This window comes from Diabrotica virgifera, chromosome 6 (genome assembly GCF_917563875.1).
Source record: "Diabrotica virgifera virgifera chromosome 6, PGI_DIABVI_V3a".
Taxonomy (NCBI): Eukaryota; Metazoa; Arthropoda; class Insecta; order Coleoptera; family Chrysomelidae; genus Diabrotica; species Diabrotica virgifera.
The window spans coordinates 15,335,362-15,479,540 of NC_065448.1; the positions used below are offsets into that span (position 1 = coordinate 15,335,362).

The 144,179-nt window shown below is 32.6% G+C and overlaps 4 protein-coding genes across 5 annotated transcripts in view; 2 read left to right on the forward strand and 2 right to left on the reverse strand.

Annotated features, from left to right (window-relative positions):
* Nucleotides 1–11,452, reverse strand: part of LOC114325380 (reticulophagy regulator 3) — a 37,945-nt gene extending 26,493 nt beyond the window's left edge. The window contains exon 1 of the mRNA XM_028273441.2: nucleotides 11,177–11,452. Coding sequence (XP_028129242.1) covers nucleotides 11,177–11,361 — 185 coding nt within the window. The 5' untranslated portion in view covers nucleotides 11,362–11,452. The remainder of the gene's footprint in view (nucleotides 1–11,176) is intronic.
* A 9,098-nt stretch (nucleotides 11,453–20,550) lies between these two features.
* Nucleotides 20,551–27,899, forward strand: LOC114325379 (tRNA methyltransferase 10 homolog A). Its single transcript, XM_028273439.2, has 3 exons — nucleotides 20,551–21,332; nucleotides 23,924–24,029; nucleotides 27,494–27,899. The coding sequence occupies exons 1-3, from the start codon at nucleotides 20,673–20,675 to the stop codon at nucleotides 27,778–27,780; spliced, it is 1,053 nt and encodes a 350-aa protein (XP_028129240.1). The 5' UTR covers nucleotides 20,551–20,672; the 3' UTR covers nucleotides 27,781–27,899.
* Nucleotides 27,900–31,956: 4,057 nt separating this feature from the next.
* On the reverse strand, nucleotides 31,957–66,617 carry LOC114325377 (uncharacterized). The gene is made up of 5 exons (XM_028273437.2): nucleotides 66,109–66,617; nucleotides 54,459–54,705; nucleotides 48,032–48,251; nucleotides 39,199–39,392; nucleotides 31,957–32,251 (listed from the first exon to the last, which is right to left on the reverse strand). The coding sequence occupies exons 1-5, from the start codon at nucleotides 66,387–66,389 to the stop codon at nucleotides 32,093–32,095; spliced, it is 1,101 nt and encodes a 366-aa protein (XP_028129238.1). The 5' UTR covers nucleotides 66,390–66,617; the 3' UTR covers nucleotides 31,957–32,092.
* Nucleotides 66,618–68,103: 1,486 nt separating this feature from the next.
* Nucleotides 68,104–108,044, forward strand: LOC114325378 (peroxisomal membrane protein PMP34). Of its 2 annotated transcripts, XM_028273438.2 has the most exons (7): nucleotides 68,104–68,262; nucleotides 68,319–68,520; nucleotides 75,946–76,006; nucleotides 78,430–78,499; nucleotides 82,577–82,725; nucleotides 103,963–104,217; nucleotides 107,671–108,044. In XM_028273438.2, the coding sequence occupies exons 2-7, from the start codon at nucleotides 68,452–68,454 to the stop codon at nucleotides 107,940–107,942; spliced, it is 876 nt and encodes a 291-aa protein (XP_028129239.1). In that variant the 5' UTR covers nucleotides 68,104–68,262; nucleotides 68,319–68,451; the 3' UTR covers nucleotides 107,943–108,044. The 2 variants fall into 2 exon arrangements, with proteins under 2 accessions (XP_028129239.1, XP_050509480.1); XM_050653523.1 differs by having other exon boundaries at nucleotides 68,138–68,520.
* The last annotated feature ends 36,135 nt before the right edge of the window (nucleotides 108,045–144,179 follow it).

Here is a 144,179-nt window from a genome sequence, read left to right on the forward strand (position 1 = left end):
TAACATGAAACTTAAGCCACAGACAGACAAATTCAACTCAATAAATACGCTAGTTAGAAAAATTAAGGGAACTTAATGCATATAAGTTATTATTTATGTAAAAATCTAAGAGGAAAATAAAATTCCTGTAGCTGGCTGTAGGTATACCATAAATTACAAAAATACGAGATCCTTTGTAAAAGCTATATTTAAAATTCCCTAAATAAGGCTTACATTAAATCACAGAACGTTTTCGGATTAAAAAATCCATCATCAGTGTTACTAAAACCGAAAAAATAGCATGCCTGAGCCACCAAAATATTTTGGGTAAAAACCCTTTAAATGTTGAAAAATGTTGTAAAATACTACATATTTTTAATAATACTTAATGATGTTGCAAATATTCCTGGATATTACACATGATAACACAGGATTCTCCCACGTGGTTGGAACTTAACCCTTAACTTGGCGCGCCTATAACCGCTGTAAGAAAAATGTTTTTGCATACTGAATGTCATTTGTAGAGGGCTCCATTATCAGAGTCAATTACATTTTTTTTTCTATTTTAAATTTTTTGACATTTTATTGACATTGTATCCCATAAGATACACTGCTAGGCGTACCGTACATTACAATGTACCTCGCAAGACACATTGCCAGGAACACTATGAAACCAGTACTGATGCCCAACAGATACATTGCCAGGTTATTAAAAAAATACCTCCGTATCTAGAAAGATACATTGCGAAGATGTATATTTGTAGTTTGGACCAATATAATAAATAATATTGGGTTATTGAATTAAAACAAAATTATCAAAATTCCACAAAATATAATGAAAACAATAAACAAATCTACAATAAATTGTTTCGCTAAAAGTCTTTAGAATTTTCAAGACTTTCAGCGAAACATTTGTAGATTTGTTTAATGTTGTCATTTTATTTTGTGGAATTTTGTGTTACTTCAATTATGAATAGATGGCTTTTTGTGTAGGGGTTTCAACCATACACATAGTATTTGAATCAATTAATATATTAATCATATACATTTATAAATTATAAATAAACTACAATGATGATCAAACAATTATTTTTAAAGCTTAAATTCAAAACTTCAAATAAAACTTGGAACACTCAAAAAATAAAAGTAAAAAGTAATTATAAGTACATAGTTAAACAATTACAAAATTTAGTTATTATGAAAATCCTAAAAACATAATAATAATCTCGTCCAACATAAAACATAATCTCGCCCTACATTTTGTACAACTCATTGCTGTTTGTCCTTTGCAACAGTTACGGGATCATCCTTTGGTTGTTAAAGTTGGAAAGTGTCCGAAAAGATCTTTTCTGACATCTTCCCCAGGTATATTCTGGATGTGACTACGAATCTTGTTTTTCGGTGTCATCGATAATGCCTCCAGATGGATGACGTCACTAGTATTATGCCAAAAAATCGTAATTTAAAAATAAAAATCGATCTGTTTCAGGAATTTCTAATAATATTGTTTATTTAGCTAATAATGAATTTGTGCGTTACTTTATAGACGCACTGTATATACCCAATATATAAAAAATAGAATTCAATACATAATATGAAAACATACTGTATTCAAAAAATATTGACGGGACATCCTAATAATATACCAAATGTTTTTATCACTTTTCTGTTAATCCTCTAATGGGCAAAGTAGCTAATAAGAAACAGTTAGTATTTGTCCGTATACCGGGTACTGTATCCAAAAAGATACTCATTCAATTTTCATCAGTACCTGCCAATGTATATTCAAGGATACTATCTAAATTGCCGCTAACCTGGCAATGTATTTTCAGAGATACTACTTTTCAAACTGATCCTATCTGTGTGTTTATAAACAAATCCTGAATATTATTTTATACGATGGTTTGTTGCAGGCCTAATTATCTAGAATTATAGTTTACCAATTCATATAATAGTTCAAAACATTTAAAAAATGAATTTACTTTCCGAATGACACAAAGTAACACCTTCTTTGAAAGCCATTTTGAGCACGCTTACATAAAACGGTCTCTCATTGGTGGAAATCTCTGTCTATGACATTCAAATTAATTTATTGGTTAGGCGAATGCTTTATGGAGAGGGTACGTTTAAAATCTCGCGGCAACTTTACGTATATATAGAGAAATTCATTTGAATAAATAACGTATCCTGGAGTACACACCGCCAAGTTAAGGGTTAAGGAGTTAAATGGCCAAGTTGGCCATTAATCTCCAATATGTGAGGTTTCAATCCTACCAATCAATTATATTCACATTCACGAAGCTTCCGACATTATAACCCATATTACAAAAACAGGAAAATGAACAACTTAAAAAGTACAAGCATCAGAAGAAAATAAATGCAACAAATAAACCGAATTCCTATCATAATTCAATAAAATTGTGTTTTGACTAGGAAAGTTTTGGGGTAATTCTGATTTCTTCCGTTAGATATGTATTTTGAGCTGCTGAATTTTTCGTGACGGGACATTGAAAAATGGAGAAAAAAGCGTAAAATTTCTGCTTTTTCTCGATTTTTTTGCTTAAATCTCGAAAACTATTAACTTTCAGTAAATGGTCTGTTAACAGAAATTAAAGTACCTACTTAAAATTATCTACAAATATCACTATGTATTTACTTTTTTTTTCAGACGAACCGTTTGGTCTAAAATGCAACTTGAAAATTGCCCATTTTTAACGGTCTCGGCAAAACCCACTTTTTACATTCCAAAACTTTATTTTTATTAAAATGCTGTCATTTAATAAATTTCTCCTACTTTTCTGCACAAATAATAAATGTTAGTTCATTTGGTATGCCCTCATCCTAAGAGGCCGGGAATGTCTCTGCTTTTCCCTTAGGAGCTACTGCATGTTTTGGTGCAATACAAGAAATGCCACCTATGACGTGAAAAGTGTGGTATCCGTCGATTGTATGTACCGGGTGTCCCAATAAGAATGGCTCTCGGCCATATCTCAGGAACCGTTTATAGTAGAGCTTTGAAATAAAAAATTTTATAACAAAAGTTGCCTCAGGAAAAGCCTGGAAATTATTTTCATAATTGTGGGTCCACCGCTAGAGGGCGTAATTGAATATCAAAAATAAAAAAATCTAAATTTTACAAAATTTTCCTAATGAAGGGACACTGGAAATCCGATTATTGTATTCTTCATCAAATTCTGCGCATATTTGATTTAACAAGTTTAACTCTACCTTTGCAAATAAGAGGTGGGGGTGAGTGGGAACCTTGTTATGAAAAAATGGCTGTATGTCCGGTTCTGCTAAATCAAATTTTGAAAACTGGGTCTTGTTGAAGACAGATCTTTTTCTTCAATGTAAGCGTGATCATTTTGAACCATCCTAATAAGTAATAAGCCAGCTGGGAGGCGGTATTTAATTTTTTTCAGAAATCTAGTTTTCTTTGGAAAATATTAAATACAAGTATGCATTTTTAATCATACTTTATAAAATTAGATTAAATTAGCAATAGAATAGCGAAAACCGCATGTCGATATCTTTTTTTCTATCTCAAGATATCTCGAGAAACGTGTAAATTTTATACATAACTGTTACTATCACCGGTAAACCAAGTTAATGAAAAGTAGTGTGCTGTGGAAAAAAACAAAATAACATTTTCCAGATGTCAACGTATAAAAATATAATTAATTAAAACAACAATATAAAGAGAAACAATACTATTAAAATTACATATAACACAGAACAAAAAGAACTACTTAGTGACGACCTAAATATTCAAATTGTTGCCCATCATACACTACTCTAGAATACATTATCCAGAGAATACTAAACGCCATTCAAAGCATATCGAGAGCAGAAATTGAGGCTGCTGTTCAATATACTCTTGAAAGAGTAAATGTTTGCAACGAAAATGATGGGCAAAAATTTGGACGTTTATGTCATCACTAAATAGTTGTTTTTATTTCTTTGTAATAGGGCTTTTCAACGCTTCTCATTTGTTTCGAGCCTCTGTCATATGCCGTATAATCCGTGTATAATATTAATATACGAGATATGAACGAGGCTCGAAACAAATGAGAAGCGTTGAAAATACCTAATATACGTTGACAACTGGAAAATGTTTCTTTGTTGTTTCCATAGCAGACTACTTTTAATGAATTTCGTTTACCGGTGACAGTAACAGTTATGTTTTTAAATTTACACGTTTTGTAAGATATCTCGAGATAGAAAAAAGGTATTAACATGCGGTTTTCGCTATTCTGTTGCTAATTTTGTCTAATTTTGTAATATGGTATTAAAAATGCATGTTTGTATTTAATATTTTCCAAGGAACACTAGATTTCTGAAAAAAATTAAATAACGCCTTCTAGCTGGCATATTACTCAGTAAGTTGGTTCGAAATCATAACTTTTACATTGACGAAAAAGATCTGTCTTCAACAAGACCAAGTTTGCAAAATTTGATTAAGCAGAACCGGACTCACAGCCAGTTTTTCATAACAAGGTTCCCACTCACCCCCACCTCTTATTTCCAAAGGTAGACCTAAACTTGTCAAATCAAATATGCGTAGAATTTTATGAAGAATACGACGATCGGATTTCCAGTGCCCCTTCATTAGGAAAATTTTGTAAAATTTAGATTTTTTAATTTTTGATATTCAATTACGCCCTCTAGCGGTGGTCCCACAATTATGAAAATAATTTCTAGGCTTTTCCTGAGGCAACTTTTGTTATAAAATTTTTTATTTCAAAGCTCTACTATAAACGGTTCCTGAGATATGGCCGAGAGCCATTCTTATTGGGACGCCCGGTACATTAAAATCAGCGTTATTGTATGCCTGCTGTGTAAAGCACGGCAGGTCAATTTTCTGCGGATCGCCTGCGAATGCTGACACTTCCAGGCAAACAGCTTTTGTATAGGATGAACAAAACCTCAAAGAAACTACATCAACCTATTTTCTTGAGCCGTAAACCGCATATTCGGATTCAGCAGCCCAAAATACATATTTATATAATGACAGAAATCAGAACTACCCCAAAACTTTCCTACTAGGGAGCTCGTAGAGTACAAATTGACTGAATTATCAATAGCTCAATCATTAGGAGTGGCTGATGCTGATGCTGTAGAGAGAATAGAAACACTGAAGTGAAACTGGATAGGTCACAGATAACAGATGGACAAAGTGGATACCGGAATGGAGACCAAGAGATAATGCCTACTAAGGCAGAGGTCGTCCACCAACAAGTTGGACTAACAATCTAAAACAATGCCATGGGAATAGGATGCAAGGGGCACAAGATCAAAGCACTGACTGTGATAAAGAGAACAGTGCAAAAGATCCGTGTAGCTCAAAGAGTGATGGAGCATGTTATGTTGGGAGTTTCACTGCAAGACAAGATCCCAAGCCATCTGCTACGATGAAAATCAGTAGTGGCTGATGCTGTAGAGATAATAGCAACACTGAAGTGAAACTGGGCAGGTCACAGCCCAAATAACAGATAACACATGGACAAAGCACAGTTCGTCCACACACTGACACGTTGGACTGACGACGATCTAAAACATTGCCATAAGAATTGGATGCAAGAGGCATAAGATCAAAACAGATGGAAATTATGAGGGAGATCCATATCCGGCGGTGGACTAGTGGACAAGCGAAAATTGAATGATGAATCCACAGTTGGACATTTTTCAATGAAGAGGAGTATGATTTTAAACTTTAAAAAAAAATTAGAATAACAAAACATTCAAGAACATAAACAATGTCTGGTGTATAGTTGTTGCAGTATAAGTTTGTAAACAAATATTTAAAAAATGTTAAATGCACCATTTCAGACACAATATTGATGAAAAGTATGTATAATTTATTTTCTATGAATATTATTCAGCTCGTGTTCCAAAAACACTCCAATTATAAACAATTATATTTTTAGTTTTATGAATGTTGTTGACTGTGAGGATTCTAATGCTATTTGTGTCAAAAAATGTTGATGACTTGCAATATAGAATGAAGAATAAAATAAAAATCTTAATGAGACGCAATAACATCAATTTCGTAAATGAAAAGAATTGCCAAATATTGTTCTGCAATAATTGTTATTATTTTGCAATAAATTTGTTAAAAAGTAAAACAGATTAACTGGTTGATTGCCGACTACTCCGATTGGAGTGTGCTGGACTCCTTTGATGATGCCGGCTACTCCTATCAGAGTATAGATCACATAATCGAAGTAAGGCTCACGGAGTAGCCGGCATTACTGAAGGAGGCCGTTTTGTCCATCGGCAATCAACCTGTTAAGAAATGATTTGAGATTTCATGGGATAAAAATATGTATAGGCCATGATGAGCCAAAAATACACAAGATTTCGTAGTACTACTATGAATTAACATTTGTTACGTACTTACCGAAATAAATAATTAAAAACAACAAAAATTACCAAACTATAGAGAGTATCTTCATTTTAATGAATTTCACAATGGATTTTAACTTTTCAAAGCCCAAATATGAAAGCAAATCCAAACGAGATCGGAATGGAACTGATGCAGTGAACAACAAACAGGCAACAATAATGAGTGAAATGATAGCTAGTGATATTCAGGGGTTAAGAGGAGGTGTGTGCTGATAGCAGTATTAAAGAATCTTACAAGTTCCATGTTAGACTCCCCAGACGGTATTGAGCAATTATTTGTCAAAATAGGAACAGGTTTGGACACGACCATAATTGCTGCTGTCTATATTCCACCACGTTCTCCATTAAACAAGTACCAGAACTTCATTACCACAGTAGATTGTATTATGGAAAATCATGAAGAATCTGTATGGCTTTGTGGTGATTTTAATATGCCATATTGCACTTGGTCAACCGAAGATTTCTGTTCAGTACCGGTGGTGGAGGTTGGTGAACGGAATCATACAAGTGATATGGTCATCCTAATAGCAGACTCTTGTGCATTTCACAACTTATATCAGGTGAATGAAGTCCCCAACAACACTGATAGAATCCTGGATCTGATACTATCCACTAATGAAAATACTTCTGTTACACTGAGTGACGACCCATTGGTACCAGCTGATAGATATCATCCTCCATTGAATATTCAGATTAAGACTCACAATACGAATCACACAAATGAAAGCAGTCCTCAGAATGATATATTTTATTATGATTTTAAATCAGCTGATTTAACTCTCTTAAACGACTGTTTAAGTCAAATTAATTGGGATGAATTATTATTCAATCACACAGTCAATAATATGGTAAACATTTTTTATGATATTCTGAACTTTTTTGTTCAAGCTGTAATTCCTCAAAAAAAAAGTATCTAAGTAAAAGAAAATTTCCATTATGGTTTACCCCAGAGTTGAAGCAGCTGACAATCCAGAAAAACAGGCTCACAAAAGATTTAAAAATTCAGGGTTAAGAGGTGATTATGTTGATTATAGCATACTTCGAGCTGAGTGTAAAAACTTATCTCAATTGAGCTACCTACAGTTCGTTGAAAAATCTGAATTTTCTTTAACAGATCAAAGAAATATAAAACAGTTCTGGAACTTTGTTAAGAGCAAGCGAAGTGGAAATGAATTACCTTTGTTGTTCTTTAATGATAAAGACTGTCAGTTAGGACCTGATCTGCCTGATCTTTTTGCAGAATATGTTCATTCAGTTTACACTGATAAAAATATCAATCCGCAAAGTAAACCCTCATTTAATCATATTTGTATCTCCAATTATAATATTCCTATATCAACCATTTGAGGAGATGGCTAATATTGACATAACGAACGGACCAGGTCCAGATGGCATCCCTCCTTCAGTTCTGAAATCTTGTAGTTTTGTTCTTTCATGTCCACTTTATGTGATATTCAATAAATCTCTTGCTTCAGGTATCTTTCCAGATTTCTGGAAAGCGAGTTATCTTACGCCTATCTATAAGTCTGGTAACAGAGCTAATATATCCAACTATAGACCAGTATGCAGTCTTAATTCCATTCCAAAATTATTTGAGAAAATAGTAGCGGCTTATTTAAGATCAAAATTCAGTTTGACAGTAATAGAAGAGCACTTTGGGTTTCTTAGCAAAAAATCTGCAGAATTAAATTTAATTACTTTTGCTAACTATCTGTTGGACGTCTTGGATGGGGGCGGGGAGGTTAATGCGATCTACACAGGCTTTTCCAAGGCATTCGACAGGGTAAATCACAAAATTTTGCTCAACAAACTAGAAACTGCTGGTATTCAAGGAACATTATTGGAATGGCTAGCCAGTTATCTAACTGAAAGATGTCAAACTGTAAAGGTAAATAATTACATGTCTAAAAATATTCCCAACCTCTCTGGAGTACCGCAAGGGTCCCACCTGGGACCCTTATTATTTGTATTATTTGTCAATGATATTTCGGACTCTTTTAGATTTGCTGAATTCTTGTGTTTTGCAGATGACCTGAAATGCTACCTTAAAATTTTCTCCCCAGAGGACTGTCTTAAGCTTCTATCAGATCTGGCCAGACTTGATGAGTGGTGTGAGATCAACGCCATAGATCTAAACATCACTAAGTGCTACTCCATAACTTTTACTAAAAAACTTAATAAAATCAATTTTGAATACAGTATTAAAGGGACACCATTGTCCCAAGTCTCATCTATTAGGGACCTTGGAGTCACAATGGACTCCACACACTCTTTTGTCAATCACATTGACATCAGTTTCTTAGTTCAAGAGCACTTAGGATGCTTGGATTCATTAAGTGAAGAACACATGACTTTAGGAGTATTAATGCTATTAGATTGCTGTACTGTAGTCGTGTCATGCCTTTGTTGGAATATTGTTCTTCAGTTTGGAGCCCCCATTATACTTCACACATTCACAGAATTGAGTAGGTGCAGAGAAAGTTCCTTAGGTACCTAGCATATAAATCCAATATACCTCGTGTAAATGAGTTTTCATATGATTTTGCATTATTACAAGATATATTTTCTCTGCCTACTTTGAAAGTGAGGAGGGGTCAGGCAGATCTCAAAATATTTTTTAAACTCATTAATAGCATGATCGACTGTCCTTCACTAATTTCCACAATGTTGTTAGCAGTTCCAATTAGAAACACCAGATCAGTTAATGTATTTCATCAGCCATTTAGGAGAACCAATGTTGGCCTTAATTCTTATATACCTAGAGTGTCACGAATGGCTAACTGTTATGCTGATACTTTAACCCGCCAGTGGTCGCTATATGAGATTTTCTCTCACGGCTTCAGAAAATTGCGCCACAACTTTTTTTCTGGGAAATTATATGCGCTGTAGTTCCTTCTAGTTTCCTAACTATCCTCCCTCGACAATCTAATAGACTCGTCCGCTCAGATAGTGACTCAGTTTACTTAGTATCACCATATTGTTGAGTCAGTGCGCTTCATGTGAGAGATTCTCTCATCAAGCAACCACCGGCGTCACCAACTGTGTAAAAATTAATTTTATTTTTGCCCTTAAAACCTAAAATAATATACTTTTATGATGTAATAAAAGGCGTCGTGAATGTGGTCGATGATATGAAAATCCTATATTCGGTTTCAAGGGTTAGTTGTAGATTTTCACTTACCATATTATATTTTTCAATGTTAAATATTGCCGGCATCAATAGTCACATTTTATATAAAGATAATAACAATAAAACAGAAAAACGTCGTGTCTTTTTAAAGCAAAGGGCTTTATCGTTGATGAAAGCTCATTTTTTTGTAAAATTTTGTAAAGAAAGGCGAAAGTTGGATATGTGAGAGAAAATCTCATGCACGACCACTCGCGTAACAACCTATCTAGCGACCAATCCCGGGTTAATGAAAGCTTTAGTAAATTTTTGAGCCTGTTAAAGCAAATTGTGATATAAATTGTTCAATGTGAAGGTGTAGCAAGATATTGTAATAACGTATAACTGATGATTTTGTACCTGTCAGTTTCATATTTATATCAATGTTGTATTGTTTTATTATTTTAACTTTATTTTTCTAAGCACATTTTAGACTGTATTTAGACTGTTTTTATGTTAAGATTTTATTACTTGACTAATTCTATTGAGGTTTTTAAACTGTAAATTGTATTAAAAGTGGGCAAGGCCCGTTAATAAATAAATAGCATCCAACATACTAATAGGTCTTAAAAGAAAAATCTATCAGTTTGTATTATCAGTGTTGACTTACAGAGCGGAAATGTTGACTGTGCCAAGGAGAAGAGTGTGACAAAAGATCCATGTGACTCAAAGTGTGATGGAGCATTGGTCGTTTCACTGCTAGACAAGATCCCAACCACCAGCTACGAAGAAGATCAGGAGTGGCTGATGCTGTGTAGAGAGAATAGAAGAATAAAAGAGAGTATAGAAGAATAGAGAATTCCACTGAAGTGGAACTGGCAACTCAAGTAACTCAAATGATAGATAATAGATGGACAACCAGATACTCGAATGATGATCCAGAGATGATGCCTACTGAAGCAGAGGTCCACTAACACATTGAACTGACAATCTAAAACGTTGTCATAGGAATTTGATGCAAGAGGAACAAGATTGAAACAGATGGAAATTATGAGGGAGATCTATATCCAGCAATGAACAAGCGAAAATTGAATGATCTATGCACAGTAGGACATTTTTCAATGAAGAGTTGCATGATTTTACTCATTAAAAAAATTTAGTATAACAAAATATTCAAAACAATGTCTGGTGTAAAAATACTTTATAGTATTTAAATAATTACTTACCATAAAATTATAATATGTTGTCCCTTTTCAGACAATTGTAATGAAAAATATAATTTATTTTCTATGAATATTATTCAGCTCGTGTTTCAAAAACATTCCAATTATAAACAATTATATTTTTAGTTTTATGAATGTTGAAATGCTGTTGACTGTGAGGATTCTGCTATTTGTGGTGTCAAAAAATGTTGATGACTTGCAATATAGAGTGAAGAATAAAATAAAAAAACCGTGATGAGACGCAATTACTTTCATTTTCATAAATAAAAAGAATTGCCAAATATTGTTCAACAAGAATTGTTATAATTTGCAATTAATTTGTTACCTAAATAAGTAAAAGAGATTAAGAAATGATTTGAGATTTCATGCGATAAAAATATTTATAGGCCATGATGAGCCAAAAATATACAAGATTCCGTAGTTCTATTAGATTCAATTAACATTTCTTGAAGTATGTACTCACCAAAATAAATAATTAAAAACAACGAAAACTACCAAACTGTAGCGAGTATCTTCCCAGCTAAGAACTTCGTAGATCTTCTCAAAATACTGTCCATACTTTCCGACTTTTTGTTCTTTGTTGGTTTCTATTCTCTTACTAAAGTAAGGGATTACAACGTCAGAAAACTTTTGTCTCAGAAAATTCATTGTTATTTTTGTAAATAAATAGTCGCAATTTCGGACCCGTGATTCACATTGGCATTGTCACAGAACACTAACCTCCTGGTGGATTGTCCCTGAAATTGAAATCGTAGTTTGTATTTGCACAGGTTTGTTAGAGCTGGGAATAGCTACGAACTGTAGTCACTGTTACTTTTTCGGTAACAGTGATGACAGGAATATGTGTGAGTATTTTAGTTTTTAATTATTGAAATTATGAGTTACCTTAGATATGTCTCTTTGGTTAATGATGATGAATATTTATAGCCATATTCTTCTTCTTCATGTGCCGTGCTCGATTATCGAGAGGTGGCTATCAATTTGGCTATAGTAATTTTGTTGACGGCAGCTCGGAAAAGGGATGCATAGGATCTGTTAAACCATTCTCTCAGGTTTCTAAGCCATGGCGTTCTTCTTCGACCTGGCCCTCTTCTTCCGTCTACCTTGCCTTGTTTTATTAAATGGCGTAGGTATATTATATCTCTCTTGGTGTCTCATAACATGGCCAAAATATTCCAGTTTGCGATTTTTGACTGTTCTGACGACTTCCGTAACCTTTCCCATCCGATGCAAAACAACTCCATTACTCTAAGGGCCGGTTGTTCGAACGCTAATCAACAATGATCACCATCAAATATTCAATTACTGTAACAACTGTCAATATCAACTTTGGTTGGGTTGCTGAAAACACAATTGATTATAATTATGAGATTAGTTAATAAATTAAAATAACAATTATTAACATAATTGATTAATTAATTTCATAATTGTAATCAATCATTATGTTTTCAGCAACCCAACCAAAGTTGACATTGACAGTTGTGACAGTAATTAAATATTTGATAGTGATCATTGTTGATTAGCGTTCGAACAACCGGCCCTAAGGGCCGGTTGTTCGAACGCTAATCAAAAATAATCATTATCAAATATTTAATTACTGTCACCAACTGTCAATGTCAACTTTGTTTCGGTTGCTGAAAACATAATTATGGATTACAATTATGAAATTAGTTAATCAATTATGTTAATAATTGTTATGTTAATTGATTAACTGATCTCATAACTATAATCAATTATGTTTTCAGCAACCCAATCAAAGTTGATATTGACAGTTGGTGACAGTAATTAAATATTTGATAGCGATCATTGTTGATTAGCGTTCGAACAACCGGCCCTAACTCTATTCACCCAACTTATTTGTAGGATTCTCCGATACACCCATATTTCAAAGGCTTCCAGTTTCTTGAGAAGTTTATCTGTTAAAGTCCAACCTTCGACACCATACAAAAGAGTAGAGAATACATAACATCTGACTGATCCAATTTTCAGACTGAAAGTAATGTTGCTTCGACATACTTAACAGTTTCTTCATCTTAAAGAATGCAGCTTTATAGTTGATTATTATCAATCATGTAGATTTACAGAAACGTTCCTAATTGATGTTTACAAAAATTGAAAGTACAGTAATCATACTTGGTATGGAAAATAATTTAACGTTTGTACGTCAATATTGAGCTGATTGCCTTCATTGAATAAATAGCAGGAACTATGTACAAAAATAGTACATAAAACGTCTTATTTTTAAACGCAATCCATATAAAATACATTTTAATAAATAAATACAGAGATTTGACCTCCAAAAATCATACCAACAAGCTGAATTTTGTTGAGAATTAATGTCAATTTTGGGACTACAAAAAGATGCAAAAAAGTTTGCTTGGGCTCTAAGCCTTTCCCTTAATGATAAATGGAAAACATCGTAAATCAAATATATACATTAACAGCACTACAGGCCTTAGAGGCCCTTGGCTTCGATAGTCTTGACTAATTTCTTCCACTTTTTGCGGTCCTGTACTTGTCCCCTCCAGTCTCTTGTACCCATTTCTTCTAGGTCAATCCGGACGGCATCAAACCACTTCCTTCGTGGTCTCCCTCTTTTTTTCTTCCCGTATTCTTCTGGTGATAAAACTCTTAGGACATTTCTTTCTTGTGGCATTCGTAAAACATGACCTAACCATCTAACTCTCTGTGCCTTGATTTTCTTAGTTATTTTAGGTTTCTTATACATCTCTATTAGCTCCTGGTTTGTTCTTCTGCGCCATTCGCCTCCTTTATATATTTATATATTTATATATTTGTAACTGTTACTCCAAGGTACTCAAATTCAGTTACCTTCTCAAATTTATAATCTTTGTCATTTGCCCTTAGAGTAATCCACTTATTTTCTTCAGCATTTTCTTCTCTCATTTCCATATACATACTTGGTTTTTCCTTGGTTTACAGTCAGGCCATATTTTTTTGCTTATTCTTCAAATTGCTTGAACATTTTTCGAAGTTCTACTCTTGAACGTGTCAGAAATACCAGGTCATCTGCAAAACCTACACACTGTTGTCTTCTGTTAATAATCGTGCCGCTTGTCTGGATATTGGCTCCTCTAATTATCTTTTCTAGTACTAGATTGAATAAGTCTGTTGACAGGAGGGGATCCCCTTGTTTTAATCCTCTGTTGACGTTAAACTGATTTGAAAAACTGCCTTCTATCATGACTTTATTGACTGTGTTGGTTAACGTCATTTTAACTAATCGTATCAGTTTCTCTGATATTCCTAGTGCTCTCATTACTTCGTATAGCCTGTTTAAAATCGATAAAGAGCATATGCAAGCCTAGATTTTATTCATAACTATCGTTTTGTAATAATTTTAACAAAAAAATTTGATCTGTTGTTCCTCTTCCCTGTCTGAAACCAGCCTGGTATTTTCCTATTATCTCTGATTCATAAGTTTTAATCTAGTTCTTATAATTTTAGCTCATACCATATACACCACTTCTAACAGTGCGATTCCTCTGTAATTTTCACATATGGTCTTATCACCTTTCTTGTGAATTGGGAAGATGAGTGCTGTGTTCCATTGCTCCGGCATTTTTTCGTTATAAGTCGAGATATTTTTTGCTGCAGTATATTTCCTCCTACCTTTAATATCTCTGCTGGCACTCCGCTTTCTCCGGCACTTTTATTATTTTTTAGGTCTTTTATTACTGTTATTATCTCCATTTCTGTCGGTGATTATGTTTGTTGTGGTTCCGCTTCTTGTATTTGTTGTTGTTGGATTTCTTGCCCTCGCTGTTGCATGTCTGTTTCTGTTTGGTCTTTATCGTTTAATAATTCTCCGAAGTATTCTGCCCATCTATTCAATTTTTCTGTCTTTGTCTCCCAGAAACATACCATCTTTATTTCTGCAAAACATTGTGCATTTATTTCGAGTCCCTCTTGTTTTTTTTACTCCTTGATAAAAATTTTTAACTTCTTTTTGAACACAGTTTTCTTCTATTATTTCTAGTTGCTTCTCCAGTGACTTTCTCTTCTTTTGCCTGCATAATCTTTTAGGTTCTCTTCTTTTGTCTTTATAATACTCTTTGCTTTTTTCTGTGTTGTTTCTAATATTTTCCATTTTTGCGTTGTTTCTCTGCTCTAGAATTTTTTTGCAGTCCCCATCAAACCATTATTCTCTCTCTTTTTTTCTGCTTTCCCAATGCTAAGGTCTGCCGCTTTTATCACAGCTGCTTGTATTAGTTCCCATTCCTCTTCTATGTTCCACGTCGTGATTCTTTCCAATCTCTTGTTTATCTCTTTCACTGTTCTTTTTGCTACCTCTTTATCTTGGATCCGCTCTAATTGGTATTTTTTCCGTTGTGTTCCTTTTCTTGGTAGTTTGGGAATTTCTTGCTTAAGTTTGACTATTGTCAATATATGATCACTGTCCGCGTCTGCTCCTCTGTAGCTTCTACAATCAGTAACAGATCTGTTGTGTTTTCAAATACAAATACGTAAATCAAATACAAATGATTATTTATGGAAGCTTCGTTGAAGCATTACCCGTGGCGTGAGGTCATTTATAATGTGAAACTTTAAATTCAGTGTTTTTTTTATACAAATTTCCAATGCCTCATTTTTGTTGCCAAAATTCAAAATCGAAATTTCATGTTAGGTATATGTTTTGAAGTTTAGGCTCTAGCAATGGAAATTCGGCTGGTCAATTGAAGTAATAGATTTTATTGATCTCATCAGAATAAAAAAAATGGCAAAAATCGCGCAACGTTTATTTATTGGACACGACATCAAAATTTCTAGAGACAATCAGACCCAAGAGATAGAAGGATTGGTCTAGGCTGGGCAGCATATGGCAGATTGAAAGACATATTCAGCAGTGAAATTCCTTTAAGCCTTAAAAGGAAAGTATAAAATCAATGTGTTCTTCCAGTACGGAGCTGAAACACTAACATTAACCAAAGCAAGGGTGTCAAAACTTAGAATAGCTCAGTGGAAGATGGAAAGATCTATACTAGGAATCAGATTTGCAGATCGAGTGAGAAATTTAGAAATAAGGCAATAAAGGACGGGTGTGCAAGATACCATAGAAATAATTACCAGAATAAAATGGAGTTTCGCCTGCCATATAGCGAGACTGCAGGATGACAGGTGGACAAAAAGACTTAGAATGGAGACCTCGCATGGACAAGAGAAACAGAGGCAGACCACCAACACGCTGGACAGACGACATAAATAGAATATGTGGTAGATGGATGCAATTAGCACAAGATTTAACTTCCTGGAGACGTGCTGATGAGGAGGCTTATATCCTGCAGTGGACAGGAAGAAGAAGCTGAATAATGATAATTATTTATTTAACAGCTTTATTTCCAAAATTAAATTCCGACAGAGGGCGCTCAAAATTTCAAAGACGGACGATAACTCGAGGAAAACAATTCATTTTGTCATTTGATCTCACAGTTCTTAAACGTTAAGTTAAAATCATTTACACGAGTGTTTCGCCAAAGTAACCACTAAGTTTTGCCACTAAGACATATTTTATAGGTTAAAGACGACTCAAAATTATGTTTCATCTGTATGCATTCATTAAAATTTGATGCTAACTACTGATTTGTTTTTACCTTTTTTCATAAAAAATCTGGTCCCCCGAAAATCACACAGTGTTTTAAAAATTATTAATCTATCTTAAAATTTCTAATTTTGTTTTTAATTTAGTTAATAGGTACACTACAATTTATTTTACACTAATAATATAGCCCAATAAATGACCGTTTTGGAGTGTAATTTTCAGGGGCAACTCCGAATTGCATGAAAATTTGGATTTAGGTTCTACTTACTCCCCACTTCAAAGTTGAATTTGTGCCGTTGGTTGCTATTAATTGGGGGGTGACATTTACCCCTTCTCGGGGTGTGAAAATCGCATGTTTAAAATAAGGCCGGAAATTGATAAATTGACTTATTTTAAGCAGCTTTTGTTCTATGAAGTTTTTTACGTAAGTCAATACTTTTCGAGTTATTCGCGATTTAAAATGTTGATTTTTTGACAAAAAAAACTACGTTTTCAGACCGTTTCTCCCAAATAACTCAAAAAGTAAATATTTTATCGAAAAAAATATTTTTAGCTAAAGTGTAGCCTATAAAAAAACGAAAAAATGGTGTACCAGTAAAGTCTACAAATTGAGTAGAACCAAAAGTTGTAGCTCATGAAAAATACGTTCTTATTCGTCTAATTTCAAATCGAATAATTCAACGCGAAATCACCGAAGAAAGAAGCATTTTTCGAGAAAACCTTATTAACATTTTTAAAGTATCGAAAAAAGCTTATTATTTGTTTTTTACAAAAGGTTACAGCATCAAAAATAAACAAGTTACACTGAAAAAAAAAGTTGGCCCCTTTTTTGGTAAAAAAAATCGTGAAAACCTTGCTCTGTTTAACACCCTAAATTAAATTAATCGTTTGGCTTTACCATATATTTTAACTGTATGTGTATTGTTTATATGACCTGTAAGTTTGATTGGTTTGAAGTGCTTATTTTTGAAAACATTTGGTTTTATAGTAAAAAAAATTTTCAAAATTTTTTGAAAAATTTCATTTTTTCAAAATAACTTAAAAAGTATTATTGATAAGAAAAATCTTAAAGAGTAAAAAAATGTAGGTTTTGCTATTATAAATATGCTAGTTTCATTTTGTTTCTCCGTAAGACAAAAATTGGTTAATATATGGCTGTTCAAAATTTGCATACACTCGTGATTAGTGACCCATTCAAGCTTTCTCAATTATAACCCTTTCAAAAATAAACACTTTAAACCGGTGAGACTGACAGATCGTATAAAAAATAGATAGGTAAGAACCAAGGTCCCTATACCATAGGTTGTATGGTAACTTTGACATTGACAAATGAAATATTGTCATCGTGACGTCACCCAGACGATCAATTTTACGAATTGTTTGTAAACATAATAGGATACGTGGTTTGGAGGCTATATTTTGTTATTAAATATCGTTAGTGTTTAAATTTGTGTTTATATCTTGCGATATAATGTATCTATAGATATCATTAAGTGTTTTTAGTATAATAACTTAAACCCAAAACTCTTTTACAAGAAGTGTTATATACGTTGACGCCTAGCCCTATTTCTTTCGCATTTTCTTTAAGCTCCACATACAGTTCTGTAATATCTCTTGTGGTTCTTCACATCAAGTTTACATCATTTGTGTACGTTACAATCTGCTTAGACTTATTGAACAATATATCATAATCATATATCTAATTAAGTCTATAGATAATAGATCTATTATATGTACCTAATTGTTTCATAAAAAATTATAACTAATATTGTAGCCATCTGAAGATCGTTTGAATAAACAATTATAAAGTAAATGAATATATAAAATGGGGAAAATTCCCTTTATTGCACTGAAATTGTATTTTTTATAATTTTCTGTTAATGTAAAACTTCACAGGTACCTATTGAATGGAATCATAATGTTTTAATAGTTTTAGATATAATCCAGTACCTAACGTAATCAGATGCTCTTATGTTAAACTTAAGGGAAAAACTACTAATTTTGATAGGTACATAAATCTTTAGTTGAATCTCTTTTTCACCATGGTTTACATGTTAGAAGGAATTTATAATAATGTACTACATGCACTATCCCCAATTCAAAATGATTATATACCTACTCAAAATCATTTAAAAAAGTAAATTGTATTCAATCCATTATTAATATACCTAGGATATTTGAATGATTTAGTCCCATATATAAACACAAGAAAGAATCTACTTCTGCTTTAATTAAGTAGTACTGCTATTCTACTGCATATATTTAATTGCAATTATATTCTATGATTTTTGTAGCTCTACAGGTATCTACCACATTTTTTAAAGAATATATTAAATAAATAGTCATTAAAAATCCAAACGTATTTTTTTTAAATATACATATATATTTTCAATCATTAAAAATATTCCTACTTTCCGAGTTCATTTCAATGAGTGAAGTGAATGAATTTGAATGCAGCATTCTGGGTGACGTCACTCCCGCCATTAGATTCTCGACGCTGATTGGTGGAAAGTTACCATGCAACCTGTCTATTTATGAACCTTGGGTAAGAACATTGTTTGTAAATCGGTAGCGATTAATTTTATTCGGGGAGCTAAACACGGCGAGATTTTCATGACTTTTTCCAAAAAAAAAGAGGGCCAACTTTATTTTGAGCGTAACTCGCTTATTTTTAATGCTAAAACTTTTGTTAACAATTAAAACAAAGCTTTTTATAAACACTTTAAAAAAGTTTAAATGGGGTTTTCCCGAAAAGTGCTTAATTTTTCGGTGATTTCACCTTGAAATATTCGATTTGGAATTAGAGGCATAAGAACGTATTTTTCATGAGACAACTTTGTTTTTATTTGATTGATAGACTTGACTGATACACCATTTTTTTGGGTTTTTATTAGCTACACTTTTGCTAAGGATGTTTTTTTCTATAAAATATTTACTTTTTGAGTTATTTGCGAAAAACCGTCTGAAAACGTAGTTTTTTTGTCGAAAAATCAACATTTTCAATGGCAAATAACTGGAAAAGTATTGACTTACGTAAAAAACTCTATAGAACAAAAGTTGCTTAAAATCAGTCAATTTATCTATTTCCTGTCTTATCTTGAACGTATGTTTTTTCACCCTCGAGAAGGTGTGACTGTCACCCCCAAGTAAAAGCAACCAACGGCACAATTTCAACTTTGAAGTGGAGGGTAAGTAGAACCTAAATCCAAATTTTCATGCAATTCGGAGTTGCCCCTGAAAATTACACAATATCGCCGAATTTCCCGTTCATTTACTGGGCTAATAAGAATTTTTAATTAAATAAAAACTGCAAACTAAGTAGGTGAATTTATTTTATAAAAATTGTGTTTTGGAAATTATATGAGGTGGTCGGAATATTTTGTATAACAATGTACATTCTATGTACAGATTATAAAGGTACTGCATTTTATTTATTTATTTAATTTTTCAGTCGCTTAAACATTAAAAAAATACTACGTTTAATACAAACGTTAAATTAACAAAATGTGTGATTTGGCATTAGTTAGTTTAAGTCATTACCTAGAGTATAATATAGGAATGGATACTGAGGACCACTGCAATAGTTTTTTCAAGTCGAATTCATTGTTAATTACAACATAAACTTACCGCAAATATGTACACAAATTAATGACAAAGTCAATGTTTTCCTCGAGTTGATGCTTTTCAAATTTGCCACCAGGCGTCACCCACTTTGCGGTTCCTCGCCAATATACACCTACTTCATTTGCGGCAAAATACAAAAATTGCATACGAAAACAACTGCACTCTTCACCTTTAAAAACGCATTTAAATTTTTATTATTAGTACGATCTAATTATTAACAGATATCGAATTTTTACTGTGAATTTAATACAATATTTATTTAAAAAATTAATTTCGCGTGCGTAAGGACATTCAAAATCGCCGGTCACTTCAAGCGTTGTTTCTCGGAGAACTGCTACTTCTACGCAAAAAGTGCTAATAAACCCACCATACCACCTACGAGCAGTGTTAAGAGGAAAGCCCGGGGATACGCTTGGCAAACTTCTTTGCATCTTGTTGGTGTCCAAAAATTAACATTTTTAGCAAAATTCAACTTGTTCGTATGCTTTTAGAGGTTCAATGGCATTTTAGTCTTTGACGATTAGAGTAATAGGCGGAATCAATGGAAAATATGCTGCCTAGATTTCCATTCTTAATTTTTGTATAGCCCATCTCTAACTGTGAATGTCACGAAAGACGATTTCAGAAACCACGTGTAAAAATGTCATTGCAAATACTTGTCATTCTTGACACTATAACCTATAACTTTTTGGCCTTTTTATGTACAAGTTGCAATAAAAATATCGAAAACCAAGGCTTTTACTGTTTATAGATATTATTTATTATCAATTAAACCATGAAGGTTGAAAAAGAAAAGCAAGTTACAGAAACCGAAACATCAGTTGCAGAATCTACTGTAAATAGTTCCCAAAATGAAGATCCCCATACTGAGACAAGTGTTGAATACTTCAATGGGGTTGAAATTTCCAAACTCAGTAAAAAGCAAAAGAAAAAGTATCTTAGGTCGGTTAATTGGAATAAAGTGAAAAAAGAAAAGCGTAAGAAAGAAAGATTAAAAACTAAAGAGAAAAAAATATATGCCAAGCTTCATGGCATTGATTTGGGCCCCAGTAGGAAAGAACTAAAAAGGGTTAAAATGGCGAACAGTCCTTGCAAGATAAGTGTTTGTATAGATTTAAGTTTCGATGACCTGATGATAGATAAAGATATGGCTAAAACTATTAAGCAAGTGTTGAGAATCTACACATTGAATCGAAGAGCTAAAGCTCCGATGCAGCTTCACTTAAGTAGTTTTAATGGTAGAAGTGAGAAGGAGTTTTCTAGGCACCATGGACATGAACATTGGGATATAAACTTTCATGTTGATGAATATATAAATATTTTTCCCAAGGAAAAACTAGTTTATTTGAGTAGCGAAAGCGATAATAATATTATGGAATTAGAGCAGGATAAAGTTTATATTATAGGTGGTTTAGTTGATCATAATGCACATAAGGTACTTAAATATGTCATTTCTTTTCTCTTTCTATACTTTATTTCACGTTAAAAACGGAAATTCTGGCTTATGCAGATCAGTGTTGCCAAAACTTTCAGGTATAGGTTGCTACTAGACTATCGATATACGATTCATTCTAACCTGATGGTGTGGCATTGGTGTGCTTCTATCGTCTATATGAAATATGTAGCCCTATCTATGCAACGTTCCATTCTTAATGTGAAACACTCTATATTATATACAGGTGTTTGGTAATGAATGGGCCATAACTTAACTTTAGATTCCTGTGGTTAAAATAGGTCGATTTAAGCTAACTTATTGTCTGGTTACAGATAAATGAGTAATTTAAAGAGATAGACGAATTGGTGTAGTACCACTTTAAATACACCAATTGGTCTATCTTTAAATTTATCATTTATCTGTAACCGGCTAATACAGATAAATGAAAAATTTAAAGAGATAGACCAATTGGTGTATTTAAAGTGGTAATAGACCAATTATTGGTCTATCTCTTTAAATTTCTCATTTATCTATAACCGGGCTATACCTTAGTACAAAAGTTGATATACTACATTCGCTCTCGCGAGATTTTTTTTGACACTGACGTTAGTAATTTCTTTTTTGAAAAATTCAGTTGTCAGAAGTGACTGGAAATTACTACAAAACCAACGCACCTGCTCATATCCAATATTATTAATAGTAAACAGACATAAAAATAACATAAACCTTACACCAATCAATATTTATTTATTTAAACCATTATAATGTATTGATAGCAAATGAGAAAATTATTTATTGTACAAAATAAAAATATTTTGTAGAAATAAACTTCACAAAATTTTATGAGATTAGTAGACACTCCCACTATTTCTAATAATTCTTCTTTTTTTAATGAAAGATTAAGTTGATTTGAGTTGATTTTAGCAGTTAATAGTGTGAGGTAGGAATTTTTGTGTTGTACGTTTCCTATTCCGAATGTCTCAAAAAAAATCTCGCGAGAGCGAATGTAGTATAATAACCGAAATACAGGGTGTCAAAGTTAAACTTTTATTTTATTTATTCTTGAATATTTCCTGACAGGCATGGGATAATAACACGAAATTTGGTAAGAAGGGTTGTTTAGGACGAGAAATCTAAATTGGCTACAAAAAATTATGTATTGCTTATAGGGCGCCAGATATGCATTTCATCGCTCATTAACCCTCCGTTACTCGCATACAGTGTATGGGACCGGGCCTCTAAATAACTGCCTGTAACTCTGATTGTAGTGCATATTTTCAATTGCTGCTGCATATACCTCTTCAGTCATCAGTCAACTGTGTGTGAAGTCCAAGTGCAGTGTAAAAAAGAGTATTGTACTTTTATTATTAGGCAAGACCTATTAATTAGTCAGGTAATTAAAAGTAGTAAGTTTTAATTAGTCAGGTAATTTAAGGTATTTTTCTTATTTTAATGTTTATATATTTGTTTATTTATATTTAGATATGGATTACGAGAAGGAGAAGCAAAGATTATTAAATTTGAGGAAGTATCGACTGACGAGGAAACGTATGAAGATGATGATTAACAAAATTACTTTTTGTTAAAGTAATATAATGTTGACACAAACGCATATTTACACAATTATATGATCATATATTCATTAACATTAAATAATATAATTGTACACAATTTTCCAAAAAAAATTTTTTTCAAATATTGCTGACCCATATTTTTGGACCCGGTCTTCTGCACCATGCGCGAGTATTCGATCACAAAAAGTTGGCGCGAGTAACGGAAGGTTAAATAGGTTCAATTTTTTTTATTACCCACTCTGCATAATTTTTTAATCAAAACTTTTATTCTCTTAATATTTTTACTTAAAAAAGGTATACTACATTTATCTCGCTAAACTCAACCGTTTTTGAGATAAACGCATTTTAAATCTGTTAGGCAACATAATTTTTTGCATATTATCATTGTAGTTACACCCAAAAAATAACTTAATAACCATAAAAATTTACAAAAATGTATCGCAAATTTCTTCAAATGGAATTTGCGATGTAATGACATAAATATGAGAGCTGGCACAATTAGTATGGTTTCAAGCTTATTTTTCGGGTCTACTACAATGATATGCACAAAAATATGTTGTATCGCAGATTTAAAATGCCTTTATCTCGAAAACAGTTGAGTTTAGCGAGATGAATGTAGTATACCTTTTTTAAGTAAAAATATTATGAGAATAAAAATTTTGATTCAAAAAGTATGTAGAGTGGGGGATAAAAAAAATTGAATGTATTAAATGAGCACTGAAAGACGTATGTCTCTGGGTAGTACATCATTTTTGGTGGCGAATTTAGATTTCTCATCCCAAAAAACCCCGCTTACCAAATTTTGTGGTGTTATCCCATGCCTGTCAGGAAATATTCAAGAATAAATAAAATAAAAGTTTAACTTTGACACCCTGTATTTCGGTTATTATCAACTTTTGTACTAAGGTAAGTTAGCTTAAATCAACCTATTTTAACCTCATGAATCTAAGCTATGGCCCATTCTTTACCAAACACCCTGTATAACAAACCTGTATTGTCTAAATTCTATTCTTTTAGGGCATATGCTACAATAAGGCTGTTGAACAAGGTATAGCGCATGGAAAGTTGCCAATTGAGGAATATTTTTGGATGAAACAAAGAAAAGTTTTAACCATAAATCATGGTAAGCAGGTTATTTAGCATGTTCGCTACCAAGCAACTCGTATTTGAGCCACATCGATTTTTCACATAGACTAGTGTCTCACCTGTGAGCCAGCGATTGCACTGCGTGTAATGGTAATTTAAATAGCTATGGTCTATGAGGACGAAACTTAAATACCCTTGGTAGCGAACAAGTTAAGATTATATCTCAAGAATGTAAAATAGATATGTAACACAGTGTAGAACTTTATTAATATCTAAAAAAAATATGCAAATAAATTTTTACCATACTTACATAATTCTTCCTTTCTATTCTATTCCTCTTGTACCTGACCATATACTTTTCTCAGTATCTTTCTTTTGAATGTCTTGAGTTCGTCTTATTTTGTCATTACCCAGGTCTCACAACTATAGGTTACTACTGGTCTAATTAATGTTCTGTAACATTTTGGTTCTTTTGTCTAATAATTTTGATATAATCAATTTTTTATTAGCATAGTATGTTCAATGGTATAGTTGTCTCTTACGATATTATGTCTTATGTCCATTGTCAGGTGTTCTTTGGACCATCATGTACAGTAGAGCGTCGATAATCCGAACGATCGCTAATCCGATCGCAAAAAAAATTATAAAATTATAAAATATGATCACGGACCGAATTTTTTATTTAATATGGCAATATGGGCAAAATATGACTGCAGATTTTTGTTTTGTTAATGCAGAAATACATACAATTATTTATTATGCAGGTGTTTTATTCCTTGTAACTAAAACGTATGTACGTATATGTACTATGTTTATGAGCTTTGTATGTATTTTGAACATATTTTCGATAATATAGCCTTTTTCAATAATGACCACCTAATTGCTGAATCACAACATGGGTATCTCAAGGGAAGGTCTGTTGAAACAGCTACATACGAATTCGTGGATAAGATTTTGAATGGATGGGAGAACGGGGAGATTTCCTTGGGAATTTTCCTGGACTTATCAAAAGCGTTTGACAGCATAGATCATCATATTTTGATCGACAAACTAGAAAGATATGGAATTCGTGGCCCCGCTCAGGACTGGATAAGAGATTACCTCACCGACAGACGACAAAAAGTTATTATAACTCGAGAAGGACAACAGTTTTCTTCAGAAGAAGGGAATTTACAACTTGGTATTGCTCAGGGCAGTGTCATGGGACCACTTCTTTTTGCTTTCTACATTAACAATCTTGGTAGCGAAATACTGAGCAGTGAGTCTCACCTTGTAAATTTTGCAGATGATGCAAACTTATTAACATTAGCATCAACGTTTGAGGATCTTCTGAGTATTTCTTCAGATCACTTAAAAACAGCTCAGAATTGGTTCTTAAAAAATAAATTGGTTTTAAATACCGAGAAGACTAACAGTGTTTGTTTTCACACAAAGCAAAATAATGAGATAATTCCAGAGGGGATTGAGTTGGATGATCAAACTGTTGTATTATCAACAAATACAAAATTCTTGGGTATTTACATAGATCAACATCTGAATTGGTCAGAGCATCTGTGTGTTGTTCGCAAAAGAATCAACACGGCATGTTATTCATTACGAGTAATGTCTAAGTATTTGAATTTACAACACCTTAAGACAGTTTATTTTGCAAACATCTACTCAGTGCTCAGATATGGTATTATTTTCTGGGGCGGAGGAACTGATGTTGATAGAGTATTCATTGCTCAGAAGAGAGCAATAAGAACAATGCTAAGATAAAAGCTCGAAAGAGCTGTAGGGGAAAATTTAAGGAGTTAGGATTATTAACGGTGGCAGGGCTTTATATATATATATATATATATATATATATATATATATGTTTACTGTTCCTGTTCAAGAATAGGGATAGGTTTACACATTCTGAGCCAAAACACAACATACCCACTAGGTATGTAGGGCTCAATTTTCCTATACATAGGTTAGTCGCAACAGAGAGAGGACCTACATATTCGTGTATAAAAATTTTTAACAAATTACCTGTTAGAATTAAATTGCAACAGAATTTTAATATATTTAGAACTGAAATAAAAAGCATTTTATTGGATTTAGAACCATATTCTGTGTATGAGTTTTTAAATCACACATTTTAACTTTTAAATCATAGTAGTTGTAATTGTAATTTTGTATGTATATTAGACACTTATTATTCAATTGTGACAATTTGCTATAAGTGTGTTGTTTACAATTTTTTTAATAAAAGATATTTTGAATTTGAATAATCCGAACAATTTGATAATCCGAACTACCCCTGTACCAATTAGTTCGGATTATCGACGCTCTACTGTACTTGGTTTTTGTTTCACTTATTTTAAGCCCTTTTTTTCATGCTTCAGGATCAATTTGCTTGAATGCTTCCATTAATTATTGTTGCTTGCTTCTACTAATTAGCTACATCGGTTTTTCTGATTACTGCCTTAAGAACTAGGTTGAATTATCTTGCTCTCACATTGATGTCAAATAGGGGAGTCAGTTCTCCATATAAGCTAACCATGACTTTTAAACCCTGCAATGTCATTTTTATGAGGCTGATATATTTGTTAAGTATACCCAGATTATGAATGTCTTTCAGCATTTTGTTTCTTTTCACATTGTCCAAAGCTTGCTTAAAGTCTATATACATATTATTATACAGTTCAATGTTGTATTCATAAGCTTTTTCTTCTACTGGTTCTATTTGGTCTGAATCCATTTTGATAATCACCAATTATATTATAGGAGTATTCTAACAATCTATTGGAGATAATACCAGAAAGGTTTTTGTATACTACATTTAGCAATGTAATTGGCTTATAATTCTGGCATTCCCTCTTATCTCCGTTCTTATATATTGACTGTATAAGGTCAACTTCTTAGTCCTCCAGCTCTTGTCTTCTTTTGTTCATTTTGATTGTCTGCATTTAGGATTTCTTCAAAGTATTCTTTTCTTTATCCTTATCATTTTTTGCTTCTCTGGTAGTACTTCTCTGTCCTTGTCTTTGCATATAGTAACTTATAGTCCGTCCGCTATAACTTTTCCCATGCGGTACGATTCATTTTCAATCAAATTAAGTCAAAACAGAAAGCGAAACGTACGCCAATGTGTGTAGTATATAGTATACAGTATACAAAATGTATATACACATCGACCTTCGTTTCAATTTATGTTTTGACTTAATTTGATTGAAAATGAATCGTACCGCATGCTAAAAGTTATAGCGGACGGACTATACATAAGGAACTTACGAAAGAAATTTTTGGGAGACCATATCTTTAGTCTACATTGTGTTTCTTTACATAAAACTTGTTGAATTTTTGTTAATTTAACAAAATAAACAGTTCGCATTGTTTTCAGGGTAATTTTTTTCGGGTTAAAAGTAAGGGGTATCGGATGGTTAGAAAATTAGCACTCTCAATTAACATTCTTAAATTACCCCAACCCCAACCCATAAATTGAAGATTAATGATACAATCTTTTTGTTTCAGTTTTTGAAATTCTTTTATATGTAAGTGAAGGTAATAGTTTCAAAGAAGCATTTGAAAAAATACTACCTAAGAGAATTGACAAGATAGCAACTGATAATTCTAGTGTCGACAATGATAATTCAGCTTTAGCATCAAATGAAACATCAATAGACAACGAAGATATAATACAAGATAATGATAATTCAGCTTTACCATCAAATGAAACATCAATAAACAACGAACATACAATGGAAGATAATGATAATGCAGGAGGTGAAGTTTCCGATGCAAAAGAGATGACTGTTTAATACTTAATACAAAAGAAGAAACTAGAAAATGTTGAAACTGAACAACTTTTCACATTGTGATATATTGATTTTGAAATGTTGTTTATTATTTATAAATATATTTTTATTTTATGAAAGCATTCAATGTTTTATTTCATTTATTTTTTATTGTGGTAATATAAACAATACTGAATACTGTAGATTGGGGATAATTGTACTCTATTTTGGACCTGTTACACATTCAACTCTCACTCACTTATCATAGTTTTTCAGCTATGAAAACTTTCTGAGACTTGGTCTGTCATCTATTTAGTCTTTTTATCAATAATTTCGATCTTTTGGGGAGCAGTGTGGTAAGAAATGGGGACTTATGGCTTGGTGTTATTCATTCCTTCAAAACATATACGAAAGGCCATTCATTGACAAACATTTAAAGTGAGCTCTTAAATTAGCAAACTTTGTATTGGGACCGTGCAAGTTCGACAAAGCGACCTCTATTTCTACGCTCTGTACTTTTATTCGCACTTTTAATTATATTGGCCAACAGGCCCGCTCCGTCCATAAGGGCGAAGGGGGGCGGAGCCCACCGGCGCCGTATTCAAAAGGCGCCAGTAGGAGCCGAAAAAAATTTTTTACAATACCGAAATTACCAGAAATGTTAGTAATATTTTATTATCTTGTAAAATTTAAAACTTACCAATCGTCGGTAGGTATAAAAATGGCAGTAAGTATTACTCTGATCCCATAGTTGTACGAACCCTTATTTCTCTTATTAAACTGAACCATTTGTTCTCTGATGGTATAATCGTTGTTTTTTGTAAATATTTATAGTATTCATAATAATTTACCGGTAGGTATATTACTTTCCTAAACACAGAACAAATAGTTTGTAGGTATTCGCTCCGTGCATGACTGACGCAACACCTAGCTTCACCAGGACCTCGATTTTTGACCCTTCGCTTCGTTATCGATCATTCGCTATCTGTACACTAAACAGATACGAAGCGCATACGTTCGATAACGAAGCGAAGGGTCAAAAATCGAGGTCCTGACCTTTTTAGATCTCACAAATTGACGTTAAGCATATGATAAATAGATAACATCTATTTATCATTTTTTATAAAATTTGTTATACCAACAATACCAATGACATTACAAAGATAGCTCCAATAATGTCATTTTCGCCACTACTCACGCTGACATCGTTTCTAGGTACCCCCACCATGGTCACGCACGGAGCGAATACCGAATACCGATTCTAGTCCATTCACTCACAATAAAATATTGCAAAACTTCCGAATTTTAAAGAACCGCTTGGCTTGACATGAAGTTTGGCATACACATTGCCAACCTGCCAAATAAAAAAGTGATATTGTGCTGATATGTGCTTTTGCCCTAGGGGTGAGTTTCACCCCTTCTCGGGTGTGAAAAAGTATACGTTTAAAACAAGTCCGGAAATTAATAAACTGACAAATTCTAAGCAACTTTTGTTGTATAGAGTTTTTTCACTTCAAGTCAATACCTACTTTTCGAGTTATTTGCGAGTGCATATGTTCATTTTTCAACAAACAAAAACACGTTTAGAAACCCACGAAAAACACTTTTCGGGAAAAACTCATCATAACTTGTTTATTTTTGTTTTTTAAAAAAGTTTCTACCATTAAAAGTAAGCAAGTTACACTCAAAATAAAGTTGGTTCCTTTTTTTGGTAAAATAATCGTGAAAATGACCCCCTAATTAGCATCCTAAATGAGATTAACCGTTACCGCTTCACAAGTTACTTTACTTATGTATCTATTATCTGTAAGTTTCTTCCGTTCAAAGTGCTTATTTTTGAAAGGGCTGTAGTTGAAACGGCTTGAACGAGTCCCTAATCACGAGAGTATGCAAATTTTGAACAGCCATATATCTTATAGTCCAATCTGTCCAATCAACATTTTCTCGTGGAATTTTGAGAATCAAGGTCGATTTCAGGGTAGGGTAGATTTTAACCTTTGTCAAAATCTACCCTACGCCGAAGCGAGCTTTTGCCCTGGGGGTGAAAACAACCCCGTCTAGGGGATGAAAATATTTTTAATCAAAATAACTATGGAAGTCGATATATTGACCAATTCTGAGTAAATTTTATTCTATAAATTTTTTTTTGGAAAGTTGATACTTTGAAAGTTATTAGAACCGAATTATGAGAACCTTCAATCTCAAATAACTCGAATGTGGTGAAATTTTTTTGGGAAAACAAGAGACATCTTTTACAGGTCATTAAAAAAATATAAGTTATGCATGAAAAACGGTCAACGTGAGTTTTTTCAATGAAAAATGCATAGTTTCAATCGCTAATAACTTGGAAAATATCAACTTTGCAAAAATTATTTATAGAACAAAATTTACTCAGAATTGGTCAATCTAACGACTTCCATAGTTATTTTAATTGAACAATTTTCATTCCCTAGATGGGGTTGTTTTCACCCTAGGGCAAAAGCTCGGTTCGGCATAGGGTGGATTTTGAAGAAGAGGATCAACCGAGCTTAAATCCAAATTTTCATTAAAATCGGTGTTGATTCTCAAAATTCCACGGTTTTACATTTTTTTACCGCTTTTTGCCAATTCTTGTCTTACAGAAAAACAAAAAATCCAAAATATTCAGAAAAGCAAAACGTACATTTTTTTACTCTGAGATTTTTGGTATCACTAATAATTTTTGTAGTAATTTTAAATGTAATTTTTTCGAAATAAAAAAAAAATACTTTAAAACCAATTAAAAAAAAAGCACTTTGAACCGATAAAACTTAGTTGTAATGAGTTTACCCCGAAAAGTGCTTCATTTTTTGTTTATTTCTCGTTGAAATAGGTATTTGATTTGGAATTTGACGAATAAGAACCTAGTTTTCATTAGCTACAATTCTGCTTCATCTGGGTCTACTGAATTCATGCATACACCATTTTTTTTTCACTTTTTTGTAAGCTATATTTTTGCTAAGAATGTTTTTTCGATAAAATACTTTTTGAGTTATTTGCGAAAAACGTTTTTTTTTTGTTGAAAAATGAACATATTCACTCGCGAATAATCGAAAAGTATTTACTTAGTGAACAGCTTTATAGAAAAAAAGTGGCTTAGAATTAGTCAGTTTATCCATTTCCGTACTTATTTTAAAGGTATAATTTTTCAACCCCCGAGAAGGAGTAAAACTCACCCTCAGAGCAAAAGCACAATATCACTTTTTTTCTTTGACATGTTAGCTACGCTGATGCCAAATTTCATTTCGATCCAAGCGGTGCTTTAAAATCCGGAGCAAAAACCGTGAGTAAATGGACTTATTCACTAAATTGCAAAAAACTACTTACAAGGGGACGGAATGGGACGTTTCATCGCCGCCGTTTCGATGCCGCCGGTTCATCGCCAGTCCATTTCATCGCCGTCATATCTCGCATTTCCTAAAATTCCTAATTAATACTAAAAATAAATAATAATTGTAACTGTCGAAAATTCGGAAATATATCAGATAGCGATTAATTGACTGGCGATGAATCGGCCGGCATCGGCATCGAACTGGCGGCATCGAAACGGCGGCGATGAAACGTCCTAGACCCCAAGGGGAGGAGGAAAGGGGCGCCTAAAATTACTTGCCCCGGGGCGCTTGAAAGCCTTGGCGCGGCCCTGTTGGCCAATTATATTAGTCCTGGTTGCTGGATAAGTGTCACGGCCATAGTCCAAAAAAATAATAAGAAGAAAAAATAAGATGCAGGTTATGTTATGCAAACGTAAACAATTGTATGTAGTAAATAAAATTAGTTATTAAAATGCAGTACTGTAAGCAAAATACAATTAATTAAATTTACCTTTATATAATAATTGCATATCATATCAATATTGTGGAGCAATATATAATTTTTCTGCTTCAATGACAGAAGGTATGAAATATACGTCAATTTGACAATTTCAATTGACAATATGAATTATTTAAGATAGTTGCAATATTTCTCCGCGACTCGCGCACGGTCGTTTCTCGTTTCCCTTCCAAGTACTTGCACACCGCGAATAGGATTCATCTGATGATTCCTTTTTATATAGAGAGTAGGCCAGTTCTTTTTACAAGTCTAGCTATTTAGCATGTTGCAACTCAGATCTCTGAAGATCATTTAGAAGATTATCAAGTTCTATTTTGCGCTAAATAACCTACAGGAAACAAATAAAAACACTTTTATCTCTTCAGAATAATTTAATTAACTAAGTTAAAACTTATAAATAAAACAAAAAATAGGGCAGGTACTGGAATAAGTCGAACACACGGTAAAGTACACATAGTAAAAGATATCATCGGATCAGATCTTATTGCTATATAGAAGGTCTTTTAATTCGTTTCGCCGTCAAGGTGATTCCTCTGAGGGACCTCATCGCCATCGCTTTATTGAAATGTCTTTGAGGTTTCATTTCTTCGGTGAAATCTACTATGTTATCGACCGAGGATAATATAACCAACAAAACGCCCAGCACCTGCAACAAAAATATCGACGATATAATGGATCTGTCTACAATTATTACACTGTCTGCCAAATTACTTGCTCATCGTTTCTAGGTTTTATACAGTATGCGGCAAAATAAACAGTACTGAAATGAATATTGAAATGTTTATGACTATGAGTGATCCAAATTTACCGCACTGTATTGCTTGTTTGTAATTGGTCCAACCACAGGCAAGTTTACTCCACTGTTATAAAATTTTGACACTAATGACATTTATCAAATTTTGACACTAGTGACATTTCATAGGTTAACTAAGTTATAACGGCGATTTTTTGTGTTTTCTGTGTTATTCCTTTAATTTGTAGATTGTTAGTCTGCTTTTATATAAAAAGCAGTTGTTTTTGGAACTCTTTAGCGACGCTGTGGCGACGTATTAATTTAATATAATATTTATGGATTACCGTTGAGGGCCGACTAGATCAACCAAAAAAGAAGATGTATTTGGTTATTATTCTAGTGACTTTCTTGGGTGTGAATCTGTCTTTTTGGGTTACTTCTCCTGGTTAAAAAATAAACTATAGTATACATGATATAACCTTGCAAACATTATTAAAGACGACGTACGTTCCCGATAAAACAGATGTTATAGATGCCCTCTGGCCAGTGGCGGATCTACTGAGAGGGAAAATGAGGATCTTCCCCCCTTCTTCTTTTAGTGCCTATTTGTTTAGAATATTGGCGATCATTCTAGCTATAATTATTTTATTAACTGATGCTTTAAATATATTAGTTGTTGTGGAGAACCATTTCCTCAAGTTCTTTAACCATGATATTCTTCTTCCCCCCCTAACAAGGTGCAAAATAAAAGAAAAAAATTGTTCAATATTAGCTGCATGAAACCGAAACCACAGAAAGACAAATTCAACCCAATAAACACGCTACTTAAGAAAATTAAGGGAACTTAATGCCTATAGTTATTTTTTATGTAATCTGAATTTACCTTTTTTATGTCTTTTGGTTGGTTTTTGGAAGTTCCTCCCTAAGGCAAATTTCCCCTCCCAAGGCAAATTTCTAGATCCGCCACTGCATATATTCACGTACGTTATAACGACTCCTCGTGTAAGGAAACCACTCAGTACGTTTCGGTGCCTGACACATACACATTTGAGGCATACGAATTTCAGAACTATTTATTTTGCAGCATACCGTATATTGAAATAATTAAAGAAAATTCTACCTGTGTGACTATACAGAGTGGGTAAAAGAAAATAGCCCACCGCAATATTTGGCAGTATTTAATAGATTTTAAGGAAATGACGAGACAGGTCGATTTTTGATTTAAGGGAGACACAATTTTACGGTACATACATTTGTCATTTGTCAACCCTCTCCCTTCCACTTCTCGCACCCCTTATTTTTAAATAGGGAATATGGGTCTGTGCTAGCTCATTTAAAAGATAATTCAATTCTCTATTCAGTAATATAAACATTAACATACTTATTTATACAGGGGAGCCTTACACCACTATGTGGTAAAAAGGTTTTTTGAAAATATATAATTATACAGGGTGTCCAAGAAAAAAATATTTATAGCGGTACGCTTTAATTACTATTTTTGCTAATTTTATTTTCTTAATTTTTAATAACTTTTCTCAAAACGAAATAATATGGGTCATATAAATTCACATGTAATATACAAACCAGATGCTAAGAAGGGCACGGTTTTACGAAACGAAATGTATCCTTAACCATATGTTTTTGGTGTGTTCAGTTTAACAAACTGAATTCCCTATAAATTAATTACCTTATCAGACCTTATGTCAATAACTCACTTTGGACAAGCATTCGAAGACGTTTCCTAAAACTGCAGACATGTTTAAACTTTTAAACGCCAGATCTAAATAATTTATTGCCCTTCTGGTCAGATGGTAGAAACACAAACAGATTAGCGTCTGTGGTTTCTTTCAGCCACTCAGTCGGTTACCACACCCCAGCAGGCATCGTTCGCTTGCTGGGCCGAAACAATAACAAACCCTCTTACGAGATGTATAAGCAAAACACCTTTTTTTACCAAAAATAAATAAGTATATTATTGACAATTGTTTGAGTTTTAATTAATATTATTTTATATAGCAAGAAAATGCTTAGAATATGCTTAGAAAAGCAAACTGGAAGAAGTTCTCTGAACAACTAGACCGGACCTTGAGCTGGGTCCCTCCAACCAGCAAACATTATGAGAGGTTTGTGGGCGCAGTAATAAGCACTGCCAAGAAAACCATCCCTAGGGGATATCGCAAAGAATATGTGCCTGGATGGACTGAAACATGTGAAGACTTATACACGAAGTTTCTCGAAAGTGGTGACCGAGAAATAGCCGATGAGCTTTTACACAACATCGATACAGCCAGACGCCAAAAATGGATAAAGACTGTCGAAAACCTTGACTTCAAAAAATCAAGCCGGCAGGCATGGTCCTTGTTGCGGAAAATTGGAGGAGCTAACCAGCTGGAATCCAGAGAGTCTAAAATGTCTCCTAACAAGGTTGCCTCCCATATAGTATCTCTATCCAGAGCTCCACGAGATCGAACACATACTACCAACGTGAAAAGAGACTTAAGGGCATTAAAACAAATGAACAGAACGAACTCCGAATATTCAGCAAGAATACTTATTTCTGAAATCACACATGCGCTGAAAGAAATGAAATCAGTTAAAGCACCTGGCTTTGATGGTATCCATCCAGAGTTCTTGATACACAGTGGTGCATACACGAAACAGTGGCTTGCAATGTTCTTTAATATATACTTCAGTCAGGTAACATTCCTTTCTCACTTAAGCGAACAAAGATAATTGCAATTCCGAAACCGGGCAAATCAAACGATAAGCCAGAAAACTACCGCCCCATAGCTCTACTCAGCATGGTATATAAACTATTAGAAAAGCTTCTCCTCAACAGAATTAGTCACAGGATACTAGAAAATGTCCCTATTGAACAAGCTGGCTTCCGCCCTCATCGAAGCTGTACGGACCAAGTGCTGTCATTAACAACTTTTATAGAAGCTAGTTTTCAAAAGAAACAAAAGACAGCAACAGTATTTATAGATCTAACAGCAGCATATGATACTGTTTGGAGACAGGGATTAATATATAAACTGGCCCGCATTATCCCCTGCAGAAAGATAATTAACCTCATTGACAACATGCTGACCAACAGAGCCTTCCAGGTTATAATGGCAAAGGAGACGAGTAGACAGATGAAACTTAACAATGGTCTTCCACAGGGTTCTGTCCTTGCCCCTTTACTTTTCAGCCTCTATATTGCTGACATGCCTGAAACCGAATCTCGGAAGTTTAGCGAATACCTTAAGAAATGGAGACTACAGCCAAGTACTACAAAAACTGAAGTATCAGCTTTTCATCTAAACAACAAGTTGGCAAACAGAGAATTGCGAGTGTATTTTAATAACAAGCTGTTAAAACACAATAAATACCCGAAATACCTTGGGGTTACTCTAGACAGAACGCTCACATTCAGAGAACACCTGACGAAAACAGCAGCAAAATTGAAAACACGCAACAATATAATACAGAAACTCTGCGGCACTACATGGGGGTCCACAGCATCAACATTAAGATCCTCTGCTCTTGGCCTGATATATCCGGTGGCAGAATACTGTGCTCCAGTGTGGCTAAATAGCAGGCATACCCACCTGGTCGACACCCAACTAAACCGTACTATGCGTATGATAACAGGCACAATTAAGCCCACCCCTACAATGTGGCTACCTACCCTTAGTAATATAGCACCACCCAACCTACGCCGCGAACATGCATTGGTTAAAGAATATAACAAAATAATGGACAGTCGCCAGCTTCTAGTCCACAACGACATCCCCGATATTCTTGGAAACCGTCTCCGATCCAGGTTACCCCCTCTACAATCTGCTCAAGCGCTGCAGCAATCCAACTTTGACTTAAATACCCGATGGAGAGAAGATTGGGAAAGTAGGACAGATCCGCATTACCATAGTCTACCGGACATCATAGGGAAATCTGGCGAATTTGAACGTCCCCGTAAGATTTGGGCAGCCCTTAATCGAATTCGAACAAACTGTGGAAGATGCGCCGACTCCCTCCACAGATGGGGTAAACTCCCCTCGCCTTCTTGTGACTGCGGCGCTGCAAGACAGACGATCAGTCACATTGTTCAGGACTGCCCACGCAGAGCATACACAGGCGACCCTATAGACTTTGTAATGGCAACCGAAGGGTCAATCGAATATATATATAAAAAAAAATTGGACATCTGTTTGTGATGCATTGTATAATGCATAAATCTAAATATATTCTGTGATATACTTAAGCCATACGCTAAATAAAATAAAAAATAAAAATAAATATATAATAATTGTTTCTGTCAACACATACACCTACCGGAATATATTTTAATTAAATTAATTGACACAAAAAGAAGAATGTATGTAATTTATTTAATTGAAAATACATTCTACTGTTGTCAAAAAACAGAGAAAAAATGTTTTTTGATGAATCAGGCTAAATAAATCATTGCTTTTCGCTTAATTTCAATGTTCAAGCTGCCACCCATCTGCCTCTTGGTAGGTTGAATATTGAAAAAGCGAAAAACAATATTTATTTGTCAAATAAACATTTTTCTCTCTTTTCTGTCAGTAGTAGAATGTATTTTGAGTTAAATAAATTGCATACATTCTTCTTTCTGTAATTTAATTCAAAATAATTTTTCTTTTGACACTCTGTATAAATAATTATGTCAATGTTAATATTACTGAATAGAGAATTGAATAACCTTTCCAATGAGGTAGCACACGACCCCTATTCCCTATTTAAAAATAAGGGGTGGGGGAAATGGAAGGGAGGGGGTTGACAAATGACAGATGTATATACCGTAAAAGTATGTTTCCCTTAGATCAAAAATCGACCTGTTTCTTCATTTCCTTAAAATCTAAAACATACTGCCAAATATCGAGGTGGACTGTTTTCTTTGGCCAACTCTGTATATAAAAAGTATTGTTTTCATCCATATTATAACATTAAAATGTGAAAACCTCACGAGTTGCAACCGGAAGTACTGATTTAAAGTCGCCGAAATTGTACAAGCGGTATATTATTCGACGCGTTTTAGCGTCTGGTTTTTATATCACTTCCGGTTCAAAAATTGTAACCAGAAGTGCCACATTGTAGTCGCAGAAATAATACATGTGATTCGTCGTCCAGGAAGAACATTGACGTAAGTGCAAAAAGCAAAATTGTTCCTGGGAGCAAAAAAAGGGATTTTTAAATATTTAAAATAGTGATGAAATGAAAGATTAATCATCCAGGAGCATCGGTATGGCGTTTATTCTTGATGGACAATTTCATTATCTTAATTTAATCCCCTATTTTCAGCCCTATTTACAGTTGCGTCATTGTTCATCTTAAAAGGTTTCTTTACCATGGAGAAACCTAACACAATATTAAATTAAACTCTTAATCTTTGGATAAGCATGCTGGATAAAGAACAAAAATTAATAGTTCAACAATGGTGTACAGATAAGACATTAAATGATGAAAGAAAATTAATCGAACAATGATAAAATACACTTACGTCGTTGTTACACAAAAATTCTAGTCCAAGGTGATCTCACTAAAAGTCTTGCATGCACAACTGACGCTTGTGTCATTGTTCTAATGAAATAAGGTTTAAAAGGGAGCATATTTTAATAACGACACACTACCTTCTAGTGGTTCAGCACATAGTTACAGTTGTGTCGTTGTATCACAAACCATACATACTTATAGACGTTTCACGACCATGTTAATCTTTCGGATCGAATTAACGCCATCTCTTGATTGGAATGGGAACTATATTGACAAATTTTAGTTACGTGAGAATTTCAAATTATAAATTTTGCGGAATTTTTGATGAAATTTCGCAGGAAATTAAAACAACAGAAATACAATTCAATGTTTTATTCCATATTTTACTAAAAACTTCAAATATTCCAATTTGTTTTCAAAATGCTAAACACTACTGCTATGTGTCACGTGAAAGAACTAATGTGTATCGAGTTGAATGAAAATTTTTGAAAAAATCTTGTAGATAGGATGATTGTTTAGATAAATATTACCTTATAATCTTTTACAAACTTCCAAAAATATATAGGTCCGAAATGTTGATGACACACTTGTCTATTGGAATAAACTGTTTCGGGATCTATTATATTGTTTTTTTTAATGTGGAGAAACACAACACGGGATGATCAATGTAAACTAAAAATTCTGCTCATAAAAATGGAGAGAAGGTTAATGCACTTATTAAAATTGTGATTAAATCTAATTAAAAACGTAACACCACTATAATAAAATAATTAAGCCACAAACTGTAAAATAAAAAGTAAATAAGAAATTAATTTAATTGTCAACTGTCAGTTGTTAATTATGACAAGAGAATTGACTGACAGCGGCATCTCTTGATTGGAATGGTAACTAATTTGCTGTCTTGACCTTGACAATTTACGTGAAACGTCTATGAGTATGTATGGTTTGTGCGTTGTATCATCTGCCCACGGTATTTTAGTCGTTAATGACGCAATAAAACAGGAATTGAAAAAATTTGCAGTTACGTCATTGTTCTTCCGGGACGGCGATACATCAATCGGCGCGGCGCGTATTAAAATGTCGAGCTAGAATATTTAGTTCCGGTTTTGATATCATTTCCGATTTTGATATCATTTCCGGTTTTGAAAGTTTCTTTTCCATAAAATTAGTGGAATCTTATATTATTCAATGGAAAGTTACACGAATAGTTCAAGTATTGACTTCCGGTTGTACTTCCTGTCACGTTGGGGGAAAACCTAGGACTTACGAAGTCGAATTGCTTGTTTTATCGTTTAAAGTTTCGGTACAAGACTACCAAAGGCGTCTTAAAGAATAAACCAAGAAAATTTCGTTTGACTTACCAAACAGACAATGATCACAAGAGTATAAATGTGGATTGTAGCGGCAGGCATAGTCTCCATCTCTTTTAGAGCTATCTGGGCAGGTTCAAAATCTGGATTGAGCTCTAATGTGTGCCTTAAGTGTATGGAAGCCTCTTGATAATGACCATAAGCTTTGAAAATTTCGCCAAGTGTAAAATACTGTTGCCAGGCACCTAAAAAAAAATAATCTATAGAAATACATATTATTATTTGTCTATATTATATTGTTACTCAAACGTAGCATGTGTATTGGGACCGTGCAAGTTCAAAAAAGCGACACCTGGTTTCATAGCTCGGCAACATTTTTCGCATTTTTAAGCCAGGCGATTTGAGGGCGATTTTAACTGTGAAAGATACTTGCATGGGCGCCCCAGGATTATTTTCAGGGGGTGCATCTGAACTTCAGAAGATTTCATCTGAATCTGTATATACATACTATTAACGAGTATAAAATATACAACTATACATGCATAGCTATGTACATTCCTTCCGGACAGGGAGGTGCAATTGTTATTTTGACAGGGTATTTTTTAATTTTAAAAATAAATATTCTACAAAAGACAAGTTTTTTTTGGTGAAATTTTCCAATTGCCATGTGATCAAACAAATTACGCGTGCATATAAATGAAAACCGCTATAAGTAAGCAGCAGTGTGAAAAAGAGCGTATACCGATAGCTATTTGCGTCCTCTGTTGTAGTTGAGTGAGACCGTTCGCTCGAGAAAATCACGCGACCTGGCGATATCCATGTTGTTGTGCCTCGAAACGTTAGAGTAATTATTATATATATTACAGTTTTTTAAGTAATTTGTCTTAATTAAAGGAAAATAATAAGTACTATACAATAGATTTTGCAAATATGATAGAAAAAGACAAATTTATTATTATAAATATATAGGTAGAAAATATAAAACTATAAACTAAATTAATTTGGTGTCCGAATCTTGTACTTCTTCTTCAAACTCCTCATTTAAGCTTAAATGTTTATTCTGTTCTTCTTCGTCAGACTCCCCTCGAGACTCAGATTCCTCTTCTGCATGATCTGTAAATAGTTGTAATATGTATTTAGAATTAATTAAAAATTAATCAGTGATTAATTAATTGAGTTGCTACGTATTCTCTGTCCTTTTATACGGAGTTGAAGCCTGGACAATCACGGGCGCATCCGAAGAAAGACTTACCATTTTTGAGATGTGGTGTTATCGAATAATGTAAAAAATATCATGGACACAGCACTTAACAAACACGTAAACATTAAGAAAGATGAAAAAGGCAAAAGAAATACTCAACACTATGAAGGAAAGAAAAATGAGCTAAAATAAATATTCATTCTCTTCTCCTTCGTCAGACTCCCCTCGAGACTCAGATTCTTCTACCTGATCTGTAAATAGTTATAATATGTATTTAGAATTAATGAACAATTACCATTGCTTAATACTTTTCCTTATATAACCAACCACATCACGTTTTTTATCTCTTAATGTAGGTATGACCAAAGTAGCTCATGTTTCTTTCGTTTATAGTGTTGAGTATTTCTTTTGCCTTTTTCATCTTTAATAATGTTTCCGTGTTTGTTACGTGTGTCCATGATATATTTAACATTATTCGATAACTCCACATCTCAACAACGGCTTTCTTCAGATGCGCCCGTGATTGTCTAGGCTTCGACTCCATATAAAAGGACGGAGAATACGTAGAAACTCAACTAGTTAATCACTAATTCATTTTTAATTAATTCTAAATACATATTACAACTATTTACAGATCATGTAGAAGAGATATCTGAGTCTCGAGGGGAGTCTGACGAGGAAGAAGAGAATGAATATTTAAGCACAGCTGAGGAGTTTGAAGAAGAAGTACAAGATTCGGACACAGAATTAATTTAGTTTATAGTTTTATACTTTTCTACCTATATATTTATAATAATAAATTTGTCTATATTTGCAAAATCTATTGTATAGTACGTATTATTTTTCTTTAATTAAGAAAAAGTTACTTAAAAAACTATAATATATTATAATAAATACTCTAACGTTTCGAGGAACAACAACATGGATATCGCCAGGTCACGTGATTTTTCTCGAGCGAACGGACTCGCTCAGCTACAACAGAGGACGCAAACAGCTATCGGTATACGCTCTTTCTCACACTGCTGCTTACCTATAGCCCTTTTCATTTATATGCACTCGTAATTTGTTTGATCACCTGGCAGTTGGAAAATTTCACCAAAAAAAACTGTCTTTTTTAGAATGTTTATTTTTAATATTAAAAAATACCCTGTCAAAATAACAATTGCACCTCCCTGTCCGGAAGGAATGTACATAGTTATGCATGTATAGTTGTGTATTTTATACTCGTTAATAGTATGTACAGATTCAGATGAAATCTTCTGAAGTTCAGATGCACCCCCTGAAAATAATCCTAGGGCGCCCATGCAAGTATCTTGCAGAGTTAAAATCGCCCTCAAATCGCCTGGCCTGTTTATTTTCTTTATATTTGAATATTTAAATTTACTTTAAAGTCACGTCAATGGTATTTTTTGTAATAACAATTTTTACCCTTTTGTTTAACTTTGGGGGGATTTTTGGGGAAAATAACCGCTGCCCTCCAGCCAGACCGGCATTATTGTATTAGGCTATCATGGAAGAGTCACCTGAAAAATTTTCAGGTTGCCTAAAATACCTACTCAAAAATGTCTCACAGCTCTTGGACCATTAGTCCTGGTTGCTGGATAATTGTCAAGGCCGTAGCCCAAAAAAAATATAAGAAAAAAAATGTAAGATTTAGGTTATGTTAGTAAAGGGTAAACAATTGTATGTAGTAAATAAAATGAATTATTAAAATGCAGTACTGCAAGCAAAATACAAATAATTAAATATACTTTTATATAATAATTGCATATCATATCAATATTGTGAGCAACAAATAATTTTTCTTCTTCAATGACAGTAGGTATGAAATATACGTCAATTTGACAATTTCAATTGACAATATGAATTATTTAAGAAAGTTGCAAGATTTCTCCGCTATTCGCGCACGATCGTTTCTCGTATCCCCTCCAAGTACTTGAACACCGCGAATAAGATTAATTTAATTTATGTTTGTAACATTAAGTATGATTTTCAGTTATTATTAAGTGCAAGGATAAACCTCAAACGAATCACCTCACTATAAAGACATACATACAATACGCTATAAAGAATGGAAAAAATGGCAAGGCGATCGGACCAGATGGAATTTACATAGAAACATTAAAGCTTTTACGTGCCGAGCGCATTAAGATTCTCACGAAATTATTCAACTTAATCTACGAAAGCGGAAATATTCCTAAAGATTGGCTTAAATCCTCATTTTTTGTACTACCAAAAAAATAGAGCCACAAAATGCAGTGACTATCGCACCATCAGCCTACTGAGTCATGTATTGAAAATTTTTCCCAGAATAATTCATCAAAGCACATATAGAAAAATTGAGGACAGAATCTCAAGTACTCAATTCGGTTTTCGCTGTGGCCTTGGAACGCGTGATGCACTATTTGTAACATAAGTTTTAATCCAAAGATACAGAGATATAAATCATGACGTTTTCATGCGCTCGATTGATTTTGAAAAGGCTTTTAATAAAGTTCGCCATGAAAAAATGCTACATATTCTCAAGACTTCCGGTCTGGACGGTAGGGACATTAGAATCATCGCAAATTTGTATTGGGGCCAGGCTGCATGTGTTAGGGTTGGGAATCAGTGCTCTGAAGAAGTAAAAATCAAGTGTGGTGTTCGACAACGCTGTATATTGTCACCATTGTTGTTTAATCTTTACGCTAAAACAATCTTAAATGAAGTGTTGGAAAACGCAAAAGAGGGCAGAATCATTAATGGCGTGCTTATGAACAATATCAGATACGCAGATGACACCTTGTTAGTGACAGGATCAATTGAACATCTTCAAGCGTTATTGAACCGAATGGTGGCGATCTGTGCGATATATGGACTCAAACTCAACGCAAGAAAAACAAAGTTTATGGTTATTAGTAAACAGGCAGAGCCGTACATAATAATAACTATAATGTAACAATTGGTAATGACTCAATTGAACGCGTAAGTTATCTTGTATATCTGGGTACTCATACACATATTAATGAAAGCTGGAACCCTAGTACAGAAATAAAAAGTAGAATTGCCAAAGCAAGAACAAGTTTTATGAAATTTAAGAAAATCCTGTGCAGTCATGATCTCAATTTGGAACTTTGCATAAAGATCGTTCGATGTTATATATTCCCAGTACTACTTTACGGGGTTGAAGCATGGACCCTGACAGAATCGCTTTTAAAAAACGTAGAAGCGTTTGAGATGTGGGTCTACCGACGTATTCTGAAGATCAGTTGGATAGAAAGAGTCACAAACGAAAGGGTTTTGCACGGTTTGAATAAAAGTTGTGAAGTAGTGAAACAAAATAATGGGAAAAAGAAGTGTGGGCCGCCGTAAAACTTCTTGGCTTAAAAACCTACGCCAATGGTTTGGGAAAACTAGCACTGAACTGTTTCGTGCGGCTGTAAATAAGACAATGATTGTTAATATGCTGGGCAACATGACATGAGAGCCAACGATCGACAAGTGGTCTCGGCACCTTAAGAAGAAGAATCACCTCAAAATTTATAATTAAGCAAAATTTTACCAGCCAATATACCAGTCAAATATTTGACATCCCTTTGAACAACTGTCAACAAAAATATCAAAGCATACCTACATTACCGTAGCAATACGAAAATAGCACCTACTATCTAAAAGATATAACAAAATAAAAATAGACGGTTTCGTTTTGATTTAAATCGAGTCTCTTGCCATCCCCTGACACGTGATTCTAGGTTTACCCGTTATCAAAGGGGCTTCGCAAGAAGACTGATTTGAACCAAAACGCACCTACTTGTCGGTGCTATACTCGATATTAGAGTACAAAATGATGGCGATTCAGACGGGTAAACTGAGATGCGTTGGTGGAATATTTTCCTAAGCATCGCCCGATTGGTATTTTTATACCTGGGTAAACAGTTTAGTTGAATAGTTATCGACACTGATTTTAAAATATATAAGAAACAGATATATCACTGTTATCGTATACGACAGTCTCCAGTGCCTTTCAAGGGTTATTGGATTGCGTAAACACAATATGAAGAGAAATGGGTCTAACACAAATGCTTCTAAGACAAATATGTAGTTGCCAACCTCACGACAATGAAATCTACAAATGAAATAATTCTTCTGTAACCACAGCTTAAACCTTAAATTACGTCACAGAATGACCAGATCCATATATTTGGCCAGTGTTAGTACATGGCACCCAGACCTGGACTCTGAAAGCTGTTACCTACTTTTGCATAAGGAATCTAAATCTGCAATAAAAATGGTGGTTCCTATAAGTTGCCCTCCGCCCCACCTCCAGGGGTGGAGTTGTGTCTGATCTCATTCAATAGATTTTTGAAAAATATTGAATCCGTGTTTTTCAGTTTTTTGATCCGATGTTCGTTTCGTGAAATATTCGACAGTCCCGATACTTTTCACACACCCTATATGAGAGTATCTACAGCCATTTCCAACTATCGAATGTGAAAAGTGGTACTTTTCAGGAGAGCAAAATGATTTAGGAGAGACTCCTAAATCAGCGCATTGACAATTGGAAAAAAATTTATATTTTTTGTATGTAATGTTTAATCATTGTTAGATTGATAACAAATTTGAACTGCTTATCATTTTTTTCTTTCCATAAAATCACATTCGCTACTTTGCTTTTTATATAAATCAAAGATTTTTTTTATTTAGCTAATGCCTCGACAACTAATGGCCATTGGCATGGTGATGGTACTGTATGGATTTTTCCAATTAGGTACCAAGTGTAATGTGTAGTATGTGTGTTGAGTAAGTGTCTTGTTACTTTGCAAAGTCGACGTAATTGTCTTTGCAAAGAGACGCTAATTGTATCCGAACGTCTGCGGTCCCTCCGGTGAGTACCCATCCCACAAGGATAGAAACTATTTTCATTCATTAATTTATAATAAACGAAAAATTCTCTACCCTGATGAGATTCGAGTTTGGGTCCGATGTTTCAAAGTAGCGAATGTATAATAGCGAATAACTGTATAGTCAAATAATAGTAGTGGAGGAAAGTATGCTAAATGTGCAGTTACTCGAGTGCTTTGGGGACCTATTGGGTTGTGAAGAATAGGTTCTAACACCAAAAAAGTTAAGTAAAGTTTTTCATTTTAGTGGGGACTTTCCATTTTTAATTTAATTTTCTATTTCCAACAATCGTTTTTTCCGATTATAGCGCCATTTATCCATAATTTGAAAAAATGTTTCAAATAAAAGTTATTTATTCTTACGTAAGGAATCCGAATCTGCAATAAAAAATGGGGCTCCTATTTAAAATTTTAAAGTAACTCTCCAACCCACATCCGTGGGGGTCGTGTTTGGTACCATTCGATAGATTTTTCAAACATATTGAATAAGTGTATTTTTCAGTTTTTCGATCTGATGTTCATTTCGCGAAATATCGCGGGATTCGTATTTAAAATTTTAAATTTACCCCCACCCCTCTCCGTTGGAAGCCGTGTTTGGTATCATTCGATAGATTTTTGACAACCATTGAGAACGTAATTTTTAGTTTTTAGATCTATCGTTCATTTCATTTGTGACTCACCCATTTCCTTACCCCGCACAAATCGTCAGATTTTTGAAATATACACTGTTTTGTATGTACTTAACTTACCTTATCTTAATCTGGCGATTTCGAGTTTTTCTAAGGATAAATTTTTTTTCTACGAGCGTGCAAAAATGTCTACTTTCGCGTACGCACTTTAGTTTAGAAAGTTTCACTTTTCCGCACGCGTGTTACTTTTCCGCACGCGGTTTTTACTTTTCCGCACGCGTGTTAATTTAGATATGTTAATATGGCCTTAAAGTAATTATAATACATGCAATAAACTAACATTTAGATATTATTTACTAATTTATTTCAAATATATCTTATTGTGTTCCTGTTTTAATGAAATTAACGCGACAATTCGATGAAATAAAATTATTTTGACATAATATTCGAAACTCAAATCGGTAGACAATAAAAGTCGTTTTGAATCATCGTCATGGAAACCACGATCGTCGTCATGCTAACTAATTATATTGAAGGTTTGGTTTTGACAACCGTGTCAAAGAATTAATTTGTGTATGTATTTTCATATTAATTAAATTAATTGATTAAGATTTGGTAATTTTTTAAAGACTCTTAGAAAAAATATTGTTTCTAACTCTTGCAGAAAGTCTCTTTTCCGCACTCGACTGCTTGCCGAACTCCCGCTTCGCGTCGTTCGGCAAACTGCAGTCGCGTGCGGAAAAGAATGACTTTCTGCACTTGTTAGGAAATAGTATATTGTGCAACAAGTGCAGAAAGGTACTAATTTCTCACGAGTTTGAAAAGTTGCGGTACGAGCGCAAGCGAGTGCCGCAATTCAAACGAGTTAGAAATTACCTTTCTGCACGTGTTTCACACTATACTTTTTCTACAAGCACAGTTTTTCCTAAAAATAAAAATCACAATTTCCAAACGACGATTAATTATAATAGGTACCTATGTGATAAATTTTAAACTGTATTTAATTAATACCTACTAATTAATTTAAATTCCTTATACCTAAATAAATTGCACAGAAATCAGTTAAAAAATTAATGCACTGCCTTAATTTGTTTAAATTTAAACAATTATTACACATTATTGACATTATATTTATGCAGTCACGGATTTACACAAAACCTACTTCATTCGACGTCTCTTGCACAGGTTGCTAAATCCTTATTGGTTATTTGATAATTATAAAATGTTTAATAAGAATAAAATTGTAAAATAAAACAGTTGTAACATCCACAATTTAGTTTCTATGCTATAGTTAAATATAATAATTGTCTTATATATTATATATTTGTCTAATGTTTAACCACGGATGTAAACAGAATATAACGTTACTCAGAATGCGGTAGTCCACGGATGTAAACAGAATATAACGTTACTCAGAATGAGGTAGTCAACTGTGCAGAAAAGAACTTTGCGGCACAGAAACGTCACTTTGCGGCACAGAAACGTCACTTTTCTGCACACTAATGTCAAATATCTTATAATGTGAGAAAATATCAAGTTTGCTAACATAAAACCGTGCAGAAAAGTGCACTTTGAATAGTGGTTGTAGAAAAATAACTATTTTCGGCCCAGTAGTTTAGCATTTTTGACAGTTTACAAATTATAATTTTGAATAACTATTATAAATTACAACACAAACTAACGAATGTACAAATATACCTTTAGTTATATTTATACAAAACAAAAGTATCGAATATACCAGGGGTTCTCAATCTGTGGTACATGTACCACTGGTGGTACATATCATTATTTGGGGTGGTACACAAAACACAAAGACACAGTCAAAATTCAGCATATTTATAGTTAGTTAGATTACCTAGCTCGACAGATATTTCAGGTGGTACCAAGAATAACTTTAAAAGGATTTGGTGGTACATGACTCAAAAACATTGAAAACCACTGGAATATACCATTTTCGTCAGTTTGCAGTGAACCAAATGGAAAAATGTTCATATTCGATAGTTTAAACAGCATATTTCCCGCGCTCCTAATCAAGCTACAATAATGAGAATTTACCACAAGATGTATCACGTATAATGCGAGGACAAAGTATAGAATATGAAAAACCCGATTTTTCACATTCTATAGTTGGAAATGGTAGGGACGATATGATCAGTATTAGCCTATTTACTTACCTTTATCTGGTGGTTGAACTTCCAGCGACCTCCTGGTTAGATAGATCGCATCATCTAAATATTGTAAAGAGAACAGTATCCTAGCGAGATTGAGCAGGACTTCTGCATTATGAGGCGATACTGCTAGCGCTCTACGGAAGCATTCGATAGCTTTGTTGGCGTCTCCTTTAATACGCCAAAAATTGCCGATCTGGTTGTATAATTGAATAGATCTCGGCTTCTAAAACAGTATTTGAAAATTTATCCTGATAATATTCAAAAATTGATTACAATGTTCAAACATAAGTAAAGGTATGAGTTCTCTCATTAGTCATTGCAAATAGTGAAACGTTTAAAAGACATGGATCAACGGGTCGATGACTTTAACTTTGAGTAGAATAGAGTAGAGTAAATTTTTATTTGCATAAACTTTTAACATAATTGAGCAAATAACGTCACATTACTAATAATCACATATTAAAAAATATTACTAATAATCACACACATATTACCCCAGAAGATTATTCCACATCGCATATTAGAATAAAAGTTTGCATAATATACCGATAGTAAGATTGCCTGGTCCTAAATAGCTTTTTAAAACTCTTAATGAGTAGCAGGCTCTATTTAGTTTTTTTTGTCGCATTTTTTATTTGTTCCCCCAATTCAAGTTCTGGTCAATATGAAGACCAAGAAACTTAACGGATCTAGAAGGTTCTGTGTTTTGTGATAGAAGATTGACTGTATCTGGGAACTTATCTCGTGATTGGCTGGTTCTAAAGTAAACAAATACTGTCTTATCAGTAAACTATTTTTAATGGGAAATAAGCCACAATCTGTTTTATTAAAAAATGATTATCCCTTATCGTTTATAAATAAGGAATTGTCAAGATTGGATCGAATGGAACAGAACAACTTAGAACTGGATCCTACAACATTCACAAGAAATAATACGAGGAAAATATCAATACCATATATAAAAGGACTATCCGAGAAACTTAAAACAATAGGAAATAAATTCAACATTTCAACAACATTCAAAACAACAAACACATTGAGATCTATTCTATCTAAAACTAAACCTAACAATGAACAAGAAAGAACAAAGAATTGCATTTATAAAATACCTTGTGAATGCGAACAATTTTATTTAGGTGAAACATCAAGACCATTGAACGTTAGAATAAGTGAACATCAGTCTTATATTAAAAATAGAGAATTTAATGGATCTCAAATATGTCAACACGCATGGGATAATGAACATAGAGTTCAGTGGAGAGATTCAAGTATAGTCCTGAAAGAATCAGATAGTAAAAGGAGAAAAATCAAAGAAGCGGCTCTAATTATGCTAAATGAAACCAATTGTGTCGCAAATTCCTCGGTAGAATGCAGTAGGATGTGGTTACCCATACTGAAAGAGGAAGTCAATAAAAAGAAAATACCACGATTAGTAAGTCAATAACATATCGAGTTAGTACAAATTTTATATTTTAGTATTACTTATTGTATATCTATATATTATTAATATTATTTATAATTTAAACATATTAAAGTCAGAATTTGGTATTAGTTTTTTGAAAGTAAATTAAATGTAAGACCAAATACTTACGATGTCGGGATAGTATCAAGAGTTTCCTGGTTTTCCCTCGTGATTTACTATGGAATCTCTAACGCGAGAATTTTACTGTCATCGTTGCATTTGGTTGTCTTTTTAAAGACAGATTATGATTTATGATTTTTTTGTGACGGATGTTCTTGAGTTGGGATTGATTTCATGTAATCGAATGAAATATCTTTTAGTAAAGTCGGCCCAGGAACTCAACTCATAAATATTGGCGATATCATTTTAAAATCTTCTACTTTAAAATGTATAATATATTATGAATTGCCAATATAAATGAGTCAGATTAAATAAATTATTAGAATTTTTTTACTTAGCAACAACATTTTTATTTATTTTAGTAGTATTTTGTATTTTGACAACGAAACCCGATTTGGGCTTCGAAACGTTAATAAAATCATTTTTTTGGTAAAATTGTGGCTTATTTCCCATTAAAAATAGTTTATTATAAAAATGCCACAAGGAAATGTCTTCTATCAGTTTTAAGCACCAGCCTATTTCCACTGAACCACTGATCAGCCTTGTCCAGAGTTTGTTCTACCACTGTGAGGAGTGCTTCTAATGTTTCTTCCCAAAATAGCACGTTTGAGTCATCAGCAAAGTTTACAAGGTTTGAGGAACCACTAATCACCGCATTTGGCAGGTCATTTATATAGACCAAAAGAGAAAAGGCCCCAAAACGCTGCCCTGTGGTATACCTAATTTTTTAAGTTTATCGGTTCAGAGTAAACCTTACATCACTGTTTCTCCAAGCATACTTTTTGTATCTATCTGTAAGAAATGATTTTATCCATTTCAATGCTGGTCCCTGTATTCCATAACAATATAATTTTTGCAATAGGAGAGCATGATCTAGGCTATCAAAAGCCTTAGATAGGTCTAAAAAAGCACCTAGTGTTTTCATTTTTGACTCTAGTTTTTCTAGAATTTTTGATATAAAATCGTAGGTAGCTGTCTCAACTGACCTCCCTGCAAGGAAACCGTGCTGCGCACTACTAAATAAGTTGTTTGTAGTAAAAAAGTTTTGTAGTCTGGAATATATTGCTTTCTCGAATATTTCTGAGAATGATGGAAGAAGGCTTATTGGTCTATAGTTCTCCATCTTAGTAACATCACCTTTTTTATGTAGTGACTTGACAATTGTCAGTTTTAAACTTTGAGGAAATTTACCTTGCCTGAAAGAAGCGTTGACTATAAAAGATAGAGGACGACAAATCTCTCATGAAACAAATTTAATTAAGCTGGAACACATTTGAGCACATTAGAGAATTTAAGTATCTTGGAACAACAATAACTGAAGACAATAACGGATCACAAGAAATAAACAAGAGGATACAACCCAGCAACAGATGTCTTTATGCCCTTCAAAACGTTATAAAATGGAAACAATTAACAAGACATACAAAGATACAACTATATGTAACAATCATACAACCCTTTGCCTTAGTGATGTATGGTAGCAAAACGTGGATGATAACAAAGGCAAACGAAGAGAGACTACTTGTTTCTGAAAGAAAAATCCTAAGGAAGATATTTGGACCCGTGCTTGATGAAGCAGCAGGACATTATAGGATAAGAATTAACAAAGAGCTCAAAAACTACACCCAGACGCTAAGACAATAAAACAAAATAAAGTCCAGAAGACTCCAATGGACAGGACACCTCAGAAGACATTCTAATAATAATAATAAAAATGATAGCGTTTTTTGGGTTAAGAATATGTCGACAGTAGAGCGTCGAACTATTGGTTGGTATCAGGAAAGATGTTTCCCGAGACAGAAGGTTTCCTCCTTGCCATTTAGGATCAGGTTATTCCAACTAGAAATTACCTGAAGTACATTGTAAAAGATCCTCAGGTCCAAAACGACAAATGCCGATATGGATGTCAAGTCCAAGAATCCATCCAACATCTTACCGGAGGCTGCCAGGCGTTTGTCGGAACTGATTATAAAGAACGCCACGACTCAGTAGGAAAGATTCTCCACCAAGAACTAGCTAGTAAACTTGGACTTCTCCAAACCGACCATCTTCCTTATTATCAATACGTCCCTGATAGAATGCTTGAAAACGACAACTACAAGCTATACTGGGATCGCACTGTGCTCACAGACCAAACAGTGGCAAACAATAGACCGGATCTCATACTAGTTAATAAACTTACTAGGCAAACAACATTAATAGAGGTGACAATACCTAACAACAATAATCTGCGTGTTAAGCACAACGAAAAGATCGCCAAGTATAGAGATCTCGAAATACAAATAAGGAGACAATGGAGAATGGAAAGTACCCAGACAATACCTATTATTCTTTCTACTACTGGAGTCATTCCAAAGAACCTCATAGAAAACATCAAAAAGCTGGGTCTAAATGAACATCTTTACCAGACTATGCAGAAAGCTGTGCTACTATCGACCTCCAGATGCGTGCGAAAATTTTTGGGAGATACTCCGGAGTACCAAGTCACCTAGGGCTCGACAACACGGAAAGAGTCCCTCCAGAGCTCAATCCTTTTGATACCCTAGGTATCTGGGATGAGTGAATTTTCCCCTTAGAGGGAGTGCGGGCCGTATGGCTAAATCTAGAAATAGCGTTTTTTGGGTTAGGGTGAAAACGATATGTATAAATATCTTGGAGTAAGGCAAGCGCGGAAAATTGACCATAAACAAATGAAAACAGAGATAACTACTGAGTTTATACGAAGGGTAAAACAGCTGCTTCGCTCACACCTTAACAGTAGAAATTTGTTTAAGGCACTAAACACCTACGCATGTTCCGCGCTTAGCTACTCATTTGGCATTGTTAAGTGGACAAAAACGGACATAGAAAATCTTCAGCGAAAAGTAAGAACGCATCTCACAAAGGCACAAAAACACCATCCCAAAAGTGCAGTAGAAAGAACGACATTACTACGAAATTTAGGAGGAAGAGGACTTATGGATATATGTGAGCAATTAGACAAACAAATTGCTAACTTAAGAACTTATTTTCAGATGCAGGCTGAGACATCTACTCTACATCGCGCTATATGCGCAGTAGATGACACAACACCGATCAAACTGAGGGAACCAGAAATGCGCATAAACCACCTCACTAAAGACGAAAAAATGCGCACCTGGATAGGTAAACCTCTACACGGGCGACATCCCAATGAGGTCAGCCAAGACTATGTCGACAATACAGCGTCGAACTATTGGTTGACATCAGGAAAGATGTTCCCTGAAACGGAGGGTTCATTACTGGCCATTCAGGATCAGGTTATACCAACCAGAAATTACCTGAAATATATCGTCAAAGACCCTCAGGTTCAAAACGACAGATGCCGATATGGATGTCAAGCCCAAGAAACCATCCAACATATTACCGGGGGCTGCCAGGCATTTGCTGCAACTGAATACAAGGAACGACATGACTGAGTTGGAAAGATCCTTCATCAAGAGATAGCTATCAAACTGGGACTTCTCCAAACGGACCATCTCCCATATTATCAATACGTTCCTAAGAGTATGCTTGAGGATGGCAACTACAAGCTATACTGGGACCGCACTGTGCTCACAGACCAAACAGTGGCACATAATAGACCAGATCTCGTACTAGTTAATAAATTAACAAGACAAACAACACTAATTGATGTGGCGATACCTAACAACAATAATCTACATAGTAAATTTATTGAAAAGATCGCTAAGTACAGAGATCTGGAAATTCAAATACGGAGACAATGGAGAATGCAAAGTACCCAGACAATACCGATTATTATGTCTACTACTGGAGTCATTCCGAAGACCCTCCTCGAAAGCATAAAAAAGCTGGGTCTGAATCAACATCTTTATAGACCATGCAGAAAGCTGTACTACTCGCGACGGCCAGAAGTGTACGAAAATTTTTGGGAGATACACCTGCATACCAAGTCACCTAGGGCTCCGTGACTTTTGGTCACCTAGGGCTTTTGATACCGTAGGTATCTGGGATGAGTCAATTTTCCCCTGAGAGGGAGTGTGAGCCGTGTGGCTAAATCTGGGCGTTTATTGTCCAACAGAAACCATTTGCAGGACAAAATATTACACAAAAATAAATTAAATTAAATATTAGTAATTCATAGGTACCAATAACACATCAAAAATTTTACAAAACTAAATTTGAATGTAAAGAAATACATTATTAATCACCTAGGTAGATCTTGGCCATAGAAATAAGTTGCTTTAAACTGCAGTTAAATATATCGCAGTAAATACTTAAGGCATTATAATAGCTGCACATGACGAATAGAGGAGAATTCAACATAAGGTTAGTTCTAGCTTGTGTATTCTGACGAAACAATAGTAAGGCTGGTATGGAAAGAACTACCCACTGGAAGAAGCCCATGTGGATGCACTCGACTCTGGTGCTGAGATAATATAGCAGATCTTAAAGCTATGGGAGTGGAGAGTTGGATGTAGATTGCTTAAGACAGGCAGGAATGAAGGCATGTTGTTGAGTTAGGTAAAACCCATGAAGGATTGTAATCCCACATAGTAGTATGTAGGTAGGTAGTTAACAGATCCCGAGTCATAACAAAATTTATTCAGAGACAAGCACAAAAGCCAAACTTTTTGTGAAATTAACTAAAATAAATAAATTATATGGTTCAGTAATCTCAACGGACAAATGGGTGAAGTGTGACAATAAAGTACTTATTTGGACAATGTGGAAAGGTTGTAGTTAACGATAATGTTACTTGGACATAATGTTAAAAATGTAGGAACAATTTTTCTATAACAAATATGCAGTGTAAAAACAAATAAAAGCAAAATAAACACTACGTATAACTTTATTTTCAAACTTTACCTCCTTTTTGGCTTTTTTCAGTCTTTTTTCGAGAGCATCAATATCAAACTCTTCCATTTCACTCTTGTAGTTCCCATAATTCTTGGTAAAGCATAAAATTGCCTGCGGTTCGGGAACTGTGGGGTGTTTGTTTCTGTTTACAACACCTACTAAATTGTCAAAATAGGTAAAATTGACAGGTTTCCCACAGTCTAAAACCTCATCGGCTGTTTGATACTTTTGGTATGAGTTCGGGTTTGTTCCATTTCTGAAAACAAATACATTTTATTGATTTTTATATAGATTACTAATGCCTGGTTGCACCAACAGAACTTAAGCTCCAGCTTAGCTAAGCTCTACTTATAGATAGGGACTCCTTGAGTATCACTTACGTTGCACCATAATTTTAGATTCTTACCATATTATCAAATATATCTATTATTATATTATGGTATTCTTAATGTAATATATTATAATTATATCATATTAATTCTTATGATATTCTGGACTTAAGCTTAAGATCTGTTGGTGCAACCGGGCATAAAGTCCTTATGAATATTAACAATATATAAGGTGAGGCAGATAACTGGCCTATTAGAAATATAAAAATAAGAAACTTAAAGATAAAACCCATAACTAAATTAAAATTCATGGTGACATTTCAATTATTACTTTAATCATCGTCAGAATAATAAGTTTCTTGAGCGGATGCTTTAAAATAATTTTAAAGGAACAAACAATAATTAATGAAACCGTAAAAATGACATTGACAATCATTGGGTTAAGTCAATAATTTCAAACACGCCATGTCTTGTTGCGTGTTTAAGGGTGGCTTCAAAAGAAATATGGATAATGCCTCCTTGATGCTGAGTTCCGTTGGAGAACTTGCATGACCAATGATTGAGAAGTCCTTACGACTAATAGGGTGGTCAGAATCAGTCATATGTTGGAATACCGCTGAATTTGGAATTGTTCTTGATCGTCTTCCTAAGTGAGGAGTGACACCTAAGTGTTCGCAACATCTGACATTAAAGTGACGTCGAGTCTTCCCGACGTACGTAGCTGCACAGCTACTACATTTGAATTGGTATATAATGTTAGATGCGAGATCACCAGGAATCATGTCTTTCACATGGAAACCAGATCCTATTCTTTCCAAAGTCGTGAAAGCAAATCTTAATTCTATAGAGGGAAATGCTTTTTTAATTGTTCTACGGATGTTGCGTCGGATTTGTAAGCTGTGGTAACCAGTATATGGAAGTTTGATATATATTTTTCCATGTCAAAGACATGATTCCTGGTGATCTCGCATCTAACATTATATACCAATTCAAATGTAGTAGCTGTGCAGCTACGTACGTCGGGAAGACTCGACGTCACTTTAATGTCAGATGTTGCGAACACTTAGGTGTCACTCCTCACTTAGGAAGACGATCAAGAACAATTCCAAATTCAGCGGTATTCCAACATATGACTGATTCTGACCACCCTATTAGTCGTAAGGACTTCTCAATCATTCGTCATGCAAGTTCTCCAACGGAACTCAGCATCAAGGAGGCATTATCCATATTTCTTGTGAAGCCACCCTTAAACACGCAACAAGACATGGCGTGTTTGAAATTATTGACTTAACCCAATGATTGTCAATGTCATTTTTACGTTTTCATTAATTATTGTTTGTTCCTTTAAAATTATTTTAAAGCATCCGCTCAAGAAACTTATTATTCTGACGATGATTAAAGTAATAATTGAAACGTCACCATGAATTTTAATTTAGTTATGGGTTTTATCTTTAAGTTTATTATTTTTATCAAGTTTAATGGTGTGTCTTTATCGGTTTACTGTAAAGAGACCGAAATCATTAGACCGAAAGCAGTAGACCGAACTCATTAGACCGAAAAGCACTTTACCGAAACCTCACTAGACCGAACAGCAGAAGACCGAAAAGCAGTTCTTTTTACTTCTCGCAGTAAAAGAGAAAGACTAATGTAATTACAACTAAATGTTGTTTGGATGGTTATTATAAACAGTTAAAATGGTGTTAACGTCACTCTACCCTTAATTTATTTTTACCTTCACTAATTTGTTTAACGGATGAAAATGATTTTATATCAGACTGTACAGAGTAATAATTTACACAGTCTATATATATAAAATAATGCAAAAAAATACAATAAACAAAAAGACAGATATACAAAATCTTAGCATAATTTACTGCAAACTTTTTAAATTTATTTACCACTTCGGTCTAATGCTGTTCGGTCTAGTGAGCTTTCGGTAAAGTGCTTTTCGGTCTAATGAGTTCGGTCTACTGCTTTCGGTCTAATGATTTCGGTCTAATTGTCGTGTACCGTCCTTATCTACATATATTAGAAATATATCGGGAACTAAAGGCAACAGAATTATGAAAATTGGAGTGAAGGGGTTTTGAAGAGTGATCTATTTAATGAAAATATTTTCACCTATTTGCTACTTCCGGTTATACCGGAAGTTGCTTATAACTTCGTTTTTTTTAATGGGACACCCTGTATATTTTTACATTTTTGGATTCTCCTCAATGTCTTCTGTCTTAATATATGAGGTTTTGTAATATTATACAGGGTAGTTTAAAAGATAATTACGTGTTTTTCTAAATTTCGTAGCAACATTCACACCGTTTAGAATTGTAGCAGTTTGACAAAAAAAAAACTCTGTTTATGTTTAAATGGTTTTTAATATAGTCTACTATTGTTAAGAATTGTTAGTATAGCTAATTTTTTAATTTTAGTATACAGGGTTGGTCGAAACTTGGAAAGAGTATTCTCTGAGTTTTCTTAAATGGAGCACCCTATATTTTAGTATTGTATTAAAATGATATTTTATGATACTTTTTTATTTATTAAGCATTCCCTATACCTAACTTCTTTTATTTGTGCTTAATTGTTAATTGAACCAAGAATCTTAATTACGTAGTTATTTTGATAGCTCAACCATTATTGCTAATTTTAAGGAGCAGTCTAGATTAATATGTATTCATTTCCGAAAAATTATTTGTGATTGAATATTTTCACGGCCAACCTAGTAAAATTTCACGTATTTTTTGTTACAATTAATATTTGGCTTGAATCACCCATAACTCACAATTTAAAGCAGTTAAGTATAGGGAATGTTTAAGAAATAAAAAAGTACCATAAAATATCATTTACACACAATACTAAAATACAGGGTGTTCCATTTAAGAAAACTCAGAAAATACTCATTCCGAGTTTCGCCCAACCCTGCATACTAAAATTAAAAAATTAGCTATACTAAGAATTAATAACAATAAAACACTATATTAAAAACCATTTGAACGTAAATAGAGTTTTCGATGTCAAACTAATACAATTCTACAGGGTGTGAATGTTGCTACGAAATTAAGAAAAAAAAACGTAATTATCTTTTAAACTACCCTGTATAATATTACAAAACCTAATATTTTAAGAAAGAAGACATCGAGGAGAATCCAAAAATGTAAAAATATACAGGGTGTCCCATTTAAAAAATCGAAGTTATAAGCAACTTCCGGTATAACCGGAAGTAGCAAATAGATGACAATATTTTCATTGAATAGATCACTCTTCAAAACCCCTTTATTCCGATTTTCATAATCCTGTTGCCTTTAGTTCTCGAGATATTTCTAATAGGACTTTTATCTGCCTCACCCTGTAGAATTGATATTAATTTAGTAGGTAGTGTTTTCTGTATGTTTTTCAAATCAGTTCACATTCATAAACATGTGGTAAAAAATTTAGACTTTTAATTTAATTCTCTCCCTCCCTTTCATCATAAAGCGTCGTTTACAATCAAGGCCCCCTCATGTAGACATCGCAATAACAACTGATGACCCCGCCTTTTCAATGATTTTAAAAAAATTAAATGTTATTTTTTGATTTTTTAAAATCAACTATAAAACTTTATTTATGAATGTATCATAACAAGAATAAATGATTAAGATTAATAATCCACTTAAAAATAATTTAGTTTGTATTTACAGTTTTTTTTATTTGTTCATCCGTAGTTAATTCGCAATTTATCTGTTCCCCCATTGCTATGCTTTCTTTGGCAATATTATCTGCAATTTCATTGTTTGTTATTCCTACGTGTGCTTTAACCCAGAAGAATTTTATAAATTTATTTTGATCTTGTAATTTTTTAATAATTGTTTGGATTTTAAAGACAATATCATTTGTTGTGTTTGAGTTGGATTTTAAAATTTTTAGAGTTGAAGGTGAATTGGGGAAGATAATGTTCCTCTTCCTGTTGTACATATTCTAGTCCTTTTAGAATTGCTATTGCCTCAGCTGTGAAGATAGATGTGTTTTTATGTAGCTTATAGTGTTTTTGTATTTACAGTAAAACCTCTGTTAACCGAAACCTTTTTAACCAAAACATCGTTTAACCGAAAAGACTGACAGTTTCAAGAATTTCGTCAATAAAAATAAATTTTTATCGCAAAACAGAAACAATTCGATATTAATTTGTCAAGATCGTCAACATTGCTTTCATAAAACTAAAGAACGCAATTAAATATACATCACATTACGAAATCACCTCATAGTATTTTTTAATACCAACTTTGACCAAGAATACTATGTAATTTGATACAAGAAGAATACAAAAAACAATGTTATTTTTAACCGATATTCTTGTTATTCGAAATGGCCTCCCCCTCAATTATTTCGGTTAATGGAGGTTTTACTGTATTTTCACTCCTGATATTCTAGTCTTGAGATATTTAATCCACTATTTGATAATTCTGAAGATTAATAGATCAAGCTAACTTTTTAAGGTAAGTTTTCAACATTATTGATGATAATTCATCAGTAAAGGAACAGGCACCTAATAATAGAAACACAGGAAATGATGAGTATTTATAAAGGAATACTGATCATTATCTTAGTTTTTATCAATATAGCTTCCTTAAACTTTAAATATATGCTTTCATATTTTTGTATATTATTGAAATAACAAATTGAAAAATATATGCTTAACCCATTATAGGTCAGCACCATATTTATAGATCATTAATACTTTTATTTTTTTTTCAACCTTTAAAATTTGTTTAAATTTAAACAAAAATGTTTCGTCGATATTTTTAGGCTGTAGTGAACTGAATTATAATTTTTATTGTACTAAATTTTTAATATCTTTCCAGTAAAAAAATACATCGGACAAATGAGCTGATTTCAATGGCACAAGAAAATGGTTTCAGAACCTTGTCAAAGAATACATGGTTCAAATCTCTGTTAGATTCATTATTACATGGTCAGAAGGGAGTTTTATAGAAGCTCTGGCAAAAGAAGTTAAGTTTTAGCAGAGTTATCAAAGGACTGTACTTTATTATACATAGTTGTAATTTGTAATGAGGAATATTTTTTGGGAATACTAGATGAATAGAAAAGTAATGGTTGTCTTCTGAATCTCTTTATATTTTGACTCCCCTTCTTTTTTTTACTTTCCCTATCAATACTGAATATAGATCTTTAATGTTGAAAATGTTTGTAATTTGTGATATCACAGATGTATTTTTTCTCATTCTATCCACTATTTCGTTTCAAATTACTCCACTGTGTCCTTTAACACGTTCCCTGCGAATGGCATACATGTGAGCCACATGATGCCTTCGCCAATGTGTGTACTGTGCGCATGTATGCCATTGATTATACACATTTTTAATATGTGTATTTTTGGTCCGTTCAGAGTATCAGTCTTAGGATCAGACATATGCACGCAACATGTTAACCCAGAGTAATGTTACTGTTTTTTTTTTGTGAATTTTAGTTCATGTAATAAATTTTTGATATCAAGTATAATCGAGTTTTGGAAATGATCTATTGGATGGCTACAAATAACTTGTAATGCTGCCTGAGAGTATGACACTATTACAATGTTCTCACAATAATTGAATTGATTATTGTTGAAAGGGGGTAAGTGCCACTTTCTACTTTTCGAGTTACAGTAAAAAATCCTTCATTTGGTGTTGAAAGGAAGCAAGCACTGATGCACTGCATGGATATAGTTTATACTACGAAACTGCATTTAACTTCAAATGGCATGCATATAGAAAGAGAGAAGGGTTTATTACTATAAATTGAAATGCAGAAGATTAATTCCAATCTTGCACTTTTGTTTTAAGTACTTTATAGGGCTGGAACACCAGAGTCTTTTATGTAGTCAATTAATCATGTTAATACATACAGGGTGAGTTTTTAGTGCGGGATCGGTCGATAATTCCATTACGGTATAGAATATCGAAAAAAGTTATTTAGAAAAAATGTAGGCAATGATATTCTCCACGCTTGGAAAATATGTCCATTTCTACAGGGTGATCAATAACAGCGTGGTATATCAAACATATAATTTTTTAAATAGGACACCCTATATATTTTTTTCATATTTATATTCCCCTCATAATTCTTGTTCATATAATATAGGGTTTTGCATTATTATACAGAGTACTTAAAAAGTTATGACCATTTTTATTTCGAAATCCCTATGAGATTAACACCCTGTATATAAAGAAGTAATTCATAGACAGTAATTTGTTTTATGTAGTAAGATAAACAATATACTGTAGTTTTTAAATTAAGTCCAATTGAAATCATTGACGAATGTTTGTATACAGGGTGAACTACAAAACCAAATTACGATTTTCTCTATTTTTTTAAATGGATCACCCTATATTTTATTTTTCAAAAATATTGTATTTATTATACTCTTTCATTTTTATATAGCATTCCCTATATCTAAACTTATTACTTTCGGGGATATTTTTAGTTTTCTTCAACTTTCGGGAATACATTCAATTTTTCTAGTAGAAATAAGTTGGTATTGAATGATAATTAAACAAAATTATTTTTATTCAATAAATAACTAACACAAAATATAAACCATAGCAATAGGCAATGAATGTATCAATAGATGTGATATTAAGGAATTATCATATTTCCCTAATATTCAAGAATCATACAAATCCTACAAAAAAATATACCTAGGTATCTTGTGTATAATAAAATTACAAGATTATTTTTATTTAATAAACAACTCACACAAATATAAATCAAAACAATATACAACTAATTTAATAGTTTTTAGATTATTATATCAACAGCATTCTAAGCCAAGAAGTTTTTAGTAACACATTCCTAATTGCAGATTGTGACCCGCAGTTATTAATAATATAATTTTCATATTAAATTTCATTAATATGCATCAAGAAATCCCTACTTTGTTAACACTCAAATTAGGTGATCTATAAATGTTTAAGGTGATATTGTTAGAGATTATGTGATTGGTCCACATTTTTTGACGGTTCAGGTTTTTATAAGACGGTGCTCCAGTTCTTCCAAAATTGATTTTTTTCAAGTGGGGCTATATAAAAAACCTTGTATACCAGAAGCATCCAACAACGCTTGATTATATGAAAAATAGAATAAAATAAGCTTTTAATAATATTGACTTACAAAAATGTTAGAAATGTGGCTCGGTCATTTGAATATCGGTTACAAAATTGCATAGACGTTGAAAGTGGTCATTTTCAACATTTACTTTAGACTTATATCCTTAACATCACATTAATTGGTACCTTCATTAAATTTTGTTAGGGTTTATTATTTTTTGTTAGTTATTTATTGAATGAAAATATTTGTTATATTATTGCATAATACTTATTTGTTAAGTTATTATTATATTTATAAGAATTGAATGTATTCCCGGCAAATGAAGAAAACTAAAAATATCTCAGAAACTAATAAGTTTAGGTATAGGAGATGCTATATAAAAATGAAAGAGTATCATAAATACAGTATTTCAAAAAAAAAATAAAATATAGGGTGATCTATTAAAAAAAAATTGAGAAAATCGTAATTTGGTTTTGTAGTTTAAAAGTGCTTATAAAAATGAATGTTCTACTAAAAAATTCTTGGCTTAGTTGATATACCAATCTAAAATATTGTTTTGATTTATGTTTCATGTAAGTTATTTATTTAATAAAAATTATCTTGTTATATTATTATATACAATAGAAAGTTTTTTTTTGTAGGAATTTTACGATTCTTTTATATTACGGAAATATGATAATTTCTTAATATCACATTTATTAGTATATTCACTGCATATTGCTATGGTTTATATTTTGTGTTAGTTATTTATCTAATAAAAATAAGTTTGTTTAATTATCACTCAATACTAACTTATTTCTACTAGAAAAAATTGAATGTATTCCCGAAATTTGAAGAAAACTAAAAATATCTCGGAAAGTAAAAAGTTTAGATATAGGGAATGCTATATAAAAATGAAAGAGTATATTAAATACAATAATGTTGAAAAATAAAATATAGGGTGATCCATTTAAAAAAATAGAGAAAATCGTAATTTGGTTTTGTAGTTCACCCTGTATACAAATATTCGTCAATGATGTGAATTGGACTTAATTTAAAAACTACAGTATATTTTTTATCTTATTACATAAAACAAATTATTGTCTACGAATTACTTCTTTATATACAGGGTGCTAATCTCATAGTGATTTCGAAATAAAAACGGTCATAACTTGTTAAATACTCTGTATAGTAATGCAAAACCACATATTATATGAACAAGAATTATGAGGGGAATATAAATATGAAAAAATATATAGGGTGTCCCATTTAAAAAATTATATGTTTGATATACCACGCAGTTACTGATCACCCTGTAGAAATGGACATATTTTCCAAGCGTGGAGAATATCATTGCCTACATTTTTTTTAAATAACTTTTCTCGATATTTTTACTATAATAGAGTTATCGACCGATCCCGCACTAAAAACTCACCCTGTATATTAACAGCTGGATGGAATTAATATGACATTATAGTTGGGTACTTACTTAATGAGAAGTATAATATGATATAGAGCCTCGGGAGATGTTTTTTATTTAATAAATAACTGACAACAATAAAAGCACACAATTAGATGTTACCATTCTTCTTCTTCTTCTTCTTCGTCTAGCCATTCACGTCCACATCTGAACATACGCCTCTTCAAGTCTTCCTTTCCATTGTTTTTTGTTGTACGCTACTTGTAGCCAATTTTTCCCCGCAGTCCGTTTCAGATCATCTGTCCATCTCATAGGAGGTCTGCCTCTGGGTCTTTTGTGTTGGTATGGTCTCCAGGTTAGAATTGTTCTGTGCCATTTGTTTAGATCGCTCCTAGCTACATGTCCAGCGTATTCCCATTTTAATTTTAATGATTTTTGTACCACATCAGTGACTTTGGTTTTCTGTCTTATCCATGTGTTTGTTTTCCTGTCCTTAAGTGATATTAAAAGCATTGCTCTTTCCATCCCATGATGAGTGACTCTGAGTATGTTCATATTCTTTTTTGTGATTGTCCATGTTTGTGCCCATTGTGTTAATATCGGAATAATGCATGCCTCAAAAACTTTAGATCTAAGATGTAGTTGAATTTGCTGATTTCTGAGTATATAGTTTAGTTTGCCAAATGCTGCCCATGCTAACTTTCTTCTTCTTTTTTCCGTTTGAATTTCCCTATTTAGTATTATTTTTTATCCTATACTTCAGTTTATTTCAAGATGCACTAGAAATAAACAACCAAGATATGTTGAATGTTACAAGGAACACTGCCAAATGCCAAATTTTATCAATATATACATGATTTTTACCATGTATATATATTGTATAAATCCCAAATCATGATTTACAAAGTTTATACATTGTAAATCATGATTCAAGGGTACTCCTGGTAACATTGAAGTGTAGTGGTGGGTTTATTTTTAGTGCATCTTGATTTTAAATTTAGTGTAAGTATATACAGGGTGTAACAAAAATAGAGGTCATAAATTAAACCACATATTCTGGGACCAAAAATAGTTCGATTGAACCTAACTTACCTTAGTACAAATATGCCTACAAAAAAAGTTATAGCCCTTTAAAGTTACAAAATGAAAATGATTTTTTCCAATATATCGAAAACTATTAAAGATTTTTTATCGAAAATTGCCATGTGGCATTCTTATGGCAGGAGCATCTTAAAAAGAAATTATAGTAAAATTTGTGCACCCCATAAAAAATTTATGGGGGTTTTGTTCCCTTAAACCCCCCCCCCCCAAACTTTTATGTACGCTCCAATTAAATTATTGTTGTGGTACCATTAGTTAAACACAATGTTTTTAAAACTTTTTTGCCTCTTAATATTTTTTTGATAAACCAGTTTTAATCGAGTTGCGGCTTCTTTTTTAATATATTTACATAAAAATTTTATGGGGGTTTTGTGCCTTTAAGTCCCCCAAATGTTTGTGTACGTTCCAATTAAACTATTATTGCGGTAACATTAGTTAAACACAATGTTTTTAAAACTTTCTTGCCTCTTAGTCTTTTTTCGATAAGACACCTCTTATCGAGATATGGCTTCTTTTCTAATATAGTTCAAAATATATCTCAAACTGTAATTTATAAATAAATTTTCATATTACTACCAGGTCTCTTGTCAGTATACAAATATGTGGTGGATTTGACAAATATTCAAAATATCTCGATAAAAACTAGCTTTTCGAAAAAGCACTAAGAGGAAAAAAAGTTTTAAAAATATTTTGTTTAGCTAATGGTGCCACAATAATAATTTAATTGGAACGTACGCAAAAGTTTGGGGGGGTTCAAGGGAACAAAACCCCCATAAAATTTTTATGGGGTTCACAAATTTCACTATAATTTCTTTTTAAGATGTTCCTGCCATAAGAATACCACATGTCCATTTTCATTAAAAAATCTGTAATAGTTTTCGATATATCGGAAAAAATCGATTTTCATTTTGTAACTTCAAAGGGCTATAACTTTTTTTGTATGCATATTTGCACTAAGGTAAGTTAGGTTCAATCGAACTATTTTTGGTCCCAGAATATGTGATTTAATTTATGACCTGTATTTTTGTTACACCCTGTATATTCGTCAACTTTTTCTATAATTTTGTCGTTTATTATTGTCACAGTTTCTTAGGAGTGCATGACTTTTGTTTTCTTTAAATTCATTTTCAGTTTTTTACGTGTTTCCATTAGAGTAGAGTATTACAATGCAAAGAGTTACCAGTGTTGCAAATTCAAATTAATAGATACTGGAGTTAGAAGGTCTTTTATAACATTCGTCATAGAGTTAACATAATCGACTGATACACAAGGGTTTATTATACTGAAAGAGAATAATTTTTGTACAATCTGGTAAGTATAATAAAGTCTTGTTTAAAAAAAATGGAGTTACCAGTATTGTCAATTACAATGAGGATATGGATATTACATAAATAAAAGTCTGTCAACTGCACATTAACAAAAAAAACTGTGAATATAAAAAATTATTGGTAATTCGGCAGAAAATACAAAATTCACTCTGTCAGTGTGAACAAAAAGCATCCAGATGAAGAGATATACCAGGAAAAAGAATTGAGGAAAGCAAAATAAAGAATTGAAACAATAAGTATTATAAATAATATCTGTGTAATTAGCTTAAAATAGGGCAATTCTTCATCCAGTTTATTATTTGAGATATAATGGATATTATGTCCCCAAACCAGTACTTATACTAAGGCTATTAAGGGAAAAGATCATCAACTTAAAGCTTGTCATTATTATCTAAAATTGTACATAACACAATCATAAATACCTTCTGTTTTTACAATCTGAACAATAATACTGAATGGGCTGTTTGACCCATGTCTCTCCATAATGTTCAGTGGATAAAATAATATCAAACAAAGGATCCCCCGAATGAAAAATCGGTTGATTATCCGAATATGAAATTATAGACGGAAATTTCGTAACTTTGATAATTTTCGTTTTATCAATATTTAATTTCCACAATGACGTTTTCGACTGTATGAGTATTACTTTGAAAATTAAAATCCATAAAAACACTTTAACATTTTGGAAATCCAAACACATCATTCACTCTTCACTGCTATTTGAGGGGCTGAATTTTTTATTTTTTCTTGATAATTTTCCAAAAATATTGACGGCCTAGGGCCTCAGAAGGTAAACAAATCTTTTTCTTCTGTTTTCTAATCTTCAAATCTTCCGAATATTGTGCTGTCAATAAATAAAAGAAGAAAACAAGACAAATGCAGGGACACCATTATTATAAATAAAATCATCCCTACTTTGTATCAATTTTTCGCAATGGTTACGATTCCGACTCGCGGGAAGTAAACACCTAGACCTAATAAAAATTTTTATAGTCTGACGACTATAAAAAGATAATAGAAAATATAGTTTGTTTACTAATATGTTTTTTAATAGAATTATATTACATTTGACTTTTTTTTTATAAAAATGGTCGCATATAAAATTATATCTATAAAAAAATAGCATATTTCATGAGTGAGAGAATTTCCTTCCATTTTCTCACTGTCTTGCTTTAATACTTCCAACTTTTTCTTCTTCTTCCCCATTTCTCCCTCCTTCAGTATTGTTTTAACATTTCCGGTTCTGTAGCGTTCGTGTAATCTGACCAAGCCATCTAGCTCTTTAGGCTCGTATATTTGGCGTACCTACTTAATTATTGGTTACATCCTTATTATTTCTTTATTTGTTCGTCTTCTTCAAATATTTTCTGCGGTCTGGATGGTTCTCAAAATTTTTCTGAGCCCCTTTCTTTCCCATATCTCTACTCTCTTATCTTCTTGCTGTTTCATAATCCGCGTTTCGCTGGTGTACACTAAGAGCGCTATTCCATAATTCCATTGTTTCGGCATTTCTTCCTTTTGCCGAACTGCTAATGACAAGCGGAATTCTGTCTTTCTTTGTGTTTTTTGGCGCCTTCCTTAAAAATCTCAGCTGGAATAGCGCATTCACCTGCCCTTTTGTTATTTTTTAGATCTGTTAATATATCTTTGACTTCATTCAAAGTTGATTCCTCGTACGTCCCTTATTCTTTATTTTCTTGCCACTTCTCATTTCTCCGTAGTTCCTCTTGTTGATCTGTATTTAATAGATCTATTCTTCGAAGTATTCAGCCCATCTGTTTTATGCCAGATAAAATTGATGTTAAACCATAATAAAATGGAAGAATTGGATAAATGAAGAACTAGAACCTCAATCAGAAAGCTGAACAAGCATTAGACGAAATGAAATATTTCCATGATTTCTTTCCTAGTTCCTGAGTTTGATTTGTTTGTTGTTTTGTTTTTATAGTTTTCTGTTGTTTGTTTTTCTTCGATCATTTTCTTTTCTCTTTTGATACATTTTATATTGTCTAAACATATGCGTGTTCTTGAAAAATTTGACTACTTGTGTCTACCAACTACCAGAATCTTGATGATTTAAGTAATGGCATTTTTGCGAACACTATTATCTCCTTTATGTCCTTGGTTTACCATGCTTCTCAATAATTTTTCTCGTTTAACTGGTATTTCCAGTTTTAATTTCCTTTTCTATACGTACGTATTTTTACATTGTTCCCCATTTTTATAGGCGTCCTCCTTATACAAATGAATGTATCTAGGTTCTTTATACTGTACTCCCCAAGTCCCAAGTCCCCAGTTCCAGTATTTTATTTTTATATCCTTCTGAAATATCCCCTTTAATAGAGCTAAATACGTAAATAGGTTCCAAAGTAACAGTTTTCAACGTGATTCAGTTCAGTGATTCATCCCTTTAATGCATTGTAATGACAGCTGATGAAGTAAATATAACCATAACCTCAACCTCTCTCGACTTTCATTTCATCATAATATTTATCTAAAATCCATTAAAATGATTAAAATGTAGTTGATAAGGAAACGCCAGCCTCCGTTGGGTTGTAACAAGTCGTGGTTTAGTTGTAAAATCAGTCACAATGTAAATATTCCCACAAATGTAATAACAGTCTGCTTTTAGAAGGTGACGGGGCCACAAGTTAAATGCTGTATGCTGTATGACCTTTGAATTCAACATTTATTTCCGACATTTTTGGTGTTGTACCTGTTCGATTTCGTTTTTATAAACGTTCAGTATTTTGTAATAAATTAAGATGTCTAAGCTGCCACAAAAAACCATTTTCACTTATGAGACTTTGGTACATGCCACTGCAGGAGCCGCTGTAAGTAAATTTATTTATTTATAAATATTTGAATGAATATACGAGTATACTCAGTCCCGGCGCTAGGGTATAAGGCCCGCCTTTAAAACTATCATAGGGGCCCTTATGTTTTTAAAATTAGTATTTGGTATGCCACCACTAGAAAAAAGCTCATTTTGGCGCCCCATACACAGGAGCGCCAGCCTTCAGGGAATCTCTTGCAGACCTGTTATCACTGGCCCCGAGTTTTTATTTAGTATAAATCAGTGGTTTCCAACCTTTTATGTCTGGCGACCCACCTTCTGATGTTTTTTCATATTCGCGACCCATCCCTCACCCAGATAAGCTATTCTGTACTCTGTACATCACTCAGCTACTAGAAGAGCCATGTTGTGACCCACCTGAAATCTGTCTGCTACCCACCGGTTGGGAAACGCTGGTATAAATATATCAATACCTCAATTCCATAGAGAAATCAGTCAAAATTTTGAGTTTTGAGAAAATTGCAATCAAAGATTTCATAAGTGTGTTAAATATCAGATTTAAATCATTAAAACTTTCTTTATTTACCATACCATTGTGATATACACATAATGGATTTTTGCATTCAAAATGCATATTTGTTTAAAATCTAAATCTGTTTTAATTAATACACTGAGCGTCATTGAAGAGACGCCATTTAGAATTTTTATAAGAATTGTTCAATGATTTTAAGTTTATGCAATTTATTCTATTGTAACTAAACTCTCACAATGTAGAAACAGTGCCACCAGGTCAATTAGGGGAATAAATTTGCAGAATTGATACCAGTTTTATAACTTCGGAGAATGCACATGTTTCTACAGTTTGTCAATAATGCCATCCCCTCTTTGTGAACACATACACACAAACACACAGTTTGTCAAATGTATTTATTACTTTATTTATTTATTTATTAACGATTTCACCATTGTTCAAAAAAGTAATACAATGAATTATAAAATAGTTGACATAGTTTAATTCTAACATATACAATAAAAAACAATATAAAAGGTGTTAAAAATATGATGTAACACCATAAACAAACTAAACATGATCAACACAATTTAACAATTGCCTAAAAGAATAAATTGAACTAAAGAATGGATCAACAGTATATGTGTTAAAGTACCTAAGAGCTCTAGTCATCGGATCATTTCTACCATAATTAGTACGGTGATACTCAATATAGAATAAAGAAGGATTTCGTAAGTTGTAACTGGTTGTATTAAATCGGATTTCCGATAGTAATTCAGGACAGTTAACAACAAGTTAACAACATCAACATCTAGAAACAAGTTTGACAAACTGTACATTGTTTTTCTTGGAATATGGCTGTTTTGTTTTTCGTTAGTGTACAGTTGTTCAAAGAGTGAACTTGTGTAACTTTAAAATTTAAAACTATGGCTGAGAGATTTGTTAGATCTGTTCAAATTGTTACTTTGATTGATATAATGGAATGAGGCAAAAAGAAGTGGCCAGACAGCTTGAAGTTACTCATTGCATGGTCCAAAAAAGATACCAACGATTTGTAGAGACTGGATCTAACAAACAACAACTAGGATCAGGCCCGAGTAGAATCACAATGGCCAGAGAAGACTGTTCTTTACAACACACTTCTTTGCAAAATCAGTTCTTTACAGCTAGAGCAATTCAAAACCTTGCCATTTTTTTAATTCCTTTTGCTTGGTTTGTGGGCGAAAACTTTATTTACATGCAAGAGCAAGACAATGCACTGGTAATGCAATACCTGGAAACCTTTGGTGTGCTAAAAAGCATGTGTGAGCATGTTTGGGACCAACTTAAATGAAGAGTAAGAAACAGAATACCTGCTCCAATAAATCATGAACAGCTTCTTTTGATTCTCATGGAAAAATGGGAAGCTTTTCCTCAAGACAACATCCAAAATTTGCTCAAGTCAAATGAAGGGTGTAAATAGAGGTGGTAATACAAGATATTAAAAATCACTACTTTATTGTAATTTTTATAAAAAAAAAACAGCAAAAAATTACAATTTTTAAAATTTTCCATTAAGGGGATGGGTACGTATTTTCAGCTGCAATGCCATTCAAATGGGAATTCATTTTTTTCGAATCCTGAGAAAACTAATAAGTATTTTTGAAAAATTTAAATGCAGAATGAAAGATCACGTTATTGACGAGGGCCCAAAGTCCCTGAAAACTTCTATAATGTTTATATTAATAAGTTACAGGGGTGAAAAACTAGAGAAAAACAGAGAAACTGTAGTGTGATTTTTAATTTCAAATATCTCGTTCAAAAGAAACTTTTTATTTATTCTAAGGGACTTTCGGCCCTCGATAATAATTTAGTCTTTCATTCTGCGTTTAAATTTTTTAAAAACATTTATTAGTTTCTTCAGGATTCGAAAAAAATGGATACCATATCTGTGGTGATATTTTCCAAATCGAACATTTACTATCTTTGTCATACAATGCACTGAGTCAAATAGAATATGATGACAAGACAGTGACAGTTTTAAATATTTGACATGGCATCGGGAATATTTTGAGTTGTTGATTAAATAATATTGATAGTGTATTTGATAAATAATTGATTTAAGACCTGAACTTAATAAAAAGTTATTTATTGTTTATTATTTATCGAAGATCCAAGCAAAGAATACATCAGGATATATTATGTGATCCAAGTATTTTTTTGTTGAAGATGTTCAAAATTGTAAGCGTTCCATAGTAACAATAAATTATTAAAAAATCACTTTAACACTTTTCCTCTTTTCTCGATTGAGTATTAGTTTTTGTTGTACATATAAATTATTACAATCACTGAATACATAGTTAGTGAAAAAATTATCACATTTATTAACTGAATTAATAATTTGCAAGTATACAAATAACAGTTATCCAAGAACATTCAAAAGCCATCTCTTTAAAGTTAATGATGACATTGTCAAGTAGAATGACATTCTAGTAATGTTTACATATCCATACCAGTGTGAATTTTACTACACGTAATTTGCTGTGTAAAGACAGAAAAAGTAGGGATAGCTGTAAAATATTTGCGAATTATGTACCGATGGCAAAAAAAAACAACATCATTTTGGGAAAAGTTTTGTTTTTGACATGTGTTATGTATTTAAGAAATGGTTGCATACAGCTTTAAAAAATATTCTTAAACATTCAGAAACATCTAATGATAAATCACTTTCTTGTACTGTTTGTAAAAATGAAAGAATGTGGCTTAAAACTTTTTATGTGGCTTCGTTTAATGACGCGCAGTGTATATTAGTTGTTTCCTTATGAAACTAACACACTTATAGTTGTTTTGATTTTAGTATGGTGTAGAAAGTGTAGTATCATAAAGAAACAACTAAAAATGTTTCTGTATGAATATTAGTTTGCAACTACAACTCTCATTCTCTCTGCAACGTTCATAAAGAAACTATTAGAAGTATTTCTGTATCTATCTAGTAAAATAAAGATATGGAGATATTATCGTAAGGAAATACATAACTATTTTAATGGAAAATAAAATATTTTTGGCTTGTTTCTATATGAAATCGATAAAAGAGGACTTTATCAATGTTTCCTTGCAATTAACTCCAAATATGAAATTAGTGTTATCTTTATTTCGGTTTTTTTCTTTTTTTTTGCTTTTAAGCATCTGTTTCTTCTTAAGGCTTGGTTTCCTTTTAGAATTCTTCCGTAAATTCTTTATGTTCCAGTTGTTTCCACAGACACTACATGTAGTTGAATGTCATTACTTTTTCACATTTGAGGTCATTGGTCTTGAGGTGCCCTTCTTGTTCCCTTGTTTTTACACACTTCTGTATATTCTGTTTTTTTTTTGTGCATTTGTCTGCTCTGGTCCCATTCATTAATCTATTGTCTATCCCTTATTATTATTTTCTCGTATTCATATGTCTATTTCTAAATATTCAAATCCTGCCACTTTTTGAAAACTATAGTCTCTGCACCTTTCATTTTGATGTGCTGTCGCATATGTTGTTTCCTCTCATTTCCATATATTGAGTTTTTGTTTGGTTTATTGTTAGTCCATATCCTTTCGCTTCTTCTTCAATTTCCTAGAAATAATTTTCTAGATGTTTTTTTGTTCTCGCTAATATCACCACATCATTCGCGCATGCTATGCATTATTCCCTGCAATAAAATATACTATTTGTGCTCATGTTTGATCTTCTTGCGATTTGTCTTAATACTAGTCCATTCTTTCACGGTTTTTGCTCTAAATTTTAAAGAACCGCTTGGTTTGACATGAAATTTGGCATACGTATAGCTTACATGTCAAAGAAAAAAGTGATATTGTGCCGATGTGTGCTTTTGCCCTGGGGGTGACTTTCACCACCTTTTGGGGGTGAAAAAATATAATAATATGTCCAAAATAAGCCCGGAAATGGGTAAACTGACTAATTTTAAGTAACTTTTGTTCTATAGAGTTTTTTCGCCAAGTCAACACTTTTCGAGTTATTTGCGAGTGAATATGTTCATTTTTCAACAAATAACCACATTTTTGGACGGTTTTTCGCAAATAACTCAAAAAGTAAGTATTTTGTCGAAAAAAATGTTCTTAGCAAAAATATAGCACATAAAAAAATAAAAAAAATGGTGTACGCGTTAGGTCTCTGGATCTCGTAGAACCAGAGTTATAACCAATGAAAAATAGATTCATATTCACCAAATTTCAAATAGAATATTTCGACGTGAAATATCCAAAAAATTAAGCACTTTTTGGGGAAAACCCATTATAACTTTTTTAAACTGTTTAAAAAAGCTTTATTTCTGTTTTTACAAATAGTTTCTAGCATTAAATTTAAGCAAGTTACGCTCAAAATAAAGTTGGTTCCTTTTGTTTTTGCAAAAAAAATCGGGAAGACCACCCCCTAATTAGCAACTTAAATGAAATTAATCGTTACCGCTCCACAAATTATTTTACTTATGTTCTGTTTCTATGATCTGTAAATTTGATCTAGTCAAAGTGCTTATTTTTGAAAAAATTTGGTTTCAAAGTAAAATTTTTAAAAATTCAAATTTTGAAAAATATGTTTTTTTCAAAATAACTTAAAAATTGTTAGAGATACCAAAAATCTCGAAAAACAAAAAAAGTCAGATTTGCTTTTCTGAATATCATGTATTTTTTTGTTTTTCTGTTAGACAAAAATTGATTAAGATTTGGTGTTTCTAAATTTGCATACATTCGTGATCAGTGACTCGTTCAACCCCTTTTAACTACAGCCCTTTCAATAATAAGGACTTTGAACCGATGAAACTTACAGATCATATAAACAATATTATACACGAGTCAAGAAACTTGTGAAGTCGTAACGATTAATTCATTTAAGATACTAATTAGGGGGTGATCTTCTCGATTTTTTTACCAAAACCAAAAGGGACTAAATTTATTTTGAGCGTAACTTGTTTAATTTTGATGTTAGAATTTTTTTTTATAAAACAAAAATGAAGCTTTTTTTAAACACTTTAAATAAGTTTTAATGAATTTTCCCCGAAATGTGCTTAATTTTTGGTTATTTCACGTTAAAGTGTTCCATTTGGAATTTGACGAATATGAACCTATTTTTCATTAGCTATAACTCTGCTTTTACTAGGTGTAGAGACGTGATATATACACCATTTTTTAAAATTTTTTACAGGCTATATTTTTGCTACGAATGTTTTTTCGACAAAATACTTACTATTTGAGTTATTTACGAAAAACCGTCTAAAAGCGTGGTTATTTTGTTGAAAAAATGAACATATTCACTGTCAAATAACTCGAAAAGTATTGACTTAGTGAAAAAACTCTATAGAAGAAAAGTTACTTAAAATTAGCCAGTTTATCCATTTCCTGACTTTCTTTGGACGAAACCCCCAAGAGGGGGTGAAAACCACCCCCAGGGCAAAAGCAGATATCGGCACAATATCACTTTTTTTCTTTGACTTGTTAGCTATGTGTATGCCAAAATTCATGTCAATCCAAGCGCTTCTTTAAAATTTAGAGGTTTTGCAATATTGTACCGTTAAAGAACGGACTATACTAAGTTTAACAAATTCCCTGATAGCGGATCTTCTTGTTTTAAACCCGTATTTATTGTGATCTGGCTTAAAAAGCTTTCTTCCCGTGTGACCCTATTTATTGTGTTGCTAGGCATCATTCTCACTATGAATAGCCTTATAAGATTTTCTGGTATTTCTAAGGTTCTCATTGCCTCATAAAGCATCCTTCCATTTATGGAGTTATACCTGTTTAAAGTCGATAAATACCTTATTTAATCCTAACTTTTTTTAATCCAGTACTTGTTCTTTCTGGTCTTAACCCTACCTGGTATTCTTCGATATTTTTTTCATATGTTATCTATCTTTTCCTAATAATTTTTGCAAGCATTTTGTAGACCACTTCTAATATTGGTATATCTCTATAGTTTTCACACTCCTTTTTGTCTCCTTTTTGTAGATCGAACAAATAAGAGCCCTATTCCATTGTTTCAACATTTCTTCTTTTTAACAAACTGCTAATGTTCAGTGGAAGATTCTTTTTTGCAGTATTTCGCCTCCTTGCTTAAAGATCTCAGCCTGCCTCTTGTTATTTTTTAGGTCTCTTATTTTTCCTTCAACTTTATTTAGACTTGGTTCCTTGCATATCTGCCGTCCTCAAATAAAACGCGGTATCTGCAAAAAAAATTGCAAATCGAGTTTTTGCTGTATGTGGTTTCCTTGTGACCTTATTTATGTTTCTGCAATGTCTGAAAGCCGTATCATTTTATTTGCTACCAACATAAATAAATTGGAATATGCCGTATGTGTTAAATTTCAACAGTTGCTTAATTAAAATGCGTTATTTACAAGGTACTCAACTAAAAAGCGGTATGTGCTAGCGAGTATCATGTACTTGCCGCGTTTTAATTGAGCACAGCGCATTTACCGCGTTTTTATCGAGACTCGTGTTGCGACCTCGTATTTTGAACATTTATGACATGTAGGTATTTTGCCTATATAATAAACAATTATAAGCTATTTATTTTTCTTTTTTGGTAGCTATTCTTGCTTGTAAAAGATCCTATTTGTAAATAAAATGCAGATACGGTACTCTTTCTGATCCAGTAATATGTCCGCTGCTCAATTAAAACGCGGTATATGACTTTTTCTTTGCAGCTTTGATAAAAACATGATTTTTTTTAAGAATATATTTTTAAACAATGTTCAACTATCATTAGAACATGTTTTACGTTAAAAAGTTGTCAAAACATAATATAGAGTCCTGAGTCCGCGTTTTATTTGAGAACGGCAGATATGCACTTCGTCTTCTTGCCAATTATTATTTCCCTCTAGTTTGTCTTGTTCATAATAGTTTCGTATTTATATCATTCAAATGTTTTGTATACTTGTACGAGTATATGCAATTAATGTCCACAATTATACAATTAAATGTTTTTAGGCAAGCATTTTTGCTATGAGCAGCGTGTACCCTTTGGATATGATCAAATTCAGAAAGCAACGTAAGTATTTTTATCAAATATGTATACTAAATTTGTTAATCAAACATTTTTTCCCAAATTCATTAAAACTTCTGATTTTTTTACACCGAATGACGTAATGTGAACTTGAAACTTTTAATTGCATATTAATTAACATAATTGATTACGTTAAAAACACTGATTTAACTAAATATGGTTTTAACACATTGTAATATAATTAATAAAAAGTAAATAAAGGAAGTTGAATTTTATAAAAAAAAGTACAATTAACATCCTTAGATTGTGTTTGTTCTGGGGTTATAAGTAAGAAGCTGCGTGTTTGCAAATTGTATGAATAAAAATTGGAAATTCTTCTTTGGCTTCCTTTTCGCTTTCTCATTAGATCAGGCGGTATCTGTCTAAAACACTCTCGTTTGGGTAAATCGTATATAATCCTATTTTTTTGCTTTAAGTAATTGCTTCGAAATATTATTAGAAATGATAATTTCGCTATTCAAATTCGTGGACTTAGATTAATGGTGGGGATTTTTGCAGTTACTCGAGCGCGTCAGATTTTCATATGGGGAGAAACCTGGTACCCTCCAGATGTACCTCTACCATATATTGGCTCTTAGCACAGGGAAGTTCGTTAAGGGGGGCCCGAAAAAAAAATCCATCCTTAAAAATACTTGAAATTGTCAGATTAAGATAAGGTAAGTTAAGTACATGCAAAAGAGTGTATATTTCAAAAATCTGACGATTTGAGCAAATAAGGAAATGGGTGAGTCAAAAAGTTTCACAAAAAAAGCGAATATTTCGCGAAATGAACGTCAGATCGAAAAACTAAAAAATACGTCTCCAATACTTTTCAAAAATCTATCGAATAGTACTAAACATGACCCCCCACGGGGTGGGGAGTAAATTTAAAATTTTAAATACAATCCCCGCGATATTTCGCAAAATGAACATCAGATCGAAAAGCTGCAAAATACACTTTCAAAATGTTTTTGAAAAATCTATCGAATGGTATTTGAAAAATCTATCGAATGGTACCAAACACGACCCCCCACGGAGGTGGGGTGGGGGGTTACTTTAAAATCTTAAACGGGACCCCCAAATTTTTATTTCAGATTTGGATTCTTTACGTAACAATAAGCAACTTTTATTCGAGCCTTTTTTTCGAATTATGGATAGATGGCGCTATAATCGAGAAAAACAATTGTTGGAAATAGAAAAATTAAATAATAAATGGAAAGTCCCCACTAAAATGGAAAATTTTACTTAATTTTTTTAGTTTTAGGACCTAATAATCACAACCCGATAGGTCCCCATAACGCTCGAGTGACTGCAAATTTAGCATACTTTGCTCCCCTACCATAATTAAATTGGATAAATAGATAATTTCACTATGCAGACATTTCAAAAGTTGGGCTAAATTTTTTATTAAACAATTTGTGAAAATAATTAGCAAAATTAAATATTTTTCTCCTTTTTGTTGCTATATGTCGGTAGGGTCAAAAACAATGTTTTTTAATAATATTTTTCAGGTATTTAAAAGCAACATAGAAATCTTCAAACTTTCAAAAACATAGAAACCTTTAATATTTATTTACGAAATCATTTTAATACAAAAACACTACACAAATTTTCAGCATAATCAGCATAAAATAATTTTGCAATCTAAATTTTTGAAAAAAAGTTATTCATTTTCAAAATTATGCAGAGCCAACACAAAAAGTTTTCAATACTTGAAACATTTTTTACATATTATAAAAGGGCATTCAAGCTTTCAACTAAAATTTGAATAATTGATCTAAAAAATACCTAAGGAAGTACAAAACTCAAAGAAGTACCACAAAATGTATATTTTAATAAAATGGTCATATAAGGACGCGTTTTGGCTCTTCACGAGCCATCATCAGCTTAAAAATGCGGGAGCAAAGACAAAACTGACCAGACCAGGAAGGAGGAAGAATCTACTAGTTTACATTTTTTATGGTTCTATAGACTTCATTATTAAAGTTTTTTATTTTTTATATGTTGTATTAACATTTAGTTAATTTGAATGTCAAATTTTTTAAAAAATTCTTTAAGACTTCCACGTTAGGAATAAAGATGTGTTACCATTGCCATCTTGCGAACAGCAATTTTTTTTTATTAATATATACATTTTGTGGTACTTCTTTGAGTTTTGTACTTCCTTACCTCGAGGCCACATTTGAGAATGGATACTTCTCTTCATGTTTAAAAAATACCTATTTTGACAACGATTTCCGAAGTTGAAATCGAAACGTCAAATAAACTTAAATTTCAAAGTAAAATTGTGGCTTATTTCCCAATTAAAATAAACTGATATAGAGAATATTTATATTACCCTAATAATGGCGCAATAATAATAATAATGAATTTATTTCGAAAATATCTCATACATTTCGAAAATATCTCATACATTCCTTTTATTTCAGTTGAAGATAAAGAACTAGCAGAAAAATCTACTTTTGAAGGTATAATTCACCTACTTAAGACTGAAGGCATGTAAGTATGAACTTCATTTATATACACTCACCGGCACAAAATTCCGCCACCCAAAATTTTTGATTAAGTTTGACAATCTATAACTTTATTATTTGTGCTCCGATTTTCAAGATTCTTGCACCAGTTTGTAGCTACATGTATTGATGTCGTTTGTTATTATTCCGGTAACAAAATTTTTTTGCTTAGATGGCATTATACGAGGGTGAATGGAAGAGTTGTTTTTTCTCCTAACTTTAAAAAATTATGTGGAAAAATTGGAGGGCTGATTTTGTTTCATACTCCTTTTGTATTATTTTGGAGGTATCACTGAGGTTTTGTTTTTTGAATTATCCGAATATCTCTTTTCTTGTAAATAAAGACACTGCTTTGAAGGTTTATTTAATTAAACATATCAAACGCACTAAAATTAACAAAACAAAACAAAATTAACAACAAAACAAAACAATTCAATAGCGGGTATGTCCACCTCTTGTATCAACGACTGCTCGCAATCTGTTTAGCATCGAATAAAGATGTGTTACCATTGCCTGCGATATTCCTCTACCAGGGCCACAACTGTACCAAATTTTCTGGAGGTCTAGGATGACGGCAAATAGCTTTTTTTAATTCATCCCATAAATATTCATAGGTCTGGGCTGCATGCAGGCCATTCTAATCTTATCAATCCAACCTCTATTTTATGAGAGTCAATGAGTGTTTTTATTTACAAAAAATGGTACAGCTCTTACAAGAAAAGAGATATACGGATAATTCAAAAAAGAAAATTTTAGTGATGCTTCCGGGATAATATGACAGGACTATGAAACATAATCAGATATTCCATTTTTCCACAGAATTTTTTAAAGTTAGGAGAAAATACAACGCTTCCATTCACCTCGTATAATGCCATGCCAGCAAATTTTTTTTGTTACCGGAATAATACCAAACGATATCAATACATGTACCTACAAACTGGTGCAAGAATCTTAAAAATCGGAGCACAAATAATAAAGTTATAAATTGTCAAACTTAAAAAAAATTTTGGGTGGCGGGATTTTGTGCCTGTGAGTATATATTTGTCCTTGTTTTAAAAATTTTTAATAAACGTTGTCACTCAACTGTGATTCGTGATATATAAATGTGCGCTCTTAAACATAAATTTAAATGTACAGGGTGATTCACGCAAGTCTACCATAGTCCATCATCTTTATTTTAATGAAACATCCTACTTCGAGGTGTACAGCTTTTGTGGCTAGGCATACAAATACTGCTATATATCCTTTATAGCTCTTGTACCCTCTTCCTTTGCTTGCTCTTATTTTGATTGGTCCGGCGTAGTCTACACCAGTATTTGCAAATGGGAGAGCTTGGTTTACCCTCGTTTTTGGTAAACTTCCCATTAATTGTTGAGCCGTTTCAGCCTTGTATCTTTTACATTTGACACAAGTGTTTATTTCTTCTCGCACTACTCTTTTTCCGTGCGTGATCCAAAATCTTTTCTTTATGTAGTGCAGAGTTTGTTGTGGGCCTCCATGCAACGTTTTTGTATGGCAATGTTGTATTATTAATTTACTTAATTTGCTTTTGTGAGGTATTATTAAGGGATGCTTTTCATCATGTGTGAGCTCTGAGTTCTGAAGTCTCCATGTAACCCGTAATATGCCATGGTTATCCACATAGGGTAGTAAGTTCAATAGTTTACTCCTCCCGTTTAGTGGTTTTCCACTCTTTAGCGTTTTTATCTCTTCTGCGTAATATAATTCTTGAGTATTCTTTATTATTCTTTGCAAGGTACTCTCTAATTCTTGAGGGGTGAGTTGTTCATGTTCTACCTCTCTTTTTTTGCATTTGTCTGTAAATCTAATGCAATGAGATAGTACTCGTTGCATTCTATTCAGATTTGAAAATCTTTCGCAAATATCACTAACCTTGAATGTTGTGTTAGCTATTATTTCTATTCTTATTATTTTATATTATAATGTGTTTAAACATTTTCTATTGGTCGTATCTTTCTTTTAAGTGGCCAATATGTTCAATCTCAAAGTAATCCCTTAATTTGTAATCTCAGATTTTTTCTTAACTTCCTAAACTTTTATAGTTTCACCATGTATAATTGAAACATTGGGAAACATCGAGTAATATTTTAATAATTAGAGTCCATTCAACCTGCAAACTTAGTAAATTGCCAAATAATGTATTTTCCAATTGAACTTTAAGTTTTGCAATAGCTTTCTTTAAACTGTAGTTGCAACCTTTCAAAACGCAAGGTCCGTAGTTCGGTTGTCATGCAACTTATTGATGAATTGCATATTTTGACGAGATTATAAATTTACCAAGGGGACTATTTTGGGTTGCAGTCTAATTGAAATAGTTACCTCGTTAACAAGTGCGTAAGTCGTTGTTAGAAGTTACGCCGAGTGTAATTATTATCAGTAGCTGTCATTAAAGGCAGTCTATCATAGAAAGTTACCTGAACATCATCTATAGTGTAATTACGTAGCTGTCAATAAAACCATATTTTTACTCCACACTCAAACATTTATTTACCATCGTCGATCGAGAAGAAGCGGAAAAAGGGGCATTACAAAGCAATTCGATCCCGAGATCTACGTCGAATTGTCTACCCTGTATATTTGTTACGTTTTTCACAGCAACAACTGTCTGTTTGTACACGAAAACCAGAGAGACTGGTACAAACTAGTGCCTCTGTTCTGCTAGCCTACCGAAATTCCTAAATTGAAGCAAGTGATTACACTAAAGCAATGCTATTGACTGATCGAGAGATGACCGAAGCTTCCCATCAACCTACTACATGGCCACCTACCAGACAGAGAGGTGGAGTAAGAGATACTTGCCGAGTATGTCAGCGGCATAAAAAATCCACGGAATGAAGGTTAAGTTCGATCAGAAATCCACTCCCGTTAGCTTCAAGGAAGGTGATGCTGTCTAACTCTATCAACCAAGGAGAAGGAAAGGTCTGAGCCTCAAGTTGCAGCGGCCCTGGGAGGGAACGTATCTGATCACTAAGAACATAAACGATTTTAAAAATCAAAAATAAACGATTTTGTATATAGACTGCAGCTCACGCTACGAAGTAAGCTGAAGGTCGTCCAACTGAAGGGATTGTGCTCTGATGAAAGGCATCAGGTAAATTTAGGTATTGTTCGGGGGGATGGTGTCACATATTCCTGATTGCGGCCCTGAACTTTAGAAAATACCAGAAGTATCTTTTCACCGCCGAAATATTTAACAAACTGATTTTATCAACGCAGAAATAAGCTTCGAGAATTTACTGAATTCTCGTCGCTCAGTCAGCTGTTTTCCTGACAATTCGTTTTCACGTCGTGCTTCACGTAATCTCTGAACTCACAGAACAACGTAACTCTCCATTTTGAACTGAGATATGTCTCCCTCGAATTTGGACATCTATTACTGTAGGCATGCTTCAGCGGGTGCAGACTTAAAAAAATTTCTAACCTGCGCCTGTACATAACAGGTTATGGTGCGACGTGCAAATAAATACTCGTTTTGATTTATATAAGAGTTAAGTCAAAAACCCTTAAATAATTGTCTCCCATTTAAATTTGAAAGTTAATTTTTATTCTTCATAAAACATAAGTTTTAAGAAGCAGTTTATATATGGTCCTTTTCATAGGCATTTTTCAGTGCGTCACAAATGATAGAAAAAAAAAATAAGTCCGTGATAATACACATTTATAGCATTTATTCTAACATGACATTTTAGTTAAATCTGACAGTTGTCACATTTTATTTGCAATTTGGCATAAAAACAAATCAATTGTCTTTATTGCATTTATAAAATGGTATTTTCTTTGATTTGTATAGCCCTATAAATTGTACAGATTGATTATATTCGTAGATATATAATATAATTCGTAAATAATTTTTTTTTCGATTATAGCGCCATCTATCGACAATTAGAATAAATGTTATAAATGTCTGTAATCATGGACGTGCCTTTTTTTTCTGTCACATACAATTTAATGCCTTAGAAAGAAATCGAAAAACTGTGACGCTCTGAAAGATGCCTATGAGAAAAAGATAACCAACCAAATTACATATAATTTATTGTTTTAGACAGTCTTTATATTGTGGAATTAGTCCTGTTCTAAAAACATTAGGAGTCTCATCTTTCGTATATTTTTATGCATTCCACGGAGTCAAATCTCTTTTACCACAGGAAATGCGCAACTCCAAAAACGACTTTCTCTTGAGTCTCTTTGCTGGTGAGTACAAATTTTATTTAAGCTATTTTTGTTGAATATCTTTACAGTTTTACAAGTTTTTCATTACTATGTATGTACGTATCCTGACCATCTTAATCTCTGAGATGTAATCTCCTGAACAATATCATAATCACTATAAAGTTGTTTTATTTCTGTTTGTTCTCATTCTATATTGGTTTGTGGACACATCGTGGTAAGTATTTTTCTTTCAAAACGTCTGAGTTTTTTTCACTATTTTCAACTTTGAACAAAACAAAAAGAGTGCATTTTATTTACTAAATTGGCCCTCCACAATTTTGACCCAAGATTATTACTATATGTATTATGTACAGTGTTTTTGTTAACTAGTCAATCAAGACTATTTATTTTCCTTCTTCGAATTTCTGGTATCATCAAAACGTCGACAAAGGAAGAGGATAAAGAATGGGAAACAAAGAAGTAACAATACTCTGTTGTGCAAACGATGCAATTCTGATAGCCGAAGATGAAGATAGTCTGCAAAGATTAGTCCACATATTTATCATAAAAGTAAAAGAATTCAATATAATAATTTCACCTCAGAGAACTAAAACAATAGTAATCAGTAAAGAATCAATCAGATGTAAAAATGAAATTGATGACATCAGTATTGAACAAGTAATGGAAATAAAATACCTTGGAATTATATTGTCCAGCTACAGAGACCTAAACAAAGAAGTGAGAAATTAAGTACAAAAAGCAAATAGACTGGCAGAATGCCTTAATAACACTATATGGCGAAACCGACATATTAACGCTGAGATGAAGTCAAGAATTTATAAAGCCAGTGTAAGACTAATTAGTCCAGAGCGCATCTGTTTTGAGATGGACGTTGAGAGGTGACTCATATTTTTTTGCAGAAATTTCTTGGAATTAACTCATATAAGAATAATTGAGTTATCCCCCCACTCAAAAAGGTCCATTGTTTAAATAATCAAAATGTCAAAAATGAAGGAAAAATTCGATTTTTTTCTTCGTTTTTTGATTATAACTTTAAAAATATTCACTTCCGAGAAAAGTTGCACTGACACAAATGTTGCGTAATTAAATTTCCTACAATATAGGATTGGTTAAAAGTTTTAAAAATTGTCACCCTCGTTGCAAAATAGTAATAATTGCGAAAAAAAATTTCCATAAAAAAAACAAGTATTCGCACTTAACGTTTTTTAACCAGCTTAGGACCTTCATATTTTACCCAGAAAAACTTTATGATATAATAAAACAATACTTTAAATTTAATGAAGATCGGTTCAATAGATTTTGCAAAATAAATTTTGCAATCCAGCTTTCGCAAAAAAATTCACTTTTTCAAAATGTTGCAGGACTAAAACTAAAGCAGGCAGCGAGTTGAATTTTTTTTACATATAGAAGGATACTTTACCTTTCGGTACACGAATCGGTTAACTACCACGGCGTCAGGATTTTTTAAATAAACATTAATTTTTGGTGCTACGCGCAGGACAGCGATGTTCGATTCACGCAAGTTGATTTCCACCAAAATTTCTTCCAATCTTTATCTAATATATTATTTTCTTACTCTATATTTTGTTGTATTTTAATTCCACAAAAATCAAACGAAGTTGATTATTGTTTGTGAGATATTGTTTAAACAATTGCATATGTGTAAAAATAATAAAATTTTATTCTCTAAGTTAAAATATATGAAGAGAGAAAGTTTTTGCTAAAAAAGTATTATTTCAAAGGACAGAGTATGTGTTTTTATTTTGCAATAAACAAATTTATTTATTTATATCGAAATGTACTAAAAATTAAAATTTATCAATCATTAGCAAATGACATTGGAATGCCCAATCAGAGCAAACGTATTGGTTCTTAGAGCTAGCAACGTTTTCGAGAAATCATTTTAAGACGGCTGATTCTTTCATATATTGTTCACTATGCTTTCTCGAACACCGTACCGGCCATCTGGCTGCTGATACAGGTTGCGTTCATTACACACCTGTACAGGTAAACACAAAATCAGGGTGATTGATTAGTGTGAAAAAGCTCAGTAGATCCGCTATAGTAATAGATAGCAATAAAAGTTAATAATAAAAATTGTAGCTAACTTTGCGCTTCACATTACAAAATTAGTTAGAATGTTACAGGGTGTTCGATAACATAGTGGCAGACCAAACTTTTGTTTTTTTAAATGGAACACTTCATATTTTATTTTATATTCGAAATCTTCTTAACTTCCCCATCACAAAAATATAAAAGTTTGTTATGCTATACAGGGTATTTACAAAGTTATAACCAATGCTCTATGAAAATCATAATAAGTTCAGCTCCCTGTATAAATAAAAATAAGCACAACAGCAATGGTTTATTGGTGCCATATTTTTTTGTTGATTGTCAAAATTTATAAAAATGGTTGATATTGCTAATTTTCTTTATATCGAATATAGGGTGAGTCAAAACGCAAGTACATTATTTTCACAGTAATTTTAAATAGAACACCCTAATTAATAACTTGCTCTGGAAAATGAAAATATCTCGAAAACTGACAAATTTAGTCATAGGGAATATACAAAAATTAAAGTACGGTAATGATATTTTTCGACAGTATCTAATATAAAATACAGGGTGTTCCATTTAAAATTTCTGAGAAAAGAATGTACTTGCGTTTTGACTCACCCTCTGTTCGATATAAGAAAAATTAGCAATATCAACAATTCTTAAAAATTTTCACAATCAACAAAAGAAAATGGCACCAATAAACCATCTCTGCTGTGCTTTTTTTATTTATACAGGGAGCTGAACTTGTTACGATTTTCGTAAAAAATTGGTTATAACTTTGTAAAAGCCCTATATAACATAACAAACCTTTATAGTTTTGTGATGGGGAAGTTAAGAGGATTTCGAATATAAAATAAAATATAGGATGTTCCATTTAAAAAAACATAAGTTTGGTCTGCCACTATGTTATCGAACACCCTGTAACAATCTAACTAATTTCGTAATGTGAAGCTGAAAGTTGGCCACAATTTTTATTATTAACTTTTATTGCTATCTATTACTATAGCGGATCTACTGAGTTTTATCACACTCACCAATCACCCTGTATATTGAATTTAAATTATTTTAGGACGAAAAATTTTTTTGTCATTACTTTTTAAACTACAGAAATGTCTGGCAATTACAGTTCATATTTCTAATAATGTTTAAAAAGTAATGACAAAAAATTTTTCGTCTTACAATAATTTTAAATTCGATATGTTTACCTGTACAAGTGTGCTGCGCAGTAATGAACGCAACCAGTATCAGTAGCCAGATGGCCGGTACGGTGTTCGAGGAAGCATAGGGAACAATATATGAAAGAATCAGCCGTCTTAAAATGATTTTTTTTCCGACGTTGCTAGCTCTTGGTCCATATCCGCTGTCCTGCACGTAGCACCAAAAATTAATATTTATTTAAAAAATTCCTGACGCGGTGGTAGTTAACCGATTTTAATTTTGCAAATTGCAAATGAAAGGTACAGTATTCTTCTATACGTAAAAAAATCAACTTGCTGTCTCCTTTATTTTCAGTCCTGCAAAATGCATTTTTTTGCAAAAGCTGGATTGCAAAATTTATTTTGCAAAATCTATTAAACCGATCTTAATGAAATTTACAATATTGTTTTAATTTATCATATAGTTTTTCTGGGTGAAATATGAAGGTCCTAAGTGTAGCATAAATGGTGGAAAAACGTTAAATGCGAATGGTGGAAAACGAATACTTGTTTGTTATACGTTTTTTTTCGCAATTATTGCTATTTTGCAACAAGGGCGACAATTTTTAAAATTTTTAGCTAATCCTATATTGTAGGAAATTTTATTACGCGACTTTTATGTCAGTACAACTTTTCTCGAAAATGAATACTTTTAAAGTTATAATCAAAAACGAAGAAAAAACTCGAATTTTTCCTTCATTTTTTGACATTTTGATTATTTAAACAATGTTCCGGACCTTTTTGAGTGGGAGGATAACTTAAATATTATTAAACGAGTTATTTTCAAGCAATTTCTGCAAAAAATATGAGTCGCCTTTCAACGTCCAAATGTACTAATATGTTTACAGATGCGCCCTGGTCTAAATAATGACATATGCTTCAGAAACAAGACCCGATACAGCCACAGCACAAAGACTACTAGAAACGGCAAAAATGAGAGTACTGAGAAGAATTACAGGAAAAACTCTAAAAATTCAATTAAATGTCGAAATAATATAAAAATAATATTTTACCAACATACAATTAATTAACATGTTCTTTTTATCATCCGTAACTTCACGCATATGCTCTTAAATAGACAAATCTTTGATCTTTAATAACTCAAAAAGTATTGATTTATTTTGATAACATGATATAACAAATTTTACTTAACATTTGTCCCTCTATCGATTTGTGCGGTTATTTTTAATAAAATAGTTTTCACCCGCGGGAAGGGGTGGTATTCACCACCAGGGTAAAAGTGCAAGTGGCACCAAATCAGTTTTGTTTCTTGAGGTATGCTTTAACTAGTCACCAATTTTCATGCAAATCGATGGAGGTTTAACAAAATAGGAGGTGAAAACCTTTAATGACTGCACTAACTTTCCCCTTTCATCCCTTATTGCTACTTCCTGTATCCACTGAGGTGTCAGCCTGAAAGGGGTCATAAGTATCAATATACAATAGACACATTTCACATGCCAAACTCCATATTACTTATGACGATGATTTTTCGGTTCTAGCTCTCCGTCTATAAGATTTTTAATTCTAAACTAGCATGATCTTAAAATACAATGTTTATGTTGTTTTTAACGGAATTTTTTTGGTGATTACTTTGGAATAAGTATCTGATGTTTTATTTTTTTTTGTTTTTTAAATATATCCGATTAGAATATAAATTGTATATTCTTGTTCTCATGATCATTTTTCAGTGCGTCATTAATTATGACGTCATATACTGTATTGGGTGTGTCGAGACTTATTTCATGTATTTCTTGACGAATCTGACAGATGCCACAATCGTACTTAGCCATAGGTGAAAAGCTTGTGGAATTAAACTAATTAGTAATTTAGTAGATTTGATTTTTACACAATATGTTAACATGTAGGTATTTTTTATAAAGGGGAATAAAATTAAAAAGTAAACAATATTGTTAATTAAATTTATAAATATGGAAACATTCAAAAATGACACAAAACTATCCATAAACTGTGTTTTTATCTTCTTCTCTAGGTGCTGTCTCCGCTTCAAAAGTCGGTAATCATCAGAGCGATCTTTATTTCTGAAACCGCGGCTCTAAATAATTCATTGTTATTACATCCAAACCAGTTCCTAAGGTTCTTCAGCCATGAGTTACGTCTCCTTACTATGGATCTTTTTCTTGCATAATGACCTGGAGTATTAGATATACATCTCTCATCACATGTCCCATATATCTCAGTTTTCTTCTTATTTGTTAGTTCTCGTTCCTTATGCGTAAGTCTCATTACCTCCACGTTGGCTATTCTATCTACTCATGAGATATTTAGCACTCTTCGGTACATCTCGAATGTCTCTAGTCTCCTCACGCCAATGACTAACTTTTAACGAACTAAATTCTAAACCAAAACACAAAATAATGCACAAAGACGTTGTGAAACACAAGTGAAGTCGAATTCGAAATTTCAAAATGACAGGTACACAAAATACCGACCTGAATAATAACCGTCACTTGACTCTTTGACACTTCTAAAAAATGGCCAAAATGGACGAAGTTTTCGTCAAATGTTCGTAATATGTGTATTTGATTGGCTAGAAAAAACGCGCATTCTAAATATCAACGAATCAAACGTAGGTTAGGAATAGACAGTGGCGGTTTCTCCATAAGTGCACATGTGCACGTGAACCCCCAAAATTATTTTCACACCAACATTCATATATGTAATATTTATCATTCTATAAATAACATTTTAATCTAACTATACAGTAATTGAAATTCGAAATAATAGATCCAAGGAGTTTATAATTATCTAATAATAGGTAACATTTAATTATTTTTATTCTATTTCAAAGGAGAAAGTTCACGGATGCGAGGCCTTAAACAGAACCCCGCGTTCACCGCTCTCACAGTGGTTCATATTTTTTTTTTTTTTTATGTAATTATGTTTATTTACAATCTACATCATTAAAAGAGTATTAAGTAAATTTTTTCTAAATTTTTAGTCATGAGCCAATACATTTGCCGAAATTTCAAGTCTAGTTGTCTTCTTTTAGTCTGTATATGTTTTTTCCAAGTAAGACGTTGGTCAAGATGGAGGCCAAGGTATTTAGCTTCTGTTACTGTTGGTATTCGTACATTTTCAATTCTTACAAGAGGGCATGTATTGTGGCGGTTTGTAAACGTTATTTGAGATGATTTTGTTTTATTTACTTTAGTTCGCCATTTTGTGTACCATTCACTGAGTATGTCCAGATGGTGTTGCAGGTCTTGTGAGGCTTGTATGTGATCTTCATTTACTGCTAGTATTGCTACGTCATCAGCAAAGGAAGCAATCGTAGTATTAGGAGACTCTGGTATATCGGCTGTGTAGAGTGAGAAAAGCAGAGGTCCGAGGACACTACCTTGCGGAACTCCAGAGTTAATAGGACAGAGGCTGGATTGTTGGTCTTTGAATTTTACTGAGAAATATCTCTTTGATAAGTAGGATTTGATTAGGAGGAAATAGTTACTAGATAGTGCTAATTTTACTTTGTAAAGCAGTCCTCTGTGCCAAACTTTGTCAAACGCTTGTGAGATATCTAGAAATACAGCGTTGCATTATTTCTTTTCTTCGAGAGTTTTTGATATTTCATTTACTATTCGATGGACTTGTTGTGTAGTAGAGTGATTTTCCCGAAAACCAAACTGATGTTCTGGTAGTAATGTTAGGAATTCATGATCTGCGTATATTCTTTGTAGCAGCAATCTTTCAAAAACTTTGCTAACGATTGGGAGTAAGCTGATAGGTCGATAAGATGTTACTTCATTGGGAGCTTTGCCTGGCCTAAGGATCATTATAATTTCTGCAAATTTCCATATTTTTGGAAAGTATGATAAACTTAGCATGCGATTAAATATTACTGTTAGCATAATAATGGCCTTACGAGGAAGTTGTTTTAGTACTTGTGCCGAGATTAAGTCATAACCTGGAGCTTTTCGTGAGTTGAGTTTGATTATTTCTTTCTTGACTTCTATAGGAGTAAAACTTTTGATTGGAAGGGACATTTGACATGCTGCGCTAATTAGTTCTTCCACTTCTTCATCAAGGTCTGGTGGCTCGGTTTGAAATACACTCGTTAGATGTTCAGCAAAGACGTCCGCTTTTTCTTTGTTGGAACGAGCCCATTCGCCATTTGGTTTATGGAGGGGAGGAATAGTTGTGTATGGTTTTTTGAGTTTCTTAGTCGCCTTCCATAGCGTCTGATCATTTGCTGTAAGGTTTGTAATGTAATGTTCGAAGGTTTCGTTGTTTGCAGCTTTGATGGCTACTCCAAGTTGTCTACGTAGTCTATTGTATATATGTTGATCTATGTTGTTTCTAGATCTTTGCCAGTTTCTTCTCGCACGACGTTTTTCAGCAATGAGTTGCCGAATGTGTAGGGGAACATTTGTTGTATGTGTCGGTCTGCGTTTAGTTCGTGGTGTAGATTGCCATGCCGCTTCTTGCACAAGGGTGGTGAAATATTGAGCTGCTGTATCTATCTCGTGTGGAGATTTGATTCGCAAATTAAGATTAATGTTTTCTTCTAGGTAGTATTGAAAATCTGCCCAGTTGGTGTTTTTTGACGCTAGTCGAGGAGGGGGTGTGTTGGTTATAACTGTGGTACTCTTGTTCATAATAACTGGTGTATGATCAGATGAGAGGTCATAGCTGGATTCTATTAGACAGTTGTTTCTGGATTCTCCTTTGCTTATGTAAAAGTCTAGTACATCTGGAAGTTTTCTGGGGTCACTTGGCCAGTAAGTAGGGATTCCGTTGGTGTGGCAATCGTAGTTGTTGTCGGTCATTGCTTTTAAAAGGTTACGACCTTTTGTTGTTATGAGTCTTGAGCCCCAATGTGTGTGTTTCGCATTCCAATCTTGAGATTTTTTTTGACACTGACGTTAGTAATTTCTTTTTTGAAAAATTCAGTTGTCAGAAGTGACTGGAAATTACTACAAAACCAACGCACCTGCTCATATCCAATATTATTAATAGTAAACAGAGATAAAAATAACATAAACCTTACGCCAATCAATATTTATTTATTTAAACCATTATAATGTAGTGATAGCAAATGAGAAAATTATTTATTGTACAAAATAAAAATATTTTGTAGAAATAAACTTCACAAAATTTTATGAGATTAGTAGACACTCCCACTATTTCTAATAATTCTTCTTTTTTTAATGAAAGATTAAGTTGATTTGAGTTGATTTTAGCAGTTAATAGTGTGAGGTAGGAATTTTTGTGTTGTACGTTTCCTATTCCGAATGTCTCAAAAAAAATCTCGCGAGAGCGAATGTAGTTATACCAATGACTTTTCATACGACTAAATACAACTCACCACCCACCCCGCTACCCGCTATAGCCCACAAGTTTAGATGGCCACAGGATCACAAGTTGGATGTGATCTTATGGCATGATCTTTGGTGTTTTCAACGTGCACGGCACACGTATGTTTACATTTTGCTTTCATGAAGTTCGAATTTCGGAACTATATTAAGAATGGAAGGATTTGTGGACGTAAATGTTAGCGTGGCATATTTAAAATCAATTAAATTTTCTTCATTATATTTAGAAGAAAAATTAAAAATGCCGAAACCAAATTTGTTAATTAAGAATGTACCAAAGTGCAAACGTCGGGATTATAAATGATTATTTAAAATGGAGATTTGTGTAAAAACTTACAAATTGTGTAGGTGTGAAGCACATATTTGGAGAAGAGGAAGCATAATGAATAAAATAGAAGATACGATTTTAACTATCCAGTTGGAATTCCAGATTGGAATTCTCCAATTATGTACTTGTTACGATGCCAGTGACAACTGCAGAAACAGAACGATGTCTGTCTGCATTGAAACGTATCAAAACTTTCCTTAGAATAGCTATGGGCCAGGATCGATTAACTGCACTCGCAATGTTTTCAATAAAAAAAAAATGATTTAAGAAATTCCAAATTTTACTGAATTTGTTTGTGAATAATTTATCTAAAAAATAACAGGCGACTGACTTTCGTTACAAAACTTGCTTGTAACATTTAAACACTAAATTATAATTTTAAGTCAATAAAATACATTATTTATTGTAATTTTTAATAAGGTCCTTTGATTTTTACAATTTGAAGACACTCAAAAACCTTTACCTACGGAAATAGGGTCTCAAGGTCTTTTTATATGTTAACATTATGTGTGCACCCCCAATATTTTACACCAAGCGCCGCCACTGGGAATAGACATCTTATGTATATAACCATTGTAATGCTGCATTATTTTTGTGTTTAATCACGGAGCTACCGCTTTTTCCGTCTCATCTAACTTAATGCATTAGAGAGAAATCGAAAAACTGTGACGCACTGAAAAATGATCATGAGAACAAGAATACCTTTATTGTTATAGAATAGAATAGAATAGAAATATGCTTTATTGCCACTGAAAATTTTTACAATTTTATGGACAAAGCTTACATACAGTCAAAAGAAAAACATAATATAAATAACAAATAACAACTACAATTTACTAAAATTAGATAAATCGTCAACAATGTACAGTATAAGATATAAAATCCAAGACAAAAACAATTTATTGCAAAACATATATAAATTGCAAATTGAACATACAACAAATAAAATAAAATAGGTACAACATAAGGAACTGACAAGTTTATGCTACTGCGCATGGAACCCAATTTTCTTAGTTATTCATTAAGAAATTCTTCTATTGAATAATATGGTCTTTTGGATAGATAGGCTTTTGTCATTTTTCGGAACTTAGGGAAAGATGTTGCAGATTTAAGTTGTAACGGAAGATGATTGTACAGTTTCTTTGCGGAATATAATATAGATTTCTTTACTAACTCAGTGGATGGAATCGGTAAATAAATATCAAAGATTGAATTTCTGGTGGAGTAAAGATGATTGGGCCTTGATGGAAAGACATGAAGGTGTTTACGAATTAAACAAACCGTTTCTAGAATATATAAAGATGGAAGTGTTAAAATTTCGTGATCTCTGAAGTAACTTCTGCAATGTGTAGATCTTCTGAGGCCAAACAAATATCTTATTGCTCTTTTTTGCAATCTAAAAATGACATCAAATTGAGCAGCTGTACTAGAACCCCAAAAAGGAAGACCATATCGAAGATGAGACTCGAACAACGAAAAATATGTTATTTTAGAAGATGCTAAATTGAGTTCCCTTGAGACAGATCGTATTGCATAGCAAGCTGAGGCGAGTTTCTTACTTAACGAATCGATATGAAGGGAATCGATATGTTATGTATGTATTCTAGACTGCATAGATATTCAAAACGACTAAAGTATTTTTTTCTAGCTAGCGAAAACAAAGCAATTAAATCAAATGTTTCAAATATTAATAGTTATTAGATATGAGCTTTTATGACTAAAAATGCATTTAAAGATAATCCTGATAGTTTTATTGATATTGCGATACCTAGTATAAACAACGTTTTCTTTCATTACTAAATATAGTTACGTTGTTTAATCTATGATGGTATCGTAAGCCATTATAATTTGCTGCTTCTATATTTCTTCCTAAGCCAATCTATTGTTTTTTATAGGGTCTTTAATTTTTTATTCGTTTGAAAAAAGTTTTTGCCCTGAGAATAATTTTATTATAAATGTAATGTAAGAGTTTTTCCCTTGTACCAGGTGTCCCAATAAGAATGGCTCTCGGCCATATCTCAGGAACCGTTTATAGTACAGCTTTCAGAAAAAAATATTTATAACAAATGTTGCCTCAGGAAAAGCCTGGAAATTATTTTCATAATTGTAGGTTCACCGCTAAAGGGCGTAATTGAATATCAAAAATTAAAAAATCAAAATTTTACAAAATTTGCCTAATGAAAGGGCACTGGAAATCCGATCATCGTATTCTTCATAAAACTTTGCGCATATTTGATTTTACAAGTTTGAGTGTACCTTTGCAAATAAGAGGTGGGGGTGAGTGGGAACCTTGTTATGAAAAAATGGCTGTATGTCCGGTTCTGCTAAATCGAATTTTGCAAACTTGGTCTTGTTGAAACAGCTCTTTTTCGTCAATGTAAGAGTTATAATTTCGAAACAGCCTATTAATTAATATGCCAGCTAGGACGCCTTATTTAATTATTTTTAGAAATCTAGTTTTCTTTGAAAAATATTAAATAAAAAGTATGCATTTTTATCCTGTATTACAAAATTAGATCAAATTAGCAACAGAATAGCGAAAACCGCATGTCGATACCTTTTTTCTATCTCGAGATATCTGAACAAACGTGTAAATTTTAAACATAACTGTTACTGTCACCGGTAAACGAAGTTAAGGAAAGGTAGTGTGCTGTGGAAAAAACAAAGAAACATTTTTTAGATGTCAACGTGTATTAATTAAAACAACAATAGGACACACAACACTATAAAATATAACAAAGAAATAAAAACAATTACTTAGTGACCACTTAAATGTTTAAATTATGGCCCATAATTTTCGATGCAAGTATTTACTCTTCAAGAGTCAAGAGTATATTGAACAGCAGTCTCAATTTCTACTCTCGCAATGCTTTGCGTTTCCTACTCTCCGGATCAAGTTTTCTCGAGTAGTGGGCCTAGCGGCAAAATAGGAGAGTCCAGAGAATGCGAAATCCCATTCAAAGCATTTCGAGAGCAGAAATTAAGACTGCTGCTCAATCTACTCTTGAAAGAGTAAATGCTTGAATCAAAAATGATGGGCAATAATTTGAACATTTAGGTCGTCACTAAGTAGTTGTTTTTATTTCTTTAGTATATTTTGTAGTGTTGTTTGTCTTATTGTTGTTTTAATTAATCATATACGTTGAGATCTGGAAAATGTTTCTTTTTTTTTCCACAGCACACTGCACACTACCTTTCATCAACTTCGTTTACCGGTGACAGTAACGGTTAGGTTTAAAATTTACACGTTTCTTAAGATATCTCGAAACAGAAAAAAGGTATCGACATGCGGTTTTCTCTATGCTGTTGCTAATTTGATCTAATTTTGTAATACAGGATTAAAAATGCATACTTGTATTTAATATTTTCCAAAGAAAACTAGATTTCTGAAAATAATTAAATAACGCTTCCTAGCTGGCATATTACTTAATAGGCTGTTTCGAAATTATAACTCTTACATTGACGAAAAAAAGCTGTTTTCAACAAGATCAAGTTTGCAAAATTCGATTTAGCAGAACCGGACTTACAGCCATTTTTTCATAACAAGATTCCCACTCACCCCCACCTCTTATTTGCAAAGGTAGACTTAAACTTGTGAAATCAAATATGCGCAGAATTTTATGAAGAATACGATGATCTGATTTCCAGTGACCTTTCATTAGACAAATTTTGTAAAATTTAGATTTTTTAATTTTTGATATTCAATTACGCCCTCTAGCGGTGGACCTACAATTATGAAAATAATTTCCAGGCTTTTCCCGAGGCAACTTTTGTTATAAATATTTTTTCTGAAATCTGTACTATAAACGGTTCCTGAGATATAGCCGAGAGCCATTCTTATTGGGACACCCGGTACATAAAAATAAATACTATTCTATAATATTTGAAACACTTCGGTTAAATATTCACTACTAAAAAACATTAAAAATTTGATTAGCGTCAATACATCGTAAATGTCAAAATTTTGCAAGTGCAAAACGTTGTAATGGTCATTAAAAGTTGCACTACGCAAATATTGTATCCTTAAACTAAAATAACCCGAAGCATGACTTGAGGGTGGTCAAAAATTTGTTAGCTGCTTGTCCCTGGTTCAACTATCAATGTGTTCACTATTCAAATTTTGTATTGTGTACTGAATATTCATAAGAAATAAATATGTTTTGAGTAAAAAAATCGTTGGACAGGACACTTATTTCGCCCGGCACTCTTTTGATTTGTTTAAAGGGTACATTTTTAAAGAGGATTCCGCAAAGAACCCGAATCAGATTTTTTTTCATATGGGAGCGGCCTCACAACATGGACTATATATAGGTACATTACGGCGTTCAACGTGTTAAACAAAAAAGTTGTGTTTCTTGTTAATGAATAAATTAACGTTCTCCACTAATCCAGTAGTCCAGGAACCAAAGCTTTTCACCTCGCAATTTTTACAGAATGGATCAATTTGCTTGAAAATTTAAGAATAAGTAATGGATAGTCCATGGATCAAAATCTATATGATGCCGACATGCGCCTTTATCATGGGGCTGGTTGCCACCCCATCTCGGGGGTGGAAATTTTTTATTATATTTTGACCTCAAAAGTTAATGAAAACCTTCATTCTAAGCAAAAATAAAAAATGTTCTATACAATTTTTTTGATAAAATTAATAGTTTTTGATTTATTCTCTATCGAAAGTGTTGGTTTTATATCTAAAAATCAATGTTTTTCGATGATATACTCATTTACGATTCACTCAATTTTTGCCGTAGAACAAATTTTATCAAAACAAGTTCTTGGGAATTAAACTACAGTAAAACCTGCCATATCCGGATCAATGTGGCGACAGACCGATCCGGATATGAAAAAATCAGGATATCAAGACCACTACTTCTTTTACAGTCTCTGAAACGTTTTCTCCTTCATACATTCCAGTAATCAACGCCGTCAATAACTTTCGTCGATAGACACGTTTTATAGATTCTATAATACATTATTTCGCCATCTTTTAGTTCTTCTTTTAGTGCGTTGTCCAACAGCAGGACTGCCTTTCTCGGTAGATTTCGGTAGATCCGGACGGCGCAGAACCGTCCGGATATGGGGAGGTCCGGATATGACAGGTCCGGATATGGCAGGTTGTACTGTATCTACAATTTCATATTTAAACATTTTTTCGTATCTCTGATGCTAATCTTTCTATTCTGAAGAAAATGGCATTTTTTATCAAATTGCAAACATTCGTTATTCGCTTTAAACATCAGTTTTTTAAAAACTAATCATTTCAAGCCAATCCAACTTCTAGAATCTATTAATAATACATAAATAAAGAAGAATAAATAAAACGAATGACTAGAAACACAGCTAACTTACATTATTATGCTTCCAATTGGATTTCTCCTTTTTTTTCAAAGAAATATATTGATTTTTTAACCGTAACTTTTTTATTTTTTATCTTAGAAAGTTCGTTAAAAAATAATTTTGTAGGTTTTTAGAAGATCTATAAGGCTATTAATATTAAATCCTTTTAAAATTTTCAGCCACAAAAAGAGGTGGCATTGAAAGGGTTGGTAAAGGTGTTTTTTGCATGATATTACAAGTTTTAATTGTCAATATCTCACTCACTTTTTGCCGTAAAAGAAATTTTTGCAAACCAAGTTCTTGGGAATTAAATAAGCTACAATTTCATATTTAAATATTTTTTCGTATCTCTGATGCTAATCTTTCTATTCTGAAGAAAAGGGCATTTTTTACCAAACTACAAAAACTCGTTATTCGCTTTTAACTCCATTTTTTTAAAACTAATCATTCTAAGCCGATCAAACTTCTAGAAACTATTAACAATACATAAAACAAGAAAACCAAATCAGGTGACAAATTTTAATTAGGTTGGTGATTAGGGGGTTGTTTACGATCACTTTTTTCACTTTTCATTATAAGTCACTTAATTTTTTTAGCTAGAGATTTTTTTTTATTTCTGGAGATACATATTTTTAAATACTTTAAATTAGTTTCAACAAGTTATCCTCGAAAAATGCATAGTTTTCCCGTCCTTTGATTTTGAAACTACAATATTTAGCATTTGACGAAGAAGAGCCAACATATAATAAACTATAGCTCGATTACTATTGGTCTTAAAGAAAATTAAAAAAAAACGGTTTTGTTTATTTTTTCAAAAGGTACATTAAGTAAAGTTGTTTTGATAAAACGAAAACTTTTTGAGTTATTAGCAGAAAACTGATTAAAAACATTGATTTTTTCACTAAAACTAACACTTTCGATAGCGAATAAATCGAAAACTATTAATTTTATCAAAAAAAAATGTATATAACGTTTTTTGCTTATAATGAATGTTTTTACCAACTCTTGCGGTCAAAATATAATAAAAATTTACACCTCCGAGATGGGGTGGCAACCACCCCCATGGTAAAAGCGCTTTTTGGCATAATATAGATTTTGATCCTTGGACTATCCACTACTTATTCTCAAATTTTCAAGCAAATCGATCCATTCTGTAAAAATTGCGAGGTTTTGTCCTATTTTAAGCTTCATTACTTGGACTACAGTGTTCGATGTTTTGTATAATCACACACAGAAAGTAAGTTTTTCATGATTTGATTTGAAACAGACGTCTATCATTTTTTTATTTGAAAAGTAATGAATGTGATAAGCAACTACATTAAAAAACCATTGATAATATTTCATGGATTGTAAACTTGACAGGTTCATATAATCTACGGGTCTAAGGGTTATCGTTCTTGATAAAAAGGGTGCTTGAATAGTGATCTCGTCTATATTTAAAATACTATTATATTATTATATCATTATAAATGTTAAATAAAAATTTTGTAATTTCTTATTCATTGACCTTATCTATCTACAATTCGTGGTCAAAGGCAAATGTCATAGTCCAGTCGGGTTAGACGAATAACAGGCCTAACCTTGCATTAGGAGCTGCCCCAAATTTTATTTTTCTAATCTTTAGGAAGGGTCAATAGTAGTTTAAATTTAAAATCTCGACTGAATTCCGCCGTTGCGTTAGCCGCCATCTTGATTTTAAACGAGAACCGTTTTTGCTCAATATCTCCGCCATTTTCAACTTTTCCACAAAAAGTATAACAACCAAAATTGTTGAAAATGTGATTTTCTATCATTTCTATTGTTACAATTTTTTCGTGCCGTCGATATTTTCCGATTTATGGCGGAAAATATTAACAGTTAGAGCATAATTGCTGAATTATCTCGTTTATTATTAGTTTTACGACAAAATTGTTTCTTTACAAAAATAGAGAGAATTAAATTCTGCACAATTTTAATCCCTTTAATTTTTTTGATAAAGTTAATATTTAAGGTAGTACGTATGCGATAATGGCGCGAGCTTAAGACCTGATTGATTTTGTAGCAATTGTTTTTGTTCAATATCTACGGCATTTTCTTTACTACAATTTCTTTTTAACAATGTTTTTCATGCGGTTGATATTTTCTGAGTTAAGTGGGAAAATAGTAAAAAGTGATGGGGGGAGCATAATTACTGAATTGAATCTTGTTTCTGAGCTGCCCCAAATTTTATAATTCTATCCTTTAGGGGAGATCAATAGTAGTGTAAATTAAAAATCTCGACTGAATTCCGCGGTTGCATTAGACGCCATATTGATTTTAAAGGAGAACCGTTGTTGCTTAATATCTCCGCCATTTTCAACTTTTCGACCAAAACGGTAGGAACTAAAATTGTTGCAAACAAAAATATTCTCCAAGTTAAGGGGGAAATAGTGGAAGCCGAGGGGAAGCATAATTATTGAATTGTCTCATTTATTATTAACTTTACGACATAATTGTACATAAACAAAAATAAATAGAATTATATTTTATACAATTTTTGAAACTTCCAATGAAACACCAATCAAACTAAGTATATAAAGGACATACATAATAACGTATATGCATTAAGTTCACTAATTTTATTAACTAGCCTGTTTTATTGGTTGAATTTGTCTGTCGATAATTAAGTTTCATGTCAGCTAACATATTTTAATATTTCAACAATTTTTTTTAATTTTGGACCCTGTTGGGGAAATTTTTTTCATCCCCCCCCCCCCCCCCCGTAGACCCGCTACTAGTTTCTCTCGAAAAATTGTAGTAAATCGTAATTGCAACAATTTCAGTCCTTACACTTTTTGTCGAAAAATTGAAAATGGCGGAGAACAAAAACAATTGCTATAAAATCAATCAGATGTTACGCTCGCGCCTTTACCGCATACGTACTACCTTAAATATTGATTTTATCAAAAAAATGAAGGATATTAAAATTGTACAAAATTTAATTCTCTTCATTTTTGTATAGGTTAAAATTTGTTGAAAAACTAATAATAAACGAGATAAATCAATAAATCAATAATTATGCTCTGACACTATTTTCCCCGTAACTCGGAAAATATCGATCGCACGAAAAAAATTATAATAAACGAAATTATAGAAAATCGCATTTTCAACAATTTCAGTTTCTACACTTTTTGTCGAAAAGTTGTAAATGGCGGAGATATTGAGCAAAAACGGTTCTCGTTTAAAATCAAGATGGCGGCTAACGCAACGGTCAAATTCAGTCGAGATTTTAAATTTATACTACTATTGACCCCCCCCCCCCCAAGATTAGAAAAATAAAATTTGGGGCATCTCGTAATGCAAGGTAAAATGCTATCCCGACTGGGCTATCATAATACCAAGACATCACACTTAAAATAATAAGTTGGTACTCTTGGGAGCTCGTCTTTCTTTCTGTTCACACAAAACAATTTTTTAATGACAAATGCATGGTTTACGATCTGTAAAGGACATACAGTTGATCCTGTGGTGGATCCCAAACCTTTTTTCATTGCGTCATAGATTATCGAATTCTCTTTAACGCATTATAGTTGGAAGAGACAGGAAAAAACATACATCCGTGATTATACATTGAACTTAAAAAATTATCTATTCGTTGACGGGTATTTGCATATTAAAACGACTTATACTTATATAAATGTTTAATTGGTTGGCGATTACAATAATCTAAATAGATAACCAATCAATTATGCGAATAAAGATAATTTGATACAACAGTAATCGATCGTGACAGTATTTTCACCATATCATCGGGTAAAATGACAATTATAATTTCTAGGTTAGTATTTTTCAGCGACGTAAATATAAATATTCTGTGTCATTGGTGTGCTTTGGTATATTCGGACATTGTATAGTGAAATTTAATTTTATATTTATTTATTTTTACATTAAATATTTTAATTTTAAATATTAATATTCTGGCAAATATTTGTATAAATATTGATGTTTATATAAATATAAATATTCTGACAACTGTCAGATTTAACTAAAATGCCTTGTAATGATTTGCGACATTCTTAAAATTTTATATGACGTTAAAATTAATGACGCACTGAAAAAACGGTTTGGGATGAGCTGTACAGACAAACATTCATTTTTATTTATATAGATAAACACTGAAAACTGTTGTTTTATACACTCAAATGTATTATAATTTATTTTCACTACAGTGTAGTTTTACTATGTATACTCATACTTGGAAAAAACATACTTGGAAGAAACCAACAGTTAAGATTGATGCCAAAATATGGGAGAAATACTACGAAGAGTTATTTAAGGCGAGAGAAAGTTCTCTCGAATATACAGAAGAAACAGACCTTGATGATGAAATCGAAATCGAAAAGCCGTTATATGAGGACTTTTTTCGTGTGATAAGACATCTAAAACAAAAGAGAGCAGCAGGCCCAGATGAAATCCCAAATGAGCTAATAAAACGAGGCGGAGAAGAACTACAACGGAAAATATACGACCTAATAATAAGGATTTAGGAAGAAGAAAGAATGCCCGAAGAATGGAAAACTGAATGGATATTTCCGATTCTTAAGAAAGGGGACACCACAAAATGTAACAACTATAGAGGAGTAACACTGTTAAACAGCTGCTACAAAATATTGACACCATTAATCAGACAAAAACTCTCAAAACACATTGAAACTAAAATAAGAGACTACCAGCATGGATTTAGAGAGGGAAGGTCAATAATAGACGCAGTTCACATAATCACACAGTCAATTGAGACATGTTACGAACATGATATCGATTTACACATCCTTTTCATAGACTTCAAGCAAGCCTTTGACAGCTTAACAAGACCCGATCTAATAGAAGACATGAAAAATCTAGATATAACAATGAAATTTATAAAGCTTACGAAAATGACAATGAAAGAATCGACTGCAGCAATAATTACAGATAACGGAATCACCAAAAATATAGAAATAGCAAGTGGAGTACGACAAGGCGACTCTCTATCAACGTCACTATTTAATGTCTCTATAGAAGGAACAATAAGAGCTACATATATAAAAGGTACGATTATAACATCGACGTCGCAACTTGTGGCGTATGCTGACGACATAGCATTAATTAGCAGAAACCTAAACATTTTAGGAAGAATTTATGAAGTTATGCAAAGAAGCATCCAAAAGCGGTTTAGAAATAAATCAAAACAAAACAAAATACCTAATATGCTCAAGAAACAATCCAGTTAATATGATAAGCTTAAATATTGGTGAATATGAATTTGAAAAGGTAGAACATTTTAAATATCTTGGAGTCTCAGTTAATGGAACTAATGATAGAAGTATCGAAATTAATGAAAGAATCCAAGAATTCCAAATAATGGAAACAGAACCTACTGGAAATACAGTAACTTCCTCAAAGATAAGAAGCTTACTCAGAATACAAAACTGAAAATTTACAAAGCTGCAATTAGACCAGTAATCACATATGGTGCTGAAGTAATGTGGCTGACACAAAAAGAGGAAGAAAGATTGAGGATCCTAGAAAGGAAAATAATTCGGAGGATAGCAGGACCACTAAACTTAGATAATAATGAATTTAGAAAACTCATGATCCACGAAGTAAGAGAACTTCTGAAAGGAGAAGACATCGTCAGATTTATCAAGGCACAGATACTCAGATGGATGGGACATATAGAAAGGAGGAATCCAGAAGCCGTTATCAAGAAAATTTCCAAATGGAGACCTGTATCAGGCAGACCACGAGGAAGACCCAAAACTAGATGGAAGAACCAGATAGTGGAGGACCTTAAGAAGATGGGAGTCAGAGAATGGGTAACCAGAAGCAAAAACAGGAACGAATGGAGGAAAATTGTAGAAGATGCCAAGTCACACAACCAATTGTAAAACCAAGAGGTTAATGCGGTTTGATTCACCGCGACAAACGAATCGGAAGAGCCCAAAGAGGGCGGTAATCACTCCGCTAGGAGTGTGGATGCCATGATGATGATGATGTATACTCATAGTCTATAACTGAATAACTGAGAGAGGGAAGAGCTGTTTGTCTCAATTTGGTCATTCAGAATTATGTCTGTATTGTTTAATTTATTAATTTCCATAGATTCTAACAAAAATAGCTTAAGGCCTTTGTTTTGAATATAGAGAATTTGAAATTGGTCATTAAAAGCGTGATTATGATCTAGAGAAGGCGAAGTGTGTACATAGCATCTGTTTTTCTATTATTTAAAGCCTTTTGTGATCTGATATATGTTTGTTAAAGGTTCTACCAGTTTGACCGATATAAGTTTTTGGGTAGTCACCATAAATATGCAAGTTTGTATACATACACCACTATGAAAGTGCCTTTTCTTTTTGTTTTATTGTTGTTCTTAATCTATTTTCTTGAGTTATTGTTTGTTCTGAAATCTGGTGTTATTTCTTTTTTTATGATAGAGCAAGTAATACTAGAAGGCAAGATGGAGGTAAGAGAAATCTAAAGAGGACGTAAAGAGATGTCATGACTGAGTAAAATTTGCCAATGGATAGGACTCCACAGTTATGAAATGATTCGTAATGCTGCTAAAAATAATTTAATCCTGGCTATCTAACATCTCACCTGACAAGACAATATACGGTGGATGTCTACTCACAAATGCACTGCATATTAACGTTGAACGATATATTGGGGATGTTATATTAATATTTCAATCAACGATATTAAGCAGAATAAGATCATAAACAACTTATGAGAACCCTACAATATAAAATATGCAACGAAACTATAACATTTCTCCTAGACATATACGTAGAATAGGTTGTTCTATTATTGGAAACCCTTTTGTGTCCTGAAATACGTTTGTTAAAAGTTCTACCAGTTTGGCCGATATAAGTTTTTGGGCAGTCACTTTATGTTCGCTTATTTAATGTGATGGATGCCCTTTTCTCCTTAATATGTACTATACATACTTTATGCAGATATTTATATTTAATATTTAATAAAATGATTAATATTTATTTATTCCTTTTAGGTGTTTTAAACGTTCTAACTACAAATCCTCTGTGGGTAGTAAATAATCGATTAAAAAGACAGGAAGAAGAGCTCCAATTCACTGGCTTGTTGGATGGACTAGTTCATATAGCTACCACAGAAGGTGTATCCACTTTATGGAATGGAGTAGCGCCATCACTGTTATTAGTTTCCAATCCAGTTATTAATTTCACGTTATATGAAGCGTTGAAGAGGAGAGTTCCTATTAAAACTGCTACCGCATACTTTCTATTAGGTAAATATTTTAGTACCAGGTCTTCATATATAGGGTGTCCCAAAAGTAGTGGAACGGTCGAATATTTCGCGAACTAAACATCGGATCGGAAAACTGAAAAATACGTGTTCAATCATTTTCAAAAATCTATCCAATGACACCAAACACCAACCCCCACTACACCCCCTGGAGGTGGGGTGGGGGGTAACTTTAAAATCTCAAACGGAAACCCCTAGATTTTCTTGCAGATTTGGATTCGTTACGTAAAAGTAAGCAACTTTTATTCAAGACATTTTTTCGAACTGTGGATAGATGGCGCTATAATTGGGAAAAACGATTTATCCTGATACCATAGGTAAATTATAGAAACGGTCTAATATCTCGAGAAATACACTTCCCAATGAGAAACCAAAAAAACAGGTTTTTAATATTTTTCGAAAACCTATCGATAAACACCAAAAATGACCCTCCAACCCACCCCCTGGAGACGGGGTGGGGGTAAATTTAAAATCTTAAATAGCAACCCCCACTTTTTATTGCAGATTCGAATTCGTCATGAAAAATTAAACTACATTTATTCGAAACATTTTTTAAAATTGCTGATAGATGGCGCTAATAAATCGTATTTTCCAATTAAAGCGCCATCTATCAACAATTCTAAAAAATGTTTCGAATAAATGTTGCTTAGTTTTTCATGACGAATCCGAATTTGTAATAAAAAGTGGGGGTTGCTATTTAAGACTTTAAAGTTACCCCCCACCCCACCTCCAGGGGGTGGGTTGTAGGGTCATGTTTAGCGTTATTCGATAGGTTTTCGAAAAGTATTAAAAACCTTTTTTTTGTTTTCTCATTTAGAGCTGTATTTTTCGAGATATTAGACCGTTTCTATAATTTACCTATGGTATCAGGATAAATCGTTTTTCTCAATTATAGCGCCATCTATCCACAGTTCGAAAACATGTCTTGAATAAAAGTTGCTTACTTTTACGTAACGAATCCAAATCTGCAAAAAAACGTAGGGGTTTCCATTTGAGATTTTAAAGTTACCCTCCACCCCACCTCCAGGGGGTGTAGTGGGGGTTGGTGTTTGGTGTCATTGGATAGATTTCTGAAAATGATTGAAAACGTATTTTTCAGTTTTTTGATCCGATGTTTAGTTTGCGAGATATTCGACCGTTCCACTACTTTTGGGACACTCTGTATAAAATTAAAAACTAATTGCACAATGTTTTAAATACTGATACACAACTATTTGTACTGTTAAATTGTAAGCTTCGACATAATTGTCATATTATTTGCTAAATTAGTTTAATAGAAGCGCAGATACATACCTAAATGTCTTTTGACATACCGATACATTTAATCCCTCTACATAATTGTATTCCATTTTCTGTATCACGTAACACCTTGCACGTCCGTTAAGCCATTTAGGTGCTACAAGTTCAAGTATTTTCTTTCACGGCACCACCTTTGATTTTTATATTTAATCGTATTCTACTCGTTAAATCCTATCCTAAAGTATGCCGCACGCTCCTGTACGTTAAGCCGTTTTGGCAGACTGTTTTGGACTGCATTTGGGGGACAAGACCCCTCGCTCAACATTTTTACTACGATTCATCATACTTCGCTTCCTTTACTGTTTAAAATTGTTAGACTTCCACGCCTCCCTATTTCGTTATGTTAGACTTCCGCGCGTCCCCTACTTAGCGATTTTAGACTCTCCTGTCTCACAATTTAGCCATTTTACCCCATCTAGCCGTGTTAGACGCCCCACCTCCTCATTTCACCATGTTTTATTCCTCGCCACGGCTCCCCTTTGGTCCGTCTCCCCCATTGACCATGTTATCCGCCACAATTAAGTTTTATTTGGAAAGCATTTTGGTATTTTTGTTTCTTTGTTGGGTTTTTGAATCCTTCAACATTCTGCCCATTCAACATCCTTCAACATTTTCTGCCACAATTTTGCCCCCACAAGATGTGATCTGAGTTCTCCCCACGATACGTTCTGATATTGGTTATCTCTGTTACCCATCTTTTTGAGATGAGGATGTGGTTAATTTGATTGGCTTTGTTGGTTCCTAGTATTTTTCACGAAGTTAGTACTGACAACTATATAATGTATATAATGTGTCTCTGTCAGTGCATATACATTAATTATTGTCACGTTATGCAGTTTACCTTTGAGTCTTAGGTGCAAATTCTGTCATGATATTGGTGTAAATGCAATAATGGATTTTCGCAGTCTTTTTGTTACTATAAACTATACTCCTCTTTCACCTTGTCTGATTTCGTTTCTGGAGTAGTATAGTGATAATTTATTTGTACAAAATTCTTCTTGGCTCTTCCATCTGATTTCCTGCTGTGCCAATATTTCAACTCTGTATTTTCCAAGTTTTTCCCAAACTAATCATAGATCGAGCCTTTAACCTTCCGATGACCAACCTTTTTTTGTTACACGGATGACCAACGGGGGTCAAAAATGACCCCCAGTCAAAAGTGACAATTGACAACAAGATTAATTCGTTTTAAGAAATAAAATAATGTATTCGTAATTTTAATCTTACCATTGTATCAATAAACGATAAATTTATAAACATTAGTTAAACATATTTTTAATTACAACTGAACAAAAACAGGAATCATCGTTCTGAACTTAGAACTAAAGAAATTTTAAAATATATACTAATTTACATCGCCACAGGTTTAACAAACAATTTTTTGTTCAATATTGGAATGTTTCTTACATACAATTCCACTTAATAGACGGTATTTACTTAATATAAAATTGGAACATGGAAGGCCACGTGAGTTCGTCTTTGACCCCAAATTCAGAAAATATTTTGTTTTTCGTAAAATATAACGAATTTTTTTTATTACAAAATATCAGTGTGTCTAGAATGATATTAAAGTCAAACAAAAATATAATCAGTTTAAAATTGAAAATATTTCTGAAGTTATTAAATAAAACATGCATTGGGGTCAAAATTTACCCCCTTGGTCATCCGAAGGTTAAGAGGGTTCGCACATTCCAGGTTCCCAATTTTAAATTCATAATCATGTCCATTTTTCTTTGCTGAGTTGCCGTTGTGAGATCCGTCTTTTTGTCTCATTTTATTCGCAACAATCGTGTTTTATAAGAAAGGGTTGTTAGCCCTTCGCTCAACAATATATTCATCGAAGAACCAAGACTCCCTTCACCAGCCCTGATCCCACCTTCCACTGGGGGTTTGTTAGCCAATCTTCAGTAGGGTTGTTCAGGTTACCGGTGTATAGCAGCTTGAAGATGAAGATAGGAATTGAATACAAGAAGCTAAGCATCATATATTGCCCTTTACTAACCCTTTACACACCCAGATAGATATTGGTTTCTAAATTTATCGTTATTGACAGACATATGAGTGTCTTCGGGTCAGATAATTGATTAGCAAAATGCCTCTAATCTATACATATACTAAAAAATCTCTTATATTTCAGGTGCCTTATCGAAAACCATCGCCACAATCCTCACGTACCCTCTGCAAGTCGCTCAAACCAGACAACGACTCACCAAAGGACCTAGAATGAGCACAGCTGCGCTGTTACTTACGTTGATCCGAAAAGACGGCCCGGGTGCCTTATTCACAGGCCTAGAATCGAAATTATGGCAAACTGTGTTCGCTACAGCATTGATGTTCGCTACCTACGAAAAAGTTGTCCGTTTGGTGTTCAAATTATTGTTGGGAACGGCGAGGCGAAAAAATTTTTAAATGTAAATTAGAGATGTGAATGTGAAGGAAATATGTCAGCAAAATGTGATATTTTAACTGTCTATTGAGCTAGGTAGCTAATAAAATATGTCCCAATATTAATTTGAATTTTAAATAATGACAAAAATTCAGTGATTTATATTTAAACAAAATCAATGGGAAATTCCCAGTAGCTGGCTGTATACCATAATTAAAAATAATACAGAACAAATAAAAACTTCGTTTGTATAATGGTATAAAAAGTTTATTGAAAAACTATTAAAAAGTCATCCAAAAAGATTCGCAAAACGTTTTCGATCTTGATCAGATCATCTTCAGTGCCTCGAACGAAGTATTTCTACGTTAGAATGAATGCAAAAGGTTAAAATTATGACTAGTTAAAGAAAAATGTGGATAATACGTACGTTCTGCTTAGTAGATAAAACTAGCAACCTTATAAAATAGGTGACATCGAGAAATATGTTTTTCTTTAACTAGTCATAATTTTAACCTTTTGCATTCATTCTAACGTGGAAATACTTCATTCTAGACACTGAAGATGATCTGATCTAGATCGAAAACGTTTTGCGAATCCTTTTGGATGACTTTTTAATAGTTTTTCAGTAAACTTTTTATACCATTGTACAAACGAAGTTTTTACTTGTTCTGTATGGTGTTTTATATTAATTTATAAATTTAGAGCAAAGGATGGTAAACTTTTCTTTGGAGTTTAAATTGGATCAAAATAAATCTGTGTATCTGTCGATGGAGGGCCCCTCTATCTCCCTCTAGTTCCATCCGAATTCCCTCTCCCTATTTACCAAATAGAACATTATGCACAAGATTTCTACCTATATACTATACTGTTTCTCATACAATTCATCCCAAACCCTTTTTTCAGTGCGTCATTAACGCACTGACGTTGGAAGTGATAGAAAAAAACATACCTCCGTGATTATTATACATAGAACTTAGAAAATTATGTATTCATTGACGGGTATTTGCATATTAAAACGACTTATTCTTATAGATGTGTAATTGGTTGGCGATTACAATGTTCTGAATAGATAATCAATCGATGATGCGAATAAAGATAATTTAACACAAAGTAATCAATCGGAACAGTACTTTCGCAATATCAACGGGTAAAATGACAATTGAGGGGGCCAAACGTAAAAGGGTTTAAGTGCACGTTTGATAGTTCTGAGATAATCAGCTTCAAAGTTTTTTGACTTTTATAAATTCTAGGAGTCATTAAACTAAAATATGTCTAGTGTACAATGTACTATAAAATGATAAAAATATAAGGGTATATTATTACTCTTACTATATCCTTCCTTTTTTCAATTTTTAAAAAAATGTACGTGAATCGGTACATAGTGTTGATAAATATTACTAGTAAAACGGTTCAAGTGCAAATGTTAACTACATATTACTCATCATTTTTGTCCCAGTTGATATCCACAGTGTAACTACAACTGATACGTTGCATAATACTTAATTAGTCTTCAAAATAGGTCTCAAGTCTAATATTTATTTACTTGAAATTAATCCTGTATTAACATGTGTTTACACATTACAGAATACTAAAAATAGTTTTGTAGTAAAATGGTTCAAGCGCACTTAAACCCGTTTATTAATATTTGTTTTTTCAGGATATTAAAAATAGTTTTGTGGTAAAACGGTTTGTTTACTACCAAAGCAAACTGCAGTGAACTAAATGTAATGGCGATAACTGTAGGATGAAATATGCTTAAATCGTTTTACCACCAAGTTCTAATACCATTTAAGTATGCGAATCTGTACTTAGAGTGACATTTTAAAAAAGTGCACTTAAACCCTTTTACTTCTTACCCCCTCAATTGTAATTTCTAGGTTAGTATTTTTCAGCGACGTAAATATAAATATTTTATGTCATTGGTATATTCGGACATTGTATAGTGAAATTTGATTTTATATTTATTTATTTTTACATTGAAATATTTTAAATATTAATATTCTGGCAAATATTTGTATCAATATTGATGTTTATATACCTAAATATAAATATTCTGACAACTGTCAGATTTAACTAAAATGTCATGCAATGATTTGCGACATTCTTAAAATCCTATATGACGTCAAAATTAATGACGCATTAAAAAAAGGGCTTGGAATGAACTGTATGTAATATGTCCGAGATAATGTTAATTAATATGTTTAAGTCATAGATATTGATAATTGCTTTAAATAGACAAAAGTGAACACCGACTACAGACGGCTATAGCGGCTAGAGGTCCAATTTCAGTTATTATAACTTTAGAAATGTATTTTTATTTTATAAGCTGTTTTCTACTAGATCTGGATGTAAGGGCATTTTAGAAAAGAAGTTATGTACTTCATATTATTCTAAAAAGTGTTTTTATTGTAATACGTATTTTACTTCTCTAATTAATATAAAATTTTAAAATTGTATCTTGTCTATTGGAGATTTTGACCTTTGTAAAAAATTTTTATTTTAAAAAAAGCGCCACCTGGAAGTCTAAACTTAAAATAAAGTAGGTCCAATTTTACAGTTATCAAGGATTTCTGTTAGTATTTTTTTCTGTAGTTAGACTATTTTTACAATGTGTTACTGCTCACCAAACCAAAGAATCACTACTTGATTTGTTTTTACCAAATTATGTGTATTAAAGATGGTTTTTGTTGGTTATTTTATAGAAATTTAAGAGCTTTACTTAATTAACCCATTATTATCGCTAAATATGTACCTATACGGGGTGTTTGGTAAATAATTGGCCATAGGTTAACCTTAGATTCCTGAGGTTAAAATAGGTCGATTTAAGCTAACTTACCTTAGTACAAAAGTTGATAATAACCGAAATACAGGGTGTCAAAGTTAAACTTTTATTTTATTTATTTTTGAATATTTCCCGACAGACATGTGATAACAACACGAAATTTGGTAAGTGGTGCTGGTACTGTTCACCCTACTAAATTATGTTAAACAAACGTTTCTGCCTACTACCAGAGGCGTACGACGGGGAACGTGAATGGTCGACCTTGCCAAATTCTACGCCACTGGCGGAATTTCTGTTTTAGTGCAATTTTTTGATTCTCCAATACTTTCTATGTAAAAAACATAGCCGTAACATTCATTCGTAACGATAAAGCCATTAATTTTCGAGATATTTGAAGCTAAAAACGAAGGAGCATAATACATTAATCAAAATAAGTGTACCTTTTCATTTTTAACTTCAGATATCTCGAAAACTAATAACTTTATCGGTACGAATGAAGAGTATATTATTTGTATAGAAAGTATTGTAGAATCTAAAAATTATGCTAAAATAGCAGTTTCATCAGTGGCGTAGAATTTGGGAAGGGTCAACCATTCATTTTCCCCTGTCGTACGCCTCTGGTATTAACTGCAAACGATTATTTAACATAATTTAGTAAGGTGTATAGTTTAAGTAACCAATACAGTGAAACGGGTCAGATTTGTAAGTCCTGCTAGTTCCCCTTTAATATAGTTCGGAGGCTGGTTGTTTTTTCTGGTGATTAAATATGTAATTAAAAATATTTATTTTTACTTAGATATACCGTTAAAGCAGGACATATCGTATGTGCTAAAATTAATTATTAATTAATTAATTAATCTTAAATTAAACAACATTTTACACTCTATTATCGAGCTTTAAATCACACACCTATACTCCAGTAAGACATACTACTGAACTAAAAGTTTTGTAAAACTTGTAAATGTCTGAGGGGACCGATTATGTGGGTGTGAAAAACAGATGTCATCAAACGAACCGCCTCTTAAAACATCTTTGACAAAGAATACCAAATTTTGCCGACCTTAAAGCTGTTTCACAATATAAATTTCTCGAACTATACAGTACCTACACTTTCTGCCAAGTACCATAAGGATATGTAAAATAGTTTTATAGTACCGGCACACATAGTTCTTACAGTTTTAAATAAAGAATAAATTATTAAAACAAAAAGAATACCTTAAAATAATTTGACATAATCGTGTGATACTTGGCAGAAAATGTAGGTAGGCATTGTACACCCTACTAAATTATGTTAAATAATCGTTTCTGGCTACTACCATAGGCGTACGACAAAGTGAATGGGTGACCCTTCCCAAATTCTACGCCACTGATGAAACTGCTATTTTAGCATAATTTTTAGATTCTCCAATACTTTCTATTCCTATGCAAATAATATACTCTTCATTCGTAACGATAAAGTCAATAGTTTTCGAGATATTTGAAGTTAAAAATGAAAAGGCACACTTATTTTGATTAATGTATTTATGCTCCTTTGTTTTTAGCTTCAAATATCTCGAAAACTAATAGCTTTATCGTTACAAATGAAGAGTATGTTTTTTACATCGAAAGTATTGGAGAATCAAAAAATTGCACTAAAATAGCAATTCCGCCAGTGGCGTAGAATTTGGGAAGGGTCAACCATTCACGTTCCCCCGTCGTACGCCTCTGGTAGTAGTCAGAAACGTTTGTTTAACATACTTTAGTAGATTGTACAATACCAGCACCACTTACCAAATTTCGTGTTGTTGTCGCATGTCTGTCAGGAAATATTCAAAAATAAATAAAATAAAAGTTTAGCTTTGACACCCTGTATTTCGGTTATTATCAACTTTTGTACTAAGGTAAGTTAGCTTAAATCGACCTATTTTAACCTCAGGAATCTAAAGTTAAGCTATGGCCCATTCTTTACCAAACACCCTGTATATTGAAATCGTTTAACCCTTTCATTGCTGACGAAATATACCTAACGCGACCTGGGTGCTAACTCGATTTTTCGCTGCATTTACATTGTGGTGTTTTGGTTGAGATGGCCCTGGAATTGCTTCATCAAATACATTAGACTATAATAAATCCAACTCCCACTGAAAACTGGAAGCACGTTGCCACTAGCGCCTCTGCCAGCTTGAGTTGAACTAAGTTTTCTCAACGTAAACATACAAATTTAATTTTGTTAATTTTTGGATAATTAATTAGCTACTCTTGGTAAATTGTGTTTGCATTTTTATACAAAATGTGTTATAAAATAGGTTCGGTAAAATGGATTATCAGCAAATAGCTAGGATGGCAACACAATTAACTAAAAAGAATGTGTGTGTACTTTGTACGCACGTAAGAAGTTATATTATAATATAATCTAACGTCATATTATGATTTCAACGAAATCAATATACCTATCTACTTTAAACAGTTTTATTGTATTGTATTTAAATATTAAACTAATTTTAGAAAGAACAAAAAGAATACCAAAAATTAAAAAAAAAAAGATATTACTTTGTCCGGATTTGAACAGGGACCTCTCGATCCCTAGGCGAATGCTCTACCGATCAGCTACCACCGTTTTTGTATTCAGTCGATCATTTCTCGGAGATAATTACAATCACGGTGACAGATACATTAATTGAAAATAAACATTTTCAATAATACTTATTAGGAGGAAGACAAATCCACAGACATAAAAATTATAATAAATATATTTACTAAAAACACTAATATACCCTATTCCACGAACATATGACTGTGTTGAATTATCTCACCAACGAATATTTTATTGTGCAAAATATGAAGAACGAAAGTAAATTGCAAATTACATTGTTGTTTATTGGAATAATTATTAGAGCCAGTTACTTTCGTACTTCTTATGTTGCACTCTAAAATATTCGTTGTCGCGATAATTTAAAACTGTCGTATATTCGTGAAATGAACCATAATATTATATTCTTTTCACGCACACCTTATTTGCGCTACATAACTTAAAAGATGTTGCGACTAATACTAAAGAAGTATAACTTCAAAAAGTGTATTACTTTGCCTCCATTCACCCAGATGAGAGGGTGTTTAGCTGCAATTTCTTTTTACAAGAAGGCTAACCCCAGACTGTATAGAAAATCTATTTTCTATTATTAGTGTTAAGGGTTTTAATAATAATACACCTGATAGTGTGAAAAGGTGTAACTTATAAAGGGAGCTTCAGATAAAATTAATGATATATTTAAAAGGTATTTTCAAAATTATATACGAGAGAGTGTTGAAAATGTTAAATATAATTTCTTCTTTTATATAGGCACTACTGCCCGTTTTTTTTTTCAACGGTGCCTTTCATTCTGTCGCCAAGTTGTCATTCAATCTTTTCCTTGGGCGTCCTATATTTCTCCTGCCTAACGGTGACTTGTCCTTGGCTATTCTTACTATCCTTGATTCAGACATCCTGCTTATGTGCTCAGTCCACTCTTCTTTTCTGTTCTTTACCCAGCATTTTATATTTTATAATTTAAAATTTAAAAATGTTACTTACAAGAAACCCTCCAAAATGTATGTACCTACAAATTGTCATAAAACTTTTATAGATAAATATTTTGATCTTTTAATAAAAGCGTATGTAAATAAAGTTAACGATAGTAAAAAGGAAAAATTATAAAATTTAAGAAAATAGCTCACAACTAAATTTGTATATTGATTTAATCCTATAAAAATACCTTTCTTTTAAATGCATAGTTTGTGGTTATAACTCATACCACTAGATGGCGCTATTTTGTTTGCTTCCAAAAAATTAATGGGAAATGTCAAGAGTTGTATACATTGTTACAAAACTGACTTGACCTTTTTATGATCTTTTAGGCACTAATGTTTAGTTTTAGTTAACTTTATTTATTTTTAATAACTTCTAAACAAATGAAAAACACTGAATTTATATCTTTTATTTTACAAACTACGATATTTAATTTATTTATTACACCAAATCTACTAATTTATCCAATTACAAATTCAAAAATATCGCGCCCGTTACATATCAAAGTACACCGACGGTTTCAATTTCACAACTAACTTCTGCTTAAAAATCATGCGCTTATATAGATACGGCTCATGCTTCGAGAATCCACAGTCGAACATTTCGAACGCCTGGAACAGGTTTCTCGAAAAATCTCACTTAGCGGAGAAATTACTTGTCGATGACGTGGCCCTATTGTTTGTTTACTGCTAGGGGCAGGGCCGGTCTCAGTTATAAATTCGTCACAGTATTATAGTCTAATGTATTTGGCTTCATCCATAATATGAATCTAAACTGACGTCATAAATACACTTTTATCTACGTCTTTCAGTCAAAGTCAAACAAATACTAACCTCTAAATGAATGGTGTGCATATCTGCATATGACGCTTGAAGCCGTCATGCACACTCGGCAGTAGAACGGTATGACGTTCTTAGACGTCATCAGCATTCAAAGGGTTAACTATATATAGTTACCTCATAAGATAGTACAATAAAAGGCCTGTTCCTTAGTTTTCTAGCACGTATAGTTGAGTGTAAGCTATACTAGCTAGTGTCAAACGAAAATCGTGGATGTACCACTAAGCAAAGGGACGCTCTAGTGTAGTTAACCCTTGAGTTACGATTATAACGAGTCAGGATATTTTGGTCAGGTTAGAAACAAAATAAAAAATTAAATCAAGTTACATGGTACGAAAGTCCGGACCTGGCAGAATCCCAACCAACACCTGCAGCTTACTCTGCAGTTTCCACCAGAAGTTTGTTAGATTGTTTCATTATATTTGCATTGTAAAATTCATTATTATTCTTGGTCTTGTCGAGTTCAGTCATATTTAAAATTGTAGTTTAGAAATAAAAATATTTTTTAAAAACCGATTTCATTTTTCGAAATCCAAAATTGGCGCAGTCAGTAGGATTTGTGCGAGTCGCGAAACTGTGAATTTCGTATTTATCGGAAAACAGAACTTTTCGGGACTTTGGCGTTTTAACACCTTAAGTGCAAATCCAAACGAACATTCCGTTTTGTGGAAAGCAGCCCCAGTGGAAAGCAGCCCTTCAGTGACAGCAGACCTTCATTTGGGTAGACGAATTTGGAGAAGTAGTTGGCAAAGACTATCGAGGTGAGTGCCAAGTTTCCTTCTTGCCTTCCTTATTTATTTTTCATAAATTCGGAAGATAGTTTTGTTAAGACATTGTTTATGAAACGATATTTTAATTTTTATGATTGATGAAGATTCCTTGGTAGAATCTCTTAAGAATTTAAAAGTAAGCTTTAAAAGTAAAAAGAGTAAAGATAAGAAAAATATTAAAATGGCAACTAGTCAAGCTGAACGTCGTCCTATTAATTGGGAATTATTTAAATCAAAAATTTCAAATATTAGACCTTATGATGGCGATACTAATACCTTAAACAAATTTATTTCTCTTTGCGATAATTTAGTTATTACATATAGAGCATATAATGACCAAGAATTAAATAATCACATTTTTGAATGTATTCAAAATAAACTTGTAGGAAAGGCTGAGCTTATGGTAGGAAATAGGGTAGAATTAAATGATTGGACACTTTTAAACGCCGCGCTTATACAATGTTTTTCTGATAAACGTAACTTAGAATGTTTAACACAAGAACTGACTAGAACTAGGCCACAAAGAAATGAAAATTTAATAGAATTTGGAAATAGATTACAATTATTGAGAAGTAGTATAGTACAAAGAATTAGCAATGATACTAATCTTGATGCAAATCAAAAAGTTGTTTTCATACAATTTTGCGAAAATACAGCACTAAATACTTTTATTGCGGGTTGTACCGGCACATTAAGAAATAATATGCATTTAAAAGCACCAGCTTCTTTAGAACACGCCATAGCTTATGTAAATGAATTCGAGAACTTCGAAAAACTCTATTCCGATATTAATGACAATAAATCACACCAAAATAGAAACAATTTCAGAAAGCAGAATTTCCCTAATCCAAACAGGCAATTTTATAATCCTATGAGCAATCAATATTTTCAACCAAACTCTTCTATTCCCCCAAATCCAAACTTTAATACAAATAATAATTATTTTCAAAATCCCCCATGGCCTCGCCAACCTATTAACGTACAGCCTCAACAGTTACCCCCTAAAAATCTCCCAACGAACTCAGAAGTCTTCGGACCTTCCCGAAATACGAATATTTTCAGACCAAATCAAATTCCCCAGCATCGCCTTCCGAAGCCGGAACCGATGAATATGTCTACAAATTCTAGATTCCCGTCAACGTTCAATAGAAGAACAAATAATTTTAGGAGAAACTATTTTCAAAATAATGGGCAAAAGCCAAATATAATAGCTGAAGAATTATATAATAATGATTACGATGGACAGGAATGCGAACAGACGCATAGCGACGTCGACGCAGATATCCATTCCAGTGAGCAAGTAGATTTAGATTATTTTTCTCAGAATTTTCAGGAAGCCGCCTCAGAAAACCAAATAACTTAATCGAATTGAATTTAACCTCTAATAACCCTTTACCTTATATTACTATTTCTAATCCTCCATTAAAATTATTGGTAGATACCGGTAGTACTAAGTCAATCTTAAAACCAAGTATTGCTGAACAATTTTATTCAGATTGTATATTTCATTCCAACGTTTCAATTTCCACGTCTCTCGGTACGAAAAATATCAAATACCAAGCTGCGATACCAGCGTTTCAAGAATTTAACCGCGACAATACCTTAAATTTCATATTATACGACTTCCACGAATTTTTCGACGGCGTGGTCGGTATAAATGACCTATTATCAATGAGGTTTAATATTGACCTTAATAATAAATGTCTTGTTAGCACTAACGCAATAATCCCTATTAAATTTAGAAAACCATCAGACATAAAGTTTGAAATATCTGTTGGCCCTTATGAAAAGATTTTAAAGGAAGTGCCTGTGACCGTACCAAACGGTGAAATATTAATTGATAAGATAATTTTAGGTGATATGTATGTACCAGAAATGCTAACTGTAGCAAATAATGGTTTAGCTTTAGTAGAATTTGTCAATGAAACAAATAAAAATTTATCTATAACTTTATTAAAACCCCTATACGCTTATCCATATAATTCTAATGTTTATCAATGTTATAAATTTGAATTTTCTAATAGACAAAATAAACATAAAATAGATAAAATGCAAATACAAAATCTTGTTAGAACGGATCATATGAACGCAGAAGAAAAATCCGAAATTATCAAATTATGCTCTCAATATAAAGATATATTTTTGAAACCCGGTGACCCACTTACATTTACGTCAAAAGTAAAACATGTTATTAAAACAACCGACGAAGAACCTGTACATGTAAAGTCGTACAGATATCCGTATGTCCACAAGGAAGAAATTAAAAAGCAAATTGACAAAATGTTAGACGACGGGATTATTAGACCCAGCAGCAGTCCTTGGGGATCGCCGCTTTGGATCGTAAAGAAGAAACTCGATTCTTCCAATCAACAAAAATTTCGTTGCGTTATAGATTATAGGAAACTTAACGATAAAACCATTAGTGATCGATATCCGATACCCAATATTACCGAAATATTGGACAAATTAGGACGAGCACAATATTTTACTACTCTTGATTTAGCTAGCGGTTTTCATCAAATCGAGATGAGCCCCTGCTCCATAGAAAAAACAGCATTCAGCGTTAATAATGGACACTACGAATTTTTAAGAATGCCTTTTGGCTTAAAAAACGCACCATCCACCTTCCAAAGGGTAATGGATGAAATATTAAAGGATTTACAAAATAAAATCTGTATGGTATATATGGACGATATAATTATTTTTAGCACAAGTCTCCAAGAGCACATTCAAAATTTAAAATTAGTGTTTGCAAAACTAAAAGATGCACAATTAAAAATACAAATTGATAAATGCGAATTCCTCAGAAAGGAAGTTGAATTTTTAGGGCATATAGTGACCCCAGACGGAGTTAAGCCTAATCCAAAAAAGATTAAAGCTATTAAAAATTTTCCTATCCCTCGTACACAGAAGGAAATAAAATCATTTTTAGGTTTGTTAGGATACTATAGAAAATTTATTAAAAACTTTGCAGCTATAACTAAACCTATGACCATGTGTTTGAAAAAGGATCAGAAAGTTATCCACAATAAAGAATTCTTAGACTGTTTTAATATTTGTAAAAATCTTTTAACTTCAGAACCTATTTTAGCTTATCCTGACTTTAATAAAACTTTTCAATTAATAACAGATGCCTCTAATTTCGCAATAGGCTCTGTTCTAATGCAAGATAACCATCCTATATGTTACGCCTCACGTACTTTGAATTCAGCCGAAATTAATTATTCAACCATAGAAAAAGAGTTATTAGCGATTGTATATGGTTGCAAATATTTTCGACCTTATCTCTTCGGTCGCAGATTCCAAATTTTAACTGATCATAAACCCCTTCAGTGGTTGTTCTCACTTAAAGAGCCAAACTCTCGCTTAGTAAGGTGGAGACTTAAGCTCGAAGAATTTGATTATAATATTCAATATTTAAAAGGAAAAAATAATAAAGTAGCCGACGCACTTTCTAGAATTAAAATAGATTCCGACTTGAATGCTATCGAGACAGAATCGATGGATGTTAATTTAGGCGACATAAATGAAATAATAGATAATGAACTAAGCAACTTAGACGATTTACCGCAACTTTCAGAAGGAGACCTTGACTCCTTACTAAATGATGGATCAACAAATAAAATAAATATTATTTCGGACATACAAGTTCGACCCCCTTTCGAAAATCCAGAAACAAAAGACTCAGATTTAGAAACGTGTCATACTTCTTTAGAAAATCCAATTCTAGGTATACCCATAACCGAAAGAGCTTTAAATACTTATAAAAATCAAATTATAATAATAGGTGGAGAAATAAATAAAATAAAATGCAAAAATGAAAAAATATTTGATAATAATAGATTTTATGTTACTTTACCCCAAAGAAATATTGAAGAAAGTATTTTTAAATTTGTAAAAGAATATATAGACCCCAAAAAGATTTATGCATTGTATTTTAGAGAAAATATTTTACCAGAAACATTTGTAGTAATAGTTCAGAATTATTTTAAAAATTCTGCTTTTAAATTTGTACATTCCACAAAATTTTTAACTGACATAATAAATACGCAGGAACAAAAAGAAAAATTAGAATATTATCATGTACACAAAAAAGGACATCGTGGTATAAACGAAGTAAAAATGTCTTTAGGATCACGTTACTATTGGCCAAAAATGGCAGAAGATATCGAACAATTTATAAATAATTGCGAAACCTGTCTTAAAAATAAATACGATAGAAATCCTCCAATTATAAAATTTAGTTTAACTCCCACTGCATCAAAACCCTTTGAACATATTCATGTAGATGTCTTTAAAATTTCTAATCAATCATATTTAACGATCATAGATTCATTTTCGAGATATGCCCAAGCATACCCTTTACCTAGTGTCAATGGCACCTCTGTAGTGGAAAATTTACTTCTCTTTGTAAGCCACCATGGTTTACCATATAAAATTACCGCCGATTGTGGCACAGAATTCAAAAATAATGACCTTAAAGATTTTTGTAAACTTCACCATATAGAACTACATTTCACAACTTCTAAAAATAGTAATTCCAACTCTCCCGTAGAAAGGTTTCATTCTACATTAATAGAATGCTTTCGCTGTCTTAGAGAGGAAAATAAAGAATTAACCCCTAATCAATTAATAAAACATGCTATTCTAAGTTATAATAATTCAATTCATTCCATCACTAAATTTACCCCATTTGAAATCATAAAAGGACATATTAATAGTCCAGATCCTTTTGACTTGGACGATAACCTTATATTATCTTACTATGTACAAAATCATAAAAAAGCAAGTAAACAGTTATATGAAATAATAAAAACTAGAAACGAAGAAACAAAAGAAAAAATAATTAATAAATTAAATGAAAATCGAAATGACCCTCCAGATTTTTCTAACCAAGACGTTGCATACGTCAAAACAAAATTGCGCGATAAAAAGGCACCCAAATTTAAAAAGACTGAAATTGTTCAAGATTCAGGTCTTATATTACAAACTAATAAAGGAAATTACCATAAAAATATAATCAGAAAACCCAAAATAAAACCAAAAATATCTTTTCAGGAAAATGAAAATCCGGACAACGTGTTTGCTCCTGATATTCCTGGCACTTCAACATAGATGTGAAGGAGAAGATGTAAAAATTACTCCTATATCGAACCCTTTGTTACCCATATTGTTAGGACCCTGTAAAATTATTTACACTAAGCATACTTTTATACACTATCTAGATTTAAGAGAAGTAACTAAACAGATAACTAGTTTAACTAAACATTTTTATAGCCTTAAGAATAGTCTAATAGTAAGTAATGCTTCTAACCCTATATCTTTTCATAACTTAGCTGAACAAATGACAAAAAGAACCGAATTCTTAATAAAAATTCTTGAAAGAAAATTTGAAAATTTAAATCCACATATTCGCTCTAAAAGAGGTTTAATAGATGGAATAGGCAAAATTAATAAATGGGCTTTTGGAACTTTAGATGCCGACGATGGAGAACGATACGATAAAGCAATCAATATTTTACAATTAAATCAGAAAAATGTAATTCATGAACTTAACCTTCAGTCAACTTTGTACAAAAAGCTTGTTAATCATTATAATCAGTCTTTATCAACCTTGTGGCAAAATCAACAAAAATTGCAAGACAATATTGAAAAATTTAAATATTCATTAGAAACCAAAATAATTACTTTGGGTAACTACATAACTTATCAAAGTATCCTTTACCAAATTAATCTCGATTGCCAAAATTTAATAACATTTATTGACAATATTGAAAATTCGATCGTTTTCTCTAAATTAAATACTCTTCACAATTCAATAATATCTACCCAAGAAATCTCAGAAATGATGTCATATTTATCACATATATACAAAGAAGAACAAATCGCAAAATTTAACAATGTGCTAACATACTATCTCTTTCTCAGTACCCAAGTAACCTTTTATGAATCCAAGCTTATATTCGCTATCCATGTTCCTATATTCAAATCAGAAAATTACGACTTCTTCCATGTTTACCCCGTAATACAAAATCATCAAACATATATTCCTTTATATCCCTACTTGGCAAAAGGAGAAAAATCACTATCGATAAAAGAAGAATGTCCCATCCTCGAAACCAGATACTACTGTCAACAGGACTACACCCAAATAGATACCTGCACCTATAAATTGATTGATGGACGTAATCCAGAGAAATGCTACGCCACTGAAATAAATCTACAAGAACCCATTATTGAACACGTTATGGATAACCAAATCTTGATAATTCCGTCCAGTACTGTCAAATTCATCTCAAAATGTGTGTCCAATTCGTTTTTGGAAATAAAAGAACCTTCGTTAATAGAAATCCCACCAAAATGTGAAATAGAGGTTGGAACCTTAAAATTTTCAAACAACCCACGTATCCAATCTGGAAAAATCATTATATTACCAAAATTAGAACATTTTTCAACTGAAAAGGTAAATTATCAAGTAACCAATTTAAGCAAAATCGATGTGGAAGGACTATACGAAATTAACAGAATCACCAGAAATCTTTCACCTGTAGAAGAAATTGGCTTTCCAACTACACCCATTATCAGCACTGGTTCAGTCATCCTAACTATATTAATACTAATCGTTACAATTTATGTCATTACTAGATGCCGAAAATATTACAAAAATAAGAAGGTTCCTGACGAAATCCCATTGGAAGAAAGATGTCCCCAAAATTTGGAATCCAAAAATACCTCCGTTATTTTTTCCTCTTAAGGACGGAGGAGTTACATGGTACGAAAGTCCGGACCTGGCAGAATCCCAACCAACACCTGCAGCTTACTCTGCAGTTTCCACCAGAAGTTTGTTAGATTGTTTCATTATATTTGCATTGTAAAATTCATTATTATTCTTGGTCTTGTCGAGTTCAGTCATATTTAAAATTGTAGTTTAGAAATAAAAATATTTTTTAAAAACCGATTTCATTTTTCGAAATCCAAAATTATCAAATTTGTAGGTCCCCTAATCTTTAAAATTACTAAAAGTTTTTAAAATCAATTTTTTATTTAACATGCTCTACAGACCTTGGAGGCCTAGGGCTTTACAACTTAACAATAACAATTTTACATAATACAAATAACAATATATACTAATGTCTTATATTTATTATATAATTTGATTTAATGACTATGTAAAAATTGCTGCAGTATGTTTCTCCACTGTATCCTGTTTTTCGCTTTCTCTTTCCAGTCTGTAATTTCCATCGATCCTATATCTTCTTGAAACTTTTCGTGCCATCTTTTTCTTGGTCTACCTCGTCTCCTTGTCCCAACTGGTTTTCTTAATAGTATCTTCTTTGGCATTCTTGACCTATCCATCCTCTCGACATGACCTGCCCACCTGATTCTTTGTGCCTTTGTGTATCTTGTTATAGTTGGTTCCTTGTAAAGCATCCTTAATTCTTCATTAGTTCTTCTTTGCCAACCATCTGCCGTATTTTTTCCCCCGAAAATAGTCCTCAGTACCTTGCGTTCCCATCTCTCTATCATTTCTTCTTCTGTTTTGTTTAGTACCCATGTTTCACATCCGTAGGTGACTGTTGCTCTTATTACAGTTTGGTATATTCTAATTTTCGTCTTTCTTGATACGTAATTTGACTTTAATAATTTTTTTAAACTGCCGACCTTTCGGTTACCTTTAGCTATCCTGTGCTTTAGTTCGTTTTGCTCGTGTCCTTTTTCATCTATAATGGCACCTAGATATGTAAAGTGATTTACTCGTTTAAATTTATATTCTTTTCCATCGAACGCTGTTAACTTTAGCATATCTACAGGTTCTCTTTCTGTGTTGCCTAGCACCATATACTTCGTCTTTTCTTCATTTATTTCTAGGCCGAATTTTTTTGCCTCTCTGACTAATCTTCTCATGATTTTCTTTAATTCGGTATTAGTTTTTGCTAGCAGTGTAAGGTCGTCGGCGTAGGCCATGCATTGATGTTCGTTACGGTAGATCGTTTCTTGTGTTTCTATTCTGCTGTTCCTTACAATTGTTTCCAAAACTAGGTTAAATAACACAGTTGATAGAGGGTCACCTTGTCTAAGTCCTTTTTTGACTATAAACTCTTCCGATTTGTGACTGTTCCACACTATTTCGTTAGATGTCATATTTAAGGTAATTCTTATTAACTTGATTAGCTTTTCTGGTATTTCCATTTGCCGTAGGGCTTCATACATTTTTTTCCTATTAATTTTGTCATAGGCCTGCTTAAAATCTATGAATAGTGCATATAAAACCATTTTATGTTCGTAGCAGCTTGTTTGGATTTCTTTTATGTTAAATATTTGCTCTGTCGTCGATCTATTGTTTCTAAAGCCTGCTTGGTATTCTCCTATTAGTTTCTCTGCGTATACCTCTAATCTTTCTCTTACAATCCTAGCAAATATCTTATAGCACACGTCCAGCAAAGCAATACCCCTGTAATTCTGCAACATCGTTGCATCCCCTTTTTTATGTAATGGGATTATCCAGGCTTTGGCCCACTCTTCAGGCATCTTTTCTTCTTTCCATGTAAGTTCTATCAGTTCATACACCTTTTCCAGTAGTTTTCTTCCCCCTGCTTTCAGCATTTCTGCACTTATTTCGTTTGGCCCTGGACTTTTATTGTTTTTCAATTTGCTTACAACTCTTTGCACTTCGTCTTTGGATGGTTCGGCTATTCTTATATCTGCACCCTCTGTTCTGTCTTCGTCCTCTCCCTGATCTTCATCATCACTGTTTAGTAACGTTTCGAAATACATTTTCCATTCTTTCATAACTTTTCCCGGCTCACTTACTAGCTCTCCTTCTCTGGTCTTTATGTAGCTTGTTTTGCTTTGGTAACCTTTTTCTACTTTTTTTACCTCTTGATAAAATGATCTTATTTCATTGTTTTTAAATTTTTCTTCTATCTCCTGCAACTTTTTTTCATTGGATTCTCTCTTTTTCTTCCTGCAACTTTTCTTTAACTGTTTTCGTACGTGGTTATACTCTTCTCTGTTTTTGTCGTTAGGGTTGGTCAACATACGTATTCTTAACTTTTTCTTCTCTTCTGACAGCTCTGCACACTCCCTATCAAACCACTCCTTAGTTCTTGTCTGTTTTTTAATTCTGGGTATCAATTTTCTGCTTACTTCTTTTGTAATGTGTTTTATTTGTTCCCATCTTTCTTCTACATCTGTGGCTTCATTCTTTGTTTCCAAAAACATTTTTTCTATTTCTTCTTGATACTTTTGCCTGGTTGTTTCTTTTTTCAGTTCAGCTACTTCGTATGATTTTGTTCTTTTTGCATCCTTTTTTACAACTATTTTTTCTTCTACTTTACTTTTACATTCAATTTTTACTAAAAAATGGTCTGAACTGCAGTCTGCTCCTCTCATACTTCTGACATTTGTAATAAATTCCGCGTGTCGTTTTTCTATCATTACATGATCAATTTGGTTAACGGTTTTTCCGTCCGGAGATGTCCACGTACCCTTATGTATCTCTTTCCGCTGTAGCTGTGTACTTCTTACCACCATATTTTTTTCCATTGCAAAACTTATCAGTCTATGTCCGTTGTCATTTGACTCGTCGTGTTTGCTATGCTTTCCTACTGTATTTCTGTAGATTGCCTCTTTCCCCACTTTTGCATTTACATCTCCCATTATAATTTTGACGTCATGTTTCGGTATCTTTTCATATTCCATCTCCATTTTTTCATAATATATGTCTTTTATCTCTTCATCTTTTTCTTCGGTAGGGGCGTGTACATTTAAAATGCTTATATTTCTTTTTTCCCCTTTTATTCGTATATAACACATCCTCTCCGATATGGGATTAAAACTCATAATCTTTTCTTTTAGACCTTTTCTTATAATAAAACCTGTTCCCAACATCCTATTTGCTCCTCCACTTTTGAAAAAAACCACATTTTCTAATTCCGATATTTCTGACCTCAATTGTTTTGTTTCTTGTACCGCTACAATATCCAATTTATATCTCCCTACTTCTTTTACTAATTCCTTCATGGCTCCTTCCTCATAGGTGCCGCGTACATTCCATGTTGCCATTCTTATTTTCTCTTTTTTCCCTTTTTCCACTCTTCTTTTTTCTTCACCCATTTCTTTACCTTTTTCATCATTCTCTACGTAGTCAGACTTTTGATCTCTTGGCTTTTCTGACTTATGGTTTTGTTTTGCCTCGTTATCTTGTTTATACTTCGTATTATCATTTTCCAATCTCATGTACTTGTCCGTTGCTTGAGTCGTTATACTTTTTGTAGTCGTTTCTGCATTCCTTTTTAGTTTTTTGGGAGTCCTCTCTGGCTGTTCTGTGTGCTCTCTGTCAGTTTACCATTATCCTTATCCCATTTCATATCTTTTCCATTAATATTTAGCTTCATATACCCTATTTTTGTTGTATTACCCTTATCTTTTTCCTCCTTCGCTATTTTCCTAATTATAGCCTGTATCTCTCTTTCCATTTTTGTCATGTCAGACTCTATATATACTCCTTGTCCTGTTATGTTTCTAAGTTTACTTTTGTTCCTTAATACCGAGATTTTATCCGTCATATTTTCCATTTCTGCCAGAAATGATTTATCACCAATTTTATTTCCTTCCCTCAGTTTAACCTTTATTTGCAGATTTGCTTCAATAAACTGTTCTAGTTTTTGTTTAGTAGACCTGTTATCATTGCTATCGAGAGTTAATCCTTTAATTATTATGTTCTTTTTTCTTTTATCCTTCTCAATTCGTTCTATTCTGTCATTTGCTTCATTGAGTCGTTTTTCTAACTCCTTATTCTTCTTCTCCAGCTGTCTGACGCAATCCAAGGTTTCTTGTTGCTCTCTGCGCAAGTTTTTTAGTTCAATCATCATATCTTCATTTCTTGACATAATTGTCTGCATCATTTGTATCATCTGTTCATTTTGGTTATCACTCTTAGTCGGACACAAAATAAAAAATTAAATCAAATTTGTAGGTCCCCTAATCTTTAAAATTACTAAAAGTTTTTAAAATCAAATTAATTTCAAAAGAAAATGATATTTTTTTGTAAACAAACACATCTGACAGCTAAACAGTTGTGAAACTCGATTGAATGATACTGCGTATGACGAGTGTAGATCCCCTCTCAGAAGCAGGTGTACTTTAGAGAGAGATAGGTGATTTGTGATCTACTCTAGTGTTATTGGGATAAACCGTAATCGTACCCCCTCCTAACTGCCAAAGTGTCATGGCCGCCGTCGGGACCTATTGTGCTGACATTTACAATGTTTACATATAGAAAAGTTTGTTTTTTTCTGCTTATAATGCCGTTTTCTAAAGATATTAGTGAACAAAATCGATTTGCTAACAATATTTAATATATTTTAAATGTGCTAAAATTGGATTCAACAGCAAAAGTCGCATAAATAACATATAAATAACGAATTTGTTTACCTATTACAAATGGGGTTATGTGGTTGTAACTGTTTATTTTGGGAATAAAATGAAAATGATCAATTAAACGACTGGAAAACTGTAAGTATTACAATTAAAACATGTTTATCCTATCACAAGAGTTCACTTCATTTTAAGAAAGCTAATTATTATTATACAATAGACATTTATAAACTGCCATGTACTTTTAAGGTTACTTTTGATCTGTTTTCAAAGCTTATGATTAAATGTTACCTCTTTATTAATTAGATTTGCCAACAAAAGATGCATGATTAAGGCCAAATGCAATTCCTTTGCTAAAGTCATAAAAAAAGTACCAATACAGTTAAAAAAATTATTTTAAAAAGGTCTCTCAAAAGACATGAAAATATACAACAACTCAAAAAACTAGAGAACGTAAAGAAAGCCAGGTTATTGGAAGTGGAATTCCTGTTTAATTGAAAGCCAGTAAACTATCCAAGACTTTTCAGAATCAAATGTGTCAACTTGTAAAAACGATTCTTCTGACATTTTTAGTAAAAACCAGATTATCCTCAAGAAAAATTCTGTTTAAGTGAGACTCGAAAGTCATATTTGTGAATGTGTCATCTTTGAATGAAACAATTTTTTTACCTAAACAATTAAATGTACGGATCTAATTAAAAACAATGCTGAATCAAGTACAGTTACAGAAATACAATCCTTTGAACTTCTAAATGTGATTGTTGAAAGTGTCGAAATAGCTACTGCATAGGGATTCGAAAGGGATAGACTTGTTATGAACGCACTTGATCATGTACTTCTTACTGTTATAAAGTTGAAACAAAACTTATTTTATGCTTTTTTATCAGTCACTTTTAATTGTGTATCAACTTTACGTGGTACATCGTGCAAAAATTGCTAAAAATGCAAACATTATATTTATTTTCTGTGTTACATTGGATAGTATGATTGAATGTCTTCCTCTTTTAGATAGTGAAGTGAAGAACATCTTGAAGTTCCAATGATGTTTCAAGATGAGGTAAATCGACATAATTGTATGTTAGAAGGACAGAGAATATGAAGAAATGTTATTGCTGCATATTTAGTGTAGTGAAATACAAACTTCAAACATTTTAATATATTTTTTGATTTCAAACATTTCATATGATTATGAAAGAACATCTTTCTTTTTAAAACAATGAAGAAGTGAAGAACATAATAAAGTTCCAACGAAAATGATTCCAGATGAGGAAAATCGAAATAATGGTTGTATGTTACGTGTATAGAGAATACGAAGAAATGTTATTGCTGCAAACTTAGTGTAGTGAATTAAAAACTTATTGTCAAATACAAATCAATTTATTTCATACTTTTATAATATATAGTGATATAATTTTATATGTGTTCAAATAAAAATATTAATAAATAAAATACAATAAACACAAATCATGTATATCTTACAATGAATTATAAAATCAAAAATTAATTACAAAAATATCAAAATAAATCTAAAATATTAAAAAGTTACATATAATTTTTATAGTACCTACATACTTTGGTTGGTACTCTAATAATTTGGAGATCCATTAAAGTTTGTAGATGGAAATTGCAGGTATCTAAAAAATATAATAATATAAAGTAACTCAACAATCTCTTTTTAATTAGGGTAGCAGTTGATAAAGATGACCCTTGCTCAGGAAATCAAATGTATCTAAAAAAAAATTAAGTAACAGCTTTCTAACAAAACAATGACTGCGTTCACCAGATGCAAACACATTCACAAATGTTTGCGCTTTGATTCTAAACTTGTTGACAGCGAACTGAACGGTTGGTTGTTTAGGTTAAAATTTGACATTTTGCTTGCTTGGTTTGAACGTAACCTAAAATAAATTTTCTCAATAAATACGTTTTTGAATTTATTTTTTTTATTAAAGGAAAAAAGAAAATTTATTTAATAGATAATAACGTAGCAGAATGTCTTCAGTAGCCTTTATTTTATATATAAAACCCTTATCAATATATTTTACAATATATACAATTTAAATTCCCGCCATATTTCAACACGTTTGCAAAGTTCAACTTAAATATCTTATGTTTGCAAAAATGGCGACCGCTTTCCAAACATGTTTGACGTTAGCAAGTCGTTCAGAACCATAAAGCGCAAACTGATTGCCAACGTTTGCATCTGGTGAACGCGCCCAATCTTGGCACTAAACGGAAACAAAGATACTGGTAAGTATTAAAACATTTTTTGAAAAATCTTTCTGAAAGTGAAAATAAAGACTACTCTCTATGGGAACAACTAAAACTGGGCATGCTTTACAAAAAAATGTATCCAGAACAAACTTCTTCTCTATAAGGCAATACTACGACAAGTCTGGATGTACAGGATTTAAATCTGGGGAACTGCCAGTAATACAAATATGCAAAAACTATTAAGATTCTAATCCGAAGTCTTTTATGATGTCCGATGTTTTTAGTACCACTACCAAATATCATGCTAAACTGAAAATTATAGGGTAAAAATCTGTCTGATCACCCAAACTTTTAAAAGCTGGATGCTTATCTGATCTAGTCCAGAGGCTGGTTTCGGTATTGCAGCTATAAAATACTTAAATAGTAAGCATGGAAATTTTTATTATGGTCCGCCTTGAGGCAAACTAGGGCACTAGAGGGTTAAGAAAAGTTACAGATCTCTACACCACTGGGAAGTAGATAGTAGTTACTAATTTGTAAAAAAGTCAGAAATATGGTAATGTAGACTAAATTAATATAAATATGTAAAGAGTTCTCACCCCTGAGTGTAGTTCCCACTGTGTCATTTTTTATATCTGTCATATTGTTATCATGATAACAGATTGCATTAAAGTTAAAATAAAAAAGAATTAAAGAAGTTCATAAAAATACTCTATTTTTGAAAAAATATTTAAGTGCTTAAATACTTTTTTAGATAAAATATACATAAAATTTATTTTTTCTACAACCGTGTTAAAAATGCAACTTTCAGCACTCCATACAAGCGTTAAAAACGCTACCTTAAGGCACTAGTGCTTTAAAATTTTTATGGCACTGCAGTTCGTATTGACTGTATAGGCAATTTTGATGTAATGTCAAAAAAATATAAAAATGGAATGTCAGTTCAAGTAATAGTTATTTATGATATAAGTGTTAAAAGTACACGTTTAACCCTTAAACGCCCAACCTTTTTTAGGTCCCATGTATGCCTAAGGGTGGGTAAAAAATGTCCACCTTGAAAATAGCTAATATATTTATTGAGAGTTGTTGGAAATGGATTAAACTTAAGAATCTGATGCTTAAGAAACACAGCATCTTCTAAAATATTAATATAAACAATTTACAAACCTTGAAACAAAATTACAATATAAATAAAAATTAACATACCAGTAACTGCCATTAATTCAAATTTGTCGATTTTCTCCACATTCTTCCTTTCAGCCTCCTCATTGGCGGAGAATTATGTCGATAATGTAATTATACGTCGATAATTATATGGATTATGTTCCTACCAACGAGAAATTATAGAGAAACCTTTAGTAACAAGTTTTACAAAAGGTGTACTTTTTATGACCACCCATATTTAACTCAAGATATTACTTTTATTTTCAAAAATATCGGTAAAACCAAATTAACATTAGATAAAGGGCTGTATTTGTAACAATAAATAATTTTTGAAAAATTTTTACACATGTACCTAATAAATAAGTTACAAGGGAATACGCATTAGGTGGACATTTTTTACCCACCCTTGGGCGTTTAAGGGTTAAGGCACACATGTGAAAGTTTGCAGAATGAGCGATAGCGAGTTCTGCAATTCACATGAGTGCCTTAAAAATGTACTTTTTAACACGCATATCATACAATATTTTTTCTACAAACGTAATTACAGGACAATATCTACAAAAACTTTTACTTGAACTTGACTGACATTCCATTTTTATATTTTTGTGACATTACATCAAAATTGTCTATACGGTCAATACGAATTGCAGTGCCATAAAAATTTTAAAGCACTTGTGCCTTAAAGTAGCATTTTTAATGCTCTTATGGAGTGCTAAAAATTGAATTTTTAACACAGTTGTAGAAAAAAGTTTTTGTAGATATTATTCTGTAATTACGTTTGTAGAAAAAATATTGTATGATATGTGTGTTAAAAACTACATTTTTAAGGCACTCATGTGAATTGCAGACTTTCACATGCGTGCCTTAAATGTGTACTTTTAACACTTATATCATAAATAACTATTAAAAAACTAACAGAAAATAGTAAAAATATTTGAATGAGCATAAGTAAAAAAGTCACTCTCTCAACCAATAAACATTTGTGATTAAAATTAATATACTTAATTGATTATAATATGAATGTGTTCTTGTAGAGTTTCATATAATAATTTCCATTTGACTAAAGAGACACAAGCTGGAATACTTAGGTCAATAATACTTAGGTATGAAACACCCTAAAAAATATGAACTTTTGCATTTGATAATTCAGAGAAAGATCCAAGGTAAATGTGGTTCTGGTAGAATCTCACAATCATAGCTGAACAATCTAAGACCATAGTATGGAAAATCGACTCCATCATCATTAGTTAGAGCTGCTGTCAATAAAGCCACAATAGCGAATATGGTAGCCAATATGATATCCAACAATTGATAACAGTCATGGAACTAAAAAATGTATTATTTCAAAGTGTTTATGGGATAAAATTAGTAAGAGTGACATGATACCTAACAAAAATTTGATTCAGAAGATTTAACATAAAACTTGTAATTCTCTTATACTAAACTCACAATAAAGATGCACCAGAAATAAACAACCCAAGACATGTTGAATGATACAAATAGCACTCCCGAATCATGATTTACAATGTATAAACTTTGTAAATCATGATTTGTGAGTGCTCCTCATAACATTCATCATGTCTTGTGTTTGTTTCTTTCTAGTGCATCTTTATTGTGACTTTAGTATTATAATTATATACAGTGTGTCCACGGTTGGGGTGCCCAAGAGGAAAAACTTTTTTATTTTCAATTTTAGCGAAAAATGTCATTATTGATAAAAAGTTTTGCTTGTTCAAAACCCCATAAAACGAAATAAAATTCAAGTTTTTAAATCCTGCTTAATTTTGTAGCCAATTTTATGTAAATCCCTATTTTATGTAAATTTTTGCACTAAGTTTGAAATCTTAACAATAATCTAGTGTTGCCAAGCCACAATGTAGCTTAGTAACTATCAACTTCGATAAATAATTTGCGAATTGTCAATTTTTTTGACAATGTTAAGCGTTCAATAAAGAATTTATCTTGTGATAAATTTCATTATTAAAATTGTTGTATTAATAATTATTTAATTAATAAATAATTGGATGATTCAAGGAGAACGACAAAGTCTGGCTTCGTAATCCAGAGAAGTGAAAGGGTTGTTCTCCTAAGTTATTATTGTTACAATTTCGAACTTAGTGCAAAAATTTATAGGGATTTACATAAAATTGGCTATAAAAATAAGCAGGATTTGAAAAACTTGAATTTTAGTTCATTTTATGGGGTTTTAGAACAAGCAAAACTTTTTATCAAGAATGACATTTTTCGCTATAATTGAAAATAAAAAAGTTTTTCCTCTTGGGCACCCCATCTGTAGACACACTGTATTACTATTTTTATAATAAAAATATTATAATTTATAAAATGTGATGCTGTATATGATTTCAAATATTAATCTTTTCTATTACCATATAAAAAAATATTGCCTTTACTCAAAAACATTTTATTTATCATAAAATTTTTAAAGATATATTTAAAAAGTTCATAAATATTAATATTAATTTATACAAAAACATTAAATATTTTAGTTTTACTCTGGTTTATGGCTGTAAGGTGTCTCTGAATATTTTTCACTCTTTTATAAGATGTTTCGAAAATTGAAATATCTCTGAAAGTTTTTAATATTTAAAATCAGTTTTCATAAATTTATCATCGGTTAATATTAGAGATCTTAAGTTCACAGTGGCACAAACAACTGAAAATATCTTCTGCAAGTGGAAGAAGACTAACATACATTTTACATACATTAAATGTTTTTATTTATTTCGTTGGATATATCTATGTGTACTCAAGCTTTAGCTATCTTCATTGTAAGAATTTTAAGTTTAGCGTGATATTTGGTAGTGGTACTAAAAAAATCGGACATCATGAAAGACTTTGGATTGGAATCTTTGTAGTCTTTGCATATTTGTGTTACTGGCAGTTCCCCAGAATTAAATCCTGTACATCCAGACTTGTCGTAGTATTGCCTTATAGAGAAGAAGTTTGTTCTGGATACATTTTTTTGTAAAGCATGCCCAGTTTTAGTTGTTCCCATAGAGAGTAGTCTTTATTTTCACTTTCAGAAAGATTTTTCAAAAAATGTTTTAATACTTACCAGTATCTTTGTTTCCGTTTAGTGCTAAGATTGTTTTGTTAGAAAGCTGTTACTTAATTTTTTTTAGATACATTTGATTTCCCGAGCAAGGGTCATTCATCTTTATCAACTGCAACCCTAATTGAAAAGAGATTGTTGAGTTACTTTATATATTTTTTAGATACCTGCAATTTCCATCTACAAACTTTAATGGATTTCCAAATTATTAGAGTACCAACCAAAGTATGTAGGTACTATAAAAATTATGGGTTACTTTTTAATATTTTAGATTTATTTTGATATTTTTGTAATTAATTTTTGATTTTGTAATTCATTGTAAGATATGCATGATTTGTGTTTATTGTATTTTATTTATTAATATTTTTATTTGAACACATATAAAATTGTACCACTATATATTATAAAAGTATGAAATAAATTGATTTGTATTTGACAATAAGTTTTTAATGCACTACACTAAGTTTGCAGCAATAACATTTCTTCGTATTCTCTATACACGTAACATACAACCATTATTTCGATTTTCCTCATCTGGAATCATTTTAGTTGGAACTTTATTATGTTCTTCACTTCTTCATTGTTTTAAAGAGGAAGATGTTCTTTCATAATCATATGAAATGTTTGAAATAAAAAAATATATTATAATGTTTGAAGTTTGTATTTCACTACACTAAGTATGCAGCAATAACATTTCTTCGTATTCTCTGTCCTTCTAACATGCAACCATTATTTCGATTTATCTCATCTTGAAACATCATTGGAACTTCAAGATGTTCTTCACTTTACTATCTAAAAGAGGAAGACATTCAATCATAGTATCCAATGTAACACAGAAAATAAATATAATGTTTGCATTTTAGCAATTTTTGCACGATGTACCACGTAAAGTTGATACACAATTAAAAGTGACTGATAAAAAAGCATAAAATAAGTTTTGTTTCAACTTTATAACAGTAAGAAGTACATGATCAAGTGCGTTCATAACAAGTCTATCCCTTTCGAATCCCTATGCAGTAGCTATCTCGACACTTTTAACAATCACATTTAGAAGTTCAAAGGATTGTATTTCTACTGTACTTGATTCAGCATTGTTTTTAATTAGATCCATACATTTAATTGTTTAGGTAAAAAATTTGTTTCATTCAAAGATGACACATTCAAAAAATAATATTTATATATATGACTTTGAGTTTCACTTAAAACAGAATTTTTCTTGAGGATAATCTGGTTTTTACTAAAAATGTCAGAAGAATCGTTTTACAAGTTGACACATTTGATTCTGAAAAGTCTTGGATAGTTTAGTGGCTTTCAATTAAACAGGAATTCCATTTCCAATAACCTGGCTTTCTTTACATTCTCTAGTTTTTTGAGTTGTTGTATATTTTCATGTCTTTTGAGAGACCTTTTTAAAATAATTTTTTTAACTGTATTGGTACTTTTTTTATGACTTTAGCAAAGGAATTGCATTTGGCCTTAATCATGCATCTTTTGTTGGCAAATCTAATTAATAAAGAGGTAACATTTAATCATAAGCTTTGAAAACAGATCAAAAGTAACCTTAAAAGTACATGGCAGTTTATAAATGTCTATTGTATAATAATAATTAGCTTTCTTAAAATGAAGTGAACTCTTGTGATAGGATAAACATGTTTTAATTGTAATACTTACAGTTTTCCAGTCGTTTAATTGATCATTTTCATTTTATTCCCAAAATAAACAGTTACAACCACATAACCCCATTTGTAATAGGTAAACAAATTCGTTATTTATATGTTATTTATGCGACTTTTGCTGTTGAATCCAATTTTAGCACATTTAAAATATATTAAATATTGTTAGCAAATCGATTTTGTTCACTAATATCTTTAGAAAACGGCATTATAAGCAGAAAAAAACAAACTTTTCTATATGTAAACATTGTAAATGTCAGCACAATAGGTCCCGACGGCGGCCATGACACTTTGGCAGTTAGGAGGGGGTACGATTACGGTTTATCCCAATACTTTTTTTGCTACACTTTTCAATGGAACAGAGACACACCTTGCAAAGGAACGACACTGTAGCACTTTTACACATTTCCAGAACTAGTGGTACACCAGAAAACAAAGGTACATACCTACAATCAAACATTACACGTGTTTAGTTGTCAAATTTTGTGGTTCGGGCCTACAAAAAATAATAGCATGACATTACTTATAAAGTGTTTTATATAAAATACCATTATGTTGGTCTTATCTTTTTAAAGGTGGACTGAATGGCTTCTAAATCACTCAGATTAATCAATTCGCAAAAGGAATGTCTCTCGAATGCAAAAAAGGATTGATCTTTTGTATATGCTCTCTATTTGATTTTGTTTTACAGTTTATTTCATGAATATACGACTGTTTTCGATTATCGCGATAACAAATAATATTTTACTGTACAACAAGAAGAAGTACCAAAGTAAATTGCTCTAATAATGATTCCGATAAAAAGGATCTACTGTCAGTTTGACATAATTTACTACCGATTCTAATTTCAAAGAATATCGATGGGTTTTTGACAAAACATCGTAATCGACAAAACGCACATTTTACAGGAGACGACTTTTTCTTCTACCGACTTTTTGGTTAATATAATTAAAATTTTGAAACTACGATAAATTAGTATGTACATAAAAAATATTAATTTAAGAAAAAAAAACTGTAATATACCATTCTTTTATTAAATTATGTAACATACGATACTTTGTTAGATCTTGTCTGTGTAAATTTTAGTTGAAGCTTGTCGCTTAAGATAAACATACGATAGTTTCAAGGTATCAATCTATAAATAAATATTCATAAATAACGTAAGTATCTTAACAGAAAAAATATTAATAATAATAAAAATCGACAAAGAAAAATAAAATTTGATACGTATATTAATCTGTGACACTCTGTGTCACTGTACTAAATGATGTTCTGTTCAAAAAAATCTCAAAAATTTAATTCAAGTGATACGACGTCCCAAAAAATGTAATTTTTGTAAACTTTGCTTTAGACGTGAAATAACCAACTTATTTTTGAGAAAATTTGGCAAGATAAAAAAAATGTAATACAATAATCCAAATATATCAGTTAAAAAAATGTTTGTACAAAGTCATCAAAACCTTTTTCTGTACAACTTAGCTAAAATACATTTAATAACAAGCTTAAAAAATTATAAATGTATTTTTGAGCTCTTATACTGTATGTCTGCGTAACTTGGAACCTATTGATAACTTTTTATTATCAGTTTAAAAACAACTATCAGATATTAAATTTTATTAATTTCATACGAGGTATGTCAAAAAATATGAATCTTGTTCAAGAGTAAAATAGCTTTATATTTCACAATATCGAAAATTGTTAATAAAAAAAGTTGTTTGGAAGTAAAAACTGTTATGATATTCGTTCTATATTGACTCCCCTACATTTGTTTCAGGTTTCAGTGAACTTACTACAAGTTGTTACATTTTTGTTGCAAATATAATATTTATGATATTTGCACAAGAACAACTAAAAAACATAGGTAACATTACCAAATTAGTAAATTAGACTTCAAATTCTATTAAAAAGACAATAAACCATAAAAACATAAGTATTAAGAAGTTACCACATCTATTGAATAAGAGGGTCTATCAAAACTACCACTATTTTCGTTTTAAATTGTTCTAGCGAAATAAAATTTGCACTGAGTTCTAACACATTTAAGATAACACTGAGTAATCCTAACGGTCATTTTGGTAATTTAATCTTATCGTAAGCGGCAAAATATGCAAACGTAACCGACAAGATTTATGGCGTTTACTATCATCTGTCATTTACATCTGTCGGTACTACCTTGCCGTTTACGATACCAAAGGCACAAAATGAGGTTGAAATGCGGTGGTTAATTTTGAATCAGCTGTAAGCTATCGTAAGGAACCATTTAAGATAAAAAATCCCATTTTCGGAAAATTGATGCTTACGATATTTTGTCAAAAACCCGTCGATATGTTTGTGTATTGAAGCCAAAAATTAACAATTTCCAATATATGGAAAATAGTTTCCATGCCTAGAAACCAACTAGGCAAACATAATCAAACGGCAGAAATAACTAGAAGACTTGGGCAATAGTAGGAAGGCTCAGTGATGTGTTGAAAAACAAAAAGATACCAATAAATCTAAAGAAAAGGGTATTCAACAGTTGTATTCTAAAGGTATTCTACCAGTTATGACTTATAGAATGGAAACGATGATACTGGCTGATACAGAGGTATCAGCCAGTAGATTGAGAACGACACAGAGGGCGATTGAACGACTCTGTTAGGAGTATCTCTGAGGGAACATATACGAAATGAGGACGTGCGAAGCAGGACGAAACTGAAAGACGTAATGGAAGAATTGCAAAAACAAAATGGAACTGTGTAGGACACGATGCACGACAAAACATGAAAGTTGGACGAGAAACATTGTACATTGGAGACCACGCGAGCACAGTAGTAGAGGAAGACCACAAAAACGATAGCTAGACGATATCAAAGCAAAAATGGGGAGAAACTGGCACCAAATAGCACAAAATAGAGAAGGATGGAGAACTTGTGGGGAGGCCTTTCTCTAGGAGTGGATGCAAACAGGCTGAAGAAGAAGTGAATGCCTATTTTACCAAATAAATGTATACAATTTTATCACTTACAACAGTATTTTAAAAATTGGGAGAATTTACGATTGTACAATTCAGCACGTTGGGGAGCGTTGAAGTATTACGTAACGCGATTTTTGACCCCCCCTCCCCCTGCGTAACGCACTGTAATGGGCGTTTAACTATTGCGTAACGCAATTTTTGAAGATTTTTGACCCCCCCCCTCAACCTGCGTTACGTAATACTTGAACGGCCCCTTAGACCATTTAAATCGATACTTTCATACCGAATTCATTCAAAACAGTCTTATATTCGTGGAATAGACTGTAGCTTAATATGTTTTAGTATTTTTAAAGTACTTATGGTAAAAAATTTTTTAAAGTACTTATGGTAAAAATTTTTATAATTTTTTGGTATAAAAAAATTTATTTTGCTATCACGAACAAATTTTTGATATATTGTGTAGATTATATAAATATTTATGGCAGTTTGACCAAAAGGTCACTGAGTATTTCTGAATTGTTGATAATTAAGTATATCTGTTATTAACAGTAGATATTTTAAATGTACATAATATAATTGTTAAAAATATTACAATATTACAATTGCTCACAAATACCAAACACAACAAATTTGTTATGCATTGTTATAAAATAAATATTTTGTTTATAGTAGTTGTTTATTTATAATTCAATACCAAACCTGCGGAATGATTTAGTTAAATGTTAGATATATTTACCTTTCAAAGTCTATGAAAAAATTATGGTATACATTTTTTTGCAGAAAATCAACGTTTTAACCGTGCAAGTTCGGCAAAGCGACACCTGTGGTTTCTACGCTCAGCAACATTATTCGCCCTTTTAATATATTGGCCAATTATATTAGTCCTGGTTACTGGATAATTGTCAAGGCCATAGTCCAAAAAAATAACAAGAAAAAATAAGATTCAGGTTGTTATTAAAACGTAAACAATTGCATGTAGTAAATAAAATTAGTTAGTAAAATGCAGTACTGCAAGCAAAATACAATTAATTAAATTTACCGTTATATAATAATTGCATATCATATCAATATTGTGGAGCAATATATAATTTTTCTTCTTCAATGACAGTAGGTATGAAATATACGTCAATTTGACAATTTCAATATTTTCAATTGACAATATGAATTATTTAAGAAAGTTGCAATATTTCTCCGCTATTCTCACACGATCGTTTCTTGTATCCCCTCCAAGTACTTGAACACCGCGAGAGAAAAGCAATTGAGGGGAGGCTACAGTTTAATTCTTGGACAAAATATGAATTTTTTATTTTTACGAAATTTTCAAATCTCTAAACGAAATTTTTTCTCACGAATCCTAAGCCGTAGAAAAAATATGAGCACAGAAGAACGAGCGGCAATTTTTATGCAAGAAAAGTGCTACAGTTTACTCTTTTTAATGTTTTTAAAAATTGACCAAAATACAGCAGCAGAAAATCAAAGGCCGCCCATGAAAAAATTATGGTATACATTTTTTTGTAGAAAATCAACGTTTTTTAGAGTTTGTACGATTCTTCAACAGAAAAGCAATGGCGGGGAGGCTCCAGCTTAAGTCTTGGACTCAAATTGGACAAAATATGAATTTTTTAATTTTGTGAAATTTTCAAATATATAAACGAAATTTTTTTCACTACTCATAAGCCGTAGAATAAAAGAATAATTGTGAGCACGGAAAAATAATGAGCGGTATATTTTATGTAAGAAAAAGGCTCTAGTTTAACTCTTGGACAAAATATGAATTTTTTTATTTTACAAAATTTTCAAATCTCTAAACGAAATTTTTTCTCATGAACTGTAAGAGCTAGAAAAATTCTGAGCACAGAAAAAGAACGAGTGACAATTTTTATGTAAGAAAAGCGCTACAGTTTACTCATTTAATGCGTTTAAAATTTGACCAAAATACAGCAGAAAACCTAAGGCCTATGTAAATTGTATAGTATAAATTTTTTTGTAAAAAATCAAATTTTTTATATACGATTCCTAAAGAGAAAAGCAGTTGCGGGGAGGCTACAGTTTAACTCTTGGATTCAAATTGTACAAAATATGAATTTTTTAATTTTTAGAAATTTTCAAATGCATTTTTTCTTACGAACTGTAAACCGAAGAAAAAAGTCAAATTTTTTCTCGCGAATCGTGACATAAATATTTTATGTAAGAAAAGGGCTACAGTTTAACTCTTCGACTCAAATTGGACACAATATGAATTTTTTTATTTTACGAAACTTTCAAATCTCCAAACGAAATGTTTTCTCACAAACTGTAAGCGGTAGAAAAATTCTGAGCACAGAAGAACGAGCTGCAATCTTTACAAACAAATGTTAGGGTTAGTTACAATTAAGGGTTACAAATAAAATAATTGCTCTGCAATTTGTATTTCATACAATTTAAGTTGGTGTGCGAGTTTAGCATAAAAGAAAAATTTTGGAAAAGAGGCAATTTATTTCTCTACATAGTCTCCTTTTAGTTCGATACACTTGACCCAGCTATGCTCCAACTTCTTTAACCCGTCTGAAAAATACCTTTTCTCTAGGTCTGCAAAATAGGCTTCCGTGGCGGCGATGACCTCCTCATTTGACTTAAATTTCTGCGCAGCGAGTGTATTTTCAAGTTTGGAAACAAATAGTAGTCGTACGGGGCCAAATCTGGAGAATACGGTGGATGGGGCAACAGTTCGTAGCCCAATTCGACCAATTTGGCCATGGTGACGGCGGAGGTGTGAGCCGGTGCGTTGTCATGGTGTAAGAGCACATTTTTTTGCCAAATGGGGTCGTTTTTATTCAATTCGGCGTCGAATCTGCCCAATAATTCGGCATAATAGGGCCCTGTGATCTTTTTGCTCTTCACCAAGTAGTCGATGTAGATCACACCTTGTGAATCCCAGAAAATGCTGGCCATCATCTTTCCGGCCGATTGGACAGTCTTCGCCTTCTTCGGGTGCTGTCCACTCTTTCGACTGTTCCTTGGTTTCTGGTGTATACCAGTGAATCCATGTTGCGTCGACGGTTATGAAACGACGTAAAAACTCCTTTGGATCACACTTAAATAGCGTCAAAAGTTGCTCTGAAGTGGTCTCACGGTTGCGCTTATTGTCTGAAGTGAGCAAACGCGGCACCCATCGCGCCGACAACTTTCTCATGCCCAAAATTTCATGCACGATATGACCTGCGCAGTCTTTTGAGATGCCTACTGTGTCAGCTATCCCCCGCACCTTCAGTCGGCGGTCTGCCAATACAAGATCGTGAATTTTTGTCACTTTATTCTCCGTGGTAGCCATTTTCGAGGCACCTACGCGTGGCTCATCAAAAACCGACGTTCGTCCACGTTGAAACTCATTAAACCAATTTTTGATAGTTGCCATCGAAGGAGAAGTCACCGTACACAGCATCCAAGCGCTCTTTGATTTCGCTGCGTGATTTAATATGTTTAAAAAAGTTAGAGAAGTAGCTGGTCTTTATCATAAGAAAACTCCACATACTATAACGGATTCGTCGGGAAAAATGATAATAGACGAACACGAAATTCGAACTACCTGGTATAATTATATAAATGAACTTTATAATGATGATAGACCCGAAGAACTGGAGACTTTAGATGAAGGACCAGAAATACTACATGCTATAAAATTGGCAAAAAACAAGAAAGCCGTTGGTCCTGACAACATACCTACGTATGTTGAAATGTTAAAGCTCATAAATGAGGAAAACATTGGAATACTAGACAAACTTTTCAATGATGTTTATTCGACTGGTGATATCCCTGAAGATTGGTTAAAGTCCGAATTCATAACCCTACCAAAAAAACAACGTCCGAAAAACTGTAGCGATTATAGAATGATAAGCCTTATGAGCCACACTCTGAAAATCTTTCTACATATCATCCACGGTAGAATCAGAGATAAATGTGAAGAAGTTCAGGATGAAACACAATTTGGCTTCAGAAATGGACTGGGAACCCGAGACGCACTCTGCACTAAATGTATTATTGCAGAAATGCCAAGATCAAAGGAAAGAAGTCTTTGCTGTATTTATTGACTATGAGAAGGCCTTTGAACGAGTACAATATCACAAATTATTTAAAATATTAAAGGATAAAGGAGTTGATAGTCAAGATGTACGAATCATAGAAAAATTATACTGGCGTCAAACAGCGACAGCTTGCATAAATGGAAAATCAACAGAAATATACAAAATACAAACAGGTGTCAGACAGGGTTGTATACTGTCCCCACTGTTATTCAATTTATATTCAGATAGAATATTTAAGGAAGCCTGCATAATTTGGAATGGGGTGTGAGAGTTAATGGAATTCTGATAAATACAATCAGATATGCAGACGATAGTTATTTTAAGTGATGATATGAATGGATTACAACACCTTTTAAGTGCTATTGACACAGTGGGAAGAGAGTTTGACCTAAACATAAACTGTTCAAAAACAAAATACATGGTATTTAGCCGTTTGGCCCATCAAGATTCACGGTTATATGTTGATGGTCATATAATTCAAAGAGTACCCACTTTTAAATATCTTGGTTGCCATATTACTGAACACATAGATCCAGATAAAGAGATAAAATGTAGAATCGAGATAGCCCGCACGACATTTTTAAAAATGAGGTTATTCTTCTGTAATGATAACTTGCAACTTCAACTTCGAAAGCGCATGATTAAATGTTACATTTGGTCAGTCCTATTGTATGGTGTCGAAGCATGGACATTAAAAATATCCACCATTAATCGTTTGGAGGCCTTTGAAATGTGGCTGCACAGACGTACACTGAAAATACCATGGACGGCTATGCTGACAAATGTGGCAGTCCTTAAGAGAGCAAATGCTGCCCGCGAGCTGCTTAATAACATCAAATATAGAAAGATGGCCTATTTTGGACACGTAGTAAGGGGAGACCGGTATAATATTCTTCAACTTATTATGATGGGCAAAATCGAAGGACGCAGAGGAATTGGTAGAAAGCAAGCCTTTTGGTTGAAGAATATCCGGGAGTGGACAGGAATAAAGAAAGCAGAACAACTATTTAGAATAGCTCGAGACAGAGACAGTTTTGCCAACGTCAAGGGGACTTGATAGGGCACGTTAAGAAGAAGAAGCGTGATTTCCCTTCCAAAAACAAGAATCGAAAATCACCGACCGATATTGTTCTTTTTCCATTTTATTAAAATCCGCGGACACGCTGAGTTTCACACGCAATTGGCATCTCGTCCTAAGCAATACGCCCTCTGGTGGCTATTGCAGTAACCGAGCTAAGAGCCAATGTTTATTTAGGTACTTTCACGATAAAAGGCATATTGTCATTGGAGAATTTGTTTGTTTAATCACGTTTAATTGTTGCTGTATGCTTCATGACTAAACTGTAACTTCATGACTAAAAATTAGAATATTATCAATAATAATTACAATCTTTGGTGTACACTAACCTGAGATATTTTTTTCTTATAAAGTTCACTAAAATAAAACTTAACTAAATTGTCTATTTATCAATGAGAATAAACGATAGTCACACAAAATATGACTATATTAAAAATACACATAAACGAACAGAACTAACTAAAAAACACATAAAACTAATGTAACATACAATACAATTACAATGTAAACAATTACAATGGCCCTTAGCTCGGTTCAATTTGATACCACATTGGCGCTGCGATCTTAATCCGAATCACCAATCACAACAATACAAACCAGCAAGGACACTCCCTGATGCCGCCTTTGAAGTTGAAAAGTACAGGGTCGCCATTTTTCGCGTAGTACATCTCAGTGGTGATGTGATGTGTTGGTTCATCAGTGTTGCCGATGTCACCAACTTTATTAC

Coding starts and splice junctions, on each gene's coding strand:
- LOC114325377 (XM_028273437.2), bottom strand. CDS start 66,389: ATGATGTGTTTGGATTTCCAAAATGTTAAAGTGTTTTTATGGATTTTA. Junction 54,706..66,108: donor TCAGATTGTAAAAACAGAAG/GTATTTATGATT, acceptor ATTTGTTTTCAG/AAATGGAACAAACCCGAACT. Junction 48,252..54,458: donor TGAAAAAAGCCAAAAAGGAG/GTAAAGTTTGAA, acceptor ATACTGTTTTAG/AAGCCGAGATCTATTCAATT.
- LOC114325379 (XM_028273439.2), top strand. CDS start 20,673: ATGAAGGTTGAAAAAGAAAAGCAAGTTACAGAAACCGAAACATCAGTT. Junction 21,333..23,923: donor TTGATCATAATGCACATAAG/GTACTTAAATAT, acceptor CTATTCTTTTAG/GGCATATGCTACAATAAGGC. Junction 24,030..27,493: donor AGTTTTAACCATAAATCATG/GTAAGCAGGTTA, acceptor TTTTTGTTTCAG/TTTTTGAAATTCTTTTATAT.
- LOC114325378 (XM_028273438.2), top strand. CDS start 68,452: ATGTCTAAGCTGCCACAAAAAACCATTTTCACTTATGAGACTTTGGTA. Junction 76,007..78,429: donor GATCAAATTCAGAAAGCAAC/GTAAGTATTTTT, acceptor CTTTTATTTCAG/TTGAAGATAAAGAACTAGCA. Junction 82,726..103,962: donor TCTCTTGAGTCTCTTTGCTG/GTGAGTACAAAT, acceptor TATTCCTTTTAG/GTGTTTTAAACGTTCTAACT.